This window comes from Salvia splendens, chromosome 21 (assembly GCF_004379255.2).
Source record: "Salvia splendens isolate huo1 chromosome 21, SspV2, whole genome shotgun sequence".
Taxonomy (NCBI): Eukaryota; Viridiplantae; Streptophyta; class Magnoliopsida; order Lamiales; family Lamiaceae; genus Salvia; species Salvia splendens.
In genome coordinates this window covers 19,795,992-19,937,548 of record NC_056052.1, presented here as the reverse complement: position 1 = coordinate 19,937,548, position 141,557 = coordinate 19,795,992, and the positions used below count along the sequence as shown (strand labels likewise).

At 39.1% G+C, this 141,557-nt stretch overlaps 12 protein-coding genes across 23 annotated transcripts in view; 5 read left to right on the top strand and 7 right to left on the bottom strand.

The window, feature by feature from the left end:
- The window catches only part of LOC121784040 (zeatin O-xylosyltransferase-like), a 2,510-nt gene extending 754 nt beyond the window's left edge, over positions 1–1,756 (bottom strand). The window contains exon 1 of the mRNA XM_042182220.1: positions 1–1,756. This exon is cut by the window's left edge and continues 754 nt beyond it. Coding sequence (XP_042038154.1) covers positions 1–661 — 661 coding nt within the window. The 5' untranslated portion in view covers positions 662–1,756.
- An 8,363-nt stretch (positions 1,757–10,119) lies between these two features.
- LOC121784041 lies at positions 10,120–15,200 on the bottom strand. 4 transcript variants are annotated; one of them, XM_042182223.1, is made up of 5 exons: positions 15,155–15,200; positions 12,016–12,261; positions 11,018–11,149; positions 10,810–10,926; positions 10,120–10,654 (listed from the first exon to the last, which is right to left on the bottom strand). In XM_042182223.1, exons 2-5 carry the CDS (start codon positions 12,259–12,261, stop codon positions 10,316–10,318), a joined length of 834 nt encoding a protein of 277 aa, XP_042038157.1. In that variant the 5' UTR covers positions 15,155–15,200; the 3' UTR covers positions 10,120–10,315. The 4 variants fall into 4 exon arrangements, 3 of the variants coding, with proteins under 3 accessions (XP_042038157.1, XP_042038155.1, XP_042038156.1); XM_042182221.1 differs by lacking the exon at positions 15,155–15,200 and adding an exon at positions 14,764–15,034; XR_006046701.1 differs by lacking the exon at positions 15,155–15,200 and adding an exon at positions 14,764–15,047 and having other exon boundaries at positions 10,638–10,654; positions 11,013–11,149.
- A 19,748-nt stretch (positions 15,201–34,948) lies between these two features.
- LOC121784687 lies at positions 34,949–35,561 on the top strand. The gene is made up of 2 exons (XM_042182885.1): positions 34,949–35,321; positions 35,438–35,561. Exons 1-2 carry the CDS (start codon positions 34,962–34,964, stop codon positions 35,519–35,521), a joined length of 444 nt encoding a protein of 147 aa, XP_042038819.1. The 5' UTR covers positions 34,949–34,961; the 3' UTR covers positions 35,522–35,561.
- A 5,876-nt stretch (positions 35,562–41,437) lies between these two features.
- On the top strand, positions 41,438–50,286 carry LOC121785119 (snRNA-activating protein complex subunit-like). Of its 4 annotated transcripts, none has more exons than XM_042183482.1 (11): positions 41,438–41,761; positions 42,834–43,028; positions 43,148–43,203; positions 43,488–43,554; positions 43,641–43,817; positions 43,924–44,012; positions 44,109–44,190; positions 47,858–47,953; positions 48,706–48,831; positions 48,917–49,174; positions 49,940–50,286. In XM_042183482.1, the coding sequence occupies exons 2-11, from the start codon at positions 42,894–42,896 to the stop codon at positions 50,219–50,221; spliced, it is 1,368 nt and encodes a 455-aa protein (XP_042039416.1). In that variant the 5' UTR covers positions 41,438–41,761; positions 42,834–42,893; the 3' UTR covers positions 50,222–50,286. The 4 variants fall into 4 exon arrangements, with proteins under 4 accessions (XP_042039416.1, XP_042039415.1, XP_042039417.1 ...); XM_042183481.1 differs by having other exon boundaries at positions 47,855–47,953; XM_042183483.1 differs by lacking the exon at positions 47,858–47,953.
- Positions 50,287–55,172: 4,886 nt separating this feature from the next.
- On the bottom strand, positions 55,173–60,353 carry LOC121784846 (probable galacturonosyltransferase 4). The gene is made up of 9 exons (XM_042183096.1): positions 60,280–60,353; positions 59,995–60,171; positions 59,885–59,919; positions 59,454–59,547; positions 59,166–59,380; positions 58,491–58,735; positions 57,136–57,493; positions 56,205–56,777; positions 55,173–55,672 (listed from the first exon to the last, which is right to left on the bottom strand). Exons 2-9 carry the CDS (start codon positions 60,101–60,103, stop codon positions 55,397–55,399), a joined length of 1,905 nt encoding a protein of 634 aa, XP_042039030.1. The 5' UTR covers positions 60,104–60,171; positions 60,280–60,353; the 3' UTR covers positions 55,173–55,396.
- Positions 60,354–63,630: 3,277 nt separating this feature from the next.
- On the bottom strand, positions 63,631–69,149 carry LOC121785361 (probable galactinol--sucrose galactosyltransferase 2). 2 transcript variants are annotated; one of them, XM_042183753.1, is made up of 14 exons: positions 68,702–69,146; positions 67,648–67,892; positions 67,256–67,358; positions 67,020–67,068; positions 66,817–66,908; positions 66,232–66,339; positions 66,023–66,151; positions 65,405–65,815; positions 65,119–65,260; positions 64,964–65,031; positions 64,628–64,762; positions 64,338–64,549; positions 64,168–64,256; positions 63,631–64,077 (listed from the first exon to the last, which is right to left on the bottom strand). In XM_042183753.1, the coding sequence occupies exons 1-14, from the start codon at positions 69,085–69,087 to the stop codon at positions 63,796–63,798; spliced, it is 2,451 nt and encodes an 816-aa protein (XP_042039687.1). In that variant the 5' UTR covers positions 69,088–69,146; the 3' UTR covers positions 63,631–63,795. The 2 variants fall into 2 exon arrangements, 1 of the variants encoding a protein (XP_042039687.1); XR_006046947.1 differs by lacking the exon at positions 63,631–64,077 and having other exon boundaries at positions 64,338–64,539; positions 68,702–69,149.
- Positions 69,150–81,879: 12,730 nt separating this feature from the next.
- On the bottom strand, positions 81,880–87,930 carry LOC121783852 (C2 and GRAM domain-containing protein At1g03370-like). 2 transcript variants are annotated; one of them, XM_042182027.1, is made up of 9 exons: positions 87,100–87,930; positions 85,555–86,793; positions 84,952–85,137; positions 84,535–84,818; positions 84,315–84,431; positions 83,884–84,146; positions 82,838–83,114; positions 82,311–82,583; positions 81,880–82,226 (listed from the first exon to the last, which is right to left on the bottom strand). In XM_042182027.1, exons 1-9 carry the CDS (start codon positions 87,446–87,448, stop codon positions 82,032–82,034), a joined length of 3,183 nt encoding a protein of 1,060 aa, XP_042037961.1. In that variant the 5' UTR covers positions 87,449–87,930; the 3' UTR covers positions 81,880–82,031. The 2 variants fall into 2 exon arrangements, with proteins under 2 accessions (XP_042037961.1, XP_042037962.1); XM_042182028.1 differs by lacking the exon at positions 81,880–82,226 and having other exon boundaries at positions 82,405–82,578.
- Positions 87,931–95,941: 8,011 nt separating this feature from the next.
- Positions 95,942–98,787, top strand: LOC121783206 (BTB/POZ domain-containing protein At5g47800-like). Its single transcript, XM_042181207.1, has 5 exons — positions 95,942–96,079; positions 96,637–96,697; positions 96,784–96,853; positions 96,926–98,002; positions 98,329–98,787. The coding sequence occupies exons 2-5, from the start codon at positions 96,639–96,641 to the stop codon at positions 98,719–98,721; spliced, it is 1,599 nt and encodes a 532-aa protein (XP_042037141.1). The 5' UTR covers positions 95,942–96,079; positions 96,637–96,638; the 3' UTR covers positions 98,722–98,787.
- Positions 98,788–105,832: 7,045 nt separating this feature from the next.
- Positions 105,833–109,350, top strand: LOC121784719 (serine/threonine-protein kinase D6PKL2-like). 3 transcript variants are annotated; one of them, XM_042182933.1, is made up of 3 exons: positions 105,833–106,035; positions 106,574–107,620; positions 108,098–109,350. In XM_042182933.1, the coding sequence occupies exons 2-3, from the start codon at positions 106,716–106,718 to the stop codon at positions 108,960–108,962; spliced, it is 1,770 nt and encodes a 589-aa protein (XP_042038867.1). In that variant the 5' UTR covers positions 105,833–106,035; positions 106,574–106,715; the 3' UTR covers positions 108,963–109,350. The 3 variants fall into 3 exon arrangements, with proteins under 3 accessions (XP_042038867.1, XP_042038866.1, XP_042038868.1); XM_042182932.1 differs by having other exon boundaries at positions 105,834–106,035; positions 106,601–107,620; XM_042182934.1 differs by lacking the exon at positions 105,833–106,035 and having other exon boundaries at positions 106,728–106,899; positions 107,034–107,620.
- Positions 109,351–109,490: 140 nt separating this feature from the next.
- LOC121784720 (U-box domain-containing protein 33-like) lies at positions 109,491–111,006 on the bottom strand. The gene is made up of 4 exons (XM_042182935.1): positions 110,462–111,006; positions 110,268–110,386; positions 110,063–110,178; positions 109,491–109,973 (listed from the first exon to the last, which is right to left on the bottom strand). The coding sequence occupies exons 1-4, from the start codon at positions 110,712–110,714 to the stop codon at positions 109,724–109,726; spliced, it is 738 nt and encodes a 245-aa protein (XP_042038869.1). The 5' UTR covers positions 110,715–111,006; the 3' UTR covers positions 109,491–109,723.
- A 7,731-nt stretch (positions 111,007–118,737) lies between these two features.
- On the top strand, positions 118,738–121,914 carry LOC121785165 (phosphatidylinositol/phosphatidylcholine transfer protein SFH12-like). 2 transcript variants are annotated; one of them, XM_042183541.1, is made up of 12 exons: positions 118,738–118,894; positions 119,110–119,172; positions 119,271–119,305; positions 119,707–119,790; positions 119,888–119,941; positions 120,228–120,305; positions 120,419–120,472; positions 120,573–120,632; positions 120,718–120,813; positions 120,896–120,997; positions 121,102–121,182; positions 121,306–121,914. In XM_042183541.1, exons 2-12 carry the CDS (start codon positions 119,118–119,120, stop codon positions 121,636–121,638), a joined length of 1,032 nt encoding a protein of 343 aa, XP_042039475.1. In that variant the 5' UTR covers positions 118,738–118,894; positions 119,110–119,117; the 3' UTR covers positions 121,639–121,914. The 2 variants fall into 2 exon arrangements, with proteins under 2 accessions (XP_042039475.1, XP_042039474.1); XM_042183540.1 differs by having other exon boundaries at positions 118,738–119,172.
- A 523-nt stretch (positions 121,915–122,437) lies between these two features.
- On the bottom strand, positions 122,438–123,168 carry LOC121784348 (WEB family protein At1g12150-like). The gene is made up of 2 exons (XM_042182502.1): positions 123,064–123,168; positions 122,438–123,001 (listed from the first exon to the last, which is right to left on the bottom strand). The coding sequence occupies exons 1-2, from the start codon at positions 123,166–123,168 to the stop codon at positions 122,438–122,440; spliced, it is 669 nt and encodes a 222-aa protein (XP_042038436.1).
- Positions 123,169–141,557: the final 18,389 nt, after the last annotated feature.

The following is a 141,557-nucleotide window of genomic DNA, read 5'->3' as shown; positions in this document are numbered from 1 at the left end:
GGATCGGAGCTATCGCCCAGTTCCGCACCGCCTGTTCTCTCTCTAGCATATCCAGATACGGCGATTCGATCAATCTGCAGGTGTTGTACAGATCTCCGGATCTCAATTTCAGCGGCTCCTGTTGTAGCATCGTGAGATTCCGGATCTCCTCCGGCAATTCGTCCTCTTCGAAAGAGGATACCGTTTTCAATTCGTCCCTGGCGAAGTAGGAAGCGAGAGAGTAAGCAGAGATGCACCAGAGCGCGTAGGATTCAGCGTTAGGAATCGAGGCGACGTCCTGGACCGCGGCCGCCATCATCGAGTCGTGAACGACGACGATTCGCTTGAATTTCGCGGCGGCGTCGGTGAGGAAGGCGGCGAGCGGTTCTCGGAGGGCTAAGGAGGATGTCCAGGCGGGCTGGAGCTGCGTGGGGAATTTGATTGAGGAGTTTGGATCGGGGAGAGGAGAGGCGAAGGGAGGAGTGGGAAGGTCGAGGAAGTGGATTTGGGAGACGTTCAAGCCGTTGTGGCGAGCTCGCGCTTGGCGGTTGTGGATGGCGGCGGCGGCGTAGTAGACAGGGAGGCCGTGGGAGGAGAGGAGGGCGGAGATCTGAAGCAGCTGGTTGAGGTGGCCTTGCCCCGGAAATGGAACTGTGATCACTGCAATTTCATGTTTCTCCATTGAGGTAAGTAAGCTGTTTGATGATGCTTGTCACTTTTCATTATCTTATCTTTCTTTATACACTTGAATTCTATCTCTTTCCTCGAAGCCTCGAACCAGTTGAAAACAACCAAATTTGACTTCGCCACTTCAAAAACTAATCCACTATTTTTTGTATTTTCATAAAACTTTAACATCGCTAATTTATTTTAATTACTGTATATTTTATTATAAAATTTAAAGGGAATGACATATTTAGTCCTATATATTGTACTAATATTATCTGCAGTTTCTACTTTTTAAAAATATGACATATAGTATCGATGTGCGGTTGTTAAGACTTTTTAAAAATAAAGTACCCCATTCTTGAACGTTAGATTGAAAAAAAATAGTTGAATATTTTAATAATGATATATGAGAGAGATTTATATTCGATTATAGAAAATGGATATGTTGAATGAGACAAACTAAAAATAAAAGATGGATATCTTGAATGAGACAGAGAAAATATTTATTTATATTTTTTTATTAGAGAGAAATCTATCACTTTGACACACTTGGTTCATTCATTTCTGTTTTATTCTCCCCATAAACTTCGTCAAGTTATGTGCAAATAATTGATCATCACGACACATACTTGAAGGAAAATGAATGAATCAAGGTGACGTTTTTTCTCATAGAAAAGACATAAATAACCCCTATAGCCTTAATGATATTTTTGGTCCAAAAATGCAAAACTCCCATCGGTGATATTATATCAACCTCCATGGACGTCTAGTGATAATTTTGAAAAATAAGAATCCAAATATGACATTAATACAATGCCAATAAACTAAAAATATAGTTCTCTCTAACATTAATATAGTAGTAGAAAAAATTAAGATTTCTATTTTATTAAAAAAAATTAACTCTGTATTATTTCTTAAAATCGTGTGACTGTGAGAAAGGTGTGGTTCATGTCGGTGGATAGGAGTATCATATGAGCGTACAGTGCATTGGCCCTTCGCCCTTGGATTTGGGTTGATTTATATTTGTAGTGATGAATTTGGGATGATTTATATTTTGTAGATGCTTGCTTGATTATATGGATCTCACGTTTCACTGACACTACTTACAATACTGTTTCTTCATTTCTTACTTTTTCTCTATCTTTCTCTTTCCTTTACCATTTGCACATTAAAACTCGTATCTTTTATAAATTTGTCTATTTTTTAGGACGGAGGGAGTATCAAATTAAAGATTATTTTATAAGGTCTCTTATGAGATCCTAATTGTATATGTTCAGATAGATAGATAGATGAAAATTGAAAAATTTTATTTGGATTTTTGTATAATTCAATAAAAAGTTTAATATTAGCATATCTATCTCAATATAATATATAAACAATAATCATAGTAATACTTTTTTTTAATATACTTTCTATTTTAAAAAATTTCAAAATTTTTAGAAGGTATCTTTAGCCCTCATCAAGTTAATGTCTTTAATGTTTAAATTGCTGGAGGTTTAACTGTTTAAGGGAAGGAGGGAGGGGCTGGAATTTAAAATCGGAGAGAAAAAAAACTTACAACAATAGCGCTATGGAGTTGGGAAGAAGATGAATTAACAAAAGTTGTTAAATTAATACAATTATAATAAAATTGAAAAGTCATTCTCCTCCTACCTGTATAAATGTGTAGCACTTTTTTGTGTTTATAAAAATAGTAAACAGTGTCAGAATATTAAAAAGTGAGTGGGATAAGTTAGTGGATGTAAGACTTACTTAATATTTATAAACTTTTATAGTAGGACAGACGAAAATGGCAAAATATAATTCTTATTATGGGATAGAGGGAGTATTTTCAATGCAATTAATTGCATTACTTTTTTTTTTAATAAAACATGTAATAGTAGAAAACGTGAATTTTTTCTAGAAGTATTCTTCTTTGCGCAAAATGTAAATTTTTTGTACTCTAAACAACTAAAACATATTGAATTTTAAAGTGAAAAACTAATACGAGCACGGTTTCACCGTCGACGGAACAGCAGGAGGAGGAGTTGTCGGAAGCCGATATGACAGTGGAGAAACCAGCAATGGAGTCAAGTGTGGCGAACTCACGTCTCCGATGGAAAGTGAAGCCGCCTGTGCGTTTTCAAGATTATGTTGGTCGTTAGCTCATACTCTTGTTTTGGATGTCTTTAAGTTAGTACGTATTTTGAACTTTAGGTTGTAATTGAGTCGAGCGTATTATAAGCTCCATTTCAGGTTTTCTTTGTAAGCTCCATTTCAGGTTTTCTTTGTTGGTTCTTCCCGAGATGCAAAAGAGAGTCGAACCAACGCTAGGGTCTGTAGTTATTATAAAAAAGGAAACTTGTCATCATTCCGTAAAAGTACTCATAATAAACTGTCTTTCTCAAACCATAACCGCCAGCGTGCAATTTCTCTTCGACGAGCCTGAACTTCAGCCGCCGATCATCCTCATACAAGTAAGCTTGTATCATTTTGGTGCTTTCATTCCCGATCTCATGTTGAACCCAAGGCCGGGCGTAGGTCGTGTTGAGCAATTGGGCACGTCACGAACGACTGAATCACCAACCAATTCGCACTTGAAGAACCAGGGCGGGAGGATCTGACTGCTACATCGCTGAATCAATTGATGGCGATAGTCCAAAATCTGGGGAACCGCTTGGACGCCTTTGAACGACGAGTTGGAGACCACGGTCCTCTGCCCCGTCCTGACCCTGATCCACCGTATGTTCTTGACTCCGCGGATTATAACCACCCACGGCCAACGGTTACAAACCAAAATATTCATCCTCTTACACCAACAAATAGTGGTGTACAACCGCTCCATCATCCCCCGGGTTTTCCGCCAGTTTATTCAAACTTTAACCGTCCAAATATGGATAACTATACGACGTTTGGTACGGTGCCGAATCAGCAACACCAACAGCGACATAATCATCGGCAGAACCCTACTCAACCATGGCTTCATAATTCTGTAGCACACACCAATCCTCTCCAGTCAACATCATTGAGACAACCAACTTGTTGGGATCCACCGGCAAGGCGAATGCAGCAAGGATTTCAACATTCTGACTCCGCGACAATGCATCAACCTTCGTGTTGGGATCCACCAACACACCGCCCGCAGCATCAGCAAGGATTTTCCAATTATGATCCTACAACGCATGTGCGAATGGACCCACCTCGTTTTGATGGAACAGATGCTTCTAATTGGATTTCTCGTGTGCAGTACTATTTCGATCATGTTATGATGCCGGATGCACATCGAATGCATCATGTGGTTATGTTATTTGACCCGCCTGTAGCAAGATTGGATATTTAATTATCGTGCAAATAACTCATTTGTCACATGACAGGAATTCTTAGAGGATGTGCATCATCGATTCGATCCGCATTGTTATCAGAATTACATTGGCCTAATCGCCAAGCTTTGTCAGACAGGCACCGTTGCTGAATATCAGATGGAGTTTGAGAAAATGTTGAATCGTATTTCAGGAGATCCAGAATCAACACTCCTTCCCATCTATATTGCAGGGCTTAAACAACCCATTCAGCGCAACGTCAACCTTCACCACCCAGCCACTTTGGCTTCAGCTTTTGCTCTTGCTCGGGAACTTTCAGCATACCACACCGAGCGCACACCACAGAATTCAACCTTCCAGCGTCGTACCTGGACGCCGTGGGATTCGCAACAACAGAGGTCTTCATTTGTACAACAGTCTGCACAACCACTCCAAGCCATGAGTGGAGGAAAATCGGTGCAACAATCGAGTCGAGCTGTGGATATTACAAAATTACCAGTGGTCAGATTGTCGGCAATGGAGAAGTCAGACCGCTAAAAACGTGGTTTATGTTGGTATTGTGATGATAAATGGGTGTCGGGCCACATTTGTAAGCGGACATTCTTGGCTTACATGGGTGAGGAAGACGAGGAGGATACATTTGATCCACCGGAAACACACGTCTTAGAAGATGACGAAGTAATCACAGCTGACCTTTCACACCTACATGCGATGGATAACAGAACGAAGTCGAAGTCAATCAGCTTATCAGGAAATATTGATGGGTTGAGAGTCAATGTTCTAGTTGACACAGGATCTTCACATGATTTCCTCCACCCAGACGTTGCCGAGAAACTTCGACTACCTCTATTGAATATTCGTCCCTTTCGAGTCTGTGTGGGCAATGGTGAATCATTGTTGTGCAAGCACGTGTGTTTGAAAACTGAGTTATTGGTGCAAGGTAATCTGTTCAACATAGACTTGCATGTATTACCAATTCATGGTCCCGACATCGTCCTAGAAATGACATGGTTGGAGTCCTTAGGCAAGGTAACACATGATTATATTGAGAAAACAATGGAATTTTGTCACGATGGTCTTCCTACCATTTTGAAGGGTATTAGTCCTTCACCACGTTGAATTTCGGTACGCTAATTGACTATGTTGCTTTCTGATTCTGATATTCATATGAATTGGTGTCAGTTGATTCGGCAAGAGCAGATGACCTACCTTGAAAACAATTCAATTTCCTACAACTGTTACAGACGTTGTTTGTGAGGTATTGAAGCAGCATTCAAACATTTTTCATGTCCCGACAGGAATACCACCTCAAAGGATTTTTGATCACCGAATACACTTATTGCCCAATACAAAGTCGATCAATGTGCGACCTTATCGTTATACATACTTCCAAAAGAATGAGATTGAGCGTCAAGTTCATGACATGCTTGAGCAGGGGATAATCTAGTGCAGTCAAAGTCCGTTTTCTTCGCCGGTTCTATTGATACGCATGAAAGATGAGACTTTTGGTTTCTGCATTGATTATCGGGCATTAAATGGAGCCACAATACCTGATCATTTCCCAATTCCGACTGACTTCAGAAGAGCTATTTGATGAATTAGGCAAAGCAAAATATTTTACCTAGTTGGATCTAAGGTCGGGCTACCATCAAATCAGAATGCATGATGATGACATTTATAAAACCACTTTCAGAACACATGATGGTAACTTTGAATTCTTAGTGATGTCGTTTGGTCTAACGAATGCCCCGTCGACATCTCAGGCAGCCATGAATACTATTTTCCAGCCCTTACTCCGGAAGTTTGTCATAGTAGTCTTCGATGACATTTTGGTTTACAGCTCGAGTCTGGAACAGCACACACACCATCTGTCAGAGGTTCTCACCATTTTGAAAGCTAATCATGTTTTGTTAAACTATCAAAGTGTTCTTTCTGCAGCACCATAGTTGAATACTTGGGACACTTGATCAGTGATGGGACTCTAAATGCCAATCCGAGCAAAATCGACGCAATGATTGCCTGGCCTATACCCACTTATGTGAAACAACTTCGTGGATTTTTGGGCTTAACAGGAGGTTTATTGCTCACTATGCACAGATCGCAGCACCTTTAACTGATTTACTTAAAACAAATGCTTTCTAATGGTCAACAGCTGCGGGGGAAAGTTTTGCCAACCTCAAATACGCGATGACAACCGCGCCTATGCTGCACCTTCCAAACTTCAGCCGTGTGTTTGTGTTGAGATAGATGCGTCGGATTTCGGCATTGGTGCAGTTCTTTTACAAGATAACCACCCTATCGCTTTCTTTAGCAAAAAGTTGGGGCCTCGTCGTCGAGCAACATCAACATATCATAAAGAACTTTATGCCATAGTAGAAGCGGCACAGAAATGGAGACGATATTTATTGGGAAAGGAATTCATAATTCGGAGTGATCAAAAGAGTCTAAAGGAATTGCTTCAATAAATTGTTCAAACTCCGGATCAGCAAATGTATGTCAGAAAGCTAATGGGATAAAAATTCCGGATAGAGTATAAGAAGGGAGCAGCAAATAGGGACGCAGATGCCTTGTCGCGTTGTCAATCAGTTCAGTCCAATACCGAAGAGGCCGACGACGGCTTGATCCTCACCACAATCACACACCCACTTCCGGATCTTCTTGATACTTTGCGCACTGAAATAGCAGAATTGACGGAATTACGTGACATTGTAGCTTCAATTCAAAATGGGACAGCACCTTCCCATCTGTCTTTTGTTGATGGGCTTGTTTATTTCAAGCACCGCATCTTCGTGGGGACTCAGTCGCCTTCAAAGAAGCTATTGTTGCAAGAGCATCACAGCTCGTCAGCAGCCGGGCATCCTGGTGAGGAGCGCACCTTCCGTCGAATTGTTGCGTCTTTCTACCGGCCGAGAATGCGATCAGAGGTAAGGAAATTTGTGGCAGCATGTATGGTTGCCAATCGACCAAATATTCTACCCAGAAACCAGCAGGACTTCTTCAACCATTGCCTATCCCGACGCAAGTGTGGGAAGATGTTTCAATGGATTTTATTACAGGATTACCTTCTTCAAGAGGATATACGACTATCATGGTCGTTGTTGATCGTTTGTCTAAGTACGCTCATTTTGCTCCGATTCCGACGAGGTTTGGTGCTATTCGTGTAGCACATCTTTTTATCAATACTATAGTAAAGCATCATATTGGCTTGGGTATGTCACCATTCCAAGCTCTCTACGGAAGAGAGCCTCCGCCTTTAGTGGCTGCACCACATGCGGCATCAACACCACCAGCGGTAGCTGATCTTATTCGTCCTTGTTGGTCGAACTTCGCAATAATCTAGAAAGAGCTCAGCAAAGGATGCGTGACACCGCGAATCGCAGTCGTTGAGATGTCAAATTTAAAGTGGGCGACATGGTGTGGTTAAAGTTGCAGCAATATAGGCAACATTTAGTTGCCCGCCCTCAATCTGCCAAGCTATCGCGTCGATATTATGGTCCTTTCAAAGTCCTTAAGAGAATCGGTCCAGTTGCATACAGGCTGCAGTTACCCGATGGTTGTCGAATTCATAATGTCTTCCATGTTAATCTACTGAAGGCTTTTGTGCAGGGGGAATCAGACAGCACGTCCATGCCTCTACCAGAAGAGAACATTAGCCACCCTTCTTCATACTTACGTAAAACCAAAATCACTACTCTTCATCTTTTTCTTCTATACACTCGTGAATAATCATGGAAACTGAAATAATTGAAACAGAAGAGAACATTAGCCACCCTTGCCAAAAGAGATATTATGCAAGCCTCCTTGGCTTTCTTCGATAGAATATCTTGATGAAAACAAATTCTATCTTCAAAAAGATCAGTCATTTGCAACAATTATCAACATGGCTAAGCATGTATAGAATTCAAAGCTCATTCCATAATAATTTCATACTTGAATGGTTGAGCATACGCTGCCAAGAGCTGTGTTGAAATGCTGCTCCAAAAGAAATAAAAATGATCTTTGTCAAATGGTGAATGCTTTATTTATAGCTCTGTGTCAATGGATTATGGATCCCTAGCAGGTTTGATACTATCATGGAAGCCGTACATCAAAGATTTCAACTACAACAATCATCCTGTCAAGGTGACTTCCAAATGCTCTCCAAAGACCACCAATGGATTCATCTTTGAAAGAGCTCCGCGTAAGTATCTCACACGCCTCAATCGGTGTGTGGATGAATTTAAATAGACTAAAATCCCAAAATAGTCCCTAACATTTGGCGTTTTTGTGATTTTGGTCCAAAACATTATCTTTTGGATTATTTGGTCCCTCACATTTGAAATCGGACCACATTTAGTCCTAAATTGACGGAATGGTTAAAATTTGACGGAATGTAACAGTCAACGCGATTTTAATCAATTTTGACCAGATTAAGTTTTAGAAAAATTCAATTTTTTTTTCTATTTTAAATAAATGCAAATTTGGTTAAAAATTGATATAAAAGCATCCAAACCATATTCTTCTTCACCAGCAAGAGCATTCAACTAGAAAAAAATTAAGGGATTCAGCAAAAAAGAAAAAGAAAAAGAAAAAGAAAAAGAAAAAAGAGCTGTCTTTTTTGAGAAAAAAGATAAGAAATCAAGTTCATGTTTCCTTATGCTAATTAGAACTCCTAAATCCAAACATTCAACAGAAAATTGAAAACAAAAAACATATCCAAACAATAAGAAATTGGAAACTAGATCCAAATAAATGCAGATTTGACTATGAACCCAAGAAACATAACCGAATTCAAGAATCATATTAAGCAAAGAATGTTGACAAGACACAAAATTGAATAAGGAAATCAAAGAAAACATAAGACCAAGAACAAACCATGATACTGGCATTTCCTAAGCAGAGTCTCGAGCAGCTTCAAGCAAATTGGGTTGTCGTCAACGGCGAGGACACGCAGGCCCGCCGGGAAATCGTCGTAGCCTTCGCCGTCGCTCATAATTTTCTCCAGAGTCATTTTTCCCTAAAACCCAGATGCGAAAGCCAGGGTTTGGATGCTAAAAATCGAGTCTTTGCCGAAAAAAGTCACTTTCTTGAACAATTGACAAAAGCCCAGATGCAAAAAAGCTTCTTTCAACATCAATAATTGACAAAAATCACCAATTGGAAGGAGACAAAAATCACCAATCGAAGTGTTGCTGAAGTGCTGCGTGCGTCGCTTCGCCTTTTCCTCTAAAATTTTGATTTTTTTTTCACGTTTAAATTTTAAATTTTTAAGTTTTAGCTTAATTAGGTTTAATTAGGTATTAGCCATTAATAAAACATAGTTATAACTATTAATCTAGTCAAAATTGATTAAAATCGCGTTGACGGTTGCATTCCGTCAAATTTTAACCATTCTGTCAATTTAGGACTAAATGTGGTCCGATTTCAAATGTGAGGGACCGAATAATCCAAAAGATAATGTTTTGGACCAAAATTACAAAAACGCCAAATGTTAGGGACCATTTTGGGACTTTAGTCATTTAAATATTTACAAGTTTTAGGTTAATTTTGAATATTTATAACTTTTAGGCATAACTATTTTAATTCATATATAGTCATGACCATTTTAATACAGATTCTTTTTACAGTAAATTTTATATCAATATTTAATGTAGTAAAGTAACTGAATTTGTGAGATGATGCTCTGTGGCCGAAATTGCTCCCAATTAATGTTCAAAATTTATTATTAATATAATAGTGTAAATAATGGAACTTCCAACTTTATTACGCATTTAATATCCAAAATTTATGTAAATTAAATTGTAAGATATGGAGTACAATAGCCAATGTTGAAATTTAATAATAGTAATAACATATTGATATAAAATTTAAAACTACCATCGTGGGGTATTAGTTTTAATATTGAGGAAATTAAAAAGTGTAACTAACTCCTTAGCTTTAGCAGTCCCAGTTCCCTTTGAGCATTTTAGCCACATTTTGATATATTTAAAAGTTATGGTGTGAATTTGAATACTTACAAAATATGCAATAATAGTTAAGTGTGGAATTTGTATTGAGGAGGCCGTTATAATTTCGTCCCATTATAATAGTTAGGGTGTGGAAGTTTTACTTATAAATGTTTATGAATTTGTAATGTGATTAACCCTTCTTAGTTTGACAACGTGTGATGCAGTTAGAATGTGCATTCGATGACTCCATAGAATGTGCTCCCTCCGTCCGCGAATAGGAGTCTCGTTTTGTCATTTTAGTCCGTCCGCGAATAGAGACTGAAATATGAGTAGGGATCTCAACAGATCAATCACAAAAGTATATCACCAAAAGAAGTCATTATCTCCTCCAACCAACCAATATGAGAGCAGTAGCTGCACATCCAGTAAGGATTTGATTCATTATCCCGGTCCGCGAAGAGTTTGGAAGAGTTCCGGAAGATGCGCATTGGTAAGCTTGGTCCTCTTGCTGATCTCGTGCTTCTTCTTCTTAGTCTTGGGCTTGGGAGGCATGTCATGAATCTCTGCAGCAGCCCTCCTCTTAGCGGTGTTCGTAGCAGGTTTCATCCCGTTCTTCTGAAGATCCCTCTCGATATCGAGCATGTCGCGAGGGAGTTCGATCCCCAGGAACAATTGCTTCAAATCATCATCCACCGTGATGGAAGCTCTAGGATCATTCGGGTATGCTATGTCCTCTAGTGAATCGGACAGCAACCAAATTTCGCCAGAACCTTTCAGAGCCTACAGAATGCTAATGATCAGTAAGCCTTCGTTGAGTTTTCAACAAAGAGAGGAATATGCAGTTTAGAAGAGGAACACAGTGTGATGCATGGAAAATGTAACCCAAAGCAGCTCAAATCCCTAGCATGATTTGAAGTTCCTGTAATTAAGGTTACCTGTAGATCATTGATTACAGCTGTGTACGAATCCTTGAGATCTACAACAGCAATGCCCTCTGGACACGTCCGAATCAATTGAAGAAGATCAGTCTTAGTTTGCAACTGATGTTTGGACTGCAAATGAATTTTTTGAATAAAGATAAAGGTCAGGGGCGGAGAAAAAGGTGTGATTTGACCAAAGGCAAACAAATATATATGACCTCACCTTATAGACGAACCGCTCTCCATCATAATGCACTTTTAGATTGTTCCTTAAACGGTCAAACACAGCTTTATTCCCTTTTACATCCACATAGCACTCTTTATTTATTTGATCAGGAGTCAAGGCATCCCTCCTCTGAACATGAATTGTTTAAGTTAGATGTACTAAACTACTTTTGACCAGCACCACTTTTTAACAGTAAATAAACTGCAATGAAACTCTAAGGTGTAAAGGAACAGATAAACTGATTGGAAATAACTACAAAGTAGTTTGATAAGAAAAACAACAAAGGTGCTGAAGGAAGTTCTACAACTAGTCAAATGAGCAAAAGTTATGAATCTATTCTCAGTATTATCATCAGATTCATGCCAGAAAATAAGAAGAATGCAAGTTTAAGAATTGTGGACAAAACAGTTCAACCAAGATTCATATATAATGGAGTCTGCAAAACTATAAGCACAAAGCCACAAGCATATCGCTACAATTCCTAGTTCCTAGATGAGTTACTTAATGCCAAACAGATCGAAATTATTAACTGTTTACACCAACACAAGTGAACAAACATCTTACCAAAGCACTAACCAAACAAAAAGATATTGCAAATCATTTACGTGTATGCTTTGAATCATAGGCACATTTTTTATGGGAGAACATTTGTAGTTACAGAATGGAGCTCTAGGTTTTGCCAGATAGTACATACTATTTATAGATTGCTAGCTTCTATAACAAAACAGAAATAGGACAGAGCTAGGATGAAAGAGGTAGATACTCTCCTATCGCATAAAAAATAACTTATACTCAATCACTAGCAAGCAAATATGTGGTTGTGACTAATAGATGAGACATTGACAAAGGTACATAACTGAAGCAGAATGATTTCTTTGCATGTATTAACATATTATATGGACAGCTGAAAAGAATTATGAGATATCACTGTTATTTGGTTGCATCTAAACCCAAGTACAACGTACTCAGCAACGAGTGGGAAACAGATACTATACCTTAAAGAGCAAGTTGATAACACGTCTTATCTGGGCCCCTACAGGAGCTTTCCTCACGTTATTTATTTCTTGAAGATGTTCTGTATTTTCCGAGAACTTGGTTGGAGCTACAGCAGACTTTGTATTTGCCAAATTTGGCGTGCTTAAGGGCATAGACCGTGCTTTCATATTTCCTGCTCTAGCTGCTGTGTTACCAAGCGTTGCTTGAGATTTCTCTGGCTGTTTCGGATATTTCGAAGACGCCATCTAAAGAAAAACAAGTATGCACATAAGGCCATCCACAACGCTGTTCCTATACCGTTCCTAAACCGTTCCTTAAACCACTATTTGAGGGTCCCACTGTACTTTTTTACTCCATTCCTTAACTAAGGAACGGAACCTGCAACCCTCGTTCCTTAACCGTTCCTTAACCGTTCCTTAAATTACTATTCATTCAATTTCATTTTTTTTTAATTTCAACTCAATTCAATTAAAAAAACAAACACATTTTATTAAAAAACACACAACATTAAAACAAAGTTACAACTTAAACTTAAAAAAATAAAAAGCACACAATTAAAATCATAAAAAAATAAAAGTACACAATTTTAATAATTTCATCCGCCAAAGTTTGCCCAAATGTGCTCAATTAGATCATGTTGGAGTTGGGTGTGGGCGCTAGAGTCGCGTGTCCTTGCACGAATAGATAACCGTTCTTGTATAGACGGATGCGCTCCACTTCGAGGCGGACTACTTGCGGTTGAGCTTCCGGGGGATTCGGGGTCGAACCAATTTCCCGCCTCGGGTCCTTCGTCTTGGACAATCATGTTGTGCAAGATTATGCACGTATACATGATGTCGACCATGTTCTCCATGAACCACGTACGAGCCGGGGCTTTGATGATGTTGAAGCGCGCTTGGAGAACCCCGAACGCCCTCTCCACATCCTTGCGAGCAGCCTCCTGCTTCTGCGCAAAAAGAGCCTGCTTTGGGTTCGCAGACCCACTGCACGTCTTCACGAAGGTAGGCCACTTCGGGTAGATGCCATCGGCGAGATAGTACCCCATTTTATAAAGCCGATTGTTGGCGACGAAGTTGATGGCCGGCGCTTTACCATCCAAAACTTCGGTCAAGAGGTCGGACTGGTTGAGCACGTTTACGTCGTTGTTCGACCCGGGGACCCCGAAGTACGCGTGCCAGATCCAAAGGCGGTAGTCGGCAACGGCCTCGAGTATAACGGTTGGGTGGGTACCTTTGTGGCCGCTCGTGTAGGACCCCTTCCACGCCACCGGGCAATTCTTCCATTGCCAGTGCATGCAATCGACGCTGCCGAGCATCCCTGGGAATCCGTGCACTGTTTCGTGAAGGTCGAGAAGGAACTGACAATCGGCCGTGCTTGGCCTCCGGAGAAATTCGTCGGTGAAGGCTGCCCGGACACCTTTGCAGAATTTGAGCAAGCACATTCGCCCAGTGCTATCTCCGATGTGGAGGTATTCGTCGAACATGTCGGCCGTTTGTCCAGTCGCAAGCTGGCGGATTGCTGCAGTACATTTCTGCAGCGTCGTGTGGCTGGGACGTCCGACCGCGTCGAACCCTTCCTGGAAGAACTCTTCCCGGGCTGCCAAAGTATTCGCGATGTGGAGAAATAACGGTTTCCCCATGCGGAAACGGCGACGGAAGTACGTATCTCCCCAAACCGGGTTATCGCAGAAGTAGTCGCGTACTAACCTTGCGGCGGCTTCCTCCCGGTTACGATGGATGTACGTACGGGAGCGACGTTGGGGCGGAGCGGCTTCTTCCACCTCCCGTCGTCGATCTTCTTCAAGTGATTGTTCCAATATTTGACGCATTTGTTCATAAGGATCCATTAGTTTGATTAAATTTGGGAGAAGGAAAATAGAGTTGATTTGAGATGAAAATTGGGGTGGAAATAGAGAGAAATAGATGTGTGTTTGTGATTGAAATGAGTATGAAATAGGAGTATTTATAGAGTAAATAAATAAATAATAAAAAAAAACCAAACGGCTATAAAATTAACGGTCTCATTACCGTTAATAAAAAAAAATTTATTTTTTTTTTATTAAATTCGAAATTTTTTTTTAAAAAAATGAATTATTGCGTCATCGGGACGAAGCCCACTCGCGGGGCAGCGAGTGGGCTTCACGCGTCGAATGGGAGTCCGCCACGTCGCCTCGGCGCGTGGCGGAACGTTTCGTTCCGCGTTCCGGAGGAACGAAACGCGGCACGGCATGGGAACGGTGGCGGCACAGAATGGCGACGGAACGCACGCTGCAACGCGTGCCGCCGCGAAACCGTTCCTCCGGAACGGCATAGGAACGGCGACGGCACCGCGTTGCGGGTGCTCTAACTGTCGAATGTCAAAATATGTAGTAACACGCAATCATAAAACATAGCCAACATACTACTCAATCCACTAAAACGTGTCATTGGATGAAGAAACCAAATCTATATCTATGTACTACACTGAAACCACAGCCGCTCCTTTTTCCCCAAAAAATATGTACGTTTATTTTCATCAAATAAACACAGGCAATACGAAGAGGCATACATGACAAAATAAAATTATCTAGGTTTTCATTGATTGATTGATCACGAGGTGTAAAATCAATTAAACAAAATACGAAACAATATTGCAGAGAATGGATCGTCAATTGCAATATGGATCGAAATTTATACATATATATACAAAAAATTGCATATACACAAGATATAGATTGAAAAGCAAAATTCGAAAGGGTGAACTTTTACTAGCGGCAGAGGGCCTCCGAAGTAGAATCTATTTGTCGGCGGCGCTGGAGAAATATTGGGAGGCACCGTAGGAGGAAGTGGGGCGGCGATGTGAGTCGGAAGTTTGTGTCGAGAGAAAGGCGTTATTAGAAGAGGCGAGAGAATAATGAGATCAGATTTTGAGAAATATATGACTCTCCACATATATTTATAATTGTGGAAATATAAAACACTGATCATATAAGTATGGAAATAACCAATAATTTCTATATACATACTTAAATATAGACATAATTTGATTTATTTATTTTTACATTAAACTACTCAATAAATATATAATCGTTTATATATATTAAAAAAAAGATAGAAAATTTTTTTTTTGCGACCATACAAAATTGACAGTATGACTGACCTGTTGGGATTGAGAGATCCGTAGTCTTGGATGCAAAATTGCTCATCGTCTTCACAAAGCCCATCTTGAAGTGTACATCTTTTTGCAAACGCCTCTTCACACCTTGAAAGAAAAACATAAAAATATACATTTAATTAAATATAAATAATATCCGTATGCCATAAACATAATACTATAAAATAGATAAAACAACAATGTAGCCGTATATGGTATAATGAAAAACTGAGTAAATTTACAAATGATACCATACACTACATTGTAGTATGTGATAATAAACCTGAAATTAAATTAAAATATGTAGAAATGTTAGAAATATAACAAAAATGAATTATTAACATAAAACAACATTCGCATAAACATATAAAACTGAGTTATCAATATATTAATTATCCATTAATAGAAGATATAACATACTTCCCCGTTCTAGTCTAAGTGACACATTTATTTTTTCGCACTTCTTTTGTGAAAATAATAAAAAATAGTTAGAGTTGAGGAAAATAAGGTAAGAGAGAGTATAAATTATAGTAGTTTAAATACTCTATTTATAATTAAATTGTAATTTAGTATTCATTTAAATCTATACAATTAGATTGTTACCACTCTAACATATAATAAAATTAAAAACCTAAACACTACACCCTAAACTTAAAATCATTTTAACTTCCCTTCACTTATGACATGATTTTATTGCAATTATATGACATTTATGATAACTAGTATCACCCCCGTGCGATGCACGATACATTGTATTTCAATTAAAATTTAAATAATATTAAATTATTATGTATAAAAATAAAAAAATAAAAAAATTATTTATTAACAAAGTCCCTTTCAACAATCTGCAATAAAAAAAATTATACAAAAATCTGAGTACATAAAAATAATATAGAACAAAAAAAATTACATTTCCTGAATTTGAAGTCTCTGAGACCTAATTTAGAGGAATATACTTTTGAATAATGTGAGAAAAAATTGCAATAAAACTAATATATCTCGATGCAATACACTTTAAAAAATAATAATGTATGAAACCTCATATATTGTATAATCTCATAACAAACCTAACAAAATTCATAAAATATTAGCTCATCCTCTCAACTTGACTTCATGCAATGTTTTTCTTCTTCTCCTCCTCCAACTTAACTTCATGCAATGTTTCCTCATATGGTAAGAATACAAACAACAAATACTGGTAACATAATAATCACAAAAATAGAGTGCATGAAGTGATGGAAAATAAAATGTAATATTGCTAAAGAGTCATAATTATATTGAAAACCAAAACAAAGCTTTGCATATATAATCGATATGTAAAAAAATGATTTTCGGATTAATTATAATCCTAGAACTTAAAGCAGAACGAATAGAATTTGAAAAGCTAATTTCTTCTCTATAAAAGTGTATAGTATAGTAATGAAACATAATAATATGAAAATAAAAGTGTATAGTTTAGTAATGAAACATAATAATATGAAAAGTATTTGCAATTCAAAAATGGAGATAGACAGAGATAGAAAGTAGGCTCCCGTGGTGGCGCCGACGACGACGCCTCCTCAGTCCTCAACCATGTGGGTCCCGGTGAGAAGGAAAACTAAGAATGCTCTGCAGAGGTTCCCGATGCGGCGGAGATTCGGAAGAGAGTAATCAAGCAACGTATATTGCTCATCTAAGCAAGCTCACTAATTATGGTAGCGATCACAATCACGTTGGAATTCATAGAAGATTTCAAACCGCTTGCTATTCTTCTTGACTTTTAGTATTCCCATTATTATTTATTTAATTAATGTCATACAATTTACTTTTTACGTTTCATAACATATTAGTCAGTTATGCACTTATGCACAATTTAATGTGTATAGTAAATTAATATTTAATCCAATTTGGCCAGAGTACGCATATAATATATTCTAAATTGATTAATATGGTGATAACTATACGTTAAATGGCCATTGAAAGGAATTAATTATTCCATAAATATTCAAATTCGTCCATAACTTATAAATATTTCAAAATAAGACAAAACTTATAAATATTTCGAAAGAAGAAACTCACCTTTTATATATGTATAGATTTCCCTCAAAATTCTCGTTCTATTTATGTATATATCAAATTATTATCTGCAGAAAGCATAAAAAAAATATTTATTAAAATAACACATAAATATTGATTAAAATATTTTGGATATCCAATACAAAATATGTAATCTCATTACACGAATAATTAAGCATATGCAAGTTCAAACGTGATACACCATCAACAAAAAAATAAAAAAACGTAAATAAAATTCCATATGAAAATTACTACAAAACATTAATTTATAAGTTTGAGAGAATATTCCTTGAAAGAGAAGCATGTTTTACTTTGTAAAATATTACATGGATGTCACCATTAGATTGGAATTTATAGATGATTGTGTGGCTTTTGGTATTCTCAAAATGACTTTTAGAGCATCCACAACCGTGCTCTTGCCAACGAGCACGGTTGTGGGCCCGGTCCCACTTTTGCTGCATGCTCTTAGGCAAGAGCACAACACCCGCATTCGTGCTCTTCCGCAAGGACGAGCACAAGGGTCCCACCATTCCATTATTCAATTTCAAAAAAAACATTTCCACAAAATTAAAATACATTAAAAATACCCGGAATAATATTACAAAATACATTAAAAATTAGAAATTACATAATTAAAATCATAAAAAATAAAAATTACATAATTAAAATTCTAAAAATTAAAAATTACATAATTAAACTCCTAAAAATTAAAAACTACATAATTAAAGGCTAAAAATACCTCTGTGGAAGACTATTCATCCGGCGGCACTACCCTCAATTGTTTTTGAAGGCCCAATATCATGGCCTCATGCGATCGAAGTTGCGCGGGGGTCATAGTTGACCTATCGGCCATATTGAGTTGGGCAAAAATCCCCCACAACGAGTTGGTGGGGGTGGAGGTGGCGCATAGGGAACGGGAGCGGGTTCGGGAGCATCGCCGGATGGAGTCGCGGCACGACGGTGGTTGGCCGCCGCCTTCTTCCTTCCTTGCGATCGGCGTTGGGAACCGCTCGGGCCGGCGTCGGGGCTACCTAAGTTAGCCCCGGCAAGTTGGCTAGCCACGTCTTCGGAGCCGGCGTCGGATAGGGATACCGACATTGACCGTTTGGAGGAGCCGCTAGAGGAGGATGTTACGCCTCCCCTATACTTCGGATGCGACCGTGTCTCCTGCCAAATATTGAGGTACATGAACGGCTTGTAGTTCATGGATTGGTAGGTCGACAAGGCGGAACTGATGATGTCGACCTCGCTCTGCCCGTTCCCCGCCGACCGCTCTTCCTGGAGGTAATACCCCTGGAACTTTTGGATTTCTTCGTTGGCTCTGTATATAGCGTTGCGCACCATACTCTCGTTGCGCTCGATTGTTCCCGCCGGCCGATTTTCATTGTACCGGCGACATATGCGCCACCAATAATGATCGTCGGATTGGTTCGTGCCAACCTCCGGATCTTCGGAGATTGACAAGAACGCCTTGAACAATTGATCCATCTCCGTCGGGGTGTACGGTGTGCGGACACCGCGAGTAGGAGGAGTCGGAGTTTGGGAGGGGCCGCTCGACCTCGCTCTAGGCTCGGGTGTCCACCCGTATTGCCCTTCGGGGGCATCTTGGTCGTCGATCGGGTAAGGCCGGTAGCCACCCGGAACTCCTAAACTTTGGGTTTGAGGAGGGGCCAAATTTTCCGTTTCCGGACTAGGAAACGGTTGTGAACCGAACCAATCGGGGTTCCAACCGTGGGAGCCCGGGGGCGGGGGGTGATTGCTGTGGCCGGACATCGTTATGTTGTAGGAGTGGAAGAAAGATTGAGAATGGAAATGAGAGAATGTAGATGAGAATGGAAATGAGAGAATGTATACGAGAATTGTGTAGTGTGGTGTGAATTTTTTGGTGTGAAAGTGGAGGTATTTATAGATGAAAATGTGTATTTTTGGGGGAAAAAAACTGAAAAATAAATTAAAAGTGGGTAGAAAACGGATATAATTTTTTGGAAAATGAGAAAATATTTTTTTATTTTTAATCAGTTTTTTTTTTATTAAAAACCGTTTTTAAAAAAAATCAAATTGCCAATGGCTATGCCGTTGGCCAATCACTGCCTGCCACGTCGCCTGCTCGCTGGCACGGACGTGCTCGATGCATCGAGCAGCGCCGTGCCAGCGACGGACAGCGTCTCCGTACCGCTGGCACGGACGGACGGACGAGCTGCAGCTCGCCGTTGTGGATGCTCTTAGTGTTCCAAATCCTAATATCCACTATTATAAATTAAATGCCTAGTAATTATTTGGACCATTCAAATAGGATTGGTTGATTAACTAAAAGGATTAGTAACCGATGAAACGCCACTTCATAAAAGAGACGAAAATCAAGACTATGATAATTACAATTTCATTAACAAAAGCAAGTATAGTTAAATTATAATTTAAAATTTAAAATGACAGTTTTGTAAATAACTCCAAACATATTTTTTTGTGGATCCTTGATTGTGTTGCTGGCAATGAATAATATTAGTATGGTGTAAGTTTGCTTTAAGCTTTTTCCATCAATAATATTATCGTCATTTCCATGTTCTTCCTTTCCTAATCTTCATCTATTCCCTTTTAGATCTAATTTTTGTAGTTAGATCTACTTTATCCTTCTGTTTCCTTTTTTCGAATTGAAAATCAAATTGCTAGATCAAACACTAATTTCGAATTAATTTTGGGTTAATGGATAATATACATGGATCCATATCAAGGTTAATTTAAATAAATTTTTTGTTAACCCAATGTTAATCAATTTGAGGAAATTGATATGTTTTATAGGTCAGATTCAAATGCAAATTTGACCCAAATATTCAACCATCGGTGAATTTGACCCAAATATTCAACCAATGAATTAGACCTAAATATTTTTTGTTGATCGATTTGTGTGTCTAGAACCAACTTTAAGAATATCCCGCGGCCTCAATTATTACTTTGTGTATAATCAAATGCTGCATAAGCCAATTCAAATGATTGATTTAATTTAAAATAAGTTGTGAAATGAGATAAGTTACGATAAGTTGTGAAATAAGACAAATTAAGTTGAGCGGTGGGAATATGAAACAACGCAAAAAAAATTGTAGCTTCTCGGCTAGCCCCATGGTCTAGCAAAAACTCCCTTTGACCTTGCCTCGTCCTGGAAGAGACTCACATAGAACCACATTGCCCTCGATGGGGCATCTTCAACTTGAAGTTATTCTGGAATATGGTACATTTTTCTCACCATCGTACTGAGCAAATTGTGGAAGTCAGCAACGGATGGAAGAGCTTGTGGCAAAAAGTTGGATGGGGGTAGGTTGGGCTTAGGGACGGGCAGTTGGCCATCTATGACCTCTTCTGCATCTACCACTTCCGCATCATTGCTTGGCTGATCTTTGCCAAAGCAAATGTGGCTACCCTGATCGGACAACGGCCCTTCATTGTTGTTATGGATGCCAATTAATCCCCTCCATCATCCTTAAGTTCTATGGATGTTGGTGCTCTCTCCACTGAGACTCCAACATCAACGTTGGAATCTGTGATTGATCGGCTTGATGAACTTCGATCGTTGAGTTTGGATTCGGGTTCGGGCATACCACCTCAGCTCCCGGGGATTGGATCGTCGAGTTCTGGCTTACCGCCTTAGTTCCCGGGGATTGGATCATCGAGATCAGATTCAGGTTTGGGTTCTTGTTTGGGTTCGTGTATGGGCTTACCACCTCAGTTCCCGTTTGCGTTTGACATGGACTCAGCTGGGCTTTCCCGTGGCTCCAGCCTGGTGGTTACGCTGGAAGCCTAAATATAATTGATCATTTTTATAAGGCTAAAATGTGAGAAGAATAAAATGCTAAAATAGTACTCCCTCCGTCCGTGATTAAATGTCTCATATTTGACCGGTATAAGTCTTAAGAAATTGTTTGACTTTAGGTAGAAAAGTAGGTAAAAAAGTTAATGGAATGTGAGACCTACTTTTATATATTGATTTTATAATAAAATATGAGTAGAATGAGTAAGTGGAATGTAGGGTTCACTTATCAAATATGGTAAAAGTGAAATGAGACATTTATTGGCCGACGAACAAAAAAGGAAAAATGAGACATTTAATGGCGGATGGATGAAGTATTTAAGCTTGATTGAAAAGAATGAGAATTGTTGCCTAGTGGGCGGCTCATCCCCTTATCAATTTCCGCCTTTTTTCTTTCTACTTTTCGTTCTCAATTATTCTTTCTAATTCAAATCTCTATTATCTCCATCATTCTTTAATTGAGAATTCTTCACTTCCCCTTAGAATACAGCTTCTTTTGAGAATTCTTTATTTTCCGTCAAAATTGGGAGAATAGAAAGCAGTAGAATACAACTTCTTTTGAGCACTTTCTTGAGGAATTCTCCATGTATCGCTCTTGATTCTTCTCCAAAAACTTCTCCCCAAACATCATCCTTGCAGATTTTATCTCTTTTACATCAAATTGTCTTGATTGATTTCAAGTGCGGGCGACGGCTCAAGGAAAATTGATAAACGGAGAATCTACATCTTATAGTTTTTGCTTGATAAAAAATATTTCAATTGGTATCAAGATTGTCCATTAAATCTTAGAAAACAAAAAAAAAGTGAACGTATGAGATAATGATTTTTTAACTAGAACGACATGAATAAGAAATTTGTTGTGGGTTTTACATCTGGTGCTTGCAATTTTGAGATTTCTACAAATTTAGGAGAAACAAGAAAGTGGAAATAAGAAATTTGATGTAGTTCTTTTACATCTCATACTCGCAATTCTAGAAGGAGCAAGAAATTGAAAACTGATTGTGTGTTGTGAGATTTTAATTTGGAGAAAACATCATGGAGACTGGAGATTGAATCGCTGGCTGGGTATCATAATTCTACGACTGACATAGAATTCGAATGTGCATCCACTTCCCATCCGATTTCTACGTATCATAATTATACATAACCAATTTCAAATGAATTCTTGCAAGCTCTCAACTTGAGAGTGCCTTAGTTTCGAAACACGAGAACTGTATGTGATGGTTGGGCGAATTTTTGATGGTAACAAATGCGGGTGAAAAATATAGGTCACGACACAAGGAATTACGTGGTTCGATTTACTGAGGTAAATCTACGTCCACGGGAAGAAAGGATGGCAAGATTGTATTGCTTGATCTGGTTTACCAGCTTACAAATACAGACTTGCTATATGTTATTTGATGTCTAGAGAGCCCTCCTCTATCTGATCTAAGTTCTATTTATACATTGAACTAAGATCGTGGCTTGCATCACCACTAACTAGGTCGTGGCTTGCATCACCACTAACTAGGTAGTGGATGTCGTGGAGGTCATGAGATCCTGCATGGGTCCACTATCTCTTTGTTTGGTCCGCTATCCTGCATGAGATCCTGCATGAGTTGACACCACTAAATAGATCGTGTAGTGGAGGTCGTGGAGGTTCTGCATGAGTCCACTATCTCCCAGTTCGGTCGAATACTGAGACCGAACTTCTGAACTATGACCGAGCAGCTTTTGCCGATCTGAGAGTAGAGCTTGATTGGTCGGCTTTTACCGAGCTGTAGGCTGGGGCCGAACTCTTTGGTAATGCCGAACTGATTGGTCGGCTTTTACCGAGCTGTAGGCTAGGGCCGAACTCTTTGGTAATGCCGAACTGATACTCTTCCTTGGTCTTTGGGCTGATGGGCCGTCACTGCTATTGGGCTTGTTTAGTACGTACCCCATCACTACCCCCCCCGAAAAGCGAAGTGAATCACTTCGGCGAAGCGAGTCACTTCGGCATTCTGGATAAAGGTACGGGGGAGGCTGACGTCAGGGGACGTGCCTTGCGCGTGACTGCATTAAATGCGACAGTAAAATCCGGCCGTTGAATCCTGAAAAGGTGGGATTCGAAACGGTGCGATGATTTTGAAATCTTCTCCGAATCTGATAAATACGTCCTTTCTTCATCAGTTGAACACTTTTGCTATTGCTTCTTCTGCATTCTCTCTCTTTTGCGAAAAAATTTCCTTCCGCTTTCAAGAATTTCTTCAGAATTTTTTCAGACTTTCAAAGAGTAAGAACTATGTCTTCTTCTTCTTCTTCTGAGTCAGGTAGCGGTAGGAAAGGGGGTAAGGGGTCTTCTAGCCGGAAAGAATCCGGGGAGAAGACCGTAGAGTATTTTCACAGCATCTTGAGTAAGGATACTGTGATATCCTTACACGAAAAATATTTTTTTCCTGGGGGGAAGGTTGCGATTCCCGACGACCTTCATAGGGCTGACTCGCCGCCGGAGGGTTACGCCACCTTTTATGAAGCCGGCTTGGAATGCGGGCTTCGTTTCCCTCTTCCCCCTGCCTTTGTAGAGCTGCTTGATTTTTTCCAACTCCCTTTAGGTCAGGTGACTCCGAATTCTTGGAGGCACTTATCGGCCTTTGCTGCCGAACTTCGTAGGCTAGATAAGGATCTGTCTCTGAGGGCAATCCTTAATTTTTTCCAGTTTAAAAGAAAAGGATCTTGGTTTTACTTGATCCCTTTACAGCCTTTTAGGGCCTTCTGCAAAACCAAGTGGCCAAAGTGGCAGCATCGCTTCTTTTTTTATAATAGGACAGCGGCTCCGGGCTTTCCCTGGAGAGGGCCGAAGTCCGTGATTCCTCATCCTCGGTTAGAACCGTTGGACGAGCTCGAGGGCGAGCTCAATAAGATTCCTATGATTAGGAAGCAGTACCTGGAGTCTGAGCTCGTCAAGGGCGACTTCGTGTTCGACTCCTCGTCTTCGGACGAAGAGACTGAGGGTGAGGAATTCTTTTTTATGCATTACTGCCTTGACGACGAAAACTAACCTTGTTTTCTTGCTTTTTGGCAGTGAACTTGCTGAACAAGATTAGCCGCAAATCCTCCGAATCTAAGGAACCGGAGAGGCCGAAAACCACCAGCTCGGCGTCTGATGCCGAGAGGACTCCGAAGAGGCAAAAAACCTCTTCGGATCCGAAGAAGCCGGAGTCGACTTCGGCAAAGGGGAAGGGGAAGGCCCAGAAGCCCCCAAGAGCGCCAGAGAAAGACGTGGTCTTGGCGCCTCCTTCGGAACATATCTGTGAGCCCTTTTTATGGCCCACGGACTTCGCCGAGGTGAATTCTCTTCTTGATTTTCTGGCCTTGCTTTTTTCCTGTATTTTTTGTGGCCCCTCGGTTGACTTTTTCCTTTTTCCATTTTCAGAGGAACGATATGCTCTCCAAGCTCGTCGCCGTTGAACTCTCCAAAGCGTCCAACGATTATGCTGAGATGCAGAGGAAGTTGGCGGCAGCTCGTCACCAGGCCGAACAGGCTAAGGCCGACTTTGAGAAGGCCAGAGCTGCTAGGATCTCGGCCCAGGATGAAGCTCAGTTTGCCAAAAACCAGCTCGTCATCCAGCGAGAGCAGACGAAACGGAGGGATGCTGCCGCCGTGGTTGCCCAAGGGGAGGTTCTCCGTGCTTTCGCGGAGAAACTCTTTCTGAGCAATCAATTTTCGGCCTTTGTCGGTGATCTGCTGAAACTGATTACCGATAATGCCGAGCAGGGGCCCGAAGTCGTTCTGCCGCTGTACGGCCGAGAGATAGCAGCTCGTCTCCAGAGTCTGCCGCTCCTTGAGGAGCTTGCTTCGTCCTCGGTCCTGCTTTCTGCTGACCGAGTTCGTAGTTGCCGAGCTGACCGGGACGAGAATATGGAGGCTATCTTTGCCTCCTTAGGGCCAGTTTCACCCGCTCCAATTTTCCACGGAGAGGGTGAGACCGAGCAGCCTGATCAGCAGACCGGAGACAGGCAGGCCGAGCAAGAGGTGCTGCTGATCGGTGATGGGGGCACCGAGCAGGCTGGGAGGAGCAGGGAGGCCGAGGCTGAAGCTGAGGCAGACAAGGAGAAGGAAGCTGAACCTCACCGAGGAGCCGGAGACGAAGCTGGCGGAGTATGATTTCGTCTCCCTTCTTTTAGTTTAGTTTCTTCCTTGTTGTAAAATGGCTTTGAAGCCCTCCTTGTGTAAAAAATTTTTTCTTATGAATGAAAAAATTCTTCTTTCTGCACTTGTGTCTTCGTATAGCTTTTCGTACTCTCTTTTACTCCTGTTGTGGTTTACTACCTGCTCAGTAAACTGAAATGCCGAACTGACATAGCTGCTTTGTATTCTTAACTCTTAAGGAGCTGGAGGTACTTCACTGGAAGCGGCTGTACTCTTCCGCTTTAGACGAAGCTGAGAAAAAAGCCATAGCTGACCAGATGAAAAATGACGAACTCTTGGCTTGTTTAGTGAAGCTGGAGGCCGACAATAAGGACTTAGAGTCCGAAAAGAAAGATCTGGAGGCCGAGCTGAACACTGCCGTCGCTGAGAGGACTGCGTATGAGGATTTCATCTGCAGGCGCGGGGGAATGACCATCTCTGAAGTTCAGGAACGAGTTGACGAACTGTGGGAGGAATATCATGTACTCCGGAGGAACAATGCGCTGGAGAGCTCGGCTTGCCAACAAGTCGTGAAATCATTGCGGCGCTGGGCTTCTCGGTACGACATCATTCTTTCCCGGCGTCCCTCAATCGAGAGATTCCTTAGGCATTTCCCGCCAACAGATGGTCACACTCCAGCTCAAACCCCTGATTCACTTGCTCAAAACCCTACTCCAAGTCAGCAACGAACTCAGGAACAGCCGGAAACGTCAAGACGAGAACGGACTCAGGAGCAACCGGAAACGTCAAGACAAGGACGGACTGAAGTTCGTAGAGGAGCTGTGATTATGAGTGAGCAAGATCAACAAATGCTTCGTGAAGAGACTCTTCGCCGCCGAGGTGCTAGAGCTTCCCGGGCTCAGGGAAGAGGCGGTAGGTCGATTAGAGCATCTCGTCGACCTGCTTATTCTTCAGCTGCCGAGAACGCCCGAACTCGGCTTCACGAGGATTTTGTGAATAGATGGCTCAACTTTAGCAACCAGGGACAGTAGAATAGTCCTTTGTAATGGCGTAACGCCTTCTCGTAGGGCAGCAGAATTGTATGCCGAACAAGTTTTAATAAATGAAATCTTCATTTCGCTTCTATCACTGCGTATTTACAGCTCAGCGAAAAAAATTTCATCGTGCTCGTCCTCGGTCTTATGAAGTAAACTTCTTTGACCGGACTCGTCCTCGGTCTTATGAAGTAAGCTTCTTTGACCGGACTCGTCTTTGGTCTTATGAAGTAAACTTCTTTGACCGGACTTAGTCCTCGGTCTTATGAAATAAACTTCTTTGACCGGACTCGTCTTTGGTCTTATGAAGTAAACTTCTTTGACCGGACTCGTCTTTGGTCTTATGAAGTAAATTTCTTTGACCGGACTAAGCTTGTGTCCTAATTTGGCGAGTTTTATCGCTCGGATCGGACTTTCCCTTGTCCTAATTTGGGGATCGGACTTTCCCTTGTCCTAATTCGGCGAGTTTTATCGCGTGGATCGGACTTTCCCTTGTCCTAATTCGGCGAGTTTTATCGCGTGGATCGGACTTTCCCTTTGTTGCAGTTCGTTTCAGACGGACTGCTTGTTTCTTAAGCTGAATTGTGGTCTTGTATCCTCCTTAGAAGCTTGGACTCACAATCGTCGGCTTATATATGTTCTAAAAAGGGGATCAGCCTTCAAAGAACAAGATACCTCAGTAACATTTGTAAGAGACGACACGCACATAGACAGACAAAACGCACATAGACAAACATGAAACACAAGTAAAAAACAAAGAAAGCACATACCCCTAGGACCGAACTAGACACAAGACTGACTGACCGGACTGTCTCTTACAAATGGAACTTCATGAGGTTGGAAATGTACCATGTTCGGGGTACTTGTTCTCCTGACATGTGAGTCAATTTGTAAGACCCTTTGCCGAGGACTTCTGACACCCGATATGGACCTTCCCATGTGGGTTCGAGTTTGCCCAGCTTTTCTGCTCGGCTTACTTCGTTGTTTCTCAAGACGAGATCTCCCACTTGAAATTGCAGCTTTTTCACCCTTTGGTTATAATACCGGGCTACTTGCTCCTTGTACTTGGCTGCTTTTATGCAGGCCAATTCTCTTCTTTCTTCGGCCAGATCTAGTTCGGCTCTCAGTCCGTCCTCATTCAGTTCTGCTGAGAAATTAAGAGTTCGGGGACTGGGTATGCCGATCTCAACCGGAATCACGGCTTCAGTGCCGTACACCATCGAGTTCGGCTCCGGTGTGACTTCGGTCATTTCGCCTGCCTTTGACTCCGGCTGCTGTGATTGCTATGCTTGATGGTGCCGATCTGATTGCTCGGCACTTTTAAGCGCAATCTGCAAACACTTGCTCTTTTTTGATCACCTCGGATGACCGCTATCCCTCCTTTAGTGGGGAAGGAGTTCGGCGAGGAAGCCTCTGATCGCTATGATCGGGCTTCTTTTTGTCTTCTCTAGATGAGCTGTCTAAAGACCGTTTGCGACGGTCTGCCTCATCGGCACGGGAGAACTGGTCCGCAATGTCCCACATCTCTTGAGCTGTTTGCGGACTGCATTCCACGAGCTTTCTGTAGAGAGCTCCGGGCAGGATTCCATTTTGGAATGCCGAAATGACAAGTAGATCATTGAGATCGTCTACTTGTAGGCATTCCTTGTGGAACCTCGTCATAAAGTCGCTGATCTTTTCGTCGCGACCTTGACGTATAGAAAGCAGCTGAGCCGAAGTGATTCGGGCTTCCGCTTTCTGAAAGAACCTCCTGTGGAAAGCATCCATTAGATCTCGGTAAGATCTAATGCTGCCTTGGGGGAGGCTATCGAACCACCTTCTTGCGTTCCCGATAAGCAGCTCGGGAAACAGCTTGCACATATGGACCTCATTGAGACCCTGGTTCACCATATTATACTGATAGCGTCCCAGGAAGTCATGAGGATTCACTAACCCGTCATAAGTCATCGACGGAGTTCGGTAGTTCTGTGGCAAGGAAGTTCGGGTGATATCGTCCGAGAACGGAGTCTTCAATGCTCCGTACATGGCGAACCCGACACCTCTTCGGTATGGAGGAGATGGAGTTCTCCTGTGATTCCGGTACCGAGGAGGAACAGGAACATGTCGGGGTTGAGGATTCTTCTTCCTGGAAGACACAGCACTACTGCGGTAGTGACTTTCATGTCTGGATGAGGAGGGAGAATCCACCGTTTTCGTCTCCGGCTTTTGGCCCTTTTGCAGGAAAATTAAGAACTCTTCCTGCTTCTCGGCCAAAAACAACTTGACAGCCTCGTTCAAGTCGGGCTGCTGGGAAGACTCGGTGCGATGAGTCTTTGAGCGGCTTGTTCCTTCTCCGTGAGAACTGGAAGTAGATTTCTCCCGAGGCTGTTTTCCAGACCTGCGGGCTGGACTAGCTTCCTCATGGTTATCACGAACGGTATTATGGGTGTTACGTGATCTTGTATGCATTTTTTTGGTGGAAGAGGATCAAAAACTCGCTTTATCACAAATTTGGTTCTCTGTTTCCCACAGACGGCGCCAGTGATGGTTGGGCGAATTTTTGATGGTAACAAATGCGGGTGAAAAATATAGGTCACGACACAAGGAATTACGTGGTTCGATTTACTGAGGTAAATCTACGTCCACGGGAAGAAAGGAGGGCAAGATTGTATTGCTTGATCTGGTTTACCAGCTTACAAATACAGACTTGCTATATGTTATTTGATGTCTAGAGAGCCCTCCTCTATCTGATCTAAGTTCTATTTATACATTGAACTAAGATCGTGGCTTGCATCACCACTAACTAGGTCGTGGCTTGCATCACCACTAACTAGGTAGTGGATGTCGTGGAGGTCATGAGATCCTGCATGGGTCCACTATCTCTTTGTTTGGTCCGCTATCCTGCATGAGATCCTGCATGAGTTGACACCACTAAATAGATCGTGTAGTGGAGGTCGTGGAGGTTCTGCATGAGTCCACTATCTCCCAGTTCGGTCGAATACTGAGACCGAACTTCTGAACTATGACCGAGCAGCTTTTGCCGATCTGAGAGTAGAGCTTGATTGGTCGGCTTTTACCGAGCTGTAGGCTGGGGCCGAACTCTTTGGTAATGCCGAACTGATTGGTCGGCTTTTACCGAGCTGTAGGCTAGGGCCGAACTCTTTGGTAATGCCGAACTGATACTCTTCCTTGGTCTTTGGGCTGATGGGCCGTCACTGCTATTGGGCTTGTTTAGTACGTACCCCATCAGTATGATCCCATCAGCTAGCCTATTACTTATATTTATAGCCATGACATATATTTTATTTTATGATTAATGGAGAACCATTTCAAATTAAATTCTATTTGACCATGAAATCTCTAAAATTGAATTAAAATACTAATCATTTTTTTAATGGCTTAACCGTTTTTCATTTAATTTTAATTTGGGCATGAGTTTTCAAATTTGAATGAGACTTTTTTTTTCGTAATTTGGCAATGGGGTCATAAATTGTAACGGCCTCATTTGATCCAAATTTAATTTTATGTCTAACGGTTTGTAATTAACACATGATTGACCGTTACAAATCAAAACCATGATTTAATTATATAGACCCCAAAACCTATAAATATTCAAAAACTTGCTCAAAATTCATTAATATTCAAAATAAGGCTAAAATTCACTTTTTATATATGTATAAATATGAATATATGATGAAGGGATCAAATATATGACAAAGTAATTTATCATATTGCATGGATAGATGTCTTCCAATTACACCCTTCAACCAAATTTAAACATTAAAAAAAATCAAATTTGGTTAATTTATTATATCCACAAGATTATATAATTGGATAGTTATGATTTGTTCTCTAGTTCGGTCTTTAAAATTAGTTCGACATTGAATACAATCCGGTTATCTAATCTACTTAGTTATTTAATTATACTTACCTAGGGTGGTGATCAATTGCTAACTAATTAGTAATCTAAAATTGAGACCAATTCCTAACTGTTAGAGGATGAGATCTAGTGGTTGAAATAATGTTAATTGGATTATAATATAAATTTAATAGAGTATTGATTAAATAAAGTCAAAGGGTATTTATGTCAATTTATAAATTTAGTAGTTAAAACTAACTTCTTTTTCTCTTCAAAATCATCTCAAACTTTAAATTTACGTAACTCTCTCGATTTAAATTATTTTTTCGCAAAAAATATATCAAATTAAAGATGGTTTTATAAGGATTCTAACGAGATGTCAATTGCATATGTTCCGACGACATTCGAATGGTGAAATTTGATAATTTTTATTTCAGTTTTTCTATATGTTGATAAACAGATTTTATCAATAAATGCATCAAACAATCTCAATATAATGCATGCACAATATCAATAAACCGTGTTGATATTTTTTGTACTTATGTTGAGATTCTCATGTTATTGTGTTGATATAAAAAAAATCATGAAAATTATAATATGTTAGCTAAATGACAATCTTACTCCTTTGTTGATATTTTGTCTACTATTTATTGAAATTCGTGAGATTTAATCTCATCCATTTATTTTAAAGAGTGAACTGCATAAAATAACCCTAACCTTTTCAAAAGTTTCACTCCAGACCTCTGACTAAAAAAAATATCGCCACATGCCTCTGACCTAAACCATAATCACAAATAAGGTTTTTTCGGACCAAAATGCCCTTCAGCCCTAAAAGGGCTTTATTGTCATATCACCATGGGTCTGCATTGGCGGCCCTGTATCCCACCTGCCACACTGCCTGATTTGACGGGCCGCACGTCAGATGTGTCTCAGTAATGATGGTGCTACAGTGGCAGTTCAAACGACCATTCCACACGATGGCGGCCACGTATTCAGGACACCCTGTGTGAATTATGAAATAAGTTTCAAAAATTTCACATACCATTTTTTCGGCCTTCCATCGTCTACCCGCCTAAAAGTCTAACAAAATAGCAAGTTTTCCCACTCCCGCCTAAAATTATAACCATTGTGAAACCCAACAATTCTCAACATTGTTTTCATCTTCATTGTATCTGCACTCTCCCCGCTGTGAAAACTATCTTGCATGAATGGCGCCTAAACGGAAGCGCGGTGAATCGTCGTCACGCTGTCGAAGCAAACCCACACCCCCGCCACCGCCACCATACCGCCGACCACCACCAGTGGTCATAGATGTGGAAGAAGAAACCTGGGATATCCGAGATCCTGACCTGGAGTTTTTCGTCCCAGAGGATGAATACAGTAAGTGAACTTTTAATACTCTGGTTGTGATTTACTCTTACAAAATCGATTTTGTGTGAATATATTTTTGCTCATCCGGATACTGATTTTGTTATTCAGGCTCCACAAATGTATTTTCGTTGTGTATTTATTTTTGAGTGATTTGTTCTGTGCGCTTATTGTCCGCCTTAATAGGGGATGCACCTGGAAGATTTTCAATTGCTTTCCATCATGGAGGTTCATTCTTCAGTATGAATGATGCGAAAAAGTATGTTGGTGGGCAATTGACGTACTTCGATCTCTGTAACATAGAAAAATTCCAGCTTATAGACCTCTCGAGCATGGTACTAAAGCTGAAGTATGATAGGAAGATTATATGTGAGTTCTATTACTGTGATCCGAAGTACAGTCATGAGTGCACAGGGGTTTTAATCGGAGGCCCGTTGTTGCCCATTGTCGAGGAAACACATCTGCAGGATTTCCTCAAAGTGGCGTCTACAACGACAAAGTTAGTTCACATCTACGTTGTGGAGATAACCCGGGCTCAAGCCATACTGAAAAAAATGAAGGATGAGGCGCAAGAGCTTCTTAATTTAAGGGCTTGTAACCCCCCGGAGTCATCATTGAAGAGATTGAGGAAGCCACACCGAATGTGCAAAGGCAAAAGCCTATACCGAAGAGGAGGCAACGGTCTCAGTTTCAAGGGCAACGGCATGAGCCTTTAATGATTTGCTGGTATGCTAGGGATGTTGAGTTCGAGGAATATCTGACGAAAAGTTTAGAAGATGATCGTGCTCAGAGAAAGATGGCCGACGAGGTAGCCAGGCAAAATTTGGCTAAAGCATTTGAAGCCGTATCCCCTGAAGCACCGGTTTCTGAGGTTGGAGAAGTATCAATACACGACATGGAATTTGTTGCAGAAAAAATATGTCTAGTTGGCTCTGTCGGAGAAGCAGAAGTTGGAGGTGGAGACTCTCATGCACACGTACAAGAGGTATTGACATGTGTGATTTACATAATGATTTAGTACCTCGTTTGTGATTTTTATTGTCGTTTGTAATTTAGTCCTGCATTTGTGATAATGCACTTTGCAGGATGTAGTTAGATCTCCACCTACTGACCATTCCAATCCGATTGTCGACGTCGCTGAACCGACGACTGAGACTGAGGATGTAGTTAGATCTCCACCTGCTGACCCTTCCAATCCGACTGTCGATGTCGCTGGACCGACGACTGAGGCTGAATCTGTAGTACACCAACCAGATTCGGCCGGGCCAGGATCATTTGCAAATGAAGATGTGTACCGACCAGTTTTGGACCGTGGTAGTCAGCCACAGCCAGACATACGGGTAGACAATGATTTCATGCCAATCATTGAGGACATTACCCATGAATTGTTCATGGCCGCCGCTGACACCGACACCCAATTGCAAGAGTCAGCTCCAGCTTCAGCTCCAGATCCAGTTCCAGACCCAGCTCCAGCTCAAGCTCCAGATGAGGCTTGTGCAGAACCCATACCCGCGGCAGGAGATGTACCCGATGTGTATTGTCCGTTGTTCGATTATGTTCCTGATGGATGTCATCTTCATAACGAGGGAATTAATGACGATGATGATGCTGATGAGGTTGACCATTTTATCTCTTTGGCCAACATGTGTCGTGATGAACAAATGTTTACTTCATACTACGAGTCGTTATGTCAGCAACAACAAGGAAGTGCAGAGCCACACACCGAAGCACACGGCTCTGCCCAGCAGTCTGGTGAAGGCAGCGGAGGGTCTAGGAAAAAGCAAAAGTTCTCCCCTGTTGTTGAGAAAGGGAACTTGTCATATACAAACCCCCTATACGAGCCAGATGCAGTAGATGAGCTACAAGATATCCAAGATCTAGAGGACTTGGAAGGCTTACGTAAAAAAGGTATCAAGTACACCCCCTTCAAGCTGACAAATGAGGTTCCAAATTGGAAGCCCGGTGATTTCTTTAAGGATAGAGATTATTTCTATCAGGTCATTCGCCAGTACGCGATAATGACCAGACGACCTGTACACGTAGCGAAGAATGATGGCAAAGGCTTCGTGCCATTTGTAAGGGAAAGTCATGTGAGTGGTATGTTTATGCAAGGAAGATCGAAGCCCACAACAATACTGATTTTGTGGTAGTGAATATGCAGAGAGACCATGCTCACACATGCTCTCAAGTGTTGGATCAGCGATGGCTGACGTCCAAGTGGCTAGCCGAGCGATACATGGAGAAAATCAAGGCAAATCCCCACATCCCGTTGGCGGCTATACGGCAGTGTGTTGATGAGGAATTCGGACTCAAAGTTGGCAGGATGAAGGCGTACCGCGCAAGAGATAGTGCACTGGAAGGCATTTTTGGCAAGGCAGGACTACAGTATCGGAGACTATTTGACTACAAAGCAGAATTGAAACGGACACACGCTGACTCTAGTGTGCATATACACTACGAGAACTTCAGGAATCCTGAAGTTGTGGGCCCGCGATTCTTGAGATTTTATTGTTGTCTTGGACCGCTGAAAAAAGGTTGGATGCGTTTTTGTCGTCCAATTATATTCTTGGATGCCTGTTTCTTGCGAGGCATGTACAGAGGGCAACTTATGACGGCTATGGGAATTGATCCAAATAACGGTTGGTGGCCTATTGCGTGGGCTGTGACGGAGGCTGAGAGCTACGAACAGTGGAAATGGTTCCTCACCTATCTGGCAGATGACCTCCAAATACACGAGAATGCCCCAAGATTTGTATTCATGTCTGACCAGCAGAAGGTACGACTAATGTGATTTCATTAAAACGTGTATACTTCAAATGTGATTTCAAAGTAATAGTATTATAGTTGTGATTTGGCCTATGCAGTAGTAGTTTGAGTGTGATAAAGCGATTTTCTAGGGCTTGTACTAATTTGTTGGAAGCCACATTTGATAGGGTCTTGCAAAAGCAATCCTCGAGGATTTCCCACAGAGTGAGCATCGCTTCTGTGTACAGCACATATACAACAACTTCAAGAAGAGATTCATTGGGGAGAATTTTAAGGAGATGTTGTGGGAGCTTGCGTCGAGTACAACCCCCGAAGAGTATGTGGAGCGAATGGATGCACTGCGGATTATATATCCCCAGGCACATCAATACCTACTCGGTGTTGCTCCTAAAGAAAAATGGGTGAAGGCTTTTTTCTCGCCGCATGTTTGTTGTGATATAATCCTGAACAATATATGTGAAACCTTTAATTCGAAGATAGCAATTGCTCGGGAGCTGGCCATTGTGACCATGCTGGAGGAGATCCGGACAAGTCAGATGGAGAGGATACAGATTAGAGGCCAATGGATCAACACATACGATCACCCACTGCCGCCCGTTATCAAAGAGATAGTGGATAAGTATTTGACGAGGGCTTCTTCTTGGAGATCAACTTGGAACGGAGAGGCTTCGTACCAAGTGTCGGGACCGTCAGGTCAGTATGTAGTCAACATGCGTGACTTTACTTGCTCTTGCAGATTATGGCAGCTGACTGGGATGCCATGCACTCACGCCATCGCAACAATCAACAAGAATGGGAAGGATGTAGCAGACTATATATCCCGCTACTATTTACGGTCCACTATGACGCTTCTGTACGAGAATGTCCTCTACCCAATCAATGGGATGGGTAATTGGCCGAAGTCTTCAGATGTTGGATTTGAACTGGCACCCCCGAGGACAAAGCGACAACGTGGACGGCCAAAGAAACTGAGGCGTGAAGAACCCCAGGTTCGTCAACATGCGAATGGATCAGAGTCTCTGAGACAAATCTATGTAGTCAGGTGTCGTCGGTGCGGACAAGATGGGCATAACCGAAGAACATGCACTAATGATCCCCGCGTAGATGCCCGAACCGAGGTTGGCCAGAGTTCACAGCCCAGTGAGACCAATACGCCAACCACGACGGACGGCGGTGACAGGCCTGCGGCGTCCAACCTGGAGGTATTTGTCTAGATCTCTTTTCATTTCATAAACATTGCAAGTAGTATTCAAGAGCAACCTTACACTTTTAGAACCCTAAAATCAAGACAATTTGAACTGTTTGTTGTTTGTTGTAGACCAATACGACTGTTCCAAGGCCTAGCACACGCCGGACCAGGACACAACCGCAGCGCTGTGGCCGTCGAGGGGATCGGGATTGAATACGCGATCTTGTCTAGTTTGGGAACCTTAAAATGGGAGAAAATGGTGTTGGTTTTTGTCGGTGTTTTGTAAACAATGGTATCTGGTATCTTGTATTTGCTACGCATGTGGTATCTTCAAGGCTTTTTTGTCAAACATTACTCAGATTTCACCTACGGTGGTTGTTATAGATCATCCACATAATGCACTTGTATTTGCTATGCATGTTATGGATCCAACATTATGACCGATTTTTTTGGGGATATGCTAAAGGAGAAGACCCTTGTACTGCATATGTCAACTATGTACGTATGGTGGTATTTCGGAGAAAGTTTTCAACGTGGTGTGTTATTTCAACTAAAGTGTTGTACGCATTGTGGTATTTCATCATAAGATGCGTACTTCATTGGTGATTAACTAAAACTATAACTAAAACTTGAAATGTTTAGCTACAAAATTCAAATGTTTAGTATCTACCTAGGCGGGAACCCCATTCGACTGTGTGAAACTTATTGTTGGGATATACTTACATTAGAAATTCAAATGTTTAGAACCAAAATTCCCATCATATTGGAAGAAAAAAGTGTTGCCATCACATTAGAAAAATAATTACAAAGCATAAAAACAATATTACAATTTTCAGCATTCGGGGCATTTTTTTGGTTCTAAAAATTTCTAAATGAAGACCTGCACACTCCTCGGTCTTCAAGCTCAATTTTCCCTTCAGATCTTCACATTCGTCACTTTTCAACCGGAGTTTGTCTTCAAGCTCACCATGAGCAACACTCTTGCATCGGAGCTGTTCTTCAAACCTGTCTCGTTCGAGCTTGATTCGTTGAAAGTAAGAGTCTTGGCTTGGCGATAGACCCGCATCAAACCAACGGAAGAAACGGCAATCATCGTCCTTCCAGAATGGACACCGATAGTAACGGCGGCCAGGATTGGCCGTCGTCCTTGACGTCACAAGCTCAGCCGCGACATCGTGACTACAGAGAACAACAGGTGGACGAGGCCATTCCCAATTCCAACTTGAGCCGAACGACTGCGAACTTGAAGACGACATTCAATAGCCACCTGAATTGGAAATTCAAACCCAAACAAAATGTCATTATTTATGAAATTACTTTCCACAAAAAATTGCACCCCAAAGCCGAACACACATAACCCTTAAATTGAAAATGAACTGACATAAGCCGAACACGCATCAGACGAAATAAAATGGGGGATGAATGAATTGAGGTCAGAGAATATAACATAATTTCATATCCTTAAAATGTAGAGGAAATTACAAACCTCGACCCAGCCAAACAACCAAAAACGACGAAGAAACTGAATGTCGACCTAATGTGAGAGAATGAAATGAAGTGAGAGAAATAAAGTGGGAGAAGTGAACAAGATAAATTCATTCAAACTATAATGAACACCGCAATATATGGAACATCACATTTGAGTTGTCACTTTTGCAGCCTATTGTCTGCAAAAGTGACCATGACGGCAGAGTAGGCCTGCAAATTGACTGAAATTGACTGAAATGCCCTTCAAGGCATAAGGGCCTTTTAGTCCGAAAAATGGCTACAAATATCTCATTTGTGATTATGGTTTAGGTCAGAGGCATGTGGCGATATTTTTTTTAGTCAGAGGTCTGGAGTGAAACTTTTGAAAAGGTCAGGGTTATTTTATGCAGTTCACTCTATTTTAAAATCTAAGGCTGTAGATTTGGTCTTAATTTTGGATCATGATGCTATAAGTAATATAAGATATAAGATGACCCTACTTACCTATACTTAACTTATACGTATACATAAATATATTATTAAAACTTTAGAACCTGGCTCAAAAATATAATTAGCTACATTTTCTTTTCTTATTTAATTTAATATTATCCTCTTATGTAAGTGACAATATAATATGCAATAATGTAAAATGATGCATGTTTCGGGTTAAAGGTGTCACATTTATAATTAAAGTTTTTTTTTAAAAAAATATATGAATCTAATACTCCCTCCGTCCCTAATAATTCGTCGCCATTTGATCCGGTATGAGTTTTAAAAAATGTAATAGAAAGTGAGTTGAAAAAAATTAGTGACATGTGAGTCCTATTTTTACGTACTAGTTTTATACTGCCTTCGTCCCACTTTATGAGTCTCATTTGAGTTCGGCACGGATTTTAAGAAATATAAAAGAAGGTTGGTGAAAAAAGATAGTGGAATGTAGGTCCTACTTCTCTATATTATTTTTATAATAAAATGTGAGTGGAATGTGAGGCATATTACCATTTATGGAATATTCCAACCGGGACTCCTAAAGTGTGACCTCCAAAAGTGGTAAACCAGGACTCCTAAAGTGGAACGAATGGAGTAATAAAATGTGAGTGAGAATGAGTTAGTGGAATATGTGGTCCACTACAAAAAATGGTAAAAATGAAAGGTAATAAATTTTTAAGATAGATGAAAATGGAAATAAGTTACAAATTTTCAAGGACGGAGGGAGTATTAAAAAAAATTTCATAATTGTAAAATATCTTGACTAGCTAATGAAATTTGAAATAAATTATATAGAAAAAAATAACATGAAAATTTTAGACAAATTGAGTTTAGCCTTGAGCTTTGCTGTTAGTCTCAAGCTGCGTTTGAGAATGTAGAAAACAGATAAACTTTTCTTCTAAGTAACGGTTTTCTTCTGAAATGGATAGTAGTGTTTTGAATTTTGAATGCTAGAATGGCGGAATTGATAATCATGTTAGCTAAATTGACTATTCAATATAAAAATGATGTTGTTACTTATTTGATTTTTTTCGAGTTAGGCTAAAACTAGTCCCGAACATATGCTATTTTATGATTTTGGTCATATACTTTATCTTTTGAATTTTTGCATCCTGAACATTTCAACTCGAATTATAATTGGTCCTACACTAACAATTCCGTCAACTTTTAAACGATTTAAATCCGATTTTGACCAATTTTTAAACAGTTTTAACCCGAATGAGACTGTTAAAACCATCAAAATCGGTCAAAATCTGGTCAAAATCGTTTAAAAATTGACGGAATTGTTAGTGTAGGACCAATGTGATCCGAGTTAAAATGTTCAGGATGCAAAATTTTAAAAGATAAAATATATGACCAAAATCATAAAATGAACATACGTTCAAGATCAGTTTTGGCCTTTAATTTTTTTCCCCTCTAATGTAGAGTTTCTAAGCTAACTTTTAATGAGAAAAACAAACTCCACTTTTGTAGAACTTAAACAGAGGCGGCAATAATAGATCTAGAAAACCAAATTTATGGGGTCGAAAAATAATTAATAATATAGTAATATTTAAATAATTATTATTTATATTAGTAAAATTTAAATATTGCTTTATTTTTATTTGGCAAGGTAATTAATTAATGCGAGTATCCATATTTTTAAAAATAGAAAAAAACACATCAAAAACTTTATAAAATTTAATTGTTTGGACGGCTATAAATTTTTTTAATGTTTTATATCATTTATATTATTCTAAATATGTGTTTGTTAACTTCTAAGTATCCTATTTCGTTTATTTGTAATTTTATAAATATTATTATTATTTTTAACTACAAATAAAAATAAAACTAAAATTAAATAAAATTAATGAATCATACTAATTGAGTAGTAATTCACAATGTTAAAGATATTTTTTACGAATTTAATTAATTTTACACTTAAAAAAGAAATAAAATATCGCCGCTTAATCAATATTAAAAAAGGAAAAAGCTAGGTTTACTAAAAGAAATTAGAGCTCTTCTCCATTATCGTGTCTTCTCCCTTTTCAATTTTTTCAAGAAACTTATTCTTTTTGTCTTCACTGAAACTATTTCATCTCCCCTAATCTCTATTCTTCTAATTCTCTTCCTCCTCTCTCTTCCATCTTTATTTTCACATTTACCGTGCTTCAGCATCGCCAGCCGCGCCGCCGTTTACGCAATAAGAGCATCTCCAGTAAGACTGGATGTCAAATAGCCCTCACATAGCCTTTACACTGCCACATCATCAGCACTACAATTCTCCCGCCACATCAGCTTGCCACATCAACTGGACATCAAATAGCCCTCACATAGCCTTCACACTACATATCCACATCACTAATAACAATTATATAATTTAATTTACAATCGTATCAACATACGAAATTTAATTTACGAAACAAATACATTTAAATTGAATAATACTATTAAAATTTCAAAAAGTACAATAATTTAAAAAAAATACATTTAAAAAAATTACATTTAAAAAAATTACATATAGAGAGAGAGTACTCATTAAAACAAGTGGTGCGAATGAAAATGACGTTCAAAGAGCGTATATATAGTGTTTTCAAAAGAAAAAAAAATAAAAAATAAAATCTGACGCCGGTTTGACGCCGATCCGGGACCCACAATGGCGCCGTGAGGATCGGCGTCGGAACCGGCGTCATCGCGGGAATCGGCATGGCCACGCCGATTTTTACGCCGATTTCGCCGACGCCGGTTCCAATGGTTCGGCGTCAGAACCGGCGTCGGCGAAAAATCGGCGTCGCGATTTTGACGCCGGCATTGGAGATGCTCTAAAGAATTCTTTTGTGATTTCATTAGGAATTATCATACATTATTGAAGATGTTATGTGTAGGAAATTAAGCATATTTAGCTACCTAGATGTTGATGTAGAAGATTATGGTTTGATTCACACACATTTCGATATAGGTATTGGCATATATTTCCATATACTGTAATTGCTGCATATTTTTGTTATAACTAGTATTACGTCCACGTGTCATAAGATTTTCAAATAATGAAGATAAATTTTAAGATGAGTGAATTAAAAAAAAACAAGTCATAAGATTTTCAAATAATAAAGATAAATTTTAAAATGAGTGGATTAAAATTAAAAAAGAAAATAGAGGACAAAAGGAGCATAATGATGTTTATAGTTAAAAATATGTAAACAATTCAAAACATTACAAACAATAACAAAAAGGAGAAATATACTTCTCTCATCCCACTTTAAATAAAATATTTCATATTTGACAAATGATTTTATACCATTATAATTTCTAATGAGTGTTGTAAAATAAAATAAAATAGAGAAAAAAGAGGAGATAATGATGCAAATAATAAAAAAATATGTGTTAATTAGAATAAGATATACAAATAAAAGAAAATGTGGTACTAAGGATTAAAGAGGAAATATACGATAAAACCTTATTACATATAAATATATAAAAACATGTTTTAATAATTTCAAAATAAAAAAGTAATTGTACCTTATTATATAGACTTTAAAGATCATAAATGTACTACTCCATAATAGTAACACTTTATAAAATAAGATAAAAAACTGTTCTAATCAAAATATATATTTATGTTATTTAGTTTGAAGTTATAAACATAAAATTAAATACCTTAAAACTAAATAACATATGTATATTGATTAGAACAGTTTTGAACTTTATTTCAGTAGTAAGTTATAACAGAACAATCAAACTTTAATAATATTTAATATTCGAATTCTATTGAAAAACTAATATACATATGCACGTATTTAATAAATATTACCACATTTTATGTTAGATTATTGATATATTTAAAAACTAATTGACATTTTCAATTAATAATAATAATCTGTTAAGATAAAATGGATCTTATATAAAATGTATTGCAAAATAATTAATAATAAATTATTAATATGTCAAAATTGAAAAGTTGAAACCATCTTCAATTTAAAGTAAAATATATCGTGTGTGATCATTGAATTAAGTTCATTCACTTGAAGATAACATATTTTTTGGGCAATTAAGATTTGAAAACATCTTTAAATGCCCATTTAAATTAAGATTTACTTGAAGATGAATTATTCTTTAAAATTTAACTAAATATATTTAATTAGATAGCCCAAAAGCCCAACTTTTAAGTCCATTTAAAACCTAAGGAAAAAATGGGCCGTCGTCTTCTTCATCTTATTCTTTCTTCCCCATTTTTCCGTTTCTGAATATGTCTCATCTCTCTGTCTTCTTCGAACAGTCTCGCCGCTCAATCGCCCTGCTTCGCTGCCCGCCTGCACATGCTGCCACTGGCCTCACTGTGGTGTGCGCCGTCAGCCGGCCTCCCTTCTGAATCGCCGACACTTCTTCTGCACAGCCTCGCCGATCAACCGCCGCTCCACTGCTCAGCCTCGCCAATTCCTCCGCCCTGCTTCGCCGTCGGCCTCGCTGTAGTGTGCTCCAGCATACAAGTATTGATTTTGTGTGCTCCGGAGGATTTTGGTGGGTCTGCACAGCCGCCTAACCGGCGGTGGTTTCATTCTCCTTCCTCTTTTTTTTCTTCTTCTTACCTTTCTCTCTCGTCTCTCATTAGGTTTGGTTTGATAGCAGATTCAATTAATAGTGCATTACTATTATTTAACTTATTTCCATTTTTGTCCTTCAATTTGTAACTTGTAAAAGAAATAAAAATAATAATTACAGTCAGCTCACATTTCCCTCCAAAAGGGTATCAAATTAAGCATATTTAGCTACCTAGATGTTGATGTAGAAGGTTATGGTTTGATTCTCATATACATTTCGATATAGGTATTGGTATATATTTCCATATGCTGCAATTGCTGCATATTTTTGTTATAATATAGAAGCAACTTGTTTCTTTGCTGCACATACACACATGCATATATACTTATATTTTATGTATTATATAATATGCAATAATGGCTGGTTTCTACTCACTTGGAGATGATTAAATTGAGAGACTTAAAAATCCCTGCCAATATATCAATTTATCATCTAGATTATCTGATTATGTCAAGAAAAAGATGGATTCAAGTTTGAATAATATGAGTGTATCCTTAGTCAGGACTACATCTGAATCTTCGACCAAATGTAAGATAATGCACCTATAGAGATCACGGCATGTTCAAGTGTTAAATTTTAACGTGGATTGAAAGTTTAAAATTTTGGATTGTTGGGATTATAATTTAAACTATTTTTAGAACTCATATTTATATGTTGCTGACCATCTTCTATACAAGAATGAAATTTACAAAACTACAAAGTGCTTAGTTCCGGAGACAGGTATGGGTGGTCTGTGCGGAACCCTCTCGAGGGAAATAGCCGTGTCTATATTTGCATATGTTCTGGTCTGCATACCCATGTCTGTCACTAAGCAAGCACGATAAGGGGATATATGTTCTATTATATGTGAATATGTGAAACCTTTGTTTTAACTGAGGCCTTGATACATGAAACAGAATATTGTTATGTGTGTTTCTGCTGAGTTCTGATATAAGTACTTGAATATTGAAAATTTGAGATTTGCTGATGTGATTTGGTGGCATGTGTGTAGTGTTGTACTAGTGATACCCAACGCCACCTAAGACAGCTTCTTGCGAGTGGCTAACCAATAATGCTGGGTCACGATGAGGGTGGAGATGACCTCTATGCCTCAATTCCGCTTGGTGGTCCAATATATGTCACTGATCTTGTTGGTCCTCTCACAAGAGTCCCGGACTTCGAAACTAGTGTCAATGAAGAACTTGAGGTATGCTATTAATTTTCTTCTGACGTCTTTCATGTATTCATTAGCTTCTGTCTCATTTGAGTGTATTGCTGGCATTTTCTATTAAATTTTGTGCAATGTTTTTTGCATGATTCATGCAGAGTTTGAAAGAAGAGGTATATGGAGACGTGGCACAGGTGTGCGATGAAGATACATCGTAAGTATTCTTTATTTCCATAATCCTTATTAAAAACATTGAGATCCAATGGCTTAGATAGACTTATTGACTTCTTATATTTAAGGATAAGACTTCTAGACTTCTAATAAATGAAGACAAACTTATGGGCTTCTAGCTTCCAAACTCTTGATGCTTATCAGATTTTCTTGTGGTTTTTCAGTGAGACTTTTATGTCTTGTTCTGTTTAATTATTTTGGCCAATCAGTACTGTTCATTACTGAATTCTACTTTAATATTCAATTGTGCACTTTACATTTTAAAAGGGTAGATGAGCTCAAAATAATTCAGGAGGATGAGTTAGTCAGTAAAGCATTTGAAGAAGCTTTCAAGGTAATTGCTCCGAAACTTATTCGAAAAAACCAATGTTTAAATTAGTGTTCAGAACCTGATAATCTCCGTTTTGTGTATATTAACAGGTTGATGAACTGGCCGGAGGTGCTCCAAATGATAACTCTGCACTTGGCATTGAGCAGAGCTGTTTGCAAAATACAGAAGAGAATAAGAAGGCCATTGTCTTAAGTGAATCAAACAAAAACCCACCTGGGAAGAGGAAGAAGGGGAAGGGTGTTAGCAAAAAGAATGACTATTTTGATGTGCTTACTAGTGACCTCTTTATCTGTAGTCTTTCTGATTATATTTGTGTTTGCTGTTCTGGTTTACATTTTGTAATTGTGTTCCATAAATTTTCCTTCCTTCCAGGAGAGCTATATGGTAAAGGTGGAGCAGCTAGCTAGAATTAAGTCAAAACAAGAAGAAGACAAAGCATGTGTTAGATTACATTCCTTCAAGTAAGCATCTCTAAAGTGGCTGATTGTTTTTCACCTATTTTATCACAGGTGGCATTTATAATTTGTTCTTATTTCGTCTTCACATCATCCCTCTAGTAATTCCATGGTGCCTGGACATGGAGTTAAAGCAAAAGCTGAAAAAATAAATCATCTGAAATCAGGCAGTGTGTCAAAAAAGGTTTGTCATTCTCTTCCTCCCATATTCACATGTTACTTATATAGACTGATTAGCACGACTAATTTAAATCTAATTTTCTGCATAATGCGCACTCCTTGGCCATAACCATTTTGTTGTGGCCTTCAATATTGTATGTGGCCCATTCTTTTTAAATTTCTATGAGTTCATAAGCCAAAAGTGATTTAGTCAATTTCAGGATTCAGAAATATACTTGGTTTTAGTGTATCACATCACTTAATGCTTTCAACTTTATATGATCTTAGATGTTTAAGAGTAGCATATGTTATCACCACAATTTTAGCTTTTTATGATGCAAATGGCAAATTTTGATAGTCCTACTACCTGGACTTCAAGTTTAATATTGAACATTTATTTATTTTGTGGGTGGTATGATCTGCTATGATGGTAGCTTTTTTCTTTTTGGTTTTGTTTTTGTAACTCTGACTCATATGCATGCAGTGATATTAGTCTACATTCATCTCATGGCTATTGTAATGCCCGCTTTTATTATTACCTTTTTACGTTATGATTTTGTTCTGAGAACGAACGAGTGATAGACCTTGAGTAAAATCCCGTATTTGTTTTGATTGGTTGTGATTGGGAATAGTGAATGCTTGAATTATTGTTGGTTAATTATGTGATGAATGCAGTCAACGAGATTGACGTGAGATTAGTTGAGGGGAAAAATTGGGCGCTCGTCAACAAGTACTTGGATTAACACCAAAGTACTAAAATAAAAACACCACAATTTAATTAATGTTCTAAATTAAATATTTGGGCCTGATATCTTATTTATTCTTCATATAGCCCGATTAGTCTAATTTAAATGGAGCTACTTTTATTTTAGCTAATTATTTCCAAACCCTATTTAGTCAAATCCGGTCAAATAGTTTTCCTTCTCCCAATTCTTCTATCCTACACGTTTTTTTTCAATATCACCATCTTCCCTAAAATCTCTCTAACAAACAAATCAATCTTTACATTTTATCCTCTCCACAACTGCATCCGTTCCACAATATCAGTACAGTTTTTCTTCTCTTCTGGGAAGGTAATTTTCTCCTCATTCCATTGAATACGAAAATCTCCATACTTATTCCATAATTTGACGTCACAGTGTGAAGAAGAAACTGAGAGAGCTGTGATTACCTTCTATTTGTGCAAATTTTGCTTCTTTCCAAAGGTATATCCACTATTTGCTGAATACTCTGCATTCCATTTCAGGACTTAGTTTCACTTATTCACACACGGGAACAAATTCCTTGAAATTCTTGAAACTGTTGAATGATGCGTTCTTGGTAAAGCCTTGATCTTTAATGCTTTTAGAGGTTGCCATTTTGTTTTCTCGTCAACCTTAAATATGCTTTTGTCTGCCCATATAATACTTGAAATCCTATAATTAGAAATCATATGAAAGCTTGGGTAATAATAATGGGGAAAGGGGAGAGCGAGAGCTTACCGATTGTGAGAAACGGCACTGCCGACGGAGGAGCTGGGTAGCGGCTGGATTGCAGTGTGATGGCGACGACAGTGCTGAGACAGAGACAGCGGCAGCACAGTATCAACGGCGGCGACGGAGGGGCGTGAGGCGGCGCCGAGCTTGGAACGAGGGAGATGAGTTGGGATCGTTTCTGTTTTGGTGAATTGTAGAAGAGGACAGAGAGAAAGAGAGAGTGATATTTAGAGGGAGACAGAGAGTAAAAAGTTGAGAAGTAGGGAGAGAGAGAGTTTGCGGTTGGAATTTTGAAGAAGACGAATTGGGGCTAGGAGTATACTATTTAATATTTCCTCTTTTCTTTTGCAAATGTGTTGAGTTGGAAATATACTAATATGTATGTATTGTGTTGTGAAAGGAGTATATACACGTGGTGGCTGGGAGTAGTTATGTTTAATTCTTTTAAATTGTTATTCTTCATTCAGTTCTATGTTGGATTGGGTGTATAGACGTGTACTGTGAGGGAGTATATTTTGGTTTGACTTTTTCCTTAGGCTTAAATATATTAAAGTGATAAATGGCTAGTTTTAAAATAATTGGACTAAGGTCCTGTTTTAATGGAAACTCTTGTCAGACTCTTTGCTTAGCGCTGATCGAAAGTAATAGTAATGTTTGGGGTTGTTTCGTCTAATTGATGAATCTGATTGATTATATGAAGTTTTCTTGGCGATGAATTAAAATTGGGGAAATACGAGGACTTTATATTATTGTGACGAAACGATAGAGGATGTTTTGAGTACACACCTAGGATGCATTTATTGTTAAATTTATTTATTTTGCAAAGTCTAATTTTGCATATCATGCTAATTCGAAAAGGGTGAACTTGTGCACGTTGTTGCGGTTGGAACAAGAAAGTGTTTGAGGAGTTAAGTGTTTGAGGTGGGCTTTCTTTTTAAATAAGGACTACGTCCTAAATATATTTTGATGTGAAAAGGAGGTGAAAGTGTTTGTCTTGCCATGTTTTTGTGTTTTGATGGAACCTATCTGAAAGTGGTTTTGCCATGTATATTTAATCGAATTCGGGTCCCAGTAGGGCAGCAAACCCTGCTCGGACTAGTGTACACCTCGTAGATCGTGTGCTATCTCTTTAGTGTTGGCCGGTCTAGTGCCTTGGTTCGTGGCCATGTTCCTTGTCATGTATGTTCAGATATGGTATGGTGATGGTGGATGTGGATGGAAAATGCCGAACTTGTGAAATATTTTTAGTGTACTTGGGTTCTTTTAACTAAAACCCCCAAGGTCACTCGATTATGGCTTGACAAACTGTATTTTGGCATGTGTCCACTGAGTGCATCAAGTACTCAGCCCTGCATATTGTTTTTCTTAATGTACATATTGAGCGGCGACGGACGTGGTGGATGTTGAGCAGAGTTCATGGATAATTAAGTCTTGTTTAGTATTGTTGGATATGTCGTGTCTTCATACTCGACATTATTCTGTGTCTTGAACGCTTCCGCTAAGTGCCTTTTCCAGTTTCCTTTAGAATTGTCTTATCGTTGAGAGTCTAGCTCTTTTCAAAATCGTTTACCGTCCAGTCTTTATTTCCTTAGAGTTTCCTTTTCCAGTCTTTATTTCCAATTATTTATGTTATTTAAATATTTTGGTCAAATATGTATGATTCCCCTTTCTTCCCCGCTTCTTTAACCCTCCCCTAGTCGCGATCAACCGTGTTTTCTATCCTTAGAAAATGCGGGCGTGCCAACTACTTTCTTAACATGCAATTTAGCAAGAATGCTCACCTCACCATTTCTTCGAACATTATTCGACTCGATGGAGAAAGTTAATATACAACCACAAAATAAAATAATTACCATCTGTTCATTGATGTGAATGTGAATCCCATGCTGCGTAGCACTAGTTGGATCACATGTCAGTGAGATAGAGTAACGAATCTATTACTATCCATGCTGAGCCCTTTAGCATCTCATATCAAATATGTGTAAACCAAGGATAAATCTTATTAACTAAAAAATACTATGAATTCTAATTTTGGCAAATTTTCAAATAACTAGGTTTTGGGGTACACTCATAAACATAACATGTGTACTATTTAAAGTGCACTGGTTATCCTCCCACGGGGGGTTTAAAAGTGGTTGGATTGTTTTTGACTCTTGATACATAATGAGCTAAACCAATTTATTTATGTATCTAATGAAATTTTTAAAAACATAGCAGGTGAAAACCTCAAGTAGTTACGGTGACGTTCCGGTCCAATATCCTGAGACTGTTCTCTCTTTTGAGGTTTACCATAACAGAAAGACAGGGTCGAAGGTATTTTCCTCGTATGTAGTAGTACCTTGAAAGAAGGCTATATGTTTGCTTTTGTGCTACATATTAGATAATCATTTATGATGGAATCTAGCGGATCATTTGTTCCGTATGTAGTGTAAGCACTATTTATCTTTCATACAGTCTTCAAGGATAAATGGGACTTTATGCCTCGACTTCTGAATGTTTTTTGATTTCATACATATAAGGGTAAATTCTACTCTACCCTGAGCTTTATGTGCTTTCCTGAAAATGTCCAAACTTTCAAATAACTACAGTAATACCCTGGCGTAGTGGCGTTCAACATTTCACAAATCTATCATGTGCTTAGCTTTTTGGCACTTGTGCTCCATTGATTTATCTTTCTTAAAATCCCTTATTGTCTCTCTACTGTTGACTATTTTATCCAGGTAGGGAATGCTATTAGATAGTATAACTTGCTGTCTTTAGTGCTACTTAAGGATAAGAACATAGTAATTGATATTGTGCTTCCAATTTCGTTAGATAAGAATAATGTTTGGTTGTATTTGATTTTAATACTGATGTTTTGAATGGTTTCGTAATTCTTTTTAACTTGGGAAAATGGTGTATCCTTGAGCTAATTGTTTGTAAACAAGTTCCCAGTTTCCTATTCGTGGTATTGACTGGTTATTTCCATGGTAATATTTTCTTCTTGTTCCGTGCAATCCTTTTCTATTGATTTTTACGTGTCGTATCTTTGCCACTAATGATTTTTGTTTTTCAAAAATATGTAGACTCAAGAGTTCCTGGTTCTGGGACGACAATTTTTGACTGAAGTTAAAGACAAAATATATTGTTTGACGGATGAGATAATGAGGACGGCTGGGAAGTATGATCCTTCTGGATACTTTTTAATTGAAGTAAGTTTTCTCACTGGCAAGAGAGGATGTAATGACAAAAAGAAATCCTTGTGTTGTTGATTCATCCTGATACTTTTGTTTGTAGGATGTTTTTTGTAATGACATGAGAGACTCGAATGTGGACTACAGCAAAACTATTCTTGATTGGCTCAAAAACTCCAAGAATGATGCACTTGAAAAGTGGGAATTCATTGTTGCTGGTGAGGTGCGCCAGAAACAAAAGGCCATTTTGGGCACTGAAAATAAGCAGCCGTTGCCAAGATTCAAATCTCTTCACATGCAGAGTACAAGGTTCTGTGACTTACGTTTCCACCTCGGTGCTGGGTATCTTTACTGTCATCAGGTATCGGTTTCTAATTACTCTCATTTGGATTGTCACACAACACTCACAATCTCATATTTGTGTGTTCCTGCATGCCTAACTTCACCAGCTTGGATTGATGCTATTTACTCTAAAATTTTCCAAGCAAATAAGTGGTTTAAGTGACTTGACCATATAAATTATATAACCTCGTAAACTTTGAACTAGTTGATTGATTAGCCCCATCCTATTGAAAAGATGTGCAGCCATTGCTTATGAAGGTGTGATAGAAAAAAAGAATATGATGATATTAAACAGAACCATTGTTGTTAGGCGTGCGCCTGGGGTGCGAGGTGCGGCTGAAGGAGCAGGGGGCACTGTGACATCTGTATCCTATTTGAGAAAATTGTATTATGGAGCTTTTTAAAAAATGAGATGAAGAAAGAAAATACACACTTATTTGTTGAAGTATTATTGATGAGAGTTTGTCGGGGTAGGGCTTGGAGGGTGGTGAGAGAGATGATAGAACCAATGGCTTACATATTTTACCTTTTCCAGTTTTCCTTTTAAAACCAATTTTCTTAATAAAGCAACTGTCCTATTGTTGAGATTGCCAAGTATTATCATATTGCAATTTAAGATACTCTTTGCATGTATATTGTTGTTTGTCTTTTGCCAACAGATACAAGCTTGCACTTTCAATTTATTCTTCTATCATTCAAATCCTTCTCTCATCATTTTTGTGTAGTGCCGTTTTAGCTTGAAATTAGCTATATTAATATTAGTATTTTGATGTTGTTTCACCAGGGGAACTGCAGGCATCTAATCGTATTACGGGACATGAGGCTTATACATCCGGAGGACGTACAGAACCGATCGGCTTATCCACTTATCACGTATCAGCCAAAGCTGTTGTTCAAGAAATGCTCCGTTTGCAAAATTTACAGGGCAGATAAAGTGACTGTGGATGATAAATGGGCCTCAGAAAATCCCTGTTATTTCTGTGATATTTGTTATTATATGCTTCACTATGAAGATAGGTCTTTGCTTTATAGTGACTTCGGTGTCTATGATTATCATCACGAGTAATTGTTATTATATCCTTCACAATGTAGATGAGTCTTTTATTTATATGCACTAATAGTTTTCGTTTACTTGTCACCCATTGTTGATTTAATCTGTGAAGCATTTGTGAAAAGCCACAAATTTTATGATACATATTACTAGAGGTACACCACCTTTAATGCAGAGTTCATTGAGTTTGGTTATTGTAAAAAATTAAAAACCATGTCTTTTTCATTCAAGGGAAATAATAACTCGTTTTAATCTTTGACTAGCAATAAATATTTGTTTGGATTATTTTATATGCTTCATTTTTTTAATAACTGAGCATTTGATTCATAACATACATTTTATACCCCCTCTGTCCCGATATCTCAAGCGATTGACTGCTTTTTGACACATGTTTGGGGAAAATGATAATAAATAATTAAAGTGGAGAGAAAGTAAAATAATTAATAAATTAATGTATATATGACTCTTTTCTATATTATTCTCTTTCTTATTTCATCACTTTAATTATTTATTATTGTCTTTGCAAAACAACGGAGAAAAAGAAATCAATACGAAAAGAGTATTAAAGATCAGGGTAAGATCTTTCGTTTGGTATATGAATTTTTAAAAAAGGGCGTGAAATTTATGGTCAATTAGTGAATGATATAGAACATACTTTTATATTAATTTTTAATTTTTATTTAATTCAGATATTTTTGTTTTTATAGAAGACGGATGTTTCAACTTTCGGCGGATTTTTGGATAATAGTTTTTTTTTCTTTTAATAAATATTTGGTGGTAAATTTAAACATAATTTTCAATTATACCCTTTAATTTCTACTCCTACTTTCAAAAACGGAATATAGAGTATGATCATCATATACTTCCTTCATTTTCTAAAAATCAACACTCTTTTCATTTTTTATATATACCCTAAAAATAGGAACTTTCCATTTTAGAAAACTTCTTTCTCTCACGTAAGACTCATTTTTCACTAACACATTTTTTCTTTTTATCGCTCTTACTAGGGGTGGATCGGTACGGTATACCGTACCGAAAACGCCATACTGCATACCTTACCGAAAACTGCGGTATGACAAAATATCATACCTAAAATTCGGTATCGTTAATTTTTGATACTGTTACCTTACCGTTATTGCGGTATACCGTACTTTTACGGTATATCGAAGTACGGTACGGTATACCGTAGTACTGTTAGAGCATCCGCAATGGGCGGACGATGGCACGCCCGATGGCGCGCATCGTCCGCGCCATGCATCGTCCGCACCCATTGCGGGTGCGTGCCATCGGGCGCGGACGATAGTCGCGCCCTATACTTCGGTCGCGGAGGATAGCGCGGACGATGGCCATCGTCCGCGCCATCGTGGAGGTCGCGGACGATCGACTCGGACGATGGCACACGGTTTTGATTTTCTATTTAAATCTCGTTTCTCATTCAGTGCATACGAACATATCGACTATCTCTTTACATATTCTCTCTCTACATCCAACCAAAATGAATCTCGGCGACGACACCAATAGTTCTAGTTCGTCTGAATCCGGTGGTTCGCTTGACGAAGCATTAGATGCAGCCGTTGAAGAGGCCATGGCGGCATGCTATGCGCAAATGCAGCGCGAGAAGGAGGCGGCGGCCGCGGCGGCTGAGCAAGTCCATTGGCCTATTCGACATAGGTCGTATGTCCGACGCGACCACCAGGAAGCTCACAGACGTCTGATTGAAGACTATTTTGCCGATCAACCGCGATGGGGCCCGACTGTTTTCCGCCGCCGGTTTAGAATGTCGAGGTACCTTTTTCTCAGTATTGTTCGTACATTGTCTTCACGTGATGAATACTTCACGTTTCGGGAGGACGGCATCGGGAAACCTGGCCTTACACCATTGCAAAAGTGCACGACTGCTATTCGTCAGTTGGCATACGGCACCACGGCGAACCTTTTTGACGAGTACCTCCACTGTGGGGAGACTACAGGCCGCGAGTGTCTGAAGAGCTTTTGTCGGGGGATAGTAGAGGCCTATGGCGACACATATTTGCGCAAGCCGACAACCACTGATTGCCAGGGTCTGATGCAGATGCACGAGAGGGTGCACGGGTTTCCTAGGATGCTCGGGAGCATCGACTGTATGCACTGGCAGTGGAAGAACTGTCCGACGGCGTGGAGAGGCCAATTCACAAGTGGATACAAGCGCAGCCACCCGACGATGATCCTCGAAGCCGTCGCTGACCATCGGCTCTGGATCTGGCATGCTTACTTCGGCGTAGCCGGGTCGAACAACGACATCAACGTCCTCAACTCGTCCACCCTCTTCACCGACCAATGTAACGGCAACGGCCCGGCCATCGAGTTCACTGCCAACAGACGCCAATACCATATGGGGTACTACTTCGCCGATGGCATCTACCCACGGTGGCCAGTTTTCCTAAAGACGGTCAGCTGCCCAATTGGTGAGAAGAGGGTTTTATTTGCGCAAAAGCAGGAGGCGGCGCAGAAGGATGTCGAGCGGGCATTTGGGGTGCTCCAATCACGGTGGGCAATTGTGAAAGGGCCGGCTCGTTTCTGGTACAAGGAAGTCATCGCCGATGTCATATATGCGTGCATAATCATGCACAACATGATAGTCGAGAGTGAAGGCGGAAGCATCAGCGACTGGAATGAAGACGACTGTGCATCTAGCTCTTCCGGCACATCGACCGACACACCCGATAGAGGGTTACCGTTAGGCTTCGAAGATGTTCTATCTAGACAGGCCTCAATGCGCAACCAACAGGAGCATGCACAGCTCATGAGTGACATGATTGAAGAAGTGTGGGCTCGTAACTGCCGTCGCTGAGTTTGCGTTTTTTTTAATTCGCATTGTAATGTATTAATTTTTATTAAATGAAATGAAGTTTATGAAATTTGTATTTTAATGTATTATTTTTTTAAATTCGTATGGATTTTGTAAATATTAAAAAATGATGACGTGGCGCGCCTTAGGGCGCGCCTTAGGAGGTGGGGAGGTAGGAGGATAAAACTGCTGACGTGGCGCGCCATAGGGCGCCCCATTGCTAATGCCCTTATGCAAAAAAAATCTCTTTTATACACAAAATATTTAAAAGTAGGATTTTAGGAGATTTTTTCTTTTTAATTCTATTTTATAGTTATATAAATATATTAAATATAATGTAATATATATAATATTTCAACATATACCGATTTTTCGTTATGCACCGAGGATTCGGTATATCGCGGTATACCGATTCTACGTAACATACCAAATATTCGGTATATCACGGTATAGGAAAATTGATACCGTTACCGTACCGAAAATTGCGGTATACCGGAAAAATGGTTTTCGGTATTTTTTTCGGTGCGATGATAAATGAGGTATTTCAGTATTTTTGTCTAGCCCTAGCTCTTACTTTGTCAATTTTACATTAAAACTCGTTTTGTTTCAAAAGTTTCAATTTTTAAAAAACGGTGGGAATATAACTTAAAACAATTTTTATTTAATTAAATTAAAATTGCATAGCTATGATTAGAATACGTATATAACAAGAGACAAAAAAATAACTTGCATAGTTAGTTGAAAGTAATTAAAATGAAGTCCGAAAAAGAAGCAAAAAGAAAGAGAAAAAACCTTAGTTGAAAGGAAGTGAGAAAATATTTCTAAATCCAAATTTATCCTTGTAATTGTGCACCAAAAATGTATCACTCGAAAACAAGATGTGGCTCTTCAGTCAACAACTCAACAACAATGCCAAGGTTATTAGTAAGTTTAGGAATCATTAATATCCCTCCGTCTTACAAGAATATACACTCTTTCCTTTTAGTCCATCCTATAAGAGTATGCATTTTCTTAGTTTAGAAACTTTTTTTCTCTCTCTATTGAGGCGAGACTTATTCTTACTAACAACATTTTAATTACTTTTATATTCTATCTCTCTCTCTCTCTCACTTTAACAATTGTGCATTAAAAATGTGTCCAACCAAAAATATGGAGTATATTCTTGTAGGGCGAAGGGATTACGTGGTAAGAACATAATATTTAACATGATCATTGGAGTTACAAACCCAAGATTGTTTTTGGCGAACCGGATAAACTCTAGTATGAATCCATGTTTGCCAAGAACATAGTACTCTTCCGTCCCACAAGAATATGCATTTTTTTTCCTTTTTAGTCCGTCCCACAAGAATATGCACTTTTTAATTTGGAAACTCTTTTATCTGTATTGAGGTGGAACTCATTCTCCACTAACAATACTTCAATTACTTTTTCTCTCTACCTCTCTCTTACTTTACCAATTTTGCATTAAAACTCATGTCAAACCCAAAGTGCATATTTTTTAGGGACGGAGGGAGTAGTATTTAACATGGTATCGAACTAGATAAACTCTAGTATTAATCCATGTTTGCAAAGAACATAGGATCAATCATGGCTCGAAACATGTCCAAAACCCACCAAATCGAATCAAGCACCAAATTCTCGACTGAATGAAGGGCTAGCCAACAGAATTATGACTTAACAAACACCCAACAATAATGAAATTGTTCATTGTTGTTTTCATGGGTTAGTAGGCTTTCAAAGTAATTTAGGTGATGTTGAAATTACTGCTGATTTAAGTTGGTTCATATACAGAGTAAATCACAGAACATGAATATTAATAGAAACATGTATGGGTATTGGGTAGTTGCCTAGCTGGCATCTATATATTGTAAAGAAATTCTAGTTCATATGTCTGAAAAAAGAGTAGTTGCACGGGATAGGATCCCCTGCTGTGCTGAAATGCACAGCAGGGGCTGCCGCCTCAAACAAATAATTAAAATAATATTATATTATATTAATTTATTTATTTAATTTATGTAATTATTTTATTTTGTTGTTTGAGGCAGCAGCCCCTGCTGTGCATTTCAGCACAGCAGGGGATCCTATCCCGTAGTTGCACCAATAGCTGTACAGGGCCGAGACGTTACTGAGCACCATCAATGAACTCAAACAAAAAAAACGCGCAAAGAAATAGTATGCTGCATCATTTATATACATGTTCATTTGCTCTACATAAATCCGAAACTAGTATATAGTACAAACAAATACACCTACACAAGTTATGCTTCAGTTTCGAAAAGTTAAGACCATCAGAAAGTAGCACGGACCTGGGATATGTACCGCCATGACAATCCAGAATGACATCACGATGTGGCATTTTGCATTTAAGGGGTGATGTTGCACTCGCGCAAGTATAGCTGATCATAGTCCACAAACTTTGCCCAGTAGTTTCGGAACTTTGGGATGGCAATCTCAAGCCATGGTTTTAAGTTTCCGTTGTAATGTATAACTGCTGCTCGTTCAATATCCTTTTGAGGTACATTTGGATTATAACCAAGTCCCAATACATGCCAAGATCTTTCAAGAGCGTGGGTGTGATTCTGAAAGGTTATCAAACCTGGTGGCAGAGTTCCTAGTTTCCATAAGAGTCTATCCCGATTCTGCACATAAATAACACTTATCTTGAGATTTCAGGAATGTTAAGTTTGAACAAAATATATAGGCGCATTTAGTAAATTCAGGGTTCCTTCAGTATCAGACATATTTATGTAAGAATTAATGTTCAAAGGAGTAAACATGATGGAATAGATTAAATAAAAAAATAGAATAGCCATTTCATAGAAACCTCAGGAGTATATCGATATGCTTATGCAATTGAAAGAATTTTTCCAACTATGCTGACAATTTACTATAGACATACTCAATACAATTGAACGTTTTCATACACCACATGTTTATATTTACTGTTTTATTCCATAACCAATGGGATCTGCCTAAGATTTCGTTTTTATTCAAGTTTTTTGTAGAACTAAGAAACTGGTGAAGAATATATGACAACCATTAAACAGTTGACATCCTAAATTTAATAGATTTACTATGCTATAAGTTGACGTGCAATACTTGTGGCCAACTAATGAGTATATATATCCCAAGTGAAAGAGTTCCCAGCTAACATGTAAATGATAACCTTACCAGGTTCTGCCATTTGTGGTACACATCGGTGATATTTTGTTTCCTCCACTCATTCAGATCAACGATATTCATGCCAAACGCCCATCCACAAGCTCGTGGGTCAAAACTCTTTGAGATAATAGGATTTGAAAAATTAAGGTAGCGGTCAAACCGGTGAAAGCTTTCTCCACATGTTTCAACAACACCTATGACTTTACCCTTTAGATCAGTAGACCACAGGCCAGTAAGATCCTTCTGCACTACAATATCATCATCTAAGAACAAAACCTTGTCCAGCTTCGGAAAGATATGTGGAAGGTAAAAGCGCAGATGATTCATGATTGAGAGGTATTTTGGATGTCTATATCTAAGGCCCGAATCAGATTCAGCACGGCGGCCTTTGAAGTAATAATTTGTGGATGATGAGCCCAGCTGCCTAAGAATTGGACTGTAACTAGAATTAAACCATGTGAACTCCTCGACATTCTGAACCTGTATTGTTGCTTTGCTAGGGGGATTTGCTATAAACCACATGTTCATTGCAGCATAGTTTAGCCTATCAGTGACAATGTGGAAGACATGTTTTGAAGGATCCTGGATCATGACAAAGAAAATCATAACAATGGAAATTAAAGAACGTAATCAGATAGGATTATACTCCTGTCCCCCAAAAATTGTCCATTTTTGCCATTTTGGTCACTCCCCCAATAGTAGTCCACTTTTCATTTTTGGAAACTTTTTCACCACAAATTACAGTACTAATGATGTGGGTCCCACTATCCAGTATCCACTAACACTACTTCAACTTCTCCTCTTTCTCCCTCATACATTATGAATTTCGGATTAACACTTGTGTGACCTCCCCAAAGTCTCTATTTTTAGGGGACAGGAGTCTTAGCATATTAAAAACATATAAATCAAATCAACATACTCAACACAATAAGATCCTGACCTCTGCATGGGTTATTGTGGAGTTCACAACAACTGCCGCAGCCAGTATATTATCCGAAAACAAGGCATAGTGGTATAACTTGGGATCATCTAATATTTCCTTGTCGGGGAAATGCATTTGAGATGCGTTCAACAAGAAATATTCTGTCGAAAGGCGCAAAGGAAGACAATGAAGCCCTTTAGGAGTTGTCTTTGCAGTTAAGTGCGTCAAAAATAAGGCCTGTTTCTTCTGGACACGAAGCTGCTCCTCGGACAAATGAAGCATTGCACGGAGTCTCTTTATCATAGCAGCACAATCATTTTGTATCTGTTTCCCTTTTAACAGAGTTTGCTCCATTGCTTTCAATTTCTCATGAGCACTACAATGCAAAATCATAACTAAATGAGACTGATAAAAAACATGAAGATGTGAGCTACTCCAATTACTTTCAAGGCCAAACGGGGATGGTGTTATTGTTCCTGATATCTCTAGTTAGTTTATATTCAGAGTTAGCTATATTATATTAATTAAGTTATTTTAAGGTAATAATAAAGGGATTGGAAGAACTGTATTTCTGGATCCACAGTTCCTTTAGTTATTTAAGATGTAGAGTTTTGTCAGTTAGGGGACAGACAAATTATTGTTGAAGTTTAAATCAGTGAATTGTTGCAGCAAGACAGACATCGCCTGTGAACTAGTACTTTCGAGGTATAATTCAGTTTGTTCCTTTACTCTATCAATAAATCTGACCTGCCTTCCTGATGATTCAGGAACAACACATTGAACGATAGGGAAGGTGGTTGCTGACATGAGAATATGATATTTAGAGGCTGTGGAGCACAATCAATATCTGGCATTTGCAACTCACTCCCATCAGCACCAAGTACAACAGCCTCTCCAGTCTTCCGATGCTGAACGTGTCTCTTGTAGACGTAGTGCCAGACTGCCAGTTATACTTGCTGCAGTGCAACCTGTGTATCTCCATGAGGGTGCAACATTGTGTACTTGAAGTCAAGACTTGGGATGTCTTTGGAAATTGAGTTAGGTATGAACCAGGCTTTTGCTTTCAGGCCTATTTCCTAGAATATAGGGATTGATTCAGCATATGTTTCAGGAGCCCAAAATCTTATTGGCATTAGTAGAGTGTAGTCATTTAAGAGATTAAAATAATAATTGTTGAAGTTTAGATCAGCAATGTGGCTAAGGCAGCTATTGCCTGTGAACTTGTATTTTTGAGGTGGTTTTCTATTTGATTCCAGTTTGTTCCTTAATTCCTTTAGTGTCACCTCAACTACATCTATAGAAAGCACTAGTATATCTTTTGCATCAAGATATTCAAATCCTATGGCAGTATTAATAGAGTGAATAAAACTAACTTCTTCGGCAGCTCGGAATCGTTGGTGGAATCCCCAATTGCGCGTCGAACTTCCTTGATGCGCAACCGCAGCTCCTTAATAAACTGAGCATTATTTCTAGTTTCTGGGAGGGAAAGATAAATCCTTCCCTGCATAAGTTGATCCTTAAGCAGGCGGAGACGTGCATCTGGAAGAACTGTTCGTTCATTCTGTTTCTCAGTCTTAGTGTTCACTTTTTCTCTAGGACCATTTTGTTGTTTCATTTCCTAAAAGATGCAGCAGAATAAAGAGAGATAAGTTAGATCAATTTTAAAAAGTTGTGTGACCCATGTCTACGGCTAAGAAACTATCACAGGGTTCAGAATCTACATGAAAACAGAAGATATTTGCATCCATCCAAACAATAAATGCTCAGGGGTAAAACTACTCTATGATAAAAACCAACTGCATTATTATGTATGAGATTTACAGAATATCTAGGGTCCAGTTCATAGACAATGTTCGCATTAGGATGAATACTGAGACTCCTCCAAATGCACCGTGAAGCCAATTGTCACCAGCATAATAACAAGAGCTTTACACATACAATAAATGTTGAAATACTAAGACTATAAAACCATAGGAGAAAGATCACAAGTTGAAAAAAAGTTATGTTGAAAGTCTGATTAGAGAACACTAAAGGTACAGCAATCTCACCTTTCTCTCTAAAGACTTTTCTGTTGTGCCATCAGAATGGAGGGAATGAATCTCTCCATTCTCCCTTGATTTAATTTTATCCGACGTTCCCTTCCCTGTCACAACCTGAGTCTCATGCACATTATCTATCACCTGTCTTATGGCATTCCCATCCAAGGACTGCTTGTTGCTGCCATGGCTCAAAGTGGATTTTTCAGTTTCATCTTCTGCTGAATCTGTAAAAAAAATCAATCACTTTATATGATTCACAAGTGAGTCTGAGCTCATTTCAACTGCGAGAAGGTAAACCTTCAGTTAACTGTCTTGTAATGCGAGTAATCTCTCCAGATGATGCTCTAGTGTAAGACGTGCGCAGTGGTTCTTTCAGCGGTACTGATAATTCCTGTTCATTGAAACAAACATCACCATAAACCAGAACAAGAAACATCTGAAATTTCCACAAAAACAGCACACCAAAATCAAATGCAAGTAGAAATAAACGCAAAAACGCGTGCAATTCAATCCAATTTAGATTAATCAATCCCCAATCAGAGTGTACGGAACCCCTAATTAGAATTTATTGTTCCCCAATTAGGATTTATTAATTAAAATTAGGATTTAAGTAGGATGGATTCCAGATGTGCCCAGACCTGGGGTAGAACACTCGAAATTCAACATCTAAACAAATAGAAATCGCATTACAACTGAGCAGATATGATTAACATATAAACAAAACTTACAAAGGCGGAAACATCTTCTACGAACTCATTCCTAGCTGCAAATACCAGAAAATGTGAGGATCTGACATCAATGAACATCCTTCAAAAACAACTAGAGATCGAAAACATACAAGTAGAGGAAGGGAAGTAGAATTGAAGAGTGTCGGTGCAGAGAAGAATTGGAGCAACAAACATCAGCGGCAGAAAGAGAAGTAAAAACTTCCTCAGCTTCATTTTCATCTTTCCCTTCCTTGTTTTGTTCTTCCACGGCCAATCTTCGACTTCACCCCTCGAAGAAATCAGTGATTCTTTACGCCATCATACAAAAAAAGACAAACCAATGCGAAGAAAATTCAATCAAAGTTATAATAAATCTTATCAATTTTTACATGATAACAAATGTAAAAATGGATTACACTCTGACTCAGTGAAGAAATGGAGAAGAAGAAAACGACAGGATAAGCTGTGCATAAACTGATAAAAGTATCTAAAACGCAGAAATAAATTAATGAAACGCAACTTTGGTTAATTTTTTTTCCGATTTTTTTGTATGTATTTTTGCTTTTATTGTTCTTATTTTCTGTTTTTCAGAACAGCAGCATTGAATTAGCATTTATGAATTCTGATTATTTTTGTAATCTTACTATTATTGTGGATTAATTGAAATGCCGACTGAAATGCTGCTGGGGTATTTTCCCTCTATTACTATGTTAATAGTGTTTTTTCCTTATATTATAGGATTTTAAAAATCTAATGGTGTATAAATTATCATGTGTAATTTCGTTTTATTATTATTTAAATTTTAAAAAATAAAAGAACTATTAAATTTAGAGTTTTGGATTAAAATATCAATAAAGTGTATTAAACATATCAATGTGACATTTTATATGTATTATGTTGACATATTTTATTAGCTATGTTTACATTAATCTGGCACTACAAAGATACGAAAACTCAATATTTTTTCTAAATTTTGACATCGGAACATATGCAAGTAATGTGTATTTTTTGAGATTTTATATCAATGCACTAATAACACACAAGTAAATCAAATAGCTCTAAAATTACAACCTTTCTGCAAGAGTACAGATGTAGTTGTAGTAAAAGAGTGTCGAACCACAGAGAGGCATAAGTTATTTAATTTGAGATTGATAAAATATAATTTGATAAAGGGATGATAAAACACACAAAGATATACAAAACACAAAATTTAGAAAATAGGATAAAAAGAAAGCATTGCTCCTATATGTCTCGGGCATATGAATTGGGATACTTCGATGGATTACTACGATCAAGACTATGCTTAAGAGGATTAAGTTTGTTTTACGCTCCCTATCCGTTGAACACTTCAAGGGAATTATATACCTAGGATAAACTGAACACGTCTCCAAAGTTCTACTCACTAACCTATCACCACTACTAAGTCGCGTAGCAAGCTTTAGATTAGTTTCTTCAATTGTCAAACACGAAAATTAAATCATATATTAACTTAATGCCCACACGGAAGCGCAACAGACACCAAACTAAATTTACAGATAAAAACTATCGATCCACTCGAGACTATCTCTCTGAACAAGTATCAAAGCTCGAGTTCCTTGCATATGAGTAATGACCAAAATCTATGCTAAAGAGGCAATAGAATAATGGCTATAAAATTCTACCTATCTAGACGTCTCAAGATTAGTAGAATAATTAAACAATTCATAAACAAGAATCACACATAAATTAAACCATAAAAGTCATCAAAGTATCCAACAATTCACCCTACAACATATTCGGAGCAACAAAGAAGATCTAGCCAAACATACTAAAATGAATTACACCAAAAGAACCGTGAACCGTGAACTCCCTGGTGTTCTCCAACTCTAGATGATGGATGATCTCTGGAGTGAAGGTTTGGATCGTTCCTTCCTCTTCTCTTTTCTTTCTTCTTTCTCCAATTTCTTGTCTCTGTTTCTTTCTCTCTTGATTTTTTCTACTCTGAACCTCTGCCCCCTTTTTCCATTCGTTCCCCTCTCTTTTCTTCTTCAAACAAAACTGCTCCAGTAACTGCCAATTTGCAGTTAGATGCGAATTTCACCCGACCGGGTGTTTGTTCTGGACTCCTCATGCCTTACTAATTTCACCCGACCGGGTGTTGTGTTGGAGCGAAATCACCCGACCGGGTGTTAGTTCTGGAATCCTCACAGAGCATTGATCATGCACTTCCGGCGAACTTCCAGCTTTTTACATCCTAAACTTCGATGAAAACACGATTTGATGAGTCGTAATTTACATACAAATGTATAGTCTATGGAGAAAAATATAGGAAATATGCTTCGCATCAGCAAGTGAGATCTCGCTAGAATCCTTATAAAATTATCTTTAATTTGATATATTTTGTGTGAAAAAATAATTTAAATTGAGATAGTTATATACATTTAAACTTTTGAGATATTATTAAAAAGTTAGTTATAACTACTTTATTGTTAATTGACATAAATACCCTTATTGATATTTTTTGTTGGATACATTGATATTCGAAAATGATATATATTGGTCCTTGATTTGAAGATCTAATATTCATCATTTAGTTGTATTTAGCAATTTAAATATGAGTAAACAATATAACACACCCCTTTACTATATTTAATTTTGTTGATCTTAGTTTGTATAACAATAATTAATAAAATACTAGCATACAAAAAGAAGAAAGTAACCAGACATGCGATTTATTCATTTTTATTAGTCTATAAATCCTGCTTAAAGTTTGAAACATTTGTTGTCATGAATTTTTGGTAGGTTGTTTTTATAGTTAAATAAAGAGTGAATAAAATAAAATCAATAATGTGACATTTTCATTTCGTATAATTTTAAATGAGATGTCCCTAAGTCATAAATGAGATAGAGTCACTTTGTTCCATTTATACTCCATAGGTCTTGCTTAAAGTTGAAACGTTTTTCTTTGGCATGAAATTTTATGTAAAATTGTTTTATGAGTTAAGTACAGAAAAAACAAAATATAATCGAGAATGTGCTGTTTTCATTTTGTATAACTTCAAATAAGATGTTCCAAAAATGAGTTATTTTAAATTAGATGGAGAGAAAAATATTCAGTTGGCATATTTACATTATGTTATATCTCATGACTCACCTCCACCCCTACTATTTTTAGGCGTAAAATATGACAATTATCTACAAAAATCTTGGCAAACCTTAACTTTTCGTTATATGTTAGTAGAAGATATGAAAATACGATAACACATGGTTAGATGGTGCACCATTATTGATTCTCTTTAATTAAAGAAAAAAAACATTAGCAGCCTAGAGAAACCTATTTAATGCAAGAAAATATGTATTTTAAGGTAACTATTAATTGCCTTGAATAAGAAAAGGCAAGGCCTCATGCATGAATTATTCAAAGCTCCATCACACGAAATTATTTACGGCCAATAATCAACATAATTAAAACCCTGGTTGCCATCAGATTGCGGTTTAAAGGTATAGTGAATATAAGTGATAATGAAATTTTATATGTGAAATAAGATAAAGAATTTATGTGATTATGCATATGTAATTCTCAATGTAACTCATCCCTATTAATATTACTATACGAACATAGTTTTTCAAATTAAAACAAAACCATTTTTTGTGACCAGAAAGTAACATTTAGTATTAACAGGAATTCACTTGAATACACACTATAAAACATAATTATGAAATACTAATTTAAAACTAAAAAAATACAAAGTGGAAACAAGTGAAAATTAGTTGAAGCAGCAAATCCATGAGAAGAGTCTTGTATGAGACTGTGTCATACCCAAATAAATCAGCAATAGAATGAATAATCCAAGTCATAAACTATACTAGTACAGAGCTTAAGCAAGCTCTTACTATAACAATATTTAATATTTCCTGCAGTATTTCTGAAGAATTGTAAATAAAAATGGATCTCAATGATTAATATCTATCTCCCATGAAGTTGTTCCAATTGGAACAATAACTGTCAAAAAATGCTCTTCACTGCTAAAGTTAAAGTGCACCTCTTCCATGTTCACATAGCAAACCTTAGGTTCCGAACTCATATAGGCTCCGAAAACACCTTCTCCTCTTCCTCTGATTCGTATTTTGTTGAAGGAAGGGTCGTTGATAGCCTCAACTGCATCAATGGCCCCTCCTGAGTTGTACATGTTTATCAAACCAAGCGGGGCGAACTGGAGATCTTCATTGTACGACTGTAGAGAGTTAAAAGGCTAGTCGTTATGAATGTGAGTTCGTTTGAATGCCACCGACACGAAGATGCTGCTTAGGAGTAGTGAAACTACCTTGATTGGAGATACTGTGAAGACATCACATTGTAAGGTTTTCAGCTTCACAGTAAGCTTTCCATAGAGTGAAACTCGAAAGAGGAAACCTGAAGATTTTAATAAACAGTCAAATCTCGAAAAATTTCATCTCAGAGGAGAAACAGGAATACTCAAATGCTAAGGAAAACCTGATTTGAAAGAAAAGACTGCAAAGTCTCCTGTCTGTGGCTGCAGATCGATTTCTGTGAGATACTCAATATCTGCTGGAGATATGTCCCCAGTCAGCTCGAGGCCATCTCGTTGAACGGTGTTTTCCAGACCAGGCCAGGCCCCTGCTCCTTGGCAGTTGAACACAGCAAGCACTCCACAAAATTTGTTGTGGTTCCATATCTTCATAAGGCTTTTATGAGTGGGCAAGAAAAAAGGCGTTGAGTTTAAATGTAACGATGATCACGGACTTTTACATTATGACAAATACCTTTTCCCATCCATAACAGGATCGACAAATAAGCAGTCACGGGAAGGCCTTCCAGGATACTTGGCCCTCAACACAGCTCCATCAGGCAGCACAAGCCTTTTTAGTATCTCAAAATCATGCTTTCCAGGTTTGTCACTGGCTCCGGCATAACAATGCAAGGTTAGGCGAAAGGCAACTAATACATACGATTTGCGAATAATTTCATGCAGAGCAGAATCAAGAGAAACCTCAGATTATTGGCATATTATGTTTTTATCATCTTGGAGAATAGAAAGTAGATTTAACTTTTACTGTACGTTTATTGTGCATACTCAAATCGACTTAGCCTGCACATACCTCACATAGACACCACAACCACCAACCGCACGAGCAATTGCATGAAACTCAGCTGAATCATGTAGGCTCTGAAAACAATCAAAATTAACATTAAATTCATGGTTGAGTTCTGTCAAATGTTAAAACTAATCATATTCAGAAAGAGCATCTCATACATAGAACATATCCCAATCTGGGACGAATACTTCACCAAAGAGTAAACTGTTGAAAGCTACAGCAGCTATATGCAGTGTCTGTGTAGTAGGGTTATTGGGGTAATAATCATCCGAAGCACGCGTAATGGCACTCGTATTTGCACTGCCAAGCATAAATAGTTTATCAAGCTATTGTTATTTTTCCATCTGAATATCGTGTTAACAGCACCACCAAACCCGTAGTGCAAGTGACTACATTCAGAAAAACATAAATTATTAAACTACATCCAAGTTACGAGTTTAGTACCTGTAAAGAGAATCGGTACTCTGAGCCATGCAGCATATTATACTATTGTCTCGGAAGTTGTTAGATATGGACTTCTCGAGAGATTGATGAAAAATTCTGGCAAGTGAAACTCGACCTCCAGAACCCGTGGCTACTGTTTCCAGTATGTTTTGCACATCCACCTTGACTCCATCCACATCCTGTGACACGAGATAGCTGTGCAGGTCGTCATAAAATTCAAATATCCTTTCTGGGTCAACCATACCAACACCATACTCCTCCATACGTTCCATAGCTATGTCCCTGCGATGTGCAAGATTTCCTATTGATAGCTGTGGGAACTTTACTGTCGGATTGTATTTCTGAGTTCCGGGACAATTCGGATGAAGTCCACCCCAGTATCCCATTAATGCGTGCCATACATATACATACCTGGAAGAAGAAACAAATACATACTTAATGAGAACAGAAAAGCTAAGCTATCTATGAAAAAAATTACTGAGCTTCCGGAAAGCCTATCATGTACAGATGATGGTGATCAAGAATATTATATTGCACTTGAATCCTTGTGCTTTTACTCAATGTGGTAATGTTATAAATATATAAACAAGAGGAAAGAAGGAAATAAAAACAGCATACTTGAGGCCAAAAGTTTCCTTTATATCTGAAACAAAGTCCTTTAAACTATGCGGCTTGCCGCTTGAATCATAATTTGATGCCTTCCGAAACTTCTCATTTTCTCTTATACTCATCAACCTTGCACCAAACCTGCATTTCAAGTACTGGCCCTGTTATATTACATGTGAATTCTCCAACTTAAATGTCAAAGGGAGGAACAGTGAACTCACTGTGTCCCTTCTCGAAGAGGCTCTCCCTCCTTTTGGAACTCATTGGCTGTATCTTGCCATCCATCATCAATGATCAAAAACCTCGCTGGAGTGCCACCCTCAGACAAGCTGAGGGAAAAAACAGAATAGGCAAGAGACATTAAGAACATCTAAACTGAAAGCTTTGGAAGAAGGCCAAGAAGAATGCTGCCAGTTCAAAATATTCTCGAGATTCATGTTTGGAATTTGGATATGCATCTACAAGTCATGGGAGACACTCAAATTGCTGACGGTAAATACAGAAATAGAATCACTAATGCGCAACTTTCTCCAACTAAAATTGATGAAGAGCTGAAGGTTTGTGATAATACTTAGAAATACGTTGACACCTAGGAGTCAAAATCTTCTGCTCGCAAAACATGTTAAACAATACATACATCAGAGATAAGAGTAAACAGCAATGACATTGAACTTCGGAGCATATTGCCACTCCCTTTTCAACAAAACATTATCAGAACAACAATGATTTTCCAAGTTTATGAATAGAAGTTGAAGAATGAGGATTTGGGGAAAGTGCAACAATCATATCATCAAGACAGCACAAACCTTTTCAGCACATCTCTGATTCCTTGAGGATTTACATCTTGATAAAAAGCATCCCAAGTGCACCAACCAAACCAATCAAGCATCCCAGGCAACTGTAACAAAAAATATATATATTACAGAAGGGTGTGGCCGTGTGGGGTTGATTTCTCTAGATAACAAGTTCTTATTTTCAAGATAGCACGAGACTATTTTGAAGGACATGCCTGCTTAGTCTCCCGAAGAGCAAATGTTCCACTGTACTTTTGCAGAATCCTGTGCATTGTCAAATGTCACCAAAACCATTATCTATGAAACAAAGATTGCCAAAATACCATGTGCTATTGAAATTAGTAAGTGTACTTCTGCGCTTTCATACTATCAATATGAAACAAAATCCTCAACAAAGCCATTCGATCAAATCTAGTCATGGAATTCATAACCTCTTTTGAGGCCCACCTACTTCATAGATTCCTTGATTAATTCGAAGGGGTTGCTTCCATAGTTCACTAAAACTGCTCTGGAAGACCCAGGTCCATTTTTAGCAGAGTCACCTGCAGAATCACCTGCAGAATCACAAGAAACTCACTTCAGAGCACACAAACCACAAGTTAGTAATTTATGCAATATAAGGCAGTGGAAAACAAGAACCACCATTGGTTAAATTGTGTGGAGCAGAGTTCTTGAGGTGTCAAAATTATACCAGCTTTCTGTCCAGGAGAGAAGTTTTTATGCAAGATGACACAAACCAAGATCCATCCAATAGTATTTAGCATGACATTTTAGATATACACTCTTTGGAGATAACGAGCACTTCAAAGGAAATTAACCCTGAACAGACTGAAGATCCCCTACCAGTTTCGACACAAACTTCTAGCTCATTAGCTATGTTCCCCTGCAGGCTGCTCCTGAATTCTCCATCTAATATAGGCAGAAACAGCACATAAGCTGTATTTCCATCAGGTTCTGCAAAATTTGGCTCTTCCCTTGCCTCCAGCAGCAACATCTGCGTTTCAGCAGGAATGTCCTTTCCTGAACTCCCCACTCGCGGTATCATCCACCATATCTTGAACCTAAACAGAGACAGCAATCTCGCTCCTCTGCATTCAGCACATACATCACACCACTTGACAATGTAGGTAGATATCTTATCTCTTGTGTGAAAAAAAATAACATAAGGCATTAAGGATAGCACACTAAGCTAGAAGGGACTGATCAGAGGAGAAAAGTTAAGAGTAAAATCAAACATAATTACAACAAAATTTCAACATCACATTTCGACACTTGCTCTATTACTTTTTTTGCGGTGATGGGTCTAATCATAGAAAGCGCCTTGAATTACAATTTTTTCTCTAAAATGGGACAATTATACTTATAAACATTCCCCTTCCAGTTAAAGTATAAAGCAATGGATGGAGCAGCTGCAATGTCTTCAGATACAAGGCTACTCATAAGAACCAGGTTCTGATTACATATTTACAATTACAATGAGACCTTTCAGAATGTTAAAGTTAAACTGCAGGATCAGATGTACATGCAACAAAAACTCGGTTTTGAAGAAAACCTGTGTACCTACCTCTCTAACCTAAAAGCTGCAGATTGAGCAAGCAAATTATCACTTAAAAGAAGCTTCAAACTTTTGGTCTACCAAAGTTAAAAGTGCATCTTCATTTCACACAGCCTAAGGAGATGGTTTCATGTTTCTTGTAATCATATCATAATGTCAGGATCTTTTAGTAAATAAGATGTAACTTAACAAATAATGCTCCACTTCTGGAACAAAGAATGGATATAGTAAGAAAATGAAAACAACAAAAAAATGTGATTATATAAATATAGAGAGAAAGCAGTAGCTAAATCCAAGAATCAAAACAATGAGTAAACCCCCAAAATGAAAAGAAGAGCTTACTGAATAAGACCGAGCTTGAAGACATGTCTAGAGCTGGTCTGAGAGGAAAGGGCGCCCAAGAAGGCGGCTGAATCAGAGCAAGGCGTGAGCAGGACATTCTCCGGCACGCCCAGAAGCGTGTCCCTGCCGTTGAAGGTCAAGACTCCATTTTTTAGAGTGGGGGGAGCCTTGACGAACATGGACCATCTGGCGCCGCCGCAGCGTGAGGTTCTGCGCAGACGCAGGAAGCCATTTGGCGGCGAAAATGGAGAGAGGTTGTTGAACTTGAATCGCAGAGTCCTGAGAGAAGTGGAAGAAACCGCGGTGGCCATGAATAAAGCATTATTACAAAAACAGATAAACATATATACATGCGTAGTGTGTTGGAGTAAATCCGTGGACCACATAGGAGAGAAGAGGAGACGGAGAAGTAAAGAAGAGCAACAAATCTTTTCCAACTACAACTGATTGGTGTGTTTATCCTAAAAAGTGAAATCTGTCACAATTTAGAGCTGACTCTTAATTCAGGTTCAAATCATTTATTACCATTTTTTATATCATCACTTAACTGAAGGATACACCTGCAATAATTTATCCCATTCCTTAAATAATCATGAGTTCCACTATTTCATTCTTCAGTTTGAAAATAAAATTAATATAAATACATTTCCTCAATAAAACTTCATTAAAACTCAAAAATAACTTTACAAATTCCTAAAATTAAAACTTACATAATTTATATTATAAAATTTTAAAATTACACTATCCTTTAATTAAAATAATGTGAAGAATAAACTTCATTAAAACTCAAAAATAACTTTACAAATTCCTAAAATTAAAACTTACATAATTTATATTATAAAATTTTAAAATTACACTATCCTTTAATTAAAATAATGTGAAGAATGAGATATTTATAGACGATTTTATGATGAATTGAAAGATAAAAAACATAAAAAAGGTAATATTGGGAAAGTGAGAAAATTTTACTATTAATTTTAAATTTTCCAGATTTAAAAAAAAAATAAACGGTAAAAACAACGCCCACTCACAGGGTGGTGAAGGGGCGTGACTGCGTGACCAGGGAACACCACGTCGCTCTGAGTGTCATCCTTTCAAAAAGGGATGAGCTATGCATTACGGGACGCCTAGTGGGACGGGATGGTTGCAACAACATCCCTTAACCATTTCGTCCATGTGGGACGAACCAGCTCTCCATCAAGAGCATCGTTACTAAGACCATCCACAACGGGACTCGCCGGCGTCTCGCGTCTCGTCTCAGCGAGACGAGACCCCGGCGAGACGCGTTGCAGCCTCCATCTCGTCCCGTCTCGTCCCGCGTCTCGTCGCGCGTCTCGACTCGCCGAGCCAGGAGACGAGCTGTCTCGCCACGCGCCTAGGCGACGTGGCGCAGCCCGGCGTCGTGCGTGACGCCCACTCGCCGGCCCGCGAGTGGGCGTCGTCACGTGCTGACGCAATAAATATTTTTTTTAAAAAAAATTCGAATTTAAATAAAAAAAAAATTTTGTAACGGTATTATTACCGTTTTTTTGTTTTTTTTTTTATATTTTTTTTGTTTTTTATTAAATTTTTTACTCTATAAATACTCCTAAACCCATCCTCATTTACACACAACTACACATCTATTCTTCATATCATCTAAATTTTCTCTCAAATTTTCGCTGAAATTTTCATAACCCAACTCAAGATGTCCGGCGACGGCGAGGGCAACTATGGCGGCTCCGGCTCCGGCGGGTGGGATCTCAACTCATTCGGCGATTGGGAGAACATGATCAACACATTGGGCGGTGGAGGTTCGTCAACGCCGGGGACCCAGGGTTCGGCGACGCCGAGGGGGTACCAACCACCCAATTTTGACCTTGATGCATATGTTCGTCCCAACGTCCCGCGGTTTTCGCAGGGATTATCCCAGATCCGGGAGGATTTTCCAGTTGATCCCACGCCGGGAGTAGGCCGAGGCGGTGGAGGTGGGCGAGGCGGTGGAGGTGGCCGAGGCAGTGTACAACCCCAGACGGGCGAGGACGAGGAGGAAGAAGAGGAAGAGGAAGAGGATCTTGGCCGACATCCGTACAACAACCTCGAAACGATGGCGGTGTACAACGCCTGGATCACGGTCTCGTACGATCCCATCGTCGGGAATCAACAAACCCGGAAGTGTTTCTGGGAAAAGGTTGTCGAGGTCTACCACCAAATAAAGCCGAACCGCTCCCGCAAGCGCACAGTTAAAATGATCCGCTGTCACTTTGACCGAGTCGACCGACAGGTCAAAAAATTCTGCGGCATCTACTCGGCGGAAGAGGCGCGCTACCAAAGCGGCGCCACGGCCACCGACATTTTGACGTCCGCTTTGCGCGCCTACTACCAGGACGAGGGACATCAATTCAGATTTGTTGATGTTTGGCGCGCCGTCAAGGACGAGGAACGATGGGCCGGCGGTTTCCGCTCCAGCTCGGGCTCAAACTCGAAGCGCACGAAGCATACGGCGAGTGGCCAATACTCGTCTAGTGCTGGTGCGTCTGGTGGTGACACTGCTGAAGGCATCAGCCAACATGATGCTGAATCCCAGGAGTTTGCGGGTACGGTCGGCGATGCAGGAGGATCCGCGAGTAGGCGCCGTCGGCCGCAAGGGACGAAGGCGGCGAAAGCGGCTAGAGCAAGGAAGGGCCGAGGCGAATCAAGCCAGCCGGCCTCAGGATCGGGCTCGCGAGGAGGCTCGGACACACTTATGGTGGCGTACATGACCGCCACAATGGCGGACACTTCCCGCTTCTCGCACTCCCAATACGCGGCCTGGTGGAACGGAATTGTGCATATGGCAGCACAACTTGGCCTTCCGACTCCCCCTCAACCTCGACCGCCTCCGGAGGATGATTAGCCCTTCCGATTAATTTTTTTTTATTTTGTGTGTTTTTTTATTTTGTGTGTTTTTTTATTTTGTGTGTTTTTTTATTTTGTGTGTTTTTTTATTTTGTGTGTTTTTTTATTTTGTTTTAATTTTAATAAAGTGTGTTTGTTTAAATTGAATTGGGTTTTAAAAAAAAATTATAAATTAAATTGAATGAATAGTAATTAAGAGACGGTATAGAGACGGTTAAGAGACGGAGCGTTGCAGGTTCCGTCTCTTAGTTAAGAGATGGAGGCAAAAAGGACAGTGGGGCCCTCAAATAGTGCCCAAATAGTAGTTAAGAGACGGTTTAAGAGACGGTATAGAGACAGCGTTGTGGATGGCCTAATGCTCTTAGATGATTACCATAAAGTAGTATCGATTGTTTCGGTTTTGAGAATAGAATGCAATTTAATCTTGCAAATTCCTTTTTTACATACATAGGTAATCTATCGAATAATATGGAGTAGTACGATATAATTGAACATTGAACAATCTCTCAAACGTTGCTGCTTAATTTTTTTAAGGGTTGGGTTGGTGAAATTTTATTCATAAAATTGTCCGTAGATATGATAAAATTGGATCATAATCTTCATTTTGAAATGTAGTCTTCTTGTTCATGAAATTTTTTCTCAACGAATACTCCATTCGTCTCATAAAAATTGACTTTTTTTTTCCATTTTGAACCGTCCCTTAAAATTAGATTTATTCTAAATAAGTAAATTGTTAAACCACTCAACAGTAATAATATTATGGACCTCAGAGTTCACTAACACTACTTTCATTATATTTTCTCACTTTCTCTTACTTTATTAATTGCGCCTTAAACCTAGTGTCCTTTCAAGATGTTCTAATTTTATGGGACGAAATAGAATAAATACTCCATACGAAACGAATTATTTTGATTAAACATCATCGAAGCAAGGTCACAAAGCCATGATAGAAATTAAAATGACAATGAAACTAAAAGATGGGTTGGATAAGTTAACATGTGTACTTGCATGTACAAGTATCAACTATCAAGCATCGTCCCGAAGCATGCCCTCCATATTTTTTCTGACAATCTCTCACGCATTTATTATCATCACATAATTCCCCGGTTGTGGAGGGAAGATCTTTGACGCATCTCCCTGCCTTTTTTCCTACATTCCTTCCACAAATCACTGCAAATTTAAATTTATCAGAAAATATATTTAAGAATTTTTTAACTTGAAAAATTATTACATGGACACATAATAAGCATGATAAGCAGAGCTGCGAAAACGGAACGCTTCATTTCTGATTTCATTGCAAAGATTTTGAAATAGAGTAGAGAAAGACGAGTTTTTTTGTGCTATATATACATGACAGTTTACACTGGACAGTAAAGAGACTTCATTACATCCTTGATTTTCGTTAAGAATAAACTTGAAATTTTGTTTTATCTAGCAATGTCAACTTTGACAAAAATATAGTTTAAGAATAATCATTAAATTTTGTTTTATCTAGCAATGTCAATTTTGACAAAAATATACTCAATTCATCACAAAAACAATCTCTTTTATGAACAACACAAGTTTTAATAAGAAATTAGTTAATAAGAAAGAGTGGAAAAAAAGTAGATTAAGTAAGAGAAAGAAAGAGAAAGAAGGAGAAAAAGTAATTAAGAGAGGAGAAAAAGTAAGATTATTGAGTCGGTTCATGGGTGATCCGGGCAAGCAACATTGGGAAGTATTTAAATGAATCCTTCGATATTTAAGATGTACCACGGACACAGTCTTATGTTCAATAGCAAGAATATTAAGCTGACATGTTATGTGGATGTGGACTTGGCGTCTAATGATCTTGATGGGAGAAGAAGGACAACCGGGCATGTATTTACTTATAGTGGTACTGCTATTTCATGCAATGACGGACCTAGAAAATATAGCTAGTGGGGTCCGACCGAAAATTTAATACTCCATCCATCCCTCTATAGTAGAGGCGTTTCTTTTTGGCACGAGATTTATGAAATTGTGTTGAAAGTGAGTTAAGTTAAGAGAGAATAAAGTAGGAAAGGAAAAAGGTAAAGAGATGAAGAGACAGTAAGGTAAGAGTGAAGAAAAGTTGGTGTTTTTTGCCAAATAGGAAATGACTCAGCTACAGTAGGACAACAAAAAAAGGAATACGACTCAGCTACAGAGGGATGGAGGGAGTACTAGTATATAATATTTAAATAATAATTATATAATATATATTAAATAATTATTTTTATCATTTTTTTGTCCTTATTATGTTTGGTTACAATCGAAAACAAAATTTATAAAACTTGAATTAAATCAATTAACTATGCTAATTAATTTTTTTTAATATTTAACATATTTATAGGATCTACAAAGCTAAATTAGTTACACAAAATAAACAAGCACATAGTATTAAATATATTAATTACTAGTTTATAGCATAAAACTAAAAAATAATGAAATAAAAATCATAAATAAAGAAATATTCCTAGATTTACTAAATCGCCGCCCCCTCTCTTCTTCCAATTATTATGCAACTTAGGTCATCCACATCCATGTCTCAATACCGTCTCATCCCTTAACTATTCATGGGCCCCACTACACTTTATACCCCACCTCTTAACTAAGAGAAATCACATGCAACCCTCCATCTCTTAACCATCTCATCCCTTAACTATTCATTCAATTTCATTTTTTTTATTTCTAACAAATTCAATTAATATTTCATTGAAATATTAAATTAATACTAATAATTCATAAAATCATTAAAAACCACGAAAACTACACCATCCGAAAATACGAAAAATACATAATTGAAATCTTAATATTACAGTTTATTGAAAGCTGCATAATCATGGAAAGTGATGCGGTGATCGTCTAACGGTTGCCAAATTTTTCCCAAATGTGCTCCATTAGGGGTACCCGCGGGCGTGGGCGATAGAATTAGGGGTGTCGAAACGAGTACCCGCGGGTACCTGCACCCGACGAGTCGGGTACCCGCACCCGATTTTGGCTGAAAAGTTAGTCCCGATACCCATCCCGCATTTAGTCGGGTATTACCCGATACCCGAGTCGGGTATCCCGCACCCGACACCGCGGGTACCCGACCCGAAACATTTTTTTTTTGAAATCTTCTTTTTTTAAATATTATTTGTATATTTTAGATGCTTTTTTAAAAATACTATTTGATGAATGTAATAGTCTCACTTGAAACTTTTTATTATTATTTAATTTTGTTGAGAATTGAGATCAAGCCATGTAAAATATTAAAAAGATTACATCATGAAGAGCAAGTATTAAAATAAAAAATTATAAAATTATAAAATATCAATATATATCGGGTATTTTCGGGACTATCGGGATTACCCGGTCGGGTATCGGGATACCCGATACCCACAAAACCCAAAATTATTGTACCCGACCCCGCCCCGTTTCCCGATCCGTCGGGTAACGGGTACCCGATACCCGGCGGGTAACGGGTCAGGTTCGGGATTACCCGTTACCCGATACCCGTTTCGACGCCCCTAGATAGAATCACGTATCCTTGCCCGAAACACATTCGCTCTTGCAAAGAAGGATGCACTCAATTGTGAGGCGGACTACTTGCGGTAGAGCCTCCCGGGGTTTCAGGGTCGAACCAATTTTCCGCATTAGGTCCTTCGTCGGCAACAATCATGTTGTGCAAGATTATGCACGTATACATGATGTCGACCATATTCTCCATAAACCACGTACGAGCCGGGGATTTGATAATGTGGAATCGAGCTTGTAGAACCCCGAATGCTCTTTCCACATCCTTGCGAGCGGCCTCTTGCTTCTGCGCAAAAAGAGCATGCTTTTCGTTTATCGGCCTGTTGAACGTCTTCACGAAGGTTGGCCACTTCAGATAGATGTCGTTGGCAAGATAGTACCCCATTTTATATTGGCGGTTATTAGCGGTGAAGTTGATGTCCGGCGCTTTACCATTCAAAACTTCACTGAAGAGGTCGGATTGGTTAAGCACGTTGATGTCGTTGTTCGATCCGGGGACCTCGAAAAACGCATGCCAAATCCATAGCCGGTAGTCGGCAACGACCTCTAGTATAACGGTGGGGTGGGTGCCTTTGTGGCTGCTCGTGTATGATCCCCTCCACGCCACATGACAATTCTTCCATTGCCAATGCATGCAATCGACGCTGCCAATCATCCTAGGGAATCCGTGCACTGTTTCGTGAAATTGGAGCAAAAACTGACAATCTGCGGTGCTTGGCTTCTGGAGAAATTCGTCGGTGAAGGCTGCCCGGACGCCTTTGCAGAAGTTCATCAAACACAGTCTCCCAGTGTTGTCCCCAATGTGCAAGTACTCGTCGAACAAATCCTCCGTTTTTCCAGTAGCAAGCTGACGGATTGCTGCAGTACATTTCTGGAGCGTTGTGAGAATGAGACGGCCAATAGCGTCGAACCCTTCTTGGAAGTACTCTTCCATGGCCGCCAATGTATTTGCGATATGCAGAAATAGCTCCTGCCGCATGCGGAAACGGCGACGGAAGTAGGTATCACCCCATACCGGATTCTCACAAAAGTAATCTCGTACCAACCTTGCGGGCTTCTTCCCGGAAACGATGGATGTATTTCCGGGGTCGCTTTTGACGTGTCGTGGCTTCCTCCTCCTCCCTACGTCGATCCGCTTCTAGCGATTCTTCCATCATTCGATGCATTTGCTCAAATGGATCTATGAATGAATTAAATTTGGGATAAGAATAATGTTTTGAGATGAAGAATGTAGAGTGAGAATAGAGAGTTTTTTTATGGTGGATAATTTGTGGGAATGATTTGATATTTATAGAAGTGATTGGGGGTTTAAAAAATAGAAAACAAATTAAAATATTGGAAAAAATGGCTATAAACGGCTAGTATTTTTGGGGGATTTTTTTCCGATTTTTCAGAATTTTTTAAATTTTTTTTTTAAAAAAATATTTTTTCAACGGATATAAATGGCGCCCACTCGTTGGCCGGCGAGTGGGGGTCACGGCCGCACGAGAGCTCGCCAACATGCTCTCGGTGGAGGGATACGAGACGAGACGGGGTGGCCGCATCGCTGGCTCGATGTTGTCTCGTCTCGCCGAGACGAGAACGAGCTGGCAACGAGTCAGCGCTGCGGATGCCCTTAGCTACTAGTTTACAGTTTTCTTCAAATTCAAAATTCATCGACGGAGCTTCATCTTCACTAAATTTTCACAGTATCTTTAAATTCATTCATCTTCTCTAAATTTCCTTCCTATTATAATCCACGACAATGGTTTCTCTATATTTCTCTACTCTCTTCTCATTTATTCTCTAAGTTTCCATAGAGGCGGAGTCTTCGTACGTGGGGTCGGGTGGCGAAGCTGTCGTGGGTCAGAGGACGGATTATAGAGCTTCCCAAGTAGTACTCACGGACCGATGGTAGGGTTAGCCAACCCCGCCCGACCCCACCTAGTTCCGTCGTTGATTTCATGAACTTCTAAGTTGCAGAAGATCGCATGTTCTGTCTACTATGAAGGCTGAATATGTAGTTGTGGCGGAGGCAAGTAAAGGAATGTTGTAGTTGCAAAGTTTCTTAGATGAACTTGGGAAAGAGAACAAGAATAATATACTATAGCATTTCATTATAGGAAAAATCATGTGGAGTTGAAGTACCTTACATTTGATACTTATTGGAGATAAAAATCCGATAACCTGAGAAGATACTTGATAGTGAGAATCCAGCAGACCTGTTTAATGTGGTGACGTTAGAGAGTTGAATCTATGCATAGCTTTAGTTGGCCTTGAAACTTGAAGTAAATGTTAGGTGATGCTAAGTGGCTGCAGGGAGGAGATCAAAAGGGTATAGTTGTATGATAGTAGTTGTTAGGTGAGAGATTGTTAATATGGTATAGGTGAGAGATTGTTAATATAGAGTCTGAAAAGAAATAATTGAGGCCAATTCCTAATATAGCTTTGATTTATTGTGTAGTATGTTTCCTAGTGTGATTATTATTAGAGTGGTCTATTTTGCTTATAGTTAGAGGTGCTCCCTATGCAGAATTCATCTAAAAATTATATAGTAAAATCTCTGGCTTGACATTGCCCCTAGACGTAGATACACATTGTATCAAATTGGGTATACAATTCCATGTGTTTATTAATTTTTTTTATTTGTGATTATTTGTTTATTTCTAATAGTTAGATGGTCACAATAAGAGAATCAATAAAAATAATCCACGAGGTAAGACTTCTCTTGATGCTAGCCAATGGCAGACACACTATCAACCAGACAATGCATACATAACAACCAACTACCTTCAATAAATAGACTCCACTTGTATAGACATTGAATTGCTCACTTATTTTCATATTCTTCAACTATTCACGCCAAAATTTTATAGTTGAAAATTTTCAACTTAGATTCATCACAAAGTGTTGAAGTTCTCAAAATCACATAGTTGTCCAGCACTGCAGTCATCCTTAGGTGAGGAAGATATTAAAAAGTAGATGGTAATTTATGCAAGTATGAAGTACAAATAGAGCATTCCACAACTCTCATGTCTTGAATCTGCAACTATTTTAGGTATGCCCTTTCTCGATACCAACAATATTCGTATGTGAATCTTAGCCACCTGCAACCATTGAAACCATCCTCATGCCCTCTAGTTCAATAACTTGTGCTTGGCAATGGACATTTTAATGGAAGTCAGAAAGTTGGAGAAGAAAGAAGAAGAAAAAGAGAGAAGAAAAAAGAAGGGGATAGCTACCTTGAAAACTAAACAAATTACTCCATTCGTTTCATGATAGTTGAGTCATTTCATTTTCTGAGTTCGTTTTAAAAAAATATTAATAAATAGTTAAAGTGGAGAGAGAGTAAAATGCATTCATTCTCTCTCTTACTTTATTTTCTCCACACTTTAACTTTTTATCATTTTTTTAAAACGAGTGCAAAAAATGAAATGACTCAACTACCGTGGAATGGAACGGATGGAGTAGTAAGTAATAGCGCAGAATAAAAATGATGCGACGTATTGCAGAGTATCAGTGGCGGCAGATTAAGGGATGGACAAAACTGCCCTCCAAGGACTGGGGGGCGTTTCGTCCAAAAAAAAGCTTGGAAAGGTGAAAAATGACCTCATACGTAAATAATTAAAATGCTACTATTTTTTTTTCTAGGGGCATGTTGTGTGATAACCCCAACCCTAGGGACGACTAAATTTGTAGTTCACTCTAATAAAAATAGTTGAAGGGAAATGATATGCTAAAAATAGTTGAAGGGAAATGATATGATAGTTGAAGGGAAATGATATGCTAAAAATAGTTGAAGGGAAATGATATGCTAAGTCTTACGTGAGCATCTTGTGTAATCATCATCCTCGTTTTGTTTATCCTATTTAATATATTTATTTTAATTCTAATGTATTAAAAAATGTAATTCACATTTTTAATTTTACAGAAATTCTTAAAAATAAAAATTGATATATTATTTTAATAATTTATTTGAAGTTATATAAAAAACGAACATGTAACACATTTAATTGGTTACCTAAAAACCGAATAAGGGATGTCACTGCAAGCTCATTTTTCAAAAAGGGACGAGAAAAAATACTTTCAAAAATTCACTTAACTGAAATAATTAATTAGAAACATTCTAACACCTTGTTGAAAAAATACTTTAGCGCCTAAAAAACGAACAACCCATGAAGAAATTAAGATAATTTAACAACCTAATTCATTGAAACCTTCCAAATACTCCATCCGTCTAATTAAATATGAAACATTATTTTTGCACGTGTTTTGGATAAATGATAAATAAATAGTTAAAGTGGATAAATGATAAAGTAAGAGTGAGAATAATGTTGAGGAGAGTCTTATCTACATTATTCTCTCTCTTACTTTATTGTAGGAGGTTTTATTTTATGTGTTAAGTGGATTGAAAAAAATATTATTTTTTATATTAATGTGAAAAAGAACATTTTCTGAAAACGAAAATATAACATTTTTTGTAGCACAAACTAAAAAGAAAAGTGAATCATCTTTTATAGGATGGAGGGAATAGTAAATTTTTAATTTCTGGTTTGGGATTTCCGTAGATCGATTCACTGCACTCATCATTTTCGACCATCCTAGGAATTAGGTGTAAAATCAAATTATGTCCCAAATACTTCTCGTTTACAGCGAGGAAGAGAGTGAGACTATTGGTTTTTTTATTAGAAAAGAATTTTTAATTTTGTAATTTGTTTGATTTTTAATAATCACGAAAATTACATGTCATATACGAATGCCACGTAGACTAGGGAATGCGTATTTACAATTGCCACATCGGCATTTCATTCCCCGGAAAATTTTTATTCCCATAATCGAAACAATGTGTACTAAATGTTAATTACCTAAATGTTGAGACATTTTCAGGTTAACGCACCAAACATTAGAGACATTTTGGACCGTTTATCCTTTTATTTATGAAGTTGTTTACACATTAAAAAAAAGGAATTTGTGGGTGTAAATAAAATTCATTAATCATCTCGATCTCGAAATACAACCCAAGATAGAAATTGAAAATAGCATGAAGCTAAAAAATGAGATCTAGAAATATAAGGCAAGCCATGACATGACATGACATAAATTGAAAATGGGTAATGTTGTGGGTTGGATAATTTAACATATGTACTGACATGTACAAGTATCAATCATCAAACATCGTCCCGTAGCACGCCCTCCATGTTTTTTCCGACAATCTGTCACACATTTATTGTCGTCGCATAATTCGATCGTGGAGGAAAGATCTTCGTTGCATCTCCCTGCCTTCACTTCTATATCTCTTGCACAAATCACTGCAAATTTTAACTTGTCAGAATTTATATATTGGAATCTTCTTATTTAGCCTGAAATTGAAAAATCATTAATTACATGGACTCATAATAAGCATAATGAGAAGAGCTGCGAAAATGGAACTCTTCATTTCTGATTTGATTGATGTTGGGCTATCTATGTAACGAATGCTTTGAAATTGTGTTTAAAAACCAAAGTCTTTTGTGCTTTATATACAACATGGCAGTTTATTGGATAATGATTGACTTCATACTTACTAAAAATATTATCTCCAAGATTTTAAGGAATAATCATAAAATTTGGTATTATTAGCGATGCCTACTTCACACAAAAAATAATAAACAAGTAAGAAACGGAAGTAATCTTAATTTTCAATTTATTGCCGGGTGTTAAATGCTTTATTTTAAACAGTAGTCTTAAAGATTTTTTCCCTCTTATACCCGAAACAGGTCAGAAATGAAAAGGATTTTGGACTTTTGGTAGGTTTTTAGCGCACATCATTAATGAATACTATTAATTAAGATACTACTAATATATTACTAATAATGATTATTAAATTTTAATTAGCGAAAATAAGTAATTAATTAGGATACACACGTCATTAATGGACATTGATTAAGATACTATCATATTAATAATGATTATTAAATTTTAGTGTAGTGATTTTGAAACATAATGTCAATACCATAAATTTAGGGATGTCAATCGGGATTCGGGTCAGCCCAACGGGTTTCGGGTCAATCGGGTTGTATTTTTTCGGGTTATAAAAGTTCGACCCTAACCCTAAAAGCTCAGGTTTCGGGCTAGCCGAAAGGGTTAATCGGGTTGCTATCGTAAAATTAACATGTGATCAATCCAATAAATAATGATGAAAATTAGTTATACTTATAAAATGTAAAACATTTAATTATGATAAATTTGATAATTTGAGATATATGCTTAAACTCAAACATAAACATGAAAAAATATTAATATTTGAGATTTGAACAAAATTAAGTATAAACATATTTTGAGAAAAATTAAAGTTTGTTTTAGAAATTTATACATTTTTTAGCGAATTTGAAATTTCAAATTTATTTATCTATTATTATATTAATAAAAATTTAAAATATAATTTGTATATTTAATATAAAGTTGAAAGTTATTTTTGTAGTTATATATTATAAAAATAATCAATGAAGTGACGAATTAAGAGCCAAATAAATAGAACAATAGAAATTTTATCGGGTTTTCAGGCCAGCCCTTCGGATTTTCGGGTCTGGCACTAACGGGTTGCGGGTTAATCGGATGCAGACTAATCGGGTTGTAATTTTATCGGACTATAAATATTCAACCCTAACCCTATAAATTTGGCGGGCTATTCGGGCCAGCCCACGGGTTGCAGGCTGGACTGACATCCTTAATGCTCATAGTCCCTCAATAAGCTATAGAATAGTCCTCGCATCAAATAATAAACTAAGCAATTAGCCAGGGCAACAGAAAGAGTACATTATCCATCCATTAAGCATATTTTACTAACAAAGTTTTTTGAATTTTGTACACAATATTACATTAGCCTCTAATATGGAGTTATCTATCCATATCACTCATGGTATATTGGTATATATCATTGCTTCATAATAATGGTAGACGTTTTTGACATATATGTCTATGACTTTGCAATGTATTCCTTCTCCAATATGCTAAACACAAGCTTCACACGCTTCTTTAGAATCGAAGTGATATTTTTTGTGATTCGTTTCTGGTTTCTGGTGTATTTCAGCCATGTAACGCCGAGGTTCACTTGAACACTACACGCTGCATACTTCGCAGGGAGATCCTCGATGTGATACCTTAAGTGAAGCTGTGAATAAGCAAAGCAGCAGATAATGGTTTAGAAGGGGGAGATGGTGACAAGCTGATAAACTTATAAAGCATGTGCCCGTACGGAAAAATTGTCACCGAGTGGGAGGCCTTGGAGATTCATGAGTTCCTTGATGAGCCAACCATTTTTAACAGAGAGGCGAAGCTTTTGCTGAGTACTCGCGACTTCCCCTTTGTAGAGAGGTATGCATTTTTGAAGCTTATAGTACAGCTGTCTCTGATGCACGTCTGCCTTATAAGATTCCCAAGGGCTGTGAGAGTAGTTAAGGCATCCTGCTCTCTCCATCACCCTTTCCTCAATTTCTCTTCCTCCGAACAATTCCATGCAGAAACTAATCTACAAGTAAACAATGGAGTATTAGATTTTGCACAAGAAAAGTGACTATGGCACAAAAAAAGTAAATAGGAGTACAAAACAACATTCACCACATGAAAAAGAGTGAAAGTTGAATGCCCTTATAAGTTTGAAGTACCATCTTCTAATATTTACATTCATGTACCAGTGAAATTGTACGGATCTAATTATTTTCCTTTTCCATATTTCCTTAGTGATGTCTGGTGTGGGCGTGTGGGGGGAGTGCATTTACTCACCGGAAGTGGTAGGATGGAAGAATAAACCGTGGACACATTAACATCATCAACTCCCAGAAAAGAAGCGGTCTCCTCAGTCTGGGTGATTTTAGCATCGGAGTCATTGTCTTCTATCAAATCGCAATGAACTTCAAGTTCCTCCTCTGCAGCTTGAATGGTTTCAGAGACAGACTCATCTTCAGAAGCACGGACATCATTTGCTTCAGATTCTTTTTCTGGTATCATCTCGTCCTGTTTAGGTGGCAAGGTTTTTGCCCTCCAGAGTGCCAACATTGTTCTGTTTAATACACACTAGGACGATGTGAAGAATTGATGTGTACATGCTAATGGAAAGACAGGTATTACAAATCACTTATAACATTCTTTCAAATAACCCACACATAATGAACTCATCCATTTATTGTCATTTAACTCACATTTATTGTAATGACTTTCATCAAATTTAGCTTCTCATCAGGCTTCTGTTTAAATTTCTCATAAATATAATTCTGAATTTTCTTGATCACAGATAAACAATTGTTGAACTCTTTATGACTGACTGGTCTTACTCAAATCTAGAACTATATCAAGAACTGTGCTACAAAACCTTAGTTTTGATTATACTATTCAATAAAAGTAAATAACAATTCTCATTTCTGTAGTCAGATAAATAACAGAAGCCCACCAATCAATTATGTGGATGCAATGGCATGGAGGATGTGAAAATAGAAACTCAATATCCTAGGCCTGAGAGTTATGAAAAGAGAATCAATCCGATGCAGTTTAAACTGTTAGATTCAGTATAAGGCAACTTGTCACACTCTCTAAGCAACAAAGCAAACAACTGACTCCGGAAAACACATCACAGGAGAAACAAAAATAAAACCAAGAATGGCACTGAGAGTAAAACATAATGGGGAAAGATAGCTGTTTATGCAGTAAGGATAGAAAAGAAACTAATAAGCTCACAGCTTGACAGCTGAAAGCCAGAGGATAAACATGCAAAATCATTGCTAGAAGTAATCATGTACATATACTACATTAAAAGTTATATATGTGAATGTTACCTGTGGGCAACATTGAGAGATACAAAAGAATGAAAATGAAACCCCAGCCTGCCTTTTGCATCTAGTGACCGTGCTCCATGCCGTGCATCAGTTCCTCTTCCAGGCTTTAGAATCACGCTGATGACAGGGCTTCCCATTGATGATAGAGTGGGAGGGATGCGTTGAATATCTTCCACGTCTTCCCAGAGAAATAAGAACTTCGACTTCTGACCAAATATATCTCCATGGAACCCGACCGCTCTTGCTGAAAGAAACAGACGGCCCTACCGCATGAAGTAATCAATTGGTCAAAGCACTGGCAGACACACACTAATCCACTGAGATAAATGACCCTCAACAAATATCACTAGTTTTACAGGATAATAGTAAAGCGTGTTCGTATTTTCCAATAAATGGTAAAAAAAAATTGAATAAACATTTGAATCGCCTACCTGGAGAGGCATTTTACGTCTCAGGTAGCAGGAGAAGTCATTGATGAGAAATTCCTCCGGGGGCAGCCCAAAAAGCTTCTGGAATGTTGAATTTGTCTGAGGAGACCGTAATCTTATCTACAAGAATGTCATGAACCTGAGTGATCAGCTCAAAGAAATATATGGCGGAGAAAATTGTGACGTTAAAGTGAAATGAAGCATAAACTAATAAAGAAGGTACCTTCTTGCCAACCTCCTTCTCCACCTTAGCTATATACTCTTGGAAACTATTAGTAGCCTTAGTACTGTTCAAGAAAATTCTTAAGTGTATCTTTGACTGACATGCTTGAGACAACTTTCCTTGTAGAGGTATCCAGACATCAGATAAGTCGGAAACACTAGTTTTCAGGAAATTAATTTCAGCATGCCCAAGAGATGAGGGTTCAACAAAAGGCCCATCGAAATCGAACACTTCCACGTCCAACCTAGATGGAGGCTCATTCATAGCATCAAACTCAAGGATTTCTGCAAGGAACCATCCATCTCAATGAAGAAGCTGATGACATACACATTGTAATTGTAGCTGCTTATTGCTTTAGTTAAGAACTACGATAACGTATGAAAAGCTAGCTAAAGGGGGAAAGCATATCAAATATACCATTCCAAAGAGGTTCTGATTTTTGAAACTTGATAGAGCTGGTTCTTCTATTCCCGTTGCAAGTAAACACCACATAAGGATCAGATGACGTTGAAGTTGAGTTAGGTGCTTCCAAATTGCTTCCTTCAATTAAGGCAACCGTTAGCAACCACCCATCTCCTTTTCCTTTGATTCCATGATCACTTCCTATAGTGCACACCAAAAAAACAAATTAAAAAAAATGGCCTCTTAGAAATAGTTGTATAAACTGGAAATAAAAATCTGATAAAATGACAGAAAAAGCATATATCTCGTTGAAGCTCCTCTTTCTATCCCACATCAACTAGGTAAAAGATCACGTTTTATATAGAAGATTGGAGTATCCTCTACCCATATAAGGCTTTTTAAGGGGAAGATGGACACATTTCTCAAATCGTATCATAGTAGGCCAAAGTTCGATGCTGATTTAGACCTATAAAGGGGAAGATGGGCACATATATCATATATCTTAATCGGATACCTGTGCATACTAAAGTAATAAGTCACGTTATGCTTGAATTCATTTGAATAAAAATTAAAACAGTCCATCCATCATCAACTTGCCAATTTGAAATATTAGACTACCTTTCTGTGCTCTCGCTTGCATGAAGCGGGACACTAACTTCAGCACCTGTTTTCCTTGCAGAACCAACAAAATACTTACTATGATCTCACCAACGGAATCAGGCAAGTCTAAACCAACAAACTCAAGACCCTGAACTTTGCTAGGCATAACCATGCATAAGTGTGTGAGCAGATATAACCACGTGAAAATAGCCGAGACTACTGTGAAATTGGCGAAATATTGAACTGCCAATGTCCATTCAGAGTGATGCTCTACCTGAAGAGATGCCATAAGTTGGTCTTTCTCAGAACTTATATCTTTAAGATCAAGGGGCTTTACGCTGCGGGACAGAAACTTCTCATACTGATCAAAATTTTCTTTTATGCCTTGTCTTGCTCCATTTTCAATAATACTTTTCATCATGGTGCTCTGCGAGAAGTTAATTCTCCACGAAACAACCAGTTGGGAAGATTGCTCCCCCGATGGCTGCTCTAGACCAGGAGTTATGCAGTAAAGCAATTCTATCTTAAAAGTTTTGCCATATGGAGCATCCAGGGTGCTCACAACGACCAAAACAACAAACGTCCCACCTTTAGCTTTCAAATATGTTTGCTCCTCTGTGGCTTTCAAAGCTTTAACCATTTTGGTTGGTGGCTTAACGTATGACACCAGTCGTTTTAGGCTCTCACCATTATTATCGAATTCCCATGCTTTTACTTGTAAATCAGTTGATCCTTGCATGTCCGCAAAAGACTTGAAATAGCTTGAATCTGGAGAAAAGAGTGTGGAGTTCAATTCACGAGGAGTTATTGCATATAATTGATCAAGAACTACTCCTCCAGGTAAACAACTTGGAACTTCACCACTCTGTTCTCTCGTCTCCAAACTTCTCATTAGTTCTTCGAAATCAACTGATGACGAAGGTTCCACACACTTGCTCTCTAGACTCAATGAATCATTACTTTCAGCCTCTGATGCATCACTAGTTTCAATAGAGCTAATGGCTGTTGGCTCTACATTCTTATTGAAAATTTTTGCAATTCGACCAGCTAATGTTGGCGCATTAACCTTTGCTTCTTTCAACGGGACATCTTCCTCTAATCTCATAGGAGAAGATGCCAATGAGGAAGACATTGAGATTGAGGGGGAATCATGCAGAGAATCAGCATATTTTCTTGACAACATTGCAGAATCACTGGTGGGTGGCATGTCTAATGGCGTATTCTTTTGCAACAAATAAATGGTGAGAAGAATTTCACCTAGTAGAATAGCAAAGTAGCGTCAATCTGGTGAAAACTAGCCATATTTCAGCAATCCCATCAATTAACACACCAACAATTACTATATGCATATGCATTCAACTTCACAGCAGTAAAGCCTCCAATTCTCTGATTTTGGAATAATTCTACAACAATCACAACTGATCAAATAAAACTAGCTCAAAGAAACTGAAAAAATTCAAGTACAGTATGTACACAGAACAGCTAATTAGAATGCACAGGCATTATATGCATAATGCATTCAAGTATAAACAGCATAAAACAACAAGAAGGAAAACGACATACCACAATCCTTGTTCTTGGCATTATTGCTCTTGGGATGCAGAGTGTACCAAGAAGTGCCAAGGGATTGATCCTTTGCCTCGAAAACCCAAGCTACAGGCACTCTAATCTGCCCAACAAAATCATTATTGAAACACCTTTCTTCATCCAAAACAGATACAACAAGCTTCCTTTTCAAGTCGTCCACTTCAAATATGAATTCCTCGGACCACGACGGATCCAGGCATTTCTTCACAGCTTTGCTCCTGAACGCCAGCCGCCCCAATTCTAGCTTCACATACGGATTGGTAAAGCCGCTCGACTCCATCGGAGGCAAATTTTTGGCTTCGCTTACGCGGACCAGAAGGTTCATATTTCAGCATGAAGAATGATCCGAAATTGTTTGATTTTGTAGACGATCGAGCTTAAAAGGAAACAACCGCGAACAATCAGCGAACATTAGGCAAAAACACAATCTAAAATTGAATTTGGGCGGAAACAAATTGACGACCGAAAAAAACGTAAATTTAAAAAAGGAAACGCATAAATTGGTTATCCTTCCAAAAACTCCTTGGATAAAATGGATGAATTTCACGAATAAAATCGCGGAAAACTGCAACTGAGGAGCAAAAATTAAATCAAAAGTGCGTGCAGAAAATGGAGTTAATGATCAAATCTTCGCTTCTGGTGATGAAGAATGCGGATAAAAATCAAATTCGCAATGCTAAATTTAAGGAAATGATTTTGGGATATGAAGTTGCTGGGCATTGGAATTGATTTTGTTCTCACACGTAATTTAGAGAGAAGATGAGGAAATGCATGCAATTCCCTCTTCCTTTTTTGTATTTTCTTCTAAATTTCTCTTCTATTTACTGTTTAAGGCAACAACCATCGTGATCGAATAATAATTATCATTGATTGCTGTTCTCAAATATTTTTATGGATCATAAATATAATCTTTAAATAGAATATCACAAAATCCACTAGATTTCCGTTGTTATCATCTTGTATAAATTTTTAATCCACTAGATTTCCGTTGTTATCACCTTGTATAAATTGTTCAAATTTTATTATAAATATTTTTTTCCTAATAAAATACTCGTCCGAAATTTTCTTGGTCAAAATAGTAAGAGCATCCACAGTGGTGCGGATGTCCCGACGGACATCCCCGCGGACATCCCAAAAATACCTCTTGCCACATCATAAGGACTTCCCACTACACTGCCACGTCATAATGACATTCCACTGCACAGTGGCGGACATCCCCAAGGACATCCCGACGGACTTCCCACAATAATAAAAATTCACAAATTCACCAAATTAAACAATTTACGGAATTAAAATTTCGACACAAATACGGAGAAATTGCAACCACTTTATTTAAAAAAAACATACATAGTACAAAAAAACATACATAATTATTTTAAAAAAATTACATAGTTAAAAAAAATCGTCGTCTCACTCCTCGGATTCCCCGCCGCCAGTACCCTCGTCGTCCCAGCCGGTAGTCACCTCTTCGCCACTCTCCGCCATGTCTCCCAACCCCAAATCGCGCCGCATACTGTTGATGATATCCTTCAGCGACGACCTGTAATGGCGATCGGTCGATGTCCGCCATTCAACGATTGCACGTAACAGGGTTTCATGTTGAGCGACGCGGGCGAGTGAAGGGAGCTCGGGATCGTTTTGGGTAGGAGCTGCCGATTGGGCCTCGGCGGACCCACTGGCGCTTCCACTCGCCATCTGCGCCTCGGACTTTTGCCCCACCGGGCGATGGCGGCGGGCCGACGATGAAGGTGTCGGGAACTCTGCCTCGGCGGGGGGGAGTTCGTGGGAACCAGCACTGCTACTGTACTCCACGGAGGCGTTGATCTTCGTCCGCTTCGGCCAGCCAGATTCAACGTCTATGAACTGATGGTGAGACAGAAGCTTCACATCCTCGGCAGACATGCCGCTGGTTGCCGAACGGAGGTTCTTTGTGAAAATGTCGGGGAATCGGCTGAGCTGCCTCTTCAGCCGCTCCCACATTTCCGGCATTGCTCTTTGTTGTGAGGATTCCCCCCTGGCGGTTTGAATTGGAGGTAGCTTCCTGTCGATATGCTGGTTAGCCCCAATATATGGATCCTCCACTATACTGATACACGCCTTCGCAAGCGCGATGCACTCCTCTGTGCACCAGACGGTCCTCTTTTTCCCGCTGGATCCCCCCCACCTCAGCGGCCACCGTCTCACCATCGTACCCCGCCGCAGGCGAGGTAGTGCCCCGTCCCCTGCCCCACCCTCTCCTTGTCCTCCCCCTCCTCCATGTCGCCGTTGGTGCGTCTGTGGGAGAATCCCGGATCGGAGATAGTCTCAACTCCTCAAACGAGAACGTCTCGATGCTAGTGAACTGAGTCTCGAGAGGAGTACTTGGGGGGTTGTCCGTCGACAGTAAATCCATATAGGGGCGATAGACATTGTCCACCGGTGATTGGGGGACCCCCTGCCTACTTCCCCCGCAGCGACAGGCGAGCCCTGCATCATCATCGGCATCATCATCCCGGTCATCTGGGGCGGCATCATCCCCGGCATTTCAGGCATCTTCCCCGGCATTCCGTGCATCATCCCCGGCATTGGGGTCATTCCGGCACTCACCCCGGGCATTTGGGGCATCATCTCAGCCATTCCGGACATCATGGCAGAAATTGGGGTACTTCCGCCAACGGGAAAGATCGGTCCCTGCGACTCGCTCGTGGCGGGGGAATCACTATCGTGGTGGGGGAATCACTATCGTGGTGCTCCATTTATCTTCGAAAGAAAAGTATTTAGAGAGAGAGATACTCGTTAATACAAGTGGTGCGAATGAAATGAAGTTCAACGAGCTGTATTTATAGAATTTTCGGAAAAAAAAAATAAAATAATCGGGACGTCCGCGCGGACGTCCGTGGAGTCAACACAATGGTGGACGTCCCTGGAACACCGCGAACCTCCGATGTCCGCAGCGGACGTCCGTATCCTCGTCACCGCTGCACAATGGCAGACGTCCCGCGCGGAATTCCGGCACGCCGGCCGGACGTCCGTCGGGACGAGCACTATTGTGGATGCTCTAACTATGTCGTGGATTTTTCGTACATTGGTAAATGGATTAGTATGCATGTCTTGCCACAGTATCACTCAAGGAGGATAGTAATTGTTTTTAAGTGCAAATATGATTAATAAAATCTTACTTTTAATTTGTGTGGATAAAAAATTGCAGACTAACAATGTTATGTACTAGTATAATTTTCATTACATCATATACTACTTTCGTCGTTTATAAATACAAATTATTTAAATAGTATGCATTTTAATGCAAAGTTAGTAAAGGAAAGAATTATAAAAAATTAATTGAAATATTATTAATAGAGAATAAGTCTCATCGTGAAAAAAAAAATCTAAAATAAAAAATTTCTAATTTTAAAAGAAAACAAAGTGAAACTAATTTCTATTTCAAAGGACGGACTAGTCCTTAATTCGTTATTGTATAATAATATTATCTAAGGAAATTGTTTATAATGTCATATATGAATTTTCATTACTTGATTGTCTCATTATAATAATTTTGTAAAATATTACTCCCTTCGTCCGCCAATAGGAGTGATCATATTTTTTTCCATTTTGGTACGTCCGCGAATAAGTCCCGGTTCATAATTACTATAAATGGTAAAGATGCCTTATATTCTAATAACTCATTCCACTCAAATATCATTTAAAACTAGTATATACATACAAATGAGACGCATATCTACTAACTTTCTTCCCTCTACTTTTCTTAACATGTCTTAATAAAATCCGTGCTAAAAAGAAATGAGACTTCTATTGGCGGACGGATGGAGTACAACTTACTCCTACAATTTTTTTTAGTTTCACTAAATTTCAGTGGGGCGTAAGTGAATGATAATTTTACAAAAAATAACCCAAAAATCTAGTATTATTTGAAATGTAATATATTTCCTTAAAGTTTTGTATAGAATAAAATGTAAGTTGTGTATATTTTCAACTAGAATTTTTTTGTTAAAATCAGTGATTAGCCATGCTAAAATGCTAATCATGTTATTACTATAATAATTGTTATTGTTGGGGATCGGTGGTGCACACCCGAACTCCACACTAATATGATATTGTCAACTTTGGGCAAAGCCCTCACGGTTTTGCTCTTGGGGTACTTCCCAAAAGGCCTCATACTAATGGAGTTGGGGTAGCTCATTTATATGTTTGCAACTCTTATTCACTCTCCAATGTGGGATATTGTTTGCCCTCACAATCCTCCCCTCAAACCAAGACCACATGTCCACCCCATGTTACAGGTCACTAGGTCACCACAGGTCATGGTCGAGCTCACGCAAAGACATTGGAGAACTTGCAAGCGTAACCCACAGAACCCCGAGCCACAGCCCTGAAGGGCTCTGATACCACTGTTGGGGTCAGTGGTGCACACCCGAATTCGACACTAGTATGACATTGTCCGCTTTGGGCAAAGCCCTCACGGTTTTGCTCTTGTGGTACTTACCAAAATGCCTCATACTAATGGAGTTGAGGTAGCCCATTTATATGCTTGCAACTCTTGTTCATTCTCCAATGTGGGATATTATTTGCCCTCACAGTTACCAATTTTTTTTTTCAAAATTAACTCCTATATAAGGGAGGAAATTACAAATAAACTCTTATACTATAGATAGGAGGAAATTACAAATAAACTCTTATACTATAGATAGGAGGAAATTACAAATAAACTCTTATACTATAGATAGGAGGAAATTACAACTGATCTCAAGAGGCCTCGAACTCAGGGCATCAGTAACCCCGTCCCCATTTCCGGCCCCAAGTCCCCTCCACGTCATCATTCCTCTACAGTTGCGGCCCAGGCCCCAACTGCTGTAACCCTGCAGGCCGCAACTCGGGCCGCAACTAATAAATGACACTATTCACAACTCCAACCTATTTAACTCGAAAACGCAATTCGTTGAACAATTGAAACCGGGAAAATGCATTGTTCATTCGAAATTAACATTACATTACTAGACGAAGCAAATTTAAAATACAAGAAACCCGGGCCACGACTACTACTTCTTCATTTGGGCGCGAAGGTAGGCAATCATCTCACGGTGCAACTCGAGCTCCTCGTCCGACATCTTCGATGTATCCCTCGCTGTCAACTCCGTCAGCTGGCTCATCCGCCATGTAATATTCATCTCCGACAAAGTGTCGGACATCTTATCCAGAGACGGATTGGTCGGCGGTGGCACCATAGCGGAGTTGCTCGCAGCTGCCTTCCCCTTTGCTTTCCTCTTGGCCGCCTTTGTTCCTGTCGGGCGGCTCTGAATGCTAGGAGAGGAGTAGAAGACATCGTCGTCCGTCACGTTGAGGTCGATCGCCGGACCTCCTTCGCTCGAAGAGTAGTTTCCAGAGGCGGAAACTTTGGTTCTCTTCGCCGCCCCAGTTGCCGCTGGCTCAGCACCGCTGGTGTACTTCGGGCTCTTCTCGACGAGCTTCCAAACTTCGAAGTACTTGAAGGTCTTCTTCCCGTCAGTGAAGAACGCTTCCTTTGCCTTCTCGACGAGGTCCGCCTCGCTGTGCCCGCTCGGCCACATACGGACTACGTTGGCCCACTTTCCGTTCCACTTGCTCATATCCGCCTGGACCCGGCCCCAATGCTTGCGCAGCTTCACGTAGCTACGCTCGCTCGACCCTTCCGGACGGCCAGCGTTATATTTCTGCGCAATCCGCTCCCAAAAAGCCTTGCCGGTCTGCTGGTTGCCGATGATAGGATCCTCGGAGACGTCGATGTAGTTCCTCGCAAGCCACATTGTCTCGGGCGGAGTGTACTTCTTCGGCCCATCCTCCTCCCCGACCTTCTCCTTTCCCCGCTCTTGAGCGGGCTCCATCTCACTGACCTCGAACTCGTCGGTGTTGACCGGCGATGTAATGTCGCCGTTGCTACCGACTCCCGGACTAGGCTGTGTCTGCGATGGTTGCGATGACGGTATGTACCAATTGTTCGAGTTAACGAACTCCTCCATCTCACGTTGATCGCTGTTGAACCAATCCATTGACGCCGAAAATACAAAGGGTATAATAGAGTATTGAAATGGAACGCGGGATTGAAATGGATGGAACGCAAGCTCGTATTTATAGACATCGAATTTAAAAAAAAAACAAAATTGGATTTGCGTCCCGGCCCGAAGACCGTGTAACGCTGGGCCGGGACGCGGGACTTGCGGCCCGTCACCGTGCAACCCCGTCCCGGGCCGGGACGCGGGACGCTCCCCAGGCCGGTCACGCGTCACCGGGACGGTCCTGAGCCGTGCCGCACTTCCGTGTAATGCATGGGACGGGCCGGGACTCGCAATTTGCGGCCCGGCCCCAAGCGTTACGCATGCTCTCAGCACCTCATGCAATAATGTTAAAGCTCCTTGCCACTAAGACAAAGGCTCTGGATCTCACAGTTACCAACTTACCATGGCCATAATGTCTAGCGGCAAAGGCTCTGGATCTCACAGTTACCAACTTACCATGGCCCTAATGTCCCCTTGTGATGATAGCATATATTCTTCCTCTAAAAATTAAAATGATGTTGGAAATGATGTTGCTTTACGCCATGAGATTAAAGATAGATAGACTGCTAAATTCCCCATTATTGAAATTACTTCCTCCATGATTCATGATTGCTTGTCTGCAATAAATATATCAAATTTACTAGTAGTATTACATTTTCTTGAAGCTCTGATCACTAATAATCCCTTTTTCTTGTATTTAAATGAAAATTATAGCATGTTAGTCCACGGTTTTCTTGGAAATGACATGTCCAAGCGGAGTGCTACTTATAAAAGGTTACTTTTGTATTAATTAAATAAATAATAATGCTGGAAAATTTTTAATTATTATCTTTTTTTATACTTGGCGATTCCCTCGCTCCAGACTTCTCTATCCCGACTTGATAGAGTAGTGAGAGATTTAAATTTGGCTTTAATGAAAGATAGTTTTAAGAAAATTTATATTTTTAGATGAATTAAATGTTTTACTAAATCACTAAATAATGAATTAATTTTGAAGAAAATTTATATTTAAATCGAATGACATTCATATTATGATTGAATAACGTAATCACACCTAAATATCATAGCCTATTTTGAAGAAGATTAACTCATTCGTTCGATAGTTTTCATAGTTTTGGGTTTAAATAATTAATTACAAATTACAATGTTTGAGTGCTTAAGAGCGAACAAATTAAGGAGAAAGGACATGATGATTTCATTTTCGATATTCACTAATATAATTTAATCTGCCTCTTGATTGAACGATCGTGAAAAGAAAGAAAAAGACACTAGTGGCACTCTAAAATTATTCTTTTGTTAAATTATGATGTTTTTTTTTTCTCTTTTTGGTTAATTTTAATTTTAATTAATTCCACATTCTATAAGTTTCGTTAGCTTTAGAGCATCCACGATGGCAATAGCTCAGGCATAGCCTAGCCACAAACTCCTCCTGCCACATTATCAGCACTAAAAACTCCTCATGCTACATCATCACGACAAACAACTGGACAAGCAATAGTCTAGCCATAGGCTAGCAACAATAAACAAAATTATAAAAATAACAATCACACAAAATACGGAATTCAACTTACGACACAAATACGAGAAAATGCAATAATTTTATTTAAATAAAAAAAAGGTACATTAAAAAAATTACATAATTAAAAAAAAAACTTACTTCGTGTAGTCCTCCGCGCCCACAACTCTTCAATTAAATCCTTTTTGAGTCGAATATGAGCTTCCACTTGGCGCATGTCGGCATGTGCTTGGAGGCGGCCGACTTCATCGTGAGGTACCCCACTTCGTACGTTGGGGGCGGCCACGCCGTGCCTTGGACCGGGCCTCCGTAGGGCAGTCGTCTCACCGATGTAGAGGTACTCGTCCCACATGTCTGCCGCGCCTCCGTAGGCCAACTGCCTGATTGCCGCAGTGCACTTTTGAATAGGTGTGTGGTCGGGTCTGCCAGCCGCATCGTGCCTGAAGCGAAAACACATATATTGACGTTCCAAAGCGTCAACAATACGCATAAACATGGCCCTGCTCATCCTAAAACGCCGCCTGAAAAGGTTGGCGTTGAACCGCAGCTCCGGTGCGAAGTAGTCTTCATATAGCCGCTGATGTGCAGCTACGTGATCCCGCTCAATCACTGCTCGGTGGTGGACAACGGGTCGAGGTCGAGGTACCGCCGGTTGTAAGGCCCTTTGTATCAGTCGGTTTATCTCACGGGACATATAGGCCTCCAACTCTTCGTTCATTCGCCGTTTGTACTCCTCAGCTGGCCGATCGCGTATATATAGTGTTTCGAAAATTAAATAAAAATAAATAAAAAATCGGCTGGCCGATCTCTCGCCGATCGGGAGCCTGCAATGGCAGCCAGCCGATCGGCGAGCGCATCGGCCAGCACTCGGGAATCGGCGTGCGCTCGCCGATTTTCTCGCCGATTTGGCGCTAGCCGGCTGCAATGGTTCGGCGAGCGGACCGGCCAGCGCCGGGAATCAGCTAGCCGGTCCGCTCGCCGCCATTGTGGATGCTCTTAGGGCCAATTTTTTTCTTTTATTTCAACAATCGATTCATGCATCTATCTTAGTTAATTATTTGCCTTTGCATAATTAGTAGTTTTTTATTATTATTAAGGAATTAAGATACATCCTAATTGAAAACGAAAAAGTAAAATATTAGGAAAAAATGATATTGATTTGTGGTTAAATATGAAGAAATGGTACGAAAGTAGCATTATAGAATTGAAGCAAGAGGCAGAGTAAATCTTATTGTCGGTCATGCATGTAATATCTTGTCTAAGTAGAATTGCTTTTCCCACATTATTAATCATATTGACTAAGCCCACATTCACATTTAATACACATTTTCCTTTTTTGCTTCACTTCCTTCTACAATTGCCTTCTCTCTCTATTATGATCATTCTCTAATATCTTGAATCTGCTAATTTTGAGGTATGTTTGCAATCTTGATGCTTAAATTCCCTAATTTGAAGTTTGGTCACTTGTAAACTGATAGGTAAAACAAAGCAAGAATAAAGTAAAACAAAAGTAAACCTATTGCTACTAATTTGGGTAGCTACCATATTTATGTAACATAAGTTGATAGTGCTTTTCAAGAAATTATGTATGTTTGTGGTGTTTGGATCAAAATGTTAATGCATTAGTCATATATGGTTTCCTGCTTTTATTTTTGCCTCTCCTCATTTTCATGAAAAAGCAAGTTCCATTTTTGTTTTGTGAAAGAATACTTTATTTCTACCTACTACCATTTTTTCTCAACTTTTTTTCAGGATTCCCACTTCCAAATAAGCTCAATGATTTGCAAAAGACACTTTATCAAGTATGCTAGATCAAGAATTTGCGTTGATGTTTGAAGTGTGTGGGATAAATTATAATCTCTCTTTTGGGAAACAAGTGATTCTTGAATTTGCATTTTTCAATCCCTTGGTCCCTTTGAAGAAACATTTCACTAGCAACTGATTTTTGCTCTTAAAATCTTCTTGTTGCAGAAATGAAGTTTATGAAACTTGGATTAAATCCAGACACCTTTTACACAGATGAGACAACGAGGTAGGCCCAAATTTGAGTATATGTAACTGCTGTTTAATATATATATATAAGCTGTTACAGATAATAAATTTTGAAAATTTGATCAGGACTTTGCTATCAGATGTGCCAGCTGACCTCACCATTAGGATAGATGGCATGACCTATCTTCTCCACAAGGTAAACTTTTAGTTGAAATCCAATAATTTAGAATGATCAAATTGGTAATGCTTGCTTTTGTGCCTAGCGCAGTCTTGTCTTGTTCCAAAATGTGGCCTATTGCAACGGCTTTGCTCTGAGAAAGACGACGGTGGGAGCATCTCTGTAGACCTACACGACATCCCGGGAGGTGAGGAGGCGTTCGAGCTCTGTGCTAAGTTCTGTTATGGGATCACAATCAGCCTCAGTGCACACAACTTTGTGCCAGCCTTCTGCGCTGCTAGTTTCCTGCGTATGACCGAGAAATTCGAACACGGGAACTTCATTGCAAAGCTGGAGGCCTTCTTCTCGTCGTGCATCCTCCAAGCGTGGAAGGACGCTCTCATCGCACTACAGAACGCTGAGAGATTGCACGAGTGGTGTGTGAATCTTGGTGTTGTGAGACGATGCGTTGAGTCCATCGTTGACAAGATTCTAACGCCTCCAACGAAGGTTAGGTGGTCTTACACGTATACAAGGCCGGGATACGTCAGGAAACAGCGCAAATCAGTACCAAAGGACTGGTGGACAGAGGACTTATCCTGCCTAGGCATAGACGTGTTTAGCAGCATAGTCACAACAATCTCTTCAACCAGCATGCTGCAGCCGCAGCTCATTGGCGAGGCATTGCACGTCTACGCGCACTGCTGGCTGCTCAATTCCTCCCGCGAATCTCCCAACAGAAAACGGAAAATCCTTGAGACGATTGTGAAGCTCATTCCAGCGGAGAAAGGGTCTGTCTCGGTCAAATTCCTGCTGAGGCTCCTCAGTGCCACGAACTCTCTTGGAGCGTCTCCAGTGTCAAAAGCAGAGCTCCTGAGGCTGTCCGGGCTGCAGCTACACGAGGCCACGCTTCCGGACTTGCTGCTTCCCACCTCACACGACGTTGATCTGGTTAAGACGGTTGCATGGAGCTTCTTGAGGCAGTGGAAACGTCGCAGCTCAGCAGGCGAAAGGGAGTCGCTGCGAGAGATGCATAAGGTGGGGAAGCTCATTGATTCTTACCTGCAAGTAGTTGCAAAGGATGCAAGAATGCCAGCTCAGAAAATGGTGGCTCTGATTGAAACTCTTCCAGCAACAGCAAGGCCTCAACATGACCATCTTTACAAAGCAATCAACATCTATCTCAAGGTACATATATACATTCTTGAAAAAGCTTTTAATTCTATAAAATATGTGGCTTGCGATATGATCAGTTGATAATTGATAAATATGTCAATAACCTGCGTTATTGATGTCAACACGATGATCAACTAAATGTAGTTGACATACGTAGTATGTCTCGTGTTGACATGTAATATAGATGTCAACAAAAGACATCAGCACAAGAGATACGTATGTCAACTACAAGTTGTTGACACACAAATGTCTTCGTGTTATATTTTGGTTATCAATTTAAGATAGTTATCAACCTAAGATGACCCTATGTGGTTTTATATTTCTTATGCAACAAACAGGCACATCCTGATGCGAGCAAAGCAAATAAGAAACACCTCTGCAGCTTCTTAGACTGCCAAAAACTGTCTCCAGAAGTGCGATCTCACGCTAGCAAGAACGAGCGGCTGCCACTAAGAACGGTCGTGCAAGTCCTCTTCTTCGAGCAGGAGAAAAGCAACACCACGGCTTCGAAGGTAAGTAGCACTGCAGCGGAGGAGCAAGGCAATGGGACTAGGTCTAAAGCGCCCGGAACAAACGGAGCACATCTCATCAAAGAGTTGAGTTTTAAGGTGAAGGTGGAGACGGAGAAGGAGAAGAAGAGGGAGGTTGCGGGAGATGCTGCACCGCAGCTAAATCCTCATAGCAAAGCTCAAATGAGAAGTTTATCGAAGATGACATACATTAAACGCTGAGAAAGATGGATCACAAGATTTTCTGTTAATTTTCGTTGGAGTTGTTGTAGTGAGATTGTGAACATACGGCATGCACACGGTTCATAAACCGCCGGTTCCGAACACACACGGTTCATAAACCGCTGGTTCTGGTTCGGAACCGGCGGTCCACGGTTCAACATTTTCATGAACCTGAACCGGCCTGTCAAGGGTTCCGGCGGTTCACGGTTCAACATTTCCATGAACCTGAACCGGCCCGTCAAGGGTTCCGGTTCAGGCGGCGGTTCAGAACCGCCAGTTTCAGGCCAAAAACCGCCGGTTCCTGGCCGGTTTGGCGGTTCGTAATTTTTTTTTGCATTTTCTTATTTATTTATCTATGAAATGTGCGTAAATAAAATTCAAAAAATCACGATGAAAATTGCAATTTTATAGAGGTTACAAGTTACAACAATTACAAATCAAAAAAACTTGAAGTCTTAAACAAAAAATTTAAATACAACGAGACTACTAGTCTACAACAAAGCTAATTACAAATTACAAAAAAGACTTGAAGTTCTGAACAATAAATTTATAAGTATATATACTCTTAGTCGGCGAAGGAGATGTTTCTACATAACTAAATTGAGGGGAAGTGGGGTATTTATAGGAGAAAAATTGGAAGAAATAAAAAAAAAGTTCAAATTTCAGCCGGTTTACCGCCTGAACCGGCGGTTCAGTCCACGGTTTCTGACCAAAAATCGGCGGTTTCTGACCAGTTTTCAGGCCTACACACTGCCACCTATACGCTGCCACCTGAAAAAGGTCCTGAACCTTCGGAAACCACCGGTTTTTCTGCACACCTAGCCTGAAAACCTACGCCCTAGCCGGAATCCTACCGTTGGAACCGCTGAACAGCTGGTTCAAACCGACAAACCAGCGGTTTTGAACCGCCGGTTACGGTTCACGATTTTTTTGAACCTGAACCGGCCCGCTTAAACCGCCGAACCGCCATCCGGTTCCGATTCCGGTTTGTGAACCGGCAGTCCGATTTGATTTGTGTATGCCTAAAACATACCCTCTGCAAATGAAGTGGCAAGCCAAGGAAATATACAAGTATAAAGTTGTTGTTTCATATGTAGAAAGAAATTTAGTTATTATTCTTGATGAATTTGAATAAATATGCTTCGGTAGACTCCAACCCGAAATCTTAGATTCAGACATGAACCACAATACCACTCTATTCCAACACATACGTCTATGTTGCTCCCTTCTTTTTTTTTTTTTTTTTTGCTTGTGTATAACTGTTGTTGTCCCACATTAATTATGGTTTAGTAATTACTAAGGGTATTCACCAGCGGACTTAGTAACTATTCTCCGTGCTGATTTGTAGGAACCTTGATGGATAGAATCAGGGGCGGACACAGAAATATACATGATAGAGGCTGAGATTTCTAATTTTTATTTCAATGTATATTTTTGGACAATTTTCATCATTTGTAAGGGCTGTTGATAAGGCTCGTTTCATGCATTGGTTTTGGGTGATATTACATGTTTTTTGGGGGAGATAATGCGCAAATTTGAGCTTAAGTGTGCAGATATTTGCTGGGTCAAGTAGATGCTGCAAATTGACCGAGCAGATGCAAAATGAGCAGAAAATGAGTAAAAATTGTCAAAAATCCGCTAGGTCAAGGAGAATTATCAGGAGAGCAGGTGCGTGAAAAATCTTCTGGACCTAGGAACGCACACAAATTACCCGGAACAGGGAAAATGGAGCAGAAAAAGTGAAGAAATGAGCAGTTTTAAAAGATCCTATTTTAAGGGTACAAACGTCAAATCATGAAGAGCATACTCTAGGGATTTGAGCTTGAAGCCTCCCTATATAAAGGGACCAACATGAATGAAGAAGGCAACACTTAACGCTACCATTCTCGTAGTTTAGGTAGGAAACTCTCATAGGCGCTTAACGCCACCGCTTTCTTAGCTTAGTTTAGTTGAGTTGCTGATTTCGTAGCTTAGTTTAGATAGTTAACTGCTTTCTTAGCTCAGTTCGATGGTCTCGACGGGGGAATTGACGACTCCAACGTTGGATCCTTGCTTTCTTTACCGCTTTTGAGATGATGTAGTTGGATCTCGAGTTTCATCAGAGGAATTGACGACTCTGCCTTTGGATCTCGACTTATTTCCAGTTTTATGAAGCTTTGGTATTTATTTTCATGTTGATGATGCTATTTACTCATGTTTCTTGGATGCTTTTCGCAATTGGTGGCTTAGATGTTTAGATCCATGTTGTTTACATGATTTCTAGTAGTTTAGAGGTTGAGATCTAGTTGTTCACGTGCTCGATTTATGAGATCTGTTAGTTTAGGTGATGCATGCAAGGTTAATATGTGTTTATTCCGTTTTTTGCTTGACCCAGGAGAGTAGATCTGGGAGTTCTAGCTTGAATTTCTTGTTTACGTCTCGTTTTAAAGCATGCTCTGTTTTATTTCGTCAATGGTGTTGAAGCTCTGTTTTTTTTTAAAAAAATAAATAAATTAACTTCATATATTTATATCATATATATGAAGGAGGAAATTACAAATCAACTCCTATAACAAGGAGGAAAGACAAATTACGCCACCCAGGGTTCGAACTCGAGACCTCCAGGATGGACGCGGTATCCAGCACCCTTTACCGCTAGGCCAAGGGGCTTGGATTGGTGTTGAAGCTCTGTTCCATGCTCTGTTTTTACTTTATTGTTTGGAGAAGATGAAGTGAGAGGTTGTTAGAGCATGCGTAACGCAAGGGGTCGGGCCGCATCTCGCGAGTCCCGGCCCGTCCCATGCATTACACGGAAGGGCGGCACGGCTCAGGCCCGTCCCGGTGACGCGTGACCGGCCTGGGGAGCGTCCCGCGTCCCGGCCCGGGACGGGGTTGCACGGTGACGGGCCGCAAGTCCCGCGTCCCGGCCCAGCGTTACACGGTCTTCGGGCCGGGACGCAAATCCAATTTTGTATTTTTTTTTTAAATTCGATGTCTATAAATACGAGCTCGAGTTGCACCGTGAGATGATCGCCTACCTTCGCGCCCAAATGAAGAAGTAGTAGTCGTGGCACGGGTTTCTTGTATTTTAAATTTGCTTCGTCTAGTAATGTAATGTTAATTTCGAATGAACAATGCATTTTCCCGGTTTCAATTGTTCAACGAATTGCGTTTTCGAGTTAAATAGGTTGGAGTTGTGAATAGTGTCATTTATTAGTTGCGGCCCGAGTTGCGGCCTGCAGGGTTACAGCAGTTGGGGCCTGGGCCGCAACTGTAGAGGAATGATGACGTGGAGGGGACTTGGGGCCGGAAATGGGGACGGGGTTACTGATGCCCTTAGAAATCAGATCTGCTTTTTGCTTTTGCTTTTTTTGCTTTTCACAGTTTTCTGCCAGCCCCAGTCAGTTTAGGAAAAATGGACCTCACTTGCTTTTGCATCTTTGTCTGCCTATTTTGGGAAAGTTTTAGCATGTTCCTTCAGTCACATGTGTTCTAGTTAGCTTAACTCCAGTTTACAAGTTGCCATGAGTTTGGTTGTCATGCAAGTGTTCGTACTTTTCTCATCCGCTAGGTCAGGTAGATAGATCCAGTTTAATTCTGCCAGGTCAAGTAGATTAGAGTCTTAACCCACTTAATGAATGCGTGGCAGCAGCCGATCCCTTTTCCGATTGTGTCGTAGAAACAATCTCGAGTAGGTCCCTAGTCTCTGTGGTTCTACCCCGCTCTTGCTGCTTATACTTTGTAATATTTGTTGCATTAGTGGAAAAATTAAAAATCTTGTTGAAAGGAGGAACACGTGCACACGACACACGTGCAAAAAAAATCCTCCCTTCAGCTGTTATACAATAATTTACATTAAATATCAATAAATTTCACAAAACATTAACAAAAAATTGTTTAAAAAATAAATTCATTAAGGGCTTTAGCCCCTAGTCACCTCCATTTGGGTCCGCCCACTGATAGAATCATAGAATAGTTGTCCTAAGAGCATCCGCAATGGCGGACTTTCCACCGGACGTCGGACTGGAGTGCCGGATGTCCGCGCGGGACGTCCTCCATTAGGCACAAGAAGGCGGACGCAGACTTCCCCGGCAGACTTGAGGTATCCGCGGGCTTCCGGCGACGTCCGCCATTGCGGTGCCCCGACGGACGTCCCGATTTTTGATTTTTTATTTATTTTAAAAACTCTATATATACGACTCGTTGAACTTCATTTATTTCGCACCACTTGTTTTAACGAGTTTCTCTCTCTACTTTCATTTCTTTTGAAAATAAATGGAGCACGACAGTGATTCTCCCGCTACGAGCGAGTCACAAACAACAGACTTTTCCCGTTGGAGGTGGGGGAAATGCCGGCGGAACTGCAGGGATGTCCGGGATGATGCCCGGAATGGCGCCCGATATGATGGGGGGAATGATGCCCGGAATGGCAGTGGGGATGAGGGAATGATCCTCGGGATGAACGGGATGATGCCCGGTATGATGCGGGACATGCCTGCCGCTGCGTGGTGTAGCAGGCTGGGGGTCCCCCAATCACCTGGGGACAATGTCTATCGCCCCTACATGGATTTATTGTCTAGCGATTCCCAGAGTACTCATCTGGAGACTCAGTTCATCGACATTGAGACTTTCTCTTTTGAGGAATTGGGGCTATCTCAGGCCAGGGAGTCTCCCGCTGAGATACCACCGGCGGTAGGGAGGTCGAAGAAGAAGGGCAAAGGGAAGGGCAATGGCACTACCTCGCGTGCGGGGGCCGAGGGGGGGGGGGGAGGAGGAGGTCGGCGAGGGAAAGAGGACCATCTGGAGCGTGGCGGAGTGCGTCGCACTAGCTCAGGCCTGGGTCGGTATACTCGAGGATCCCTACATCGGGGCTAACCAGCATATCGACAGAATATGGTGGGCATTAGCCAAAGCTACCTCAAATTCAAACCGCCAGGTGGGAAGCCTCACGATGGAGAGCAATGCCGGAAACAGTGGGAGCGGCTAAGGAGGTAGCTCAGCCGATTTGCCGGCATCTACCAAATCAAGACTCTGTCCATGCAGTAGTACCCCGACAAGGAGAAGAAGTTCGGCGTCTTCAATTATTGGGAGGTCTATCTTGTGGTGCAGAATTCCGTCAAGTTTTGTGCGGGTGTTGAAGCTGGCTGGCCGAAGCGAACGAAGATCAACGCCTTCGGTGAGTACAGCAGCAGTGCCGGTTCCCACGACCTCTTCGATGCCGAGGTAGAGATCCCGACCCCTCAATCGTCTTCCCGTTGCCGTCGCCCGGTTGGGCAAAAGACCGCGATGTGGATGGTTAGGGGAAGCGCCAGCGGCTCCCACGAGGTCCAATCGGCAGCTTCTTCCCAGCTCAATCCCGAGCTCACCCATCTCGGCCGCATGCAGCAGCAGCAGAGCCTGCTAGACACCATGGAAAAGTGGCAGGCAACGACTGACCCCTTATACAAGTTGATGTTGAAGGATGTCATCGACGGTATAAAGTGTGATTTGGGGATGCCACCCCTGTCCGGGAGTGACGCCGGAACTGGCCACGGGGACGACGAGGAATGAGACGGAGGATGCGTTTGTCGAAGCTTTGGGTTGTATTATTATTTTTTTTAACTATGTAATTTTTTTATAAATAATTATGTATGTTTTTTACTATTTAAATAAAATCGTTGCATTTTTCCTGTATTCGTGTCGAAATTCTAATTCCGTAAATTGCATATTTATGAATTTGTGAATTTTTTTTTATTGTGGATGTCCATCGGGATCTCCTTGGGGATGACCGTCATTGTGCAGTGGGATATCCTTATGACGTGGCAGTGCAGTGGGAGGTCCTTCTGACGTGGCAGGAGGTGTTTTTGGGAAGTCCACCGGGACATCCGCACCATTGCGGATGCTCTAAAGATTTAAAGTTGCTCCATACTCGAAGGCATGGATCAATTCCCTAACCACTTGATTAAGGATGGATGAATAGTCCCACATTAATTTTGGTTATATGTTTAATTGAGAAGTCAAATTTACTACTACATCTGTCCAAAAAAAATAGATTAGTGTTGCTGTTTTTTGCCGTCCACAAAAATTAGACTAGTTTCACAATCCACTAATATTATTTTCACCCCATTTTCTCTCATCTCTATCTTACTTTATCAATTATTAATTAAAATCTATGTCATTCACAACTTTACTTTATTTTTTGTGGACGGAGGTAATAGATGTTATTAGAATTAGTATATGTTTCAATCGGAGGTTAGTCAAGCTCGTTTAGCATGGGCTTTAGAGATTAGTACTCCTATTTTCTTTCTATTAGAATTAGTACTCCTATTTTCTTTCTAGATATTAGATTATACTATAAGTTTTAATTTTTTTTCGTATTATGCTACTATTTTTTATTGCTTTGATCTTTATATTATACCCTATTACTATATTTTATCATTTATGTAACATTATTTGTAGTAAAACTCATATTTCAAATAAAAATATTCTTACTTTTTTTAATTGCTTTGTTTTTTTATATTATAAGCTATTATTTTTATAATTTTATATAATATTATTTTAAATACAATTCATACCTCAAATAAATATTCTTGGTATTTACAATTATATTTATATTTAATGTAATTTTATTAATATCGTATAATTATTTGTTGTACAATTCGTACCCACATATCATAAATCTTGGATAAGCCCCTGCCTATTATATACCTAAAGCATCTTTTACCTACTCTGCACGTCTAATATGGTAGTGATGAATGAAATATATTTTGCGCTAGGTTACTCGATGACTCCCTCGAATGTTATCAAGTTAGTCTTTTGTACTAGTATAACGAATATAAACCAAACAAGCTCGATAATAAATCTATGACGCCGAAATGTAATTAGTTTACATAAACTGCATCAAATAAAATTAACACTACTAAATTTTTTTTGGTATACATAAATCATTAGTTATATAATAGGAGTACTGTTCTTTTTTCAGTAGTACAAATTGTTTATATTTATTCTGATAACTGATTAACTACCTACTTTTACATTCACTTTATATCCACCAAACACCCATATTTATTATTGCATTTATTTATTACTATTACCCAATTATACATCCGATAATGTCACATTCTTTGTAATGCCTTTATTTTGTGTGTATTCTATAATACTAATAGGTAGGGCTAAAAATATTTAATTTCATTAAATTTCATTTCCACTTTCCTTCACCACTTGTTAGTTGTCATAACAAAGAAACCAACCACCAGAAATGCCATGGCTTCTTCATTTCTCCACTGCCGTAGCTGATTTCTAGCTGATTTTGCAAATCCTACTTGCTTTTGTGTTTTCTCCTCAAGATTCGGTTAGGTATGTTGTTTTTCTACTTCCTGATTGTGGATCTGTGCTTTAATTGCGGGTTCGTCAATAAGATCTGATTGCCAGGGGATTTTTTGTGTGAATTGTGATTATTTTTGAACTATTTCTTCAATGTTAAGAAGATAATTGTGTACTGTCACTTTAATTTCTGTTTGAGAGCTGATTGATTTCGTGTTTTCCTCACCTTTCTTCGGTGGTCCTTGATTCCATTGAATTTCAATCTCTTTTTTCTTTGCTAGGATTTTGTAGAAGTGCGTTACATTTTGCAAACTTTTTTAAAGCTTCTTTTTTGTGAGAAAAGTATGTGCCTGGAGTTGTTTGATTGACTCATAATCCTTTTCATTTTCCCCAAACGTGCTGTTTATTTTTTTTCCTTTTCTTCTTTGTTTTTATATTCTCAATTGCCATTTGATAAAGTCCTCTGCAGTTGTAAGATTTAAGCTCTTTTTTTGTATTTATTTAAATTTCCTTTGAAATATTTGACTCTGAGTATATTGTTTTTAGAGTTACTCTGACGAATTATGTATAGTTTGCTGGCTGATTTTCCAACTGACAGGTTGTGGTCTGTTAGAGTTCACTGAGATCGAATTCTATGATAAAGATATAGCTGTGGTGTGGGTGCTTGGCTTATTCTTTAACATATATTGAGCAAGGTGTGTATTCCATCTTTGATGGCCTCGAAAAGTGGCTCTAGAACTCCGGGGAGTTTGCAACAAAGAGTTGTTAGTAGTCAGCATGCTACCAAGGCGAATGATAACGAATCTTCTAACAAGCCCAAGCCGATTGATCCTGAGCAATTAGGCGAGCCTGATAAGGCGACTAAAGAAGATGCCGAGTCCAACAAATCTGCGAATGGTAAAAAGAGTTCTTTGATCTTTTCTGACACCTCAGACTCCAATATCTCTTTCTCCGGGTCTGAAAGGGCATCTAAAACTCAAGATCTTGAGTTAAACGACATTAGAAGCTCACGGGAAACTTCCTTTGATCAGGGAAAGAAATCATCTGGTCTAGGGAGTGTAAAGGTTAGTGATGGAACCAATAGCCTTGCGAAAAGCAGTGGAAGCACCAAAGTGAGCGAGCGTGCTGAGTTCATTGAGAGTGGAAAGAGCAGCATATGTCGGGGAAGTACAAGCAGTGATGTCAGCGATGAGAGCACCTGTAGCAGCTTTAGTAGCAGCATCAATAAGCCTCACAAAGCAAATGATGTTCGATGGGAAGCCATCCAAGCTGTCCGCTTCAGGGATGGCGCATTGGGTTTGAACCATTTCAGGCTCCTAAAACGGTTAGGTTGCGGAGACATTGGGAGTGTTTATCTGGCCGAGTTGAGCGGGACAAAATGTTACTTTGCAATGAAAGTAATGGACAAGGCATCTCTTGCAAGTCGCAAGAAGCTTGTTCGTGCTCAGACAGAAAGAGAGATTCTACAGTCCCTGGACCATCCATTTCTTCCTACTCTATACACCCATTTCGACACAGATAAATTTTCATGTCTGCTGATGGAAGTCTGCCCTGGTGGAGACTTACATACTCTTCGTCAAAGACAGCCAGGAAAGCACTTCTCCGAGCAAGCGGCCAAGTAAGAAAACTTTTAACCATATACATTGAGTTTGAACTTTGAACTACTTTTTTGCTATTTGTTTCTGGTTGAGCTTCCATCAATACTTTGGAATCCATTTCACATACTCCTTGATTTCCTGACACATAATTAAAGATATTAACCATTATGCTAAGATATTTTTTTCCCTCTAAGTACATGTAAAACATTTGCAAATGCTCTCAGTCTTACCTGTCTCTAATATAACATTATCATTTCTACAATTGATGCTAGTATGAGATTGTGATGTCATTTTTGCGTGATTACTTCTCCCTTAGAAGTAAGATCTACTGAGATTAAATATTTAGGATGATGAGCCTTTTTCTTTATCATTAAGTTTAACTCGCGAAGAAAACTCAGCATGTGAAACCCACAAATCATACAATGTGAGACTGATTGAGATGTAAGTGTTTCGGCTCAATCCATTTACCATCCCTTTAACGAACTTCCTCATGGCAGATTTTATGTTGCTGAAGTGCTGCTAGCTTTGGAGTATTTGCACATGCTTGGTATTGTGTATCGTGACCTTAAGCCTGAAAACGTCCTTGTTAGGGATGACGGACATATAATGCTCTCAGACTTTGATCTTTCTCTTCGTTGTGCTGTTAGCCCAACTTTGGTAAAGACCTCATCCATAACTTCTGATCCTCAGAATAAAAATTCCACATACTGTGCGCAGCCGGCATGCATTGAACCGGCTTGCATTCAGCCATCATGTGTTCTTCCGACTATGTGCTTTTCTCCTCGTCTGTTTTCAAGCAAATCCAAGAAGGACAGGAAGCCCAAAAATGATATCGGAAATCAGGTCAGCCCACTGCCAGAGCTGATTGCTGAGCCAACCAATGCTCGTTCGATGTCTTTTGTTGGAACACACGAGTATTTGGCACCGGAAATCATCAAAGGAGAAGGTCATGGAAGTCCAGTGGATTGGTGGACTTTTGGGATCTTTCTATATGAGCTCTTGTTTGCTAAAACTCCATTTAAAGGATCTGGGAATCGAGCCACATTGTTCAATGTTGTAGGACAGCCCCTCCGGTTTCCAGAGTCCCCTGTTGTCAGTTTCGCAGCTAGGGACTTGATTAGGGGTTTGCTTGTGAAAGAGCCTCAGCACAGATTAGGCTACAAAAGAGGTGCAACTGAGATAAAGCAACACCCTTTCTTTGAAGGAGTTAATTGGGCTTTAATACGCTGTGCCAGCCCTCCAGACGTCCCAAAACCTGTTGATTACGAGCAAATGCCTCTCCCGACGAATGACAAGACTCCTACCTCTGTTGCTGCTACGGATCAGAAGAGCGACAAATATTTGGAGTTTGATTTCTTCTAGTTAGTTACAACTTACAAATTTGCCCTAAATTAAGTTGGTTGTGGATCTCATTTTAGAGAGGTAGGCTGATGAAGATCAGTTCAAACGTCGCTCCATCCCGTGCAGTAAACTCATAAACGCCCTTGATTCGTCGCGGCACTTAAACGTGAAGACGTTTTTCTTTTTCTGCTTTTATATTTCCGTTATTTTTCTAAGTACATTGTTTGGAACACTTGGAAGCTGTAAAAATTGTATGGTTCCTGTTAGTTTGAGGATTAAATGTCAATGAGTGTATAAGTTTTATGTCAATGTCATTTTTTGGAAAAGGTTATGAATTTAAGACATGGTAGGGCCAAATTTATAGACCTGTACTTTTATATTCTGGTTTATGTACCCACATTTTCAGACATCTCTATCCGTGACTTAATCCACTCTTATCTTGCTCTTGTTTTAGTTGCAGCAGACAACAGAAAACTGTGACATGAATCCAATCATGTAAAGGTTTGTTTCCTCATTCTTACTAAAGGAAAGGCTTTGCAGAAAGTTAGATTACAGAAAGGTCAACCAAAATAAACTGTTATATGAAACTACACAAAGCATTGACAAACTTGTTACATGATTACAAATAAACTGTTATACATTTTTTAGATTCTGGTAGTAAATGATAAGAAGTAATAATGATTGTTTCAAACATCATTCTTGAAGTCTATATTTAGTTTGACACACTCTCTCTCTCTCCCAACTGTTTCGGGCCAAATCTGCACTTCGATTAACATGATGACTCAAATTTTGAAACAACCGCAAGCAGCCGAGTCATTAGCTGTTTGTTGTTTGTTTTGAGCAAAGGTGGGTGCTGAATGATTTGGCCTGGGAGAGGGAGAAGGAGAAGGAGAAGGAGAAGGAAATGGGGACTCTGTCATCGACAGGTCGGAAACTTCCTTCCCTTCACATATGATCTTAACCTCACAGAATCCAGGTGCCTTGTGCACTATCTGATCAGCTGCACCATTCCCTTTCCTGGACTTCATCCGTCTGCCAAATTTACAATAACCCGTGTGAAAATAGTTCAAACGCTAAGATGTCGAAAAATAGCATCAGACGTGTTTATGTATTTCAACAACCTTACAGTAGCCTTACTGGCACCAAGAATGAGCTTTGTGATATTGAGAATAGGAATGAGATCAAGTATGGCTTTACCCTCCATATCACTTTCAACAAGTATGGTCTCCACTTTAACCTTCATCTCATAGTTATATACAAAAACTATCATTAACATATATACTACTACTATGTTTCAATGGAAAGGCACGAAGGTTGTATATGTACCTGATAAACAGAGCAGAGATTGACAAACTTTTGGAGAAGATCTCTCCTCTTGCCACTTTCTTGAGCAAAAAACATCTCCTTCTGCTCCGGGTTCACTTGATCGATATGCAACTTCCCGACTGCCATTTCAAGAAACTCATCAGAGGGAGAGGGAGAGGGAGAGATGGAGAGAGAGAGAGAGAGAGATGAGTTACGTGGCGAAGGGATGAAGGTGATCTGAGGGAAGACATGGACGAGGAAGACGAGAGCGGAAGAGGGATCAATCACAGCATTGTTGAGCGTCCAGAGCAAGGCGTCCATGCTCAACGTGTCGTCAATATCCTTCCACACCGCAACATACACTACATTCTCCCTCTCCGACTCCAACGACCACTTCCTCTCCTCCCCCACCTCTTCTTCGATCTCGTTCCTCCACTCCTCCCGCGCTCTGATGGAGCTGGACGCCATTCGACACGGACAAACTACACTTGTTGGCAGGAAATAACAATGTGGGGGGTGGAGATATCTAGGATGTCACAAAAGATGTATCCCTCTTTGACTTTACCCAACTATATCAATGATCTGATCAATAATTGTACAAATAAACAAACATTTTTGCTATTCAGGGTGACAAAGTTGATTTTGTCTCAAATCCAAATTTCACTCATTGTGGGTTGGATATTAGTAGAACTTGAGATTCACTCACTAAATCTACTAGTATAGAAAGTAAGATTAGAGACATAATTTAGCTTTACTTTGTCACAAGTTATGCATGGGATGAAATGTAAGAATATTGGTAACTGGTAAGATGTAGTCAAATATATTTGCTAGTATTCATATCACCATCAACATAAAAAAAGTGATATTTAATAGCATTCGTGCTATTTATATTAATCAAAAAAAGACCATAAAATGGAATATGCGAATACTTACGAGTATCTTGGCTTAATCAAGGTCAACTTTGAATGCGTGTATGATTTTGATTTTGATATATGTATGGGGGAGTATATTTTTTGTATAAATTGTATTGGAAGGCCCAATTTATGTCAGCATTATAGAGGTTTTTAGTATCAATATCACCGAAAACAGCTACAGAACTTTAAAATGGATTTACGATATTATTTACATATATTTACACATTTATGGGACAAACGAATTAAATTTGTTTCTTAGATTGTAGTAAAAATTATTAATTTATGATATTAATTTAAAATCTTTACATATTTATGTATAAATAAATGTTGGTTTGCATGAAATTCACTTACTAAACTTGTAATATTAAAATTACTATCTGTGGCAACATCAACCAAATTTGAATAAAAATCAATAATATTATATGATATATTTATATATAAAAATATATAGGGTTAAAGAATTATTTTGACTCTAATATTACAAATTAGATCATTACTATATTATTTTAAATTTAAAATATGTACGCATTTAATTTATACTAAGCAGTATATGTAAAATTCATTACTTAATAATTTTTTGATTTTAAATTTATTATTTTAATGATATTACTAGTGTGAGAAAAAAAATCATATATGAAATTAGTAAATGTGATGGAAAAACTGAGGGAATCAAACTGTGAGAAAAATAAAAAGAACATAAAGGCGCTATATACTAGTAGCATGTAGGGGTGGGTCGGTACGGTATACTGTACCGACCGTGCCATACCGCATACCGTACCGGAAATTACGGTATGTCAAAATTTCATACCGATACCGTACCGAATTTCCGGTATACCGGAATTCGGTATGATAATTTTTTATACCGTTACCATACCGTAATAACGGTATGCGGTATGGTAGCGGTATACCAAAAAAAACTATTGTATCCAAAATATTTATAAATGTAATATATATAGATATATATATATATATATATATATATATATATATATATTACATTTAATTTTTTTTAAAATTTATTTAATAATATATATATATATAAATGTAATATACATTTTTTTAAATTTAATATAATATATATCCAAAATATTACATTTAAATTTTTTAAATTTTAGAGAATTCTATTTTCATTTTTTTTAATATAATATATATATAAATGTAATATATATATATATTATAACATATTTAATATTAATATATATATATATATATATATATATATATAATAATCTATCGGTATACCGGTATACCGCGGTATACCAAATTTTCGATATATACCGAAGATTCGGTATACCGGTATACCGTGGATTCGGTATACCGCGGTATAGAAAAATTGATACCGTTACCGTACCGAAACACTATGGTACGGTATCATACCGTACCGGAAACTGCGGTATACCGAAAAATCGGTATTTTTGGTATTTTTCCGGTACGGTAAGTCTGGTATTTCGGTATAATTTCCCACCCCTAAGCATGTTATTGTAGTTAAACATGAAATGGATATTGGCCCTAAGACGATGTTTATCAGTAACCATCCAATCCAACCCAAACATCCACTTTTTTAATATTTAATTCATTTTTATCTCCTCCACATCATCAAGATTCATTCAACTCAACGACTCATATTTTCATAGTTTATCAATGACCACCCAACCACACTATTATATATTTAATTTTTATATTATTTTTTAATAATGATATTATTACATGAAATATTTACTATTGCATAATAAAATTTATAAAAAACATAATAAATGACAAACTAAAAATTATAAAAACAAACAAATAAAAAACATGAATTGCAATAATTGAAATACGAATTTGAAAATACATAATTGGTGCTCATACATAAGATGAAAACTAGACATTCAATTGTAATTGCCGAATTTTGCCCATATATGCTCAACCAAATCGTCTAGCAGAGCTTAGTGAGCTCCTCTATTTAGAAGTTGGGTTTTATTTTTTATGTAAAAAGCTAGACTCGCAATCCTATCCGTAGAATATATGAAATCATTATTCTCATCTCCATCTTCAATTCACAACTACTTTGTCCAAGTCGATCTTGAATAAATTCTGCTGGATCACAATAGTTCGAATACATGCTTCTTTCATCTTCCACTATCATATTGTGCAAGATTATGCAAGCAATAATTATTTTCCCCATAATATCACGATCCCAAATAAGACATGGACATTTGGTAAAGCAAAATGGGCTTGCAAAACACCAAAAGTTTGCTCAACATCTTTTCGCGCGGACTCTTGATGTTGAGCAAACAACTCGTGCTTCATTGTTTGTGGACCTGGAATAGATTTGACAAATCCCGCCCATCGAGGATATATGCCATTAGTGAGATAATACCCTATACCTTTTTCGTGGCCATTTACTATGTAATTGACCTTCGGTGCTCGACCTTCCAAAATATCATCAAAATAAGATATTGATCAAACACATTAATATCATTTCTCGAATCTGGAGTTCCAAAAAAAAAACATGCCAGATCCACAGATCTTGAGATGCTACTGCTTCCAAGATGATTGTCGGATTCCCACTTCTTCCGGCATATTGCCCAGCCCATAAAGTGGGACAATTCTTCAATTCCCAACGTATGCAGTCAATACTACCCAACATGCCTGGAAACCCACGTTGTTCTCCAATATGCTGAAGTCTTACCAAGTCTTCTTCGGTGGGATTTCGCAAGTACTCATCGCCGAAGTTAGAAATTACACCTTCAACGAACTTGATGAGAGATTTGCGAATGAGTTGTGTGCTCATTCTCAGATATTCGTCATGCAAGTCGGTCGCCGTCCCGTAGGCCAACATCCTCATCGCTGCTGTACATTTCTGAATCGCAGACATACCAAGCCGACCAGTAGCATCACGCTTTTACACAAAAAAGTAGTCGGTGTCAACGAGCTTGTTCATTATTTTTTCGAACAAAGGTTTTCGCATGCGATACCTTGTTCCGAAAAAATGTGGAGGATAGATTGGATCTTCAGCAAAGTACTGCTCGAAAATAGTATCATGACCCTCCTCGCGTTTCCTTTCAATGTATCTCCTTTTAGCTCTAATCGTCTGGGTTGTAGGTTGTGAAGACATGGCTATTGGCCAAATAGCTATATCTTCGATGAGCTGATTGAGTTGTTGATTTTGTTCAACAATTTTTTCTTCCCATTCATTGTCTTCAAGAAGATTGGAAGCTTCAAATTAGAACTTGATGACATTTTTTAGGGAGAGTTGGCTCAATAATTGTGAAAGGATTTGTGTGTAACTTTCGTGAAACATATAGGTAAATATATACTCCATCCGTCTCTGAAAATTTGTCACTTATTTCCATTTCCGTCCGTTCCTAAAAATTTGTCACATTTCACTTTTACTATTTTTGGTAGTGGACCTCATATTCCACTAACCCATTCCCACTCACATTTTATTATAAAACTAATATATGAAAGTAGGACCCACATGCCACTAACTTTTTCAACTCACTTTCTATTATATTTCTTAAAACCCGTGTCGGGTCAAATGGCGACAAATTATGGGGGACAGAGGGAGTAGAAGTTATTTGATGAGCATATGATTCCACCACTATCACATGGGATGTCATTGGATTCCACCACCACTTGTGATAGAGTGACTTGTCATCTAGTCAAACTTTGATTTTCGTGATCACATGGGATGTCATTGGATTCCACCACCACTTGTGATAGGAGAGTGATTTGTCATCTATGCAATCTTTGATTTTCGTGATCACATGGGATGTCATTGGACTCTACCACCACTTGTGATAGAGAGTGACTTGTCATCTAGTCAAACTTTGATTTCATGATCACATGGGATGTCATTGGATTCCACTTTGATTTTTGTGAGCACATTTCATCTATTCATGCTTTGATTTGAAGGGCTTATCACACAAACTAAAAGTTACATATTAAGTAATGCAATTAAAGGTTACATACTAACCAACGGAAATTAAAGGTTACATAAGCAACGGATATTGAACATTACGTACGAAGCAAAAGAAGTTGAAAGTTACATACTACGAAACATTCATTGAAAATAGATAAACTACGATCACTTCCCAAACAATTCTGTTATTAGATCACATTTCAGAGCTTCTTCTTATGGAGTTAACTCCTTCCTGGCCATCATTGGAGTAAGGATAGCTGCCTTGGTCTTCCGTTCATGAATAGCACATTCCCTTTCACGTGTAACCTCATTTCACGTAGTGCTGCAGTGAAATCATTAGGAATTGTATATGATGGTGTTGTAACTTCTTTGTCTTTTCTGTTAGCCTTAGCTTTATCTCTTCCAATAGGACATTGTAATGTTGAAGAAACACTTACAGGTGTGGAGTTGATTTGAGGTCCTCCCTCCTCACTAGTCCTCGACCTTTTTGAGCTTCCACAACTTTCTTCAAGGTTGTCGTCATCTGGCTGGAATCGCGATGAACCGGCACTATTCAACTTCAATTTCCACATGGGATTGTGTCGCTTCACCCTCTCAAACACCTTATGGTGAGTAAATTTACTCTTACCATAGAGTTGTTGAGTGGCTTTCTCAATGTCCTCATTAGATTGGCCGCTCGTAGCTCGATCGTGCTCATGCTTGTATGCTATCCACTTGGAGACATTTGTGTTGAGTCGTTTGTAGCGCTGTCTCAATGACTCCAAACTCCTTTGTTCACCCATTTTTGGATTTTCTTTTCTTGTTTTTTCATATAGATCAAGAATACTTACCCATAGATTCACACTAGTTTGGGTGGTGCCAACAATTGCATTTGTGCTGACGAAACACCAAGTAGACATTAATGCATTGTCTTCTTGCTCACTCCAACCATGTGAAGCATTTGAAGCGCTCATGGTAGTTTGAAATTGGCTAGAATTTGGGAAATCATCAAACCTAGGAAAATAATCTTGGGAAGGATTAAAAGTTTGGGAATGATTAAAATTTTGGGTTGAATAAAAATTTTGAGAATGTGAGAGTATGTTAATCTCATCATCATCCATGATGAACAACAAACGAGACTACAAAATCAGAAATTATACCAAAGAAGAAGGATTATATTTTGAGAAAAGATAAGATTTTTTTGTGCAAAACTATAGCAAATGTGATCTCTATTTATAGAGGACGAAAAATTATGATTTTTGGTATAATTTTTATAATTGTTCAATATAATATTTTCAAAATATATAAAATTTTAAAAAAATTATCAACCAATGAGAATGTGTCATTTGACACAATTTCATTGGCTGAATCATTAAAATAACTTGACCAACCAAGTGGTTGGTGGTTGCCTCCAAACTGACCGAGATCAAGGAGAGAGACGTATCCTTGCAATAAAATTTTTGGAAACGCATAATGAGGTGGCGATCGACCCTCCTCAATCAATAAACATGGTCTAAGGGCACCCCAAGCCCCAACATTGCTTGATTTGTTTGAATCACAATTTTCGTTGTCAGTCCTATACTTTTTAAAACTAAAATATAAAGTTTAATATTTTCTACTTTTCACAACTGTCTCATAATAGTCAAAATCGAAACTGATGTGAAGCAAAATTACTTCATTTTGCATAAATTGGTTGTGTCAATCATCATTGAAAATAAAATGACATCAGTTTTCCTAAAACAACATCATTTTGTTGTAACATCATATTTAGTTTTGTTATATTATTCACGATTTTTATCATTGTGGAATAATTGCAAAATATGAAAGTTATGACTTATATTTTAATTTAAAAAGTTATAGGATTGATTAAAATTTAAATGATGGAGTACTATCTCTATGCTTTTAATTTTAATGCTAGAGAACAAGCCTTTTCAGGGCCCAAGTATAATGTTAACACACTTATTAGAATTAAGAAGATGTTGGGCTGGGCTCATGTCTGTCCACTAAAAACTTACACGCGACCCATTTAATTATAAACCTCAAGACTCTATTACTAACCTTTACTATTATAAATAATGAATGAGAGAAAAATATCCAAAATGAGATAACAATTCAAAACAATGATGATAAAATAAGAGTAACTTAAATGTGACTTAAGCTAGGTATCCATTCGAGTCAAACGATCATTGTTTTCAAGTAATGTTGCATATTTCCATTGTTCAAGCAGTGTACTGTTTGAAAATAAAATTAAGTCCAATGACACATGTTTGCCTTTAGTAAAGTCAGAGTTGCAACACTCTCAAATTCAAAACGGATGTTTTTATATCAAACCACGTTTCATAAAAAAAAAAAAAAAAAAGTAGATTTAAGAGATTAAGAAGATTCACCACACACTTGTTTGTCAAAGTCCTCTCAAGAAGAAGTAACATAACAAGAAATACACATTTTATTACATGTGGAATTTATCAGCGAATTCTATCCGACGATATTGGCAAAAAAAGTCTGCTACCAAAAATTACCAATGGATTAAATTTTTGTAAGAAAGAAATTAGTGGGGGTTGCAACCCAAATAATCCTCTAATAAAAATATGTAGAATTTAAAAATAAATTAAAAAATATTTTAATTTATCTAGGTTGTCTTTCAAAACAGTGAAAGCAAAATATTGGAGAAGTTAGCAAATAAATTATACTAAGAAATAGAGAAAAGATTACAAAAAATAAATAAATAAATAAATCAATTAGCTTGTATGTAGGATTATAGGAGAGAAATTTGTTATTGCCTATTATGAATATAGTTGCTTTGACCCATACTTTTTAAAACCGAAATGATAAATCGCCAAAATTCAAAATTTCACAATTATCTCATACTCCCTTCGTTTTTTAAAAATAACAACTATTTCTATTTTGGATCGTTCTTTAAAAATAAAAACTTTAAAATCTTTCTAATTTAGGACATGGACCCTACAATCCGCTAACTCTATTTTCACTACTTTTTCTCTTCCTCTCTCTTACTTTAGTCATTTTTCTTTTCCTCTCTTACTTTACTAATTTTTCTCACTTATTTTACCAATTGTCTATTAAAACCCGTGCCGTTTCAAATGTTTTTATTTTTTGAATACGGAGGGAGTATGTCGTTTTTTCGATGAAACCTGTGATAATGTAACAACCAAATTTATCTACACGAACAAGACGACAATGCCATACTACCGTAGCCGTGTGGTTTACCTAGAAGTAATGGTGGGATAATCTAGTTATCATATCATCATGGATTTTGTAGGAAAAAGGATTATGAAATAATTGCAAAATTATGAAACTTGCTATCATTTCAGTTTTTAAAAATATTAACATAAAGCAAAATTTGATAATTTTTCATACTTTATTTCGCCATTTACCCATAAATATATTAATCTCCTCTAAAGGGTGTATGCTAACTTGCTAATACCCCATAAGATGCAACAAAATAAATAAGATCAGCCTGATTTCTCTCCTATTTTAGAATAATTAATTGCCTTATCTTTTCAAAAGATAAAGTTATTTTAGCTTTAGGAAATTATTTAAGATACTGAATTATTTTGGTTGCTGTCCCACAACCGACCAGATGTGCCATTTCAACCGATTGATGAATGGAACAAGAATAAAATAAAATAAAATAAAATACAGAATCACTTTATTACATTTAAATTAGAGGTAGGTACTTATTCTTCATCTTCTCTGTATATTACTAATTTCCACGTTGAAAACATTAATTTCCAATTTCGAAAGGCTGAGATGAATACTCAGCATTTCAGAGGGATGCTTATTGACTGAATCATAAAGGAGAAGGATCAAAGAAGCTACCGAGAGGGAAAAGGGTGGCTTGCCTTTCTTGAATCTTGACCCCATTCAACTTTCTCTTTTATAAATTAAAAGTGGAATCTTTATCTCTCTTTCTCTCTAATTTTTTTTCTCCTTTAACTAACAAAGTTGTTAAAGAATTGCACTAATATATCCATGTGAGGTGATTGAGTAGATTGTTTTAGCCATAATTTTATTCTTGGAAATCTTTTCCTGTGTTTTCTTTCATCAGAAGAAGAAATGGCTCTTGTTACTCAAGAAGTCATCAATCAACTTGAAGCATTAATGGAGGAAGGTTATAATTCTTGAATTTTCTTTCAAGTCCCCATTTTTTTCATTAATTTGAATCTCTTACCTGATTTTTTAAACTTTTTCTTGTGGAATTGTATGCAGATGCAGTGGGCGAGTCACTTCAGAAAACTTTCAAGGTTTGCTTCTCCTTTGCATTCTTGTTTATAATTTTATCTGCTTGTTCAAGAATTAATATTGTCATTTTAGAAATACACATATCTACTCTTTGGCTTTATAAATCATATTAGTATATGTTTACTCTTCCTATTCTGACAATTTCTTTTTCTTTTTGTTTACCTAAATACATGGTATTAATTTATGTTATAGAAAGTTATTCTATTATTAAGTTGGAAAAGCAGAAATTTGCAAAAAAAAAGTCTTGACCTTGGTTGTTTGTCTTGCATTTGCTTATGAATATTGTTTTTCTTTTGATGAAATTGGACAAGGAAAGATTGGATTTATGCAAAAACTTAGGCTCAAAACAACTGTTCAATTTTGCTACATTTCTTGAAGTCTCTGAGCTGTTTCAATTTTGCAGAATGTGCATCAAGGATATCCTCATGAAACGTTTACACGTTTTCTGAAGGCGCGAGAAGGGAATGCTCAAAAGGCTCATAAGATGGTTTGAAAAAAAAATCCTTCTCTCTGAAATAAGTTAAGAAATGCAATATGCTGCTGAATTGTATTTTGACTGTTTGCTGATGATGTGATTCTGTCAGTTGGTTGACAGCTTGGAGTGGAGAGTCCAAAACGACATCGATAATATGCTAGCGGTATGTTCCAACACGTACATTTTTATAAGAAATTAGCTAATATCAAATGTGTGCAAATTGCATTCCAAGGTCTTGATTAGCTTCATTTGGACAATTTTCTCAAAAACTTAAGTTTGTTGAACTTGCCTTCACATTGAAAATATGAGTCCTTCTCTCATTTTTTCACTTCCAAAGTGGATTTCCACCACATATTGTGAACCATCTGGATAATAGAAACATTTACAATGACTGTTGATTCCCTTATTACTTACTTACTTAACAACTTCATTGCTGCATTTTGCTGCAGAAACCGATTGTTCCTGAGGAACTCTACAGAGGGATACGTGATTCTCAGCTTGTAGGATTATCGGGTTACTCAAACGAGGTGAGTGTTTATGAAGAAGGATATATGACTATACGCTAGCGTCTGATCAGTGTTAGCTATTTCTTCGTAATTTTTTACATACACTCACTAACAGGAAGCTCTTTCATCATTAGGGTCTCCCTGTATTCGCTGTTGGAGTAGGCCTGAGCACGTTCGACAGAGCATCCGTAAGTATTGCTGCTAATAGTTTATACATACTAAATTTGTGTACAGACCAAATTTTCTGAAGTTCTTCATTACCTCTAACAGCATTTTTCTTCGTTTTAGGTTCATTATTACGTGCAATCGCACATTCAGATTAACGAATACAGGGATCGTGTAGTTTTTGTAAGCTACGCTCGTACTTCCTCTCCAAGTTCTTCCATTTTTTCACAGTTCCACATAACTTACCATTCTTAATTTCTTATTGCAGCCTGCTGCAACAAAAAAGTATGGGAAACATATAAGTAAATGCATAAAGATCCTCGATATGACTGGCTTGAAACTCTCGGCACTAAACCAAATAAAGGTCGATTAATAGACAGATTTAGCTTGATACAGTAGATTCTTTTGTATGTTAACACTAATGATACTTGTTGTTCTTTTTGCAGCTCCTGACTATAATTTCTTCTATCGACGATCTAAACTACCCTGAGAAAACACAAACTTATTACATTGTGAATGCGCCATACGTCTTTTCAGCATGTTGGAGGGTTCGTCTCACACTTCAGTTATAGTGCACATCATTAGAAGACCAGTAGCAAACTTTCTTTGTTTTTTTTTTCCTTCGAGAGCGTAATCTTAGATCTGTCAACAGGTAGTGAAGCCACTTCTTCAGGAAAGAACAAGGGGTAAAATCGATGTACTCTCCAGTTGTGGAGAAGATGATCTACTTAAGGTAATTTCTTGGCCATAGTAATAATACATTATGCTTCCACTGCTTTTTTGCTTTTCCATTTTTTCCTGTGAGTTTTTGAATGTGGAAAGTTAGCTAAAATGGAACCTACTATCTTGGGTGCAGATAATGGATTATTCGTCCCTTCCTCATTTCTGTCGTAAGAGATCTTCCAACTCTTCAAAATATTCAGAGGAAAATTGCTATTCGTTGGACCATCCATTTCATCGACAACTCTACAACTACGTTAAGCAGCAGTTCTTGCTTTCTCAACCTTCCCAACCAGTAAAGCAAGGCTCCGTTCACGTAACTTTGCCTGAAGATGCTGATAAAGAAGTCATCGCAGAGACTTTGGAATCCGAGCTAAATAAATTCAAGGATCTCGGTGTTGCAAGTTCTAATTCACCGATCTCTGGTTTGGAGAAGCTGAAATCACATCTTCCACAATTAGAATTCTAGCTAGCAATCTTATAGCTATAGGTTGTCAAATAATTTCATGTAGCAATCCATAATACCGACTTGAAGCTGTCTGCACAATGCTCGGCCACAGACGAAGCCATTTGCAGAGGCCGGCTTCTCTATATAATCAAGTATGTCCTAATCTTGCATCCGCTTAACATATGTTGTAAAGAAAATATACGAAAATTCATATATATTCCTACAAGGGTGAATCTAGATATGTATAACTTGTTTTACGGATATGATTATTTGTTCTAATTGAGCTTAATTCTGTGATTCTTTTGTTTGAACTCATGAAAATAATGTTGATATAAACAATCTAATGATACTGTGTGAGGCTAGTTGTAAATACCACCTACACTTAATCAAACAGCTATACAAATTTTATGAGAAGAAGGGATATTCTTGTGTTTCTTGATATGTGCTATGCAGGAGTTATTGTCATTTTCAATATTCCAGATGGCTCTCCGACCACGATACGACATTTCCGGAGTTCGCCTTCGACTACCTTCCTCCCGGCCTCTGCCACCTCAGTCCTCTTGATAGCGTCCTCAATCTCCAACTGTAAGTCCTCCCTCTGCTTCAAGATCACATCTGCCTTTTGTGCCGTTTCATTCTGGCTCGCCTTTATCTTGTTCAAGTCGGCCATGAGGGACTGCACTTTCGAGTCAGCATTGGTTCTGCTTTCCTCGATCTTGTGGTTCATGGTCTTGAACTCTGCGACCGACAGCTTGATCTTCCTTGAACAGGCAGGTCCCGGGCCCTTCAAGTTGGCTGCGCTGTTTGCTTTGGGAGAGTCTCATATCTGGTTGTCTGCGCACTTTTGTGCTGCCTTAGCCTCCTCGGCCTCCTGCAACGCGAGCTGCAGCTTCTCGTCGGTTTCTTTGGCTGTAGCGTTTGCCACTTCGGTTTGTTGCCTTAGTAGTTGGATGTCGTTGTGGAACTTCTCTGCTTGGCTTCGTTCCGTTTGAACTTGTGCTAGCAAATTATCGAGAGTGCACTGCATTTCCTCGCGTATATTCCTAGACTGGGCCGTCTCAAGCTCGACCGTCCTCTCAGCTAGGTCGAGCCTCATCTGCTCGATATCCAACTCTGCTTCCGACAGCTTCTTCTCACACTCGGTGTGATCCCTCTTAAGCTTTTCCAACTCATGCTCGAGCGACTCAACAGTAGCGCGTAGCGAAAGCTCCTCAGCAAGGAGCTGCTGCAGCTCCTTCCTAGCGCAGTCGAGCTCACTGAGAGCAGTCTGCAACGAGTTGAGATCGGATTCGCGCACATCATTGAGCTGCTCCAGCAGAAGCTTGATGGCCTTGGTGGCCTCCTCGAGCTTTCGCCCCAGATTCTCTTCGGGCGTGTAGCCTCTCTAAGGGCTTTGATTTCCATCTCGGCCACTTCCTTAGCGGACTTATGCACGAGCAAGTGCACCTCCTTCTCTGCGATGAGCTTGAGGTGCTCATCCTGCGCTTGGAGGGAGTCGAACTTGACTTGATCGAGAGCACGACGTAGCATAGAGGCCTCTTTCGACAGCATGCTCTGCCTGTCCCCGCTGGCTTTGGTGGATTGTCGCGCGTCCTCTATCCACTGGAAGGCGGTCAGTTTGGCCCCGAGGGCTGCATCGAAGTCTTGCTGATAAGTCGTATTCTAGGCCTTGGTTACTGGTCAGTATGTTGTGCAAAATTGATTATATCTGCAAAACAGTTGCTCAAAGTGTGCAGATTAAGTGTTCTAGCCAGTAGGGAAGTTTCAGAATGTTCAGGTGAAAAAGGGCGTCAGCATGATCTCATACTGATCAGTATTCGTGCTGAAACGACTTGAGATGGAGAAGACGGATAGCTGGGACGGATTAGCCATAATTGAGGGCAAAGAAGTCATCTCACCGCAAGGTTTTACCCTAAAATCAAGGGTAAGCCTCCCTATAAAAGGAAGCCACTTGGAGAGAGAAAAGGGAGACACATTCACTCATTCACCACCATCTTTAGGTAGAGAGTTCTCTCGGTAATACCAGTCTTTCAGCCGTGTCCCACTTCTTGCCTCGCTGCAGCCATGATCACCTGACGTCCAGATGTTCCCAGATGTTCCCGGAGTACCAGTCATCCTTGTTCCAGCCAGCAAGATCATAGTTTAGAGATTCCATCGCCCGGAGTGGCAAAATAATTTTATTTCGCTTTCGTAGTTTAATTTACTTGCATTTTCCTTACGTTGGATCTTTGTTGCTTTTGGGATATTTTCTGCTTTTGAAGTGCTTGATGAAGATCCGAATGTGTTTATGCTATGAAGTTAATTTCCGTTTCGTTTATGGTGCTGTTTTCTTTTCCTTCCTTGCCTAGTTAGCTTAGATCTAAAGTTTCTTGGTGTTTTAAGTGCTGAATTTATAATTTCTGTTTTACGTAGCAAGTTTCTCTAGGATAGTATAATCTGGCACTGGTTGATTGTGAATCGTCGCATACAAAGTTTAGTTTTAATTTCCGAATCGTTTGTCCATGTTGACCAGTATGCAGAAGTCCAGCTCCAGTGTTTGATTTCAGATCTGATTTCGTTGTTTTAGATCTGTGTTCGCGAGTTGATAATCTGTGTTTTCCGTATTGAATCTGGATTTGTTTTCTGATTTTAGTTTGTGGTTGTTGAAGAAGATGATGTCCATATCCAAGTCTGGGACCACTTTTGCTTTTTTAGAAGCTTTTGCTTTTGTCCTTCACCTTTAGTACACCCTGCAGATCTGTCGGCCTAGTCACCACAACTACCACTTATTCTCTGTTTTTCTGTTTAGCCTTTTATAGTAACCTAGTACTTTCCGCATATTTTCTGTTACACCGTATCCACCATAATTCCACGTACACTACTACATGTCGACCACCATTCACCCTTCCTAGTCAGTAGGACACCATCTTAATTTCCAGTCTAGGTAGAGACTCAACACAAGCGTGGTAGCTAACCAAACCTTCCAAAATATCACCGCGGTAGTTTAAACGCACCATCTCTGTGGGATTCGACCCTTATCACCACTATACTGATCAGTAGGAGTGAGTTGAGGAATTTTTGAAACCAGGGTCTAGGCTTAGTTAGGATCTCTATCCTGACCATTAGGATATATCCTTGCTTGAACGACACCTACGCACCCTGAAGACCTTTCAAATGGCGCCGTTGCCGGGGAAGAAGTTGCATCTGGGTTTTTTGACCGCCTACCAATGCCATCTAATTGCCACCCACCCAGCGAGGTACCTCACTCTCTGCCATATCTTGGGAGTGTTCGTCAGAAACAACATCATCATCACAGAGGCCGAAAATTTATCCGACCAGATCATGGTGGATCCTCCTGGTCTTTTTGATACACCTTTATTCGTCCGAACGAACACCATTTACATGAGGCAGGGCGCACCCAAATTCTACGCAATGGGAGAAGAAGCTGTACCGACTGGGAGATCTGCAGCACATCCGGGAACACAGGATCAGGAGCAGAGACAAGAAAGGATGGAGAAGGCGATGGAAGAAGTGAGAGAAGAAAATCAACAGTTGAAAGCGAAGGTGATGCGATTGGCATCGGTGGTGGAACGAATGTTGAAAGGGGATGCAGAGCAGAAGTTGTTGGCTCAGAGGCAGGCCTCGATGGAGGTGATAGTGACAGATTTGGGAAAGGAGAACTACAAGATGCAGCAAGCAATGAATAGGATGTTATCCAATATCGATAGCATCCTAGGAGAGAATACCAACCAGAGGAAGGAACAAGCTGTTGAACCAAGTGGCCATGGAGGCCGAGCTGATGAACCGCAAGTACCTGAGACAGAAGAAAAGGAGACTGATGTGCCGGCGCATGCTGAGGAGCCGACGGACTTTGACGGGAACCAAGATGGAACTGAAAAGGAACCACCTGCACCGCCTGCGCCGCGAAGGAGCAGGCGTCACCGATAGACCACCCCACCTGACCAGTTAGTTTTCTTTTTATTTTTTTTCAGTTTTTAGTTTTCGTTTTTTAATTGTGTTTTGTTTGTTTAGGTAGTATAAATTCTGTTTGTGCGCAAACCCCATTCATAACTATTAGCCTATTTTATAGTCTAAGTGTGAAAAGTAAAGGGTTTGTCTTTTTTGGCGCATGTGTTTGTGTTTTCTGTTTTTCGTAAGCATGTCGACTCACACTTAGCCCATTGCATGGCCTAAGTGTGAGGAGTTTTGTATATATGTGTGTTTTGTTTGTTGGGTTCTGTTTAGGTTTTCAAACTCTCCCACTTAGCCTATTCCATAGTCTAAGTGTGAGAAGTTTTAGTTTTAATTTGTTGTTTTTGTCTTTTTGTCTATGTGTCCATCATACTGGCCTTTATCTTTTCCACTTCACAGCCCTATCTGAGGGCAGACACTTGTGAAGTGGGAGGGGAGACGCAATGACCAGTATGATGAGTATGTATATATGTGTAGTCGTTGTGTTTGTGCTTGTGTTAGTGACATGTTAGGTCTAGTTTTTTTTCTTTTGTGTGTTGATTGAGCTTAAAACTCAACCGTCTTGAGCTGACGGTGAAGGGAATTGAGGGAGATAGGACATGCTGGAAAACCGAAACCACCCCCCTTAGTACCTCCTAGCCAGGATAGATGATGCGAGTATGAAAGAAAAGCCCATACTTAGAGCCAAACACGAAAGCCCTCTTAAAATGTGAGTTATAAGCTTTAAGTGGAACCACTTTCCACATGTTTAGAAAAGAAAAGAGCGGCTGCCACAAATTGCCTAGGGTGAAGTGACTGCGTGTAGCAACACTGAAGGCAGTAGGAACCCCCCCCCCCAAAAAAAAAACCACATTTAGAACCCATTTTCTTAACTCTTTATACCCAGATATACACCCCTAGCCACTGGGACTGTGTGTGCAAGGCATGAGACGATTAGAGCTTACTGGCCAGAAGGATGTATGAGAAGGCAGGAACCAGCTGGGCAAGGAAGTTCAGAAGAAAATCGACCAGGGAGTCATCTCAGGTCCCAAAAAGAAGAAGGTATAAGGGTGGCGAAGCCAAAAAAAATGGAGAAAAATGGTCAGAAAACTTGACCACAAAAATGAATGAAGGAATAAGGGTGACGAAGCCACAAAGATGCTACTGACCAGTTGGAGATCAAAACCAGAAGCGCCAGCCAAGAAAAGCAACTAACCAGAGGCCCAAATGCACACAATTCCCCCAAATCAAATAAAATAGCAGTTTTTTGAACCTTAGAGCCTTAGGAACATCCACCCAAAGCAATACAAACCAATAGCCCCGTTATAAGCCTTTAAGCCCTTCAGTAGCTGCACGTGAGATCTAAGTCCGAAGCAACTGTGGTTGAGCATAATGAGAGAATGCAGTCCTAACATTCCTGGTGAGGTATGAGTGACTGAGTGAACCTAGTGTTTGGCCGAAAGTTTGGGCGATCTTGACGAGCGGATATACTGACTAGGAGAGAAAGGGGGGCGGCGGAAGTTCAAGGATGTCTGAGGCCGGATTGCACCTGATCCCGAGGGGAGGGATGGTTGAAAATATAGCCCAATCTTTGTGTTTAGTTTTTCTGTGTTTCGTTTATGTGTTTTCTTTTCTGTGCTTGTTTTTGTGTTTCTTGTTTTCTCTTTCTGTTGTAGTATAGAGTCTAGTTTAGGTAGAGTCGGTCAGGAGAGTAACCAGGCTAGAATTCGACTTATTTCTTTTTGTTTGTTCTTCACGCTTGAGGACAAGCATGTGGTAAGTGTGAGCAGTTTGATAAGTCGTATTCTAGGCCTTGGTTACTGGTCAGTATGTTGTGCAAAATTGATTATATCTGCAAAACAGTTGCTCAAAGTGTGCAGGTTAAGTGTTCTAGCCAGTAGGGAAGTTTCGGAATGTTCAGGTGAAAAAGGGCGCCAGCATGATCTCATACTGATCAGTATTCGTGCTGAAACGGCTTGAGATGGAGAAGACGGATAGCTGGGACGGATTACCCATAATTGAGGGCAAAGAAGTCATCTCACCGCAAGGTTTTACCCTAAAATCAAGGGTAAGCCTCCCTATAAAAGGAAGCCACTTGGAGAGAGAAAAGGGAGACACATTCACTCATTCACCACCATCTTTAGGTAGAGAGTTCTCTCGGTAATACCAGTCTTTCAGCCGTGTCCCACTTCTTGTCTCGCCGCAGCCATGATCACCTGACGTCCAGATGTTCCCAGATATTCCCGGAGTACCAGTCATCCTTGTTCCAGCCAGCAAGATCATAGTTTAGAGATTCCATCGCCCGGAGTGGCAAAACACTTTTATTTCGCTTTCGTAGTTTAATTTACTTGCATTTTCCTTACGTTGGATCTTTGTTGCTTTTGTGATATTTTCTGCTTTTGAAGTGCTTGATGAAGATCCGAACGTGTTTATGCTATGAAGTTAATTTCCGTTTCGTTTATGGTGTTGTTTTCTTTTTCTTCCTTGCCTAGTTAGCTTAGATCTAAAGTTTCTTGGTGTTTTAAGTGCTGAATTTATAATTTCTGTTTTACGTAGCAAGTTTCTCTAGGATAGTATAATCTGGCACTGGTTGATTGTGAATCGTCGCATACAAAGTTTAGTTTTAATTTCCGAATCGTTTGTCCATGTTGACCAGTATGCAGAAGTCCAGCTCCAGTGTTTGATTTCAGATCTGATTTCGTTGTTTTAGATCTGTGTTCGCGAGTTGATAATCTGTGTTTTCCGTATTGAATCTGGATTTGTTTTCTGATTTTAGTTTGTGGTTGTTGAAGAAGATGATGTCCATATCCAAGTCTGGGACCACTTTTGCTTTTTTAGAAGCTTTTGCTTTTGTCCTTCACCTTTAGTACACCCTGCAGATCTGTCGGCCTAGTCACCACAACTACCACTTATTCTCTGTTTTTCTGTTTAGCCTTTTATAGTAACCTAGTACTTTCCGCATATTTTCTGTTACACCGTATCCACCATAATTCCACGTACACTACTACATGTCGACCACCATTCACCCTTCCTAGTCAGTAGGACACCATCTTAATTTCCAGTCTAGGTAGAGACTCAACCCAAGCGTGGTAGCTAACCAAACCTTCCAAAATATCACCGCGGTAGTTTAAACGCACCATCTCTGTGGGATTCGACCCTTATCACCACTATACTGATCAGTAGGAGTGGATTGAGGAATTTTTGAAACCAGGGTCTAGGCTTAGTTAGGATCTCTATCCTGACCATTAGGATATATCCTTGCTTGAACGACACCTACGCACCCTGAAGACCTTTCACTTGCCTTAAGTTGGAGAGCTCTTGCTTGGCGACGATGAGCTCGCCCGAGGAAGCCGTGTAGCGTTCCCTCTTGAGGTCGAGCTCAAGCTTCCATGCAGCGTTGCCCATTTGAGCTTCAGTTTGCTGCACCTCCAGCTCCGCGGCTCTTCGTTTCATAGCCTCCGTGGCTTTGATGGCTGCTTGCTTCGATTCGCTGAGATTTTCGAGCTTCCCGGTTAGGTCCTGGAGAGCAAGGTTGGCCTTGTGCAGATCTTGTTTAGCTTGTGCCTTATCATTTTCTTCACTTCTCAGCTGCTCTTTGTAGAATTCCAGCTGGGCGAGATACTTTCGCCAAATAAACTAATGGCAGCTTTGACCGATTTCTCCGACGTCGGTTTGCGGAGATGACGATTCCACTCGTGCAACTGTACTCGGAGACCGAGGTGATCCAAACCCATTTTGTAGGTTTTTTTACCGAGAATCTGATCTGAACATTATTATTTTGTGCCTTCTCCTACATCACACTAAATATTTCATGCATTTTCATAACGTTATACTCTCCCACTCCCATAAAAATGTCCCATTTTATTATCAGATCAAAAGTATGTAGGAAAAGTTAGTGGAATACGAAACCTACTTTTATGGGTTTATTACACAGTTCATAATATTTCATCATTGTTTTATATTAATAAAAAAAAGTTTGAAGTTTGCGTAAATAATGCAAAAGGTTTCATTCGCGTTTTAGTTTAAGACATTTCGTCATGCATGTATAAATGTTGTTAACTTTTTATATACGAAGTAATAATGATGAAACATTTTGTACCAACATGAAATAATAATGAAATATTTTGTATAAACCTGAAACAATGTTAGAAACACTTTGCATATCATGTGGGCAAAAGGTTGACATTTTCTAAATACAATTGATGATGAAATGTACAAAAATGAAACACGGATGAAATTTTTGTATTATTTATACAAAATTTAAACATTTTGTACTAATATGAATAGTATAATCACCTCTACGAGTTTCCTTCACAAACCGACAGCAATTCTCCCAAATTCTGGAAAGGCAATGAGAAGAAAATTCATAACCAATTTAAAAGATTGAAGAATCAAATTGGATTGAATTAAATTAATAGGCAACTTACTGGAATAATCTAAAAGAATGGACAAATGAAAAGCTCCAAGCTAGATCAAAGAAGAGAGACAAATAGAAGCTCAAGTCCTTTTCTTGATTGAAATAAATTGTATAGATACGTCGGGGGGAATTTTCTTAATTGAAATGGAAAACTGAAATTTCTTTCTCCTCCTAAAAGCTAAACTAACAAAAAAGAAAAAAAACTATGGAATTAGAATGATGGTTGATAATATGATGTTGGATAATGAGAGTGTTAGTTAGAATTTGTTGGGTGATTGAGATGAAGTTGTGGTATGTGGAAGACCAACTTCTCCGGTCTCATTGGCATTCTCTCTCTGAATTTTCGGCTATTTGATCAAACTTTTTCTATAAAATATGGTCTTAATAATTATGAATTATCTCTAATTATAATATGTTAATTATGATGACTATTCAACAATACTCAATTGAAAAGTTGAAGGAACACATTGAATTATATCTTGGTTTGGAACAAATTCGGCTACAATATTGTAACACAATAGCAAGAAACTTTAACTCCTTTGTTTATAGGTGACCGGTGACGTATGAAGTGCAACTCAATTGGTAATAAATTTTTGGTACTTTCCGATGACCAGAATTCTTTTGCGAATCCATCCTTCTCCTTAAAGAATCTAGTCATCTACCATCTTTCTCTTTTAGGTTATGGTAACCATGATTTATTTTCTTTAGGTTGAGTGATTCCGTCATGGATCGCCAACGAGGTATTGCACTCTCTTGTACTCATATGTTGAACTCTTCAACTCATAGCTGCCCACAAGTAGAAATTCATTCTTCTTCAAATTCATCACCATCTCCTTCTCAATCTTATCTATCCTTTCCTCTTCCGTCTTCTCCACACTTTCCTCTTTTCCTTAATGACTTTTCTCATCAAATTCAATGCTTATTAAATCTCTCTTATTCTTTTTATCAGAGAAATTCTTCGTATATGGAGTGATAATAGTTTTAAATAACATATATTCTTTCACATTATCATAACTATTCTCTCGAAAACTTAAAGATTTCATGTTTACTTAAACCACGTAAATCACAATAGAAATGAACCATCAAACACAATTTGACAAAAAAATATTTTGGTTCATATATGGAATAAAGGTTTACATATACAAGCAGGTCAAAATGCATGGAATGTTTTATAGATAATCCTAACAATCTCCCCAAAAACATGCTTTCGGGTATAAACTTTCGTCAAACTGTCCCACTTATACAGAAGGCCGGTTTAGGTTCTTGATGCATCTAACTCCCCATTATTCTACATGACTGTAAGAAGTCTTGTCGGATAGGCTCTTTGTGAAAGGATTTGTCACGTAATGCTATCTTGGTCACCTCAATGTCTCATCCACACAGTATATCCATATGGTACTTCTTCTCAATGTGTTTGCTAGCATTGTGGCTCGTGGTTTCCTTGAATTAATCACTACACCAGAGTTATCAAAATATATTGTAATTTTATTTGGCATACTCGGAATCATGTTCAACTCCATTAGGAAGTTTCTAAGCCATACAGTTTCCTTCAACTTATTTAGTAGCCACCTATTCAGCTTCCATAATGGAGTGTGCGATATATTTTTGATTCACACTCCTCCACGTCACTCCACATTTCAAGACGAACACATATTCAGAGGTCGATTTCCTTGAATCTAGATCAATTTGAAAATCTGAACCAATATAACATAAAGGACATAACTCAGATGTGTGGTAAACTAGACTATACTCTTTAGTCCTCTTCATGTACTTGAATAGATTCTTTACTACGATTCAATGTCTTTGGCAAAGATTAGACTGATATCTCAGAACCATACCTACATCAAAGCGTATATATGGTCTAGTACACATCATGGAATACATAAAACTTTCTAACGACGAAGGATACAAAACTTGTTTCATCTTATATACTCCCTTCGTCCCGCTTTAGCAGTCCCGGTTGAGTCGGGCACATGTTTTAAGGGGTATTTAAGTGTGCAATAAATAAATGATGTAGTGGAGGTTGGGTCCCACTTTTAAACAATTTTTTTACTTTTTTGCTTTTAAGTGTGTAATAAATAAATGATGTAGTGGAGGTTGGGTCCCACTTTTAAATGATGTAATAAATAAATTGATGTAGTGGACATCAATTTTTATGCACCGAGTTCAACCGGGACTCCTAAAGTGGGACACCCGAAATTGATCAACCGGGACTGCTAAAGCGGGACGGAGGGAGTATCTCACTGTGTATCTTAGGACATACTTTATCGTAAGACTAGGTAATTCCATGTCAAATAGATAACAACTTTTTATTAAAATATTGCATGCCAAAACGTCTAAGCATGATGTATGATTCTTAAGATAGATACAACATTATTTTTATTATCTCGGTCCTAAGAATATGTCTTGCCTCTTCTATATCATTCATCTCAAATTGGGTAGACAACTAATCTCTAACATTAGATAACATCTTCTTGTTTCCAATCACTATAATGCAGCCCACACACAGTACCAGGAATACCACGTTTAGTAGGCATTGACAGACTATTAAAAAATTATCAAGAGTCGAGAGACCATTCTGCATCTAAATAAGTTGAGGGACTAGAATAAAAGATTTCTTTTAATTTCCATGAATTAAAAATCAGAAAAAATAACATTTGTCATTATCTCATCATTCTAGGTTTCCACGGATGCGTGTCTCGGCCAGCAGAGTGTAGAATGTTAGAAAAAGAAAGGTATAAGCTTGTAGGATAAGCTTTGTATTAGCTTGGAGGCTAAGAAATACATTAGCTTGGAGGCTAAGAAATATATGAGCTTGGTGCCCAAGAATATATTAGCTTGGTGCCCAAGAATAATTGTAGCACAAGCTTTGTAATGCCCTATATAAGGGTGTCATATTGTTGAAGAAAATAATCAAGCCTTTTACCAAAATCCTTCTTCTTCTTAGCCATTTAACATGGCATCAGAGCCAGCAACGATTCTTGGAGCTCAGAATCAATCTCATCATCGCTCTTAAACCTCTCCCAACCTCTTGGCCAAGAACCTGTAAAAGGCAGAAATGTCAGAAACTGAAAAGGTGATCACCGGCGACCCGAACTCATCCGAAGCGGATGAGTTTGCACGTCTCTTTTCAAATTTCATGCGAAAAAGCCTCATGCAAAACCAACCAGCAGAAAATCCCGACAAACCAGAAAAACCAATATACAAGACCGATTCTCAACCCTTGACAGTAGGGTTTAAACTCAACGGAGAGAACTATCCGGTATGGTCCATCCTGATGCACAATGCAATTAGCGGAAGGGGGATGGTATCTCACATCACTGGAGTCCCATCCCCACCAGCAAGAACAGATCCAACGTTTACACAATGGCAGGAAGCCGACCATTGTGTATTTACGTGGCTAGTTCAAAATGTCGAGACCAAATTGGTCAGCCGAGTGGCTCAACAACCGACAGCGAAGCACATATGGGACAGCCTGGCCGTAACATACAAAAGCGGTGGAGATTCGTTACAGATATACGATCTACACCGTAGGGCAAGCACTCTAAAACAGGGGAACACCACACTGGAGGAAGTGTGGAACGATCTCAATGAGATCTGGACAGCAATTGACCAAAAGAGGCCCAACCGGATGAAATGCCCAGATGATATACAGATCCACAATGAAGAAACTGAACAAAACAGACTATATCAGTTTCTTACGGCATTGGATGACAAGTATGAAATCGTAAAGAGAGAGGTGTTAAAAATGGAACCACTTCCCTCAGCCGAGCAAGCGTACAACATAGCGAAGCGGGAAGATGCCCGATCGGAAATTCTCCGTCCTACAAACGGAAAATCCCCAGGAGACGGAATCGGAGCAGGGCTATTCACGACGAGGAGGACAAATCACTCCACCGCTCCACGCTGTGGTGGCAGTAGCGGAAATGGGGGATGGAACCAACGGACATCCGAGGAGCGAAGAACGGATGTTGATAGATCCAAATTGGTTTGTACCAATTGTGGAAAACGCAAGCACACAAGATAGCAATGCTTTGAATTGGTGGGGTATCTGGAATGGTGGGAGTTGAAGCACAAATCGGCGGCTACTCGGCCACCGTGGAGCTAAGGCCACGCCGCCGCGGCTGTTGGAACGGATGGAGGAATCACAACCCTCGCCGCCACCGAGGGCAGCCGTGACACGGCTACTCATACCACCGAGCAGTTGATCGGCGCACCACCAAGAACAGCCGGAATCGCACAGTTCGCCGCTGGAGGAACCAAATCCGACGAAGAGGAAATGAGGGAGACGGCGGGAGGTAACGCGATATTAGGGTTAGGTTTGCAACCTAACCCTCGGCCTTCATTACCTTTACAAAATATACCTCATGATGAAAATATGTTTGATTTGGCCCCAATAAAATTCCGAAATTCTAAAATAAACCCCAACATGCTCGAAAGCTATAAATCAGCCCCCATTGAATGTAAAAATAGGTTTCAAGTCCTAGAAAATTTTGGGACAGCATGTGCTATGTCTGGAGGTATTGGAAAAATCAATAGGTGGATTTTTGATTGCGGGGCCACTGACACGATGACTTATGATGAGTCAGATATTTCTAAAACTCACAAGCCTCACCTATCTCATATTCAGACTGCTAGTGGGGATTTTACGGTTGTAAAGGGGGCAGGGACTGTGAAGATTTCTCCAACTTTAGAATTATCTAATTGTTTGCATGTTCCCTCACTTTCCCATAAACTACTGTCAATCAGTCATGTGACTCGGGAATTAAATTGCACACTGCTAATGCAACCGAATTTCTGTCTACTGCAGGATATCAGGACCGGAGAGATTATTGGGCGTGGCACTGAAAGTAACGGGCTGTACTACGTGGATGAAATAGCCCAAAAAAGAGCTGCCATGCTAACTCACGGGTCTGCTGATAGGGAAGCTTGGCTTTGGCACCGACGCCTAGGACATCCTTCTCTGGGTTATTTAAAAATGTTATTTTCTAATATCATCTCAAAATCGAGCATGTATTGTGAAACTTGTGTTTTAGCTAAAAGCCATAGAAACCCCTATCCGTTGAGTAATTCTCGTACTAAATCTATTTTTAATTTAATACATTCTGATGTTTGGGGGGCCGCACCAGTAGTTGGGGGACAAGGCTTTAGATACTTTCTTATCTTTGTTGACGATTGTACCCGTATGACTTGGGTATACTTTATGAAGCATAAATCTGAAGTTTTCGAAAACTTTGTCCACTTCTATAATCTTGTCCAAACACAATACCAAAAACCCATCAAAACCCTTCGATCTGATAATGGGGGGGAGTTTGTCAATTCCAAAATGAAACAGTTCATCCTAGAAAAGGGAATGATACACCAAACCACCTGTGCCCACACTCCAGAACAAAATGGGGTAGCCGAAAGGAAAAACAGAATCCTACTAGAAATGACCCGTGCCATACTCATTGAATCACAAGTCCCAAAGACCTTCTGGCCTGAAGCCCTCGCCACTTCCGCTTACCTTCTAAATCGGCTACCTACCCATATCCTAAAGTTTCAAACGCCAGTCAATACCCTAGCCCTATACACGACCATTCCTCAACATCTTTCCCTAAAACCTCGGATCTTTGGCTGCTCCGTCTTTGTCCATATACCAAAACATGAACGAACAAAATTATCCCCATGCGCTATTAAATGAGTATTTGTGGGTTACGGGGTGAACCAAAAGGGTTATAGATGCTTTGATCCTAAATCTAATCGTATGTACACGACCATGAATTGTGACTTTCTTGAATCAGAGTACTTCTATACCCACCTTAGCGGTCAGGGGGAGGGTGATATTACGACACCTAATAGTGACCCACTAAGCTGGGTGTCAATACCAAGTGTACCAGAAGTGGACCTACCAGAGGAAGCAGTACGCAACTCCGCTGGACAAGTCTCTGACGTGGTGCAGACTGAAGCGGCAGGTGACACAAGTCCTAGTAGTGACTCTCCACTCCTGATATCGAATGTAAGTACTCTTGCCCCTGTCAATGAGATTACTGGAACTAGTGTTGTGGATGAGACTCAGGGGGAGAATAGTGATCAACCTAAAGAAGTTGAAATGGATGAAGTTGAGGGAGTCGATCCTGACACTGGGAGATATATACTACCTCCAAGGGCAAACAGGGGAGTACCACCAAAGAGGTACAGTCCAGAAAGAATCAACAGAAAGGCAAGATACTCTGTTTCTAACTTGGCAAAAGGGCACCTGACTGAGATGGCTCAGGCGTTCGAGGAAGCACTCTACGACGAGGAGGAAATCCCACAGTCAGCCGATGAAGCGATGAGGAACAAGCATTGGAGAGAAGCTATGAAAAAGGAGATAGATGCTTTAATGCGTAACCACACCTGGGACAAGTGTATACTCCCCGAAGGAAAGAAACCAGTTGGGTGCAGATGGGTGTTCACCATTAAGCGGAGACCGGATGGAAGTATCGAGCGGTATAAAGCTCGACTGGTGGCTAAAGGGTACACTCAGACTTATGGAATAGACTACTCAGAAACGTTCTCTCCTGTAGCTAAGATGGATACAGTCCGAGTACTACTTTCCATTACCGCCAATCGAGATTGGCCACTGTACCAGTTCGACGTCACTAACGCCTTTCTTCATGGGGAGTTGAAAAAGGAAATATATATGGAGGCGCCACCAGGCTTCTCTGATGAGTTCAAGGCAGGTGAAGGATGCCGATTGAGGAAGACTCTGTATGGGCTAAAGCAGTCACCGAGAGTCTGGTTTGGTAGATTTGCAGACGCAATGAAGAGCTATGGATACAGGCAAAGCAATTCAGATCATACACTGTTCCTGAAAAGGCACGAGGGAAAAGCTACCTGTTTAATTGTGTACGTTGATGACATGATTATTACAGGCGATGATGCAAAGGAAATTGAGAATTTGAAGGAGAAGCTTTTCAAAGAATTTGAGATGAAGGATTTAGGTGATCTCAAGTACTTCTTGGGAATTGAAGTCCTTCGCTCACCACGGGGGATATTCTTGAGACAGAAGAAGTACATCTTGGACATCTTAGCAGAGATAGGCCTACTAGAGTGTAAGCCAGCCGAGACCCCAATTGTACAAAACCATGGCTTGAAGATACAAGATGGAGCTGAGGCCGCAGATCGAGGGCAATATCAGCGACTAGTTGGGAGACTCATCTATTTATCTCACACTAGACCTGACATCGCTTATGCTGTAGGGGTTGTAAGTCAATTTATGCATCAACCCCAGGCCGAACACTTAGAAGCTGCACTAAGAATAGTTCGATATTTGAAGGGAACCGTCGGACACGAAATAGTGTTTAAGAAAAATAGAGACTTAGACATCCATGGGTATACTGATGCAGATTGGGCAGGTAATCCAGTGGATAGAAGGTTGACTTCAGGCTACTTTACATTCGTTGGAGGAAACTTGGTAACGTGGAAGAGTAAGAAGCAGAAGGTGGTAGCCCTGTCTAGTGCAGAGGTAGAATTCAGAGGAATTAAGAGTGGTCTGACCGAGATCATGTGGTTGAGGAAATTGATGACAGAGATTGATTATATTCCAAGTAAGAGTCAGTTATACTGCGACAACAAAGCCGCCATAAGCATTTCAGAGAATCCAGTCCAACATGACCGAACAAAGCACGTTGAGGTGGATAGACACTTCATCAAGGAAAAAATTGAAGAAGGAGTGGTCGAATTCCCTTTTGTACGTTCTGAAGATCAACTAGCAGATATACTGACCAAGGCAGTTAGCTCAAGGAGCCTTGAAGGAGTTCTTGACAAATTGAGTATCGGGGATCCCATTACTCAATTTGAGGGGGAGTGTTAGAAAAAGAAAGGTATAAGCTTGTAGGATAAGCTTTGTATTAGCTTGGAGGCTAAGAAATACATTAGATTGGAGGCTAAGAAATACATGAGCTTGGTGCCCAAGAATATATTAGCTTGGTGCCCAAGAATACTTGTAGCACAAGCCTTGTAATGCCCTATATAAGGGTGTCATATTGTTGAAGAAAATAATCAAGTCTTTTACCAAAATCCTTCTTCTTCTTAGCCATTTAACATAGAACTCGGGTCGACTCTCGGCCCTGTTGCACAGCGTGTCTCGGCCAACAACACGCGCACATGGAGCTTCTGCTCTCAACCAAGGAGTTCCCGCTATTGGTGTCGGGCTATGAACCAGCGTCGTGCGCATGTGCGCACATGCGCTCTCGGCCAGCCCGCCACCATCACACTCCCACTACACGTCGCATGTTGTCAGGTCTCCTCTGCCCCGGGTTAGGGTTTGGCGGCGCCAGCCTTGACAAGTTCCCGGACGAGATGTCGCGGTGCCAGGCTTCGTCGCTAGCTGCCTAGTCGCCGACTAGGGTTTCGCGGTCTCAGTCGGTGGTGAGCATGAGCATGAGCCCTCGCTCATTTGTGTGTCGCCGCGTGATCGCACTCCCTCGGCTCCCACTGCTTCGACGTTCCCTTCATGGATCGATATGTAGTGCAATCCGTCTCGGCGCAAGCGCTGACGAATCGCACATCTCAAATCATCCAAAAATCTAAGTTCTTGATTCGATTGTTCTTGACCTCGTCATGCAAAAATACAAATAAAATACAAGAACAACAAGCTTCGAAATTAAATAAAACATGCTTACATGAATTTCGCTAAATTTAAATCTAGATAATCAGAGCCAAAGAATGGCTCTAATACCAATTGATGGAGTTTGCAGCGGAAAAACAAATAAATCAGAGTTTAGATCAATTTAGAAGATTATTAGGACAAATTCTATTCGCGTAGTTATCACATGTATCAGTTAGGTTTGGTACACAGAAAAGCATGATTCGAGTACGAATAGAATCTATCTTGTATACAAAAACACAACAATCCATTTTTAACCTGATTCAGTATTATTCGAGCAGTTACGCACGAATAGAATCAGTATTATTATTACATTATGTTTGCTTGTGTATTTATAAGATGTTTTTCCATCATTTAAATGTATAAGAAGCAAACAAGTCCAAGTCTTTATTTTAGTAGACCGGTTGTGGGAGTCGTTCACTTTAAGGTAACACGGTCAATTCTCAACAAGGGAAAAACAGTATTTATAACATAGATAAGCTTTGACTACCTATACGAAAGGTTGCAATATCAGTCCGCATATTTCTAAGCCTTACTGAAATAAGATGACATTGGTGTGGTATAGCACTGAACGGATCTAACAGTGAGATAAATCTTTATTGCTATTTACTGAAAGACGAGGTCTCGGTGATAGTTGTTTCTTAATCATTAATGTTGATATAATATTGAGCACACAATATTGGTTATGCACTACTTTGATTTATCAAATGATGAAGGTTTTTCGCAACCCAAAATCCTAATATCTTGGTTAGTAGCGATTAATGTCTAGAGGTGCTAGTATTGTTATCTGTAATGAATCGTACGCTAGGAGAGCTAATTTGATAATGTCCTCAAGAGGAGTTTGAAATAAAGTTTTATTATTTGAAAACTGGTCAGTTAGAATTTATTCCATGAATAATAAATAAGAATTTCAAACTAAGTCTACTCTCTGAATAAATAAGATAATTAATTAATTAAGTCAATAGCAGACTTTAATTAATTAATGGACATTTATATCTTAAGCGCGGGAAATAACGTATTAAGGAGGAATGCCCAGAATTACTCGTAATTTGGGATTGGACGGGAGGTCAATATTATATTACTATAATGGCTGATTATAATATTCTGTTTGGATTTGAGTTAAATTGGAGCACAATTTAATTAAAAGTCAAACATGCATAGCCCAAGTCCAATCTCCATAGATCCCTAATCTGGCCCATCATAATTCTATATAAAGAAGACTAGACAAAAGACATGATTATGATTCATCATAATTTTCAAAAATTCCACTCTGGAGATTTTTGAATTGAGATTTTTGAATTTTCTCTTTCCTTCTGAGAGTAGATTTGTCTTCTTTCTAGTCTAGTCCTTTCAGTTTGATAAACTTTGCCCACCCAAAGATCATAAATTGATTTCGGGAACAAATTAGAAGATTTGTGGTCGAGTTTCGAAGATCATCACGTGGAGAAGGCGCGAGCAATCAATGATTCTTTGGAGAATCAAATCGATAACCTAACCATAATATTCATGTTTTAGGATTTGTATTCTTTAAGCATGAATTATTTGCATTCTAGCATGCAATTCTGTGTTAACATGTGAATAGATCAATCTCATAATCTGTCAAATAGATCCTATCTGATTTATTTGTTTTGTACAAGTTTCTTGCTATGCAAGGGGTTCCAACCCCAGCAGTATCATGCTCAAAACTTGAATTAAATCATGCTTTTGATAATTGAAACCTAAAACATGTTTTTCTAGTGAGAGAATTATTTACCTTTTTTATTCTCCAAAAAATTGTAGATAGTTCGCTAACTCTCCACGTGATGATCTTCAATACTAGACCACAGATCTTCTGACTGGTTGTTTGTTAAGGGATAATTTATGATAAGGTTCTTGTGATTTGTGATCCATTAATTACCCAAGATTATACCCAAAGTGTAGATCCAACAACAAAACACAAAAAAAACAAGGATAGAGTGTCCAAAATAGAGATCCATGAAATATAAGAAATGAGACAATGTGTATATGATGAGTAATTAGAGTTACAACCATAGGACCTTGACCAAAATAATGGAAACAACCCTAGGCAACTTTCTTCAACTCTAGTCACCCATTGGCTCCACTAGTCAATGGATACACATCCATTGATGCATACCTCTACTTGAATCAATCAGAGGAAAGAGACAAGCAACCTTCAATGAAGGAATTTGGATACAATCCTCAAAGAGGAAACTCACTAGGGACAATGGCGGATCCAGAAACTAAATACCGTGGGGTCGAATTAGATAATAAATAATAAAAAAATTTTAATTATTTTATAAATACCTATATTTTAATTAAATAATTTATGCAAGTATCGATATTTTGAAAACAACATACTTCCTTCGTCCTGCCATAAATGAAGTGTTTTTCTTTTTTTGCACAGAATTTAAAAAAATGATATATACAGAAAAAGAATACGTTACACTTATGGTGAGACGAAAAGAGGGTACTTTTCCGTAACATCTCAAATTTTTAAAAATTAAAAATAGAATTGGAATATGAATGATAAGGCTGAAAATATAAATTATAAAACTAAAATTAGAAGAAATTAAGTTATAGATATTGTTTATTTAGATAAGTTGATTTATTGATATATACAAATATATATTTAATATTAATTAAAATTATTTGATAGGAATATATTTTTAATAAACTTCTTAGAATGAATACAACTTAATAAAGAAAGAAAACTCAAAATCCATATTAAATTTTACAATTAGAAAACTAAGATATTTAATCTTTCGAAATTTAGTCAAATTGTGCGGCCATGGAGAATCTGTTTTGATGCATCGTAATTAGGTAAATATTGGGGAGAAAATTATGTGACATATCCATTCTCTCTCCTCATTCTTCACCGAACCCAATTTCGTTTCTCTCCTCGGCAAAAAAAATTGAAAGGCTTTTTTGTAACATCGTTGACCAAAAATATATATTATTTTA

Excerpts from the sequence above, each read along its gene's own strand:
- LOC121784041 (XM_042182221.1), bottom strand. The coding sequence starts at position 15,018 with ATGTATATAGAAATTATTGGTTATTTCCATACTTATATGATCAGTGTT. Across the intron at positions 12,262-14,763 it reads TCGGAGGCCCTCTGCCGCTA|ATGGCGTCTTCGAAATATCC; the intron begins GTAAAAGTTCAC and ends GTTTTTCTTTAG. Across the intron at positions 10,927-11,017 it reads GAGAGCGGTTCGTCTATAAG|TCCAAACATCAGTTGCAAAC; the intron begins GTGAGGTCATAT and ends ATTCATTTGCAG.
- LOC121784687 (XM_042182885.1), top strand. The coding sequence starts at position 34,962 with ATGACGCTTCTGTACGAGAATGTCCTCTACCCAATCAATGGGATGGGT. Across the intron at positions 35,322-35,437 it reads CTGCGGCGTCCAACCTGGAG|ACCAATACGACTGTTCCAAG; the intron begins GTATTTGTCTAG and ends TGTTTGTTGTAG.
- LOC121785119 (XM_042183481.1), top strand. The coding sequence starts at position 42,894 with ATGCTGGGTCACGATGAGGGTGGAGATGACCTCTATGCCTCAATTCCG. Across the intron at positions 47,954-48,705 it reads ACAGAAAGACAGGGTCGAAG|ACTCAAGAGTTCCTGGTTCT; the intron begins GTATTTTCCTCG and ends AAAAATATGTAG. Across the intron at positions 48,832-48,916 it reads CTGGATACTTTTTAATTGAA|GATGTTTTTTGTAATGACAT; the intron begins GTAAGTTTTCTC and ends TTTTGTTTGTAG.
- LOC121784846 (XM_042183096.1), bottom strand. The coding sequence starts at position 60,103 with ATGAAAATGAAGCTGAGGAAGTTTTTACTTCTCTTTCTGCCGCTGATG. Across the intron at positions 59,548-59,884 it reads TAGAAGATGTTTCCGCCTTT|GAATTATCAGTACCGCTGAA; the intron begins GTAAGTTTTGTT and ends TTCAATGAACAG. Across the intron at positions 55,673-56,204 it reads ACCACAAATGGCAGAACCTG|AATCGGGATAGACTCTTATG; the intron begins GTAAGGTTATCA and ends ATTTATGTGCAG.
- LOC121785361 (XM_042183753.1), bottom strand. The coding sequence starts at position 69,087 with ATGTGGTCCACGGATTTACTCCAACACACTACGCATGTATATATGTTT. Across the intron at positions 67,069-67,255 it reads TTAATCAAGGAATCTATGAA|GATTCTGCAAAAGTACAGTG; the intron begins GTAGGTGGGCCT and ends GACAATGCACAG. Across the intron at positions 65,261-65,404 it reads AGTACCGATTCTCTTTACAG|TGCAAATACGAGTGCCATTA; the intron begins GTACTAAACTCG and ends TATGCTTGGCAG.
- LOC121783852 (XM_042182027.1), bottom strand. The coding sequence starts at position 87,448 with ATGAACCTTCTGGTCCGCGTAAGCGAAGCCAAAAATTTGCCTCCGATG. Across the intron at positions 86,794-87,099 it reads TGCCAAGAACAAGGATTGTG|GTGAAATTCTTCTCACCATT; the intron begins GTATGTCGTTTT and ends CTATTCTACTAG. Across the intron at positions 83,115-83,883 it reads TCTCTCAATGTTGCCCACAG|AACAATGTTGGCACTCTGGA; the intron begins GTAACATTCACA and ends TGTATTAAACAG.
- LOC121783206 (XM_042181207.1), top strand. The coding sequence starts at position 96,639 with ATGAAGTTTATGAAACTTGGATTAAATCCAGACACCTTTTACACAGAT. Across the intron at positions 96,854-96,925 it reads TGACCTATCTTCTCCACAAG|TCTTGTCTTGTTCCAAAATG; the intron begins GTAAACTTTTAG and ends TGCCTAGCGCAG. Across the intron at positions 98,003-98,328 it reads CAATCAACATCTATCTCAAG|GCACATCCTGATGCGAGCAA; the intron begins GTACATATATAC and ends TGCAACAAACAG.
- LOC121784719 (XM_042182933.1), top strand. The coding sequence starts at position 106,716 with ATGGCCTCGAAAAGTGGCTCTAGAACTCCGGGGAGTTTGCAACAAAGA. Across the intron at positions 107,621-108,097 it reads TTCTCCGAGCAAGCGGCCAA|ATTTTATGTTGCTGAAGTGC; the intron begins GTAAGAAAACTT and ends TCCTCATGGCAG.
- LOC121784720 (XM_042182935.1), bottom strand. The coding sequence starts at position 110,714 with ATGGCGTCCAGCTCCATCAGAGCGCGGGAGGAGTGGAGGAACGAGATC. Across the intron at positions 110,387-110,461 it reads CACCTTCATCCCTTCGCCAC|TCGGGAAGTTGCATATCGAT; the intron begins GTAACTCATCTC and ends TTGAAATGGCAG. Across the intron at positions 110,179-110,267 it reads ATCTCTGCTCTGTTTATCAG|GTTAAAGTGGAGACCATACT; the intron begins GTACATATACAA and ends TATGAGATGAAG.
- LOC121785165 (XM_042183541.1), top strand. The coding sequence starts at position 119,118 with ATGGCTCTTGTTACTCAAGAAGTCATCAATCAACTTGAAGCATTAATG. Across the intron at positions 120,306-120,418 it reads TATCGGGTTACTCAAACGAG|GGTCTCCCTGTATTCGCTGT; the intron begins GTGAGTGTTTAT and ends TTTCATCATTAG. Across the intron at positions 121,183-121,305 it reads GAGAAGATGATCTACTTAAG|ATAATGGATTATTCGTCCCT; the intron begins GTAATTTCTTGG and ends TCTTGGGTGCAG.
- LOC121784348 (XM_042182502.1), bottom strand. The coding sequence starts at position 123,168 with ATGCTGTCGAAAGAGGCCTCTATGCTACGTCGTGCTCTCGATCAAGTC. Across the intron at positions 123,002-123,063 it reads AGCTCATCGCAGAGAAGGAG|AGAGGCTACACGCCCGAAGA; the intron begins GTGCACTTGCTC and ends CAAAGCCCTTAG.